Source organism: Camarhynchus parvulus, chromosome 12, assembly GCF_901933205.1.
Source record: "Camarhynchus parvulus chromosome 12, STF_HiC, whole genome shotgun sequence".
NCBI classification, from domain to species: domain Eukaryota; kingdom Metazoa; phylum Chordata; class Aves; order Passeriformes; family Thraupidae; genus Camarhynchus; species Camarhynchus parvulus.
This window is the reverse complement of record NC_044582.1, coordinates 2,111,834-2,256,012: the sequence shown is the minus strand read 5'-3', so window position 1 is coordinate 2,256,012 and position 144,179 is coordinate 2,111,834. Positions and strand designations below refer to the sequence as shown.

The 144,179-nt window shown below is 43.7% G+C and overlaps 1 protein-coding gene across 1 annotated transcript; it reads left to right on the top strand.

The window, feature by feature from the left end:
* The first annotated feature begins 45,831 nt into the window (after positions 1-45,831).
* On the top strand, positions 45,832-116,569 carry SLC6A1 (solute carrier family 6 member 1). Its single transcript, XM_030956753.1, has 15 exons — positions 45,832-45,954; positions 94,653-95,066; positions 96,361-96,492; positions 97,825-97,925; positions 99,305-99,414; positions 99,527-99,659; positions 101,010-101,144; positions 101,262-101,365; positions 101,698-101,822; positions 104,360-104,472; positions 107,020-107,151; positions 108,489-108,591; positions 109,888-109,988; positions 111,545-111,712; positions 114,183-116,569. The coding sequence occupies exons 2-15, from the start codon at positions 94,832-94,834 to the stop codon at positions 114,285-114,287; spliced, it is 1,797 nt and encodes a 598-aa protein (XP_030812613.1). The 5' UTR covers positions 45,832-45,954; positions 94,653-94,831; the 3' UTR covers positions 114,288-116,569.
* Positions 116,570-144,179: the final 27,610 nt, after the last annotated feature.

Here is a 144,179-nt window from a genome sequence, read left to right as displayed (position 1 = left end):
CAAGGCCCTGCACTGCAGCTGTGTCTGCTCAGGTAAATGGTGCCTGAGATACCTGGGATGCTCCACATCCTCCTGGAGACCATTCCCTTCCCCAGGAACCAGGGATTGGATTGTTGTGGCTTCCTTTGAGAGAAAAGCTTGAGTGGTTTGGCTAATTAATCCAAAATCCTGCTCTTTGTAGCTCTGTGTTTCCATGGGTTTGTTCAGGATCTCAATTTGCCCATTGGAACCTTCTCCAAAAGTCTGAGTCCCTGTGAGGGAGATGAGATGTTAATTCTGCTTTCCCTCCCTTCACTGTGCAAGGTTCACATTAACCTGGGTGGGATTTCTGGGCTCTGCCATAGCCAACACTTTTCCAGCATTTGATTTCTCTGAACAAACAAATATTTGAAGTGCTTGAGTATTTGAATTGTTTGTTTCCACTGGGAAAAAAAAAAAAAGTTAAATTGGGAAAAAACAGATGGAGTTAACAAAGGAGAGATGAAGGAGAAAATAAATGAAAAGAGCCGCCTGGAAGAGTCCTACACCAAATTTGAAACTGCTTACAGAGGTTTATAGAGCAATTCCCAAAGTTTTCTCTAAAGAGAACTGGTTCAGCGAGCAGATTTGTTTTCTGGTGTTTGATGAGCTGGTGTGGCTCAGCATCCACATGCCCCCACCTATGGCTGGGCTGCAGTTTGAAGCCCCAGTGGCTCCCCATGCCCAGAGCCTCTCCTGGGAGCCAGCAGCCTCCTGAGCAAACGAGGAGCTTTAAGGAAGGGTGATTAATTCATCAAGCCAACAAAGCAGAAAGCTGGATCTCCCTGAATGGCTCATTAACCAGCAGCATATTAGGCTGCTAACACTAGTTAAAGTCACATCTAATGGGGACTGGCACTGGCTGGCACATTCACCCTGTGCCCCAGCAGCTCAGCCTGGTGCAGGGAGAGGCTCCCCAGGAAGGTGGAGGAGCACAAGCTCCTTCCACCTCTGCAAAGCGGTCATGGATTTCAGTGTCATTTCCTCGGCAATCAGGATTCTGAGGAAACGCCAAGAGGTTCAGCCCCTGCTCCTGGGGCCATCCACGGGCACAAAGTGACCACAGACAGGTGATTTGCAGAAGGAAACAAACTCCACAACTTGTGGAAGTTGTAAAGCTGGTATGTTTATTACAGCGCTGGAGCATGTGGGGATCGTTCCCCTAAAATGACATGTGTACCTCGGGGAACTCCAGATCTCCTTTTATGCCCCTCTCAAATACACACGCACGTTATTTCACAATAGGTTCATACATATTCATTCCACTGATTTCACGTGACACTTGCCACTAATTCTTCTTTATCAGAAAGAAATCCTAGATCAGGTTGACCAGCTCTCACAGCAGTTTCTGTCTCTGCCCCCTCACCTCTGTCCCTCACTGAAGCAGCTTCTCTGAGCCTAGGCTTTTTACGAGCTATGTTTTCAAACTACAGACTTAACTCAAAGATGTACATTTCACCTAAATCAAAATGGATTTCTACTCTGGAAAATCTCCACTCTGTCTCACAGGCTGAGGGGATGACTCGGTGTTTCTGGCACCCCAGATGGGACAGGAAATGATGCCTTGGAGGAGCCCTCAGAGCAGAGGCCAGACAAGGTTCAGAGAATAAAGTGGGGATTTATGAAAGCCTTCAGCAGGCCCAGCTTGGGCAGCCACAGCCTCCATGGGCACGAGTTTGTCACACAATTATCAGTGTGGCCATTTTTCTATCTGCAGCTCGCACTGAGGTCACAGGAGTGGAGAGGGGCCAGCCAGGGGCTCCTCAAATGACCTGAGTGGGACACAAGAGCTGCCACTCCCAGGCTCTCATGGAGACTGCCTGGGTAGTGGTGAAGGCTTCCGTGTGGGTGACGAATCCAAGGATCCAAGACAAAGGAATGAGACAGAGAACACTTGCGTAGATACCAAGGACACTTTATTCCTCAGTGGGGCCACGTCAGAACCCAGGAAATCCCTCTGGCTGCCCTGGAGGGCTCGAGCCCCTGCCCAGGGGGCTCAGAGGCCTTGGCACAGAGCCCAAGACCCCTGTGCCTTTGATTTAGCCCTTGGAAAAAACAATTGCCAACTTTTATATGAAGAATTACAAGTCAAGAAAGTTTAAGTAGAATAATAGTTTGTCACTGGGTGAAAAATAGATTTTTGAAGTTTTTAGAATGGGGGCTCGGGTTCCCAAGATGGAAGAATTTGGGTGTGCCTTGTCCTTTTTTCCTTCTTCTTCCTAGCCTCCATCTTCTGGGTGATGTTGGCACTTTTAGATTGGTTTAAGGTAGAAACTCTCTGTCTAACATAGGTGATAGGTATTGGGAAGTTATTGTAAATAGTGTACACGTAGTTTTTAGTATAAAAAGATAACACCAGTGTGCCTCAACCCGACCTGCCAGACAGACCTCCAGCAGTTGGGAGAAAGAATATTATAGATAAGAAATAATAAACATCCTTGAAAATGAGAACAAAGGAATCCTGACTACTTCTTTGATGGCCAGGCTGGAAGAAGAAGCTTGTACATATCTCAGAGTCACTCTGACCAGCAAAGACTCTAAGAGGATCAGGAAGGAGTGCCAAAAAAAAGGGATTTGGGTAACTCTTACAAAGGGAGTGAGTGTGAAGGGGTAAAACACAAGGGAACCAATGACCAAAAGCAAGGGGAAGGGTACAACATGTGGTAGAACCAATGGGAATTACACAGAGGAGGGAACAAGCCTCGGAGTCAAATCATCTACTGATTTGGGGATGATTGACACAGAACTTTCTGGAAAGAAGGGGGCGTGGTTATGCTGACGGGCAGGGCAGTGGGCAGTGCCACTGTGACTGACATGGGCGTTAAGGACATGAGGGAGGAGCAGGGCATCAGGCGCTCTGAGGGATGGGCAGGTGGCGGAAAAGCAGGGAGTAAACAGGGAGAAGCCATCCTGAACGGCTGAAATGGGGGTACAGAGGATCAAACCACTTTTCTGACTAACAGAGAATAACTGTCTTCTGTAACAGAACCAACAGTCATACTTAGAAAATGATGCCACACGTATCAGGGGTTAATGCTCCAATTCCAGCTGCAGGTAATGCAGTCATTTACCCCACTTTGCTTCCCCAGCTCACTTTTATTTATACTTTTTGGAGCCTGAGGCAGTGAGGTGTCCTTGAGTTCCAGGCCCAGAGAGGAATTGTTGTGTGGCATTCACATTCTCTGAAAAATCCCTTCACCCAGGACTTTTCTCCTGGGAAGCTGAGAAGCTTCAGAGAAAAGGAAAACAATGCTCATCTCATTTGCTTCTCCTGTGTTGTTCTCACATGTGGAATGTGTTTGGAGATTGTTTACCCACAGGTGATTGTTTCATTGGATTCTGCTGTGAGTTGTTTTAATTCTTTAGCCAATCAGGGCCAAGCTGTGTCAGGACTCTAGAAAGAGTCACAAGTTTTCATTATTATCTTTTAGCATTCTGTGAGTATCCTTTCTGTAATCTTTAGTATATATAGTATTCTTTAATATAATATGATATTATAAAATAATAAATGAGCCTTCTGAGAACATGGAGTCAGATTCATCATTCCTGCCTGCCATGGGGATCCCTGCAAATGCAATCTTATTGTGTCTGAATAAAACCTGAAGACAGTAACTAATACTCTATATGGAGAATTAAATTTTTGTGCTAACGCAGCACAGGAATTGGAAAACATAAAAACTAAAATCCTAAGGCACCACTGGAATCATCAGATGTGCTGGGGAGGGTGGAAATAGGAATCACAAATGGAATTACAAAGGAAACACAAATGGATCAACCCCCCATGGAATGCAGGGCACACCCCAGCCCTGGCTGTGTCTGACTCAGGGCTGGGATCAGAAACCTGTGAGACACCTGGGGCATCCCTGTGGCCAAAGCTGTGGCAGAGCTGCTCACTGCACTACCCAGTGATTATTGCTCTGCTCTCTGTGTCTGTGCTGGCAGATCCAAGCATTGCTCAGGGCCCTGCTGCAATTATTTCTTTACCAATCCCCTTGGCAGCTGATTTGAAACAAGAGTTGACAAGTGGGAGATACTTTGGGTGCATAATTGAACAGAAATGCAGTTGAAAATAAATTCTCCCAGAATGCATCTTGGAGCAGCTTCTTGAGGTGATTTGGGGGCTGTTTCTGCTCAGGTCTGCCTCTTTGGGACAATGGATTTTCTGTGCTTATGTTTGGAATCCTGAGCCTTTGTCTTCTGGGCCATTGGATAAATATTGTTTCTGTGTCATGAGGGAAGTGTGAACACATCCTTTTTGCCTTTTTCTACTTCTCTTCTTCTTCATTTTATTTTCTTTTTGAATTTTATGGGGAAAACCCAGTTACAAACACTATTCCTTCCTCCAGCTGCACTGGTTCAGTGTGTACAGAACAAGGTGCAAGAGTCCCACCAGTACTAACAGAAAATTCACACCTTAAAGCCCTTCCTTTCCCACTGAGCTGCAATTTGTGCTGTTCCTTTGCTTCCTCTTTATGTTCCTTTTGCTGTTCTTTTGGTTCCTCCTGCCCATAACATCTTTGCTGTGCTGTTTAGCATTCCAAACCCCAGCTACCTGAAGCTGAGCAGTTTACTTGCCACAGTTAAATCAAATTTACAGCTGCACATGCTTGCAGTTAGCTGAACTGCAGGCAGAATTTTGCTCTTTTTTTTTTTGACATATTATGCTGCTTGTGTTAGCAAAATCCCTGCTGTCACAGCACCACTCATTTTTTCTAATACTGATTATTGCCCCCTCCTTTTTTATCTCCTGCTCTCTGCTCTGAATAAAGCAGCTCTTGCCCACCAGCAGAGTGCATTTAAATGGGGAGGATGTGAGTTTTGTTTCACATTTTCAGCTAGAATAAACACAAGCAGCGAGGTTATTAGCTGGCTGGGAAAGGTTGGGGTTAGTTCTGTGCCATGTCCTGGTTATCAGGGCTGTGCTCACTGCCTTTCCCTGGTGACTGGTGAGCACTAACTCACTTGGGAGCAGCATTTCCCTAAATCCAACCCCTTTTTCTGTAATTTAGCAGTGTTGGAAGTGGGAAGCTGCTCCTCTCTCACTGACCCAGCTCCTGCTGCCTCACACAGCCTGGGTGGGTTTCCTCTCTCCCAGCAATTTCCACTGGGTATTCCCAGGAATATCATCCTCAGGATAAACCTGGGGGGGTTCTCAAGTGCTTTTTAACTAGAATTCTGTGGCTTTTGAGCAAGAGGAGATGCAGGTTGAACCCCCAAGCTGCGAGGGGAATGAATTGCAGGTTCCCCCTGGTTAATAATGGCTGCTGAAAGATGAATTTCCCTCTGTCAGTCATCAAAATGCACCGAGAGAGACTCAAAGGCAAAAGGGATAAACAAAACCAACATCTGGATCTAATTATTCTGTGTGAAAGCAAGAAGAGTTAAAAACCCAAGCTGCACAGGAACATCAATCCTGCTGCTTTTCTGTCCTTGTTTGCCCTGCTCAGAGGCACTGGGGGATGGATGCTGCCTGGCTCCAGTGAATGGAAAATGCAAAATTCTGTCCCCCTGGGCTCCTGTGAGCCATGGGGGGACTCCTGCAGCCCCCATGGATCAGCAAGGGGGTTTGCAGGCGTTTTTGGCAGCTTGTGCTCCCTCCAGCAGAGCTTTGTTCTCTGCCTGCTCCAGGTGCACCTCTGGAAAAGGAAAGGGAGGCATTCACAGGGATTGCTTTTCCCCTCTCACTCCCCATCTGTTGTCTTTCTTTCAGTCCAGAGGAGAGTGCAAGGCACTGCTCTGCATCCCACAGCCCCCAGATCCCAGATGTATTCCCTGGGGAATCCAATTTCCCAATAAAATTCAACCAGCACGCCCTGAGGGCTCCACGGGACCCCCCTGGGCCAGAAATGGGATAAAATGGGATGGAATAAAAGCTGCAAATCACCTGTACCCTGTGGCAAGATACGCTCAGGTCTGAGGAGAAGGGGGAGTGATCACTGTGCAAGGATTTGAGAAGGAAATGTCATCAAGCCACATTCACAGGCAAAATACAAAAAAAAAATAAAAGAGAAAAGACTACTGAGCACTGCTGATGGCAGATGCTGGTTGAGCAGGATGCAAATTGCAATCAACCCCTTACAAAAATAACTGGAACAGACTTTGTCTTCTATTTGGAGAATTATCTTTTTTGCATTTGCTGCCATCTTTTTTTTTCCCTCCTTGCTAGGAGATTTTTTTTTCCAAATTTCTTTTCTTTTCAGCGTGATCCATACTTTCACAGGTCAGTTAATAGACAAATGTAGGCAAAAGTGCAAGTGTGGTGATTTCTCCGCTCTTTATATTCACTACAGAGTGAAAAAGAACCAAACCCCTCTTCTTTCAGCACCTGACCTGACCCAATAAATGAATTTAGGAGCACTGAACAAGAATAACCAAATCCCCAAGCACTGGGGAATTTGGAAGCATTACACTTTCCATATCCAACAGGTGGATATGGAAAGTGTAATGCTTCCAACAGAAAGGCAGAATTTCAACCTAAGGTCTCATTACTTTCATTTAAAAGGAGACGAAAAAGGAATTCTTGACTTAAAATGTTTAAAACTCATATTTTTATGCATAGAAATGTCTGTAGTTCGCAACAAGAATGCTTCTTGTTTCTTTCTCCCAAAGTATTAATTCAGAGGATGAGCAGGCCTGTCAAACTCCTGATTTTAACTCCTGAGCTATTGGCAGGCAAGACTTCTCAGTCTAAAGTTTATTGTAAATTTGGCATTAAACTGGGCAAAGTAGATTATTTTTTTCTTCCAGGGGCCAGAGGAACTGAATTCTGTCAATGCTGTAGAATTTCATTTGGACTTTTTTCTTTTCAAAATGTTTCTATTAGAAGCTTTAGTTAGGTAGTTAGGTTTGTAAAGGGTGCTCAAAAAAAAAAACCCAAAACCACTCCAAAAAAAAGACCTGCCCAGAAATAATAATAATAATAATAATAATAATAATAATAATAATAATAATAATAATAATAATAATAATAAAGTTAGAACTAATCCAGACTTTGCTGAGTGGGGCAGGTAAGAAATCAGAAATTCCTTGCAGACTCTGTGAGCAGACAGGACCTCTTCAAACTCCCAGTGCTTCATGCAGCACCTTTATAGAAGACCATTTTGGGGGATTTTAAATCCTTTTTACTGAAATATTGGTGATGCCAATGAATGGCAACCAATAGCAAATTATGCTGAGTGAAAGCAACTGTCTTTGACAGAGAGAGGAGGGCAGAGCAAAAGGAAACTAAAAATCAAATTTCCTCCCCAACTCCCGTGATGCTGAGGCTTCCTGCCAGCCCCTGAACTCTCCATAAGAAATTTGGGAATGTACAAAAAATTGTACATTTTTGGGGTCCTGTTTCTCCATTCCCTCTTAATTTACCTTGCTTGGGTGGTGGTTTCTTGCTGAGTTTTTATATTTATCCACGTTCAAAGCACAGATTGTACTCACTTTAAATAGGAGCCACGTGCCACAAAACTTCTCGGGCTTTCTAGGAAAACTCCCTCCGACTTCTAAATTAGCATAAAAGTTCATTTTAAAAATGTAAGAGTTTTGTATGTTCTCCTAATGGAATGTGCAGTTTGACAGTGGGCTGTGAATGCAGGAGGAATGACAGGCTGAACCCCCTGCTATTTGATATTTATACAAATAAATACCTGAACCCCTTGATATTTGATATTTATACAAATAAATACCTGAACCCCCTGATATTTGATATTTTTACAAATAAATACCTGAACCCCCTGATATTTGATATTTATATAAATAAATACCTGAACCCCCTGCTATTTAATATGTATACAAATAAATATCTGAGCCCCCCTGATATTTAATATTTTTACAAATAAATACCTGAACCCCCTGATATTTGATATTTTTACAAATAAATACATGAGCCCCCCTGATATTTGATATTTATACAAATAAATACCTGAACCCCCGATATTTGATATTTTTACAAATAAATACCTGAGCCCCCTGATATTTGATATTTATACAAATAAATACCTGAACCTCCTGATATTTTACATTTTTACAAATAAATACCTGAGACCCCTGATATTTGATATTTATATAAATAAATACCTGAACCCCTTGATATTTGATATTTATATAAATAAATACCTGAACCTCCTTATATTTGATATTTATACAAATAAATACTTGCTCCTGGTGCCTCCTGCAGCATCCTAGGCTCTCACAAAATCTGATGGGACATGCAGGGATCACCCTCATGTCTGTGCAGCCATGGCAGGAGAAAATCCAAGTGCCTGGGCTGGCAATTTGTGCCAAGTGGAAAAAGGGAGAGCAACTCCCGAGATTAAACCCTGCAAACTTCATTTATGTGAGTAATTCTAACTGGTCCAGAGCCTCCTTTCACGCCTTGCTGCCTTACTCACAAAATGAGCCTTTCTCTGGGCAACAAAGCAGCTCCAGAGAGAGAATTTAAGCAGAAATTCAGTCTCACAGAGGTCCTGAGAGCCCCCCAGGGCAGGGGGCTGCAGCATCCCTTTGCTCCACAGCCATTTTGGGACTATCCTTGGTTCCCACTCTTCCAGCAGGGAATGTTCCTCTCCTGGCCCTTGGTTTTGCTGTGCTTGTGCACAGTTTGTTTCCAAATGGAGCTCACAAGGTGGAATTAAAAGCCAGGGTGTTCAGAATGTAGGGCAGAATGGTAATTTAAAGGCGAGAAAAAGGTCTGGAAAGCCTGTAAGGGAATATCAGAGAGGAGAAGTGGTTTCCATGACAACAAATCCACCAAAAATCTTTGCATTCATATTGATTCTAGTGATGGATGAGTCAATTTGGGGGCAGGGAAGGGGAGGGGAGGGAAAAAAAAACCCAAAAAACATGAGAAAATTATTTAACCCTGATGAAGAACACAGAATAAATGACAGAAGTTTTTCTTCCTGAAGTCCTTAAGCCAGAGCCCAGCTAGATGAGCCTGAATGCAAAGCCTGGCTTATTTCCCTGCAGTCTGGCCTACTTTGGAGGGGGTTTTGTTAATTGTGCCCCCCAGCTGTGCTGGAATGAAGAGAGTGTTGCACAGAATGAATGAAATTTCGGGGGTTTTTCTCCTCAGCACACAGAGGAGGGAGCAGGGATGGGCTGGAGCAGCCCCAGGACACCTCTGTGCCCTGCTCTGCTGCTCACAGAAGGTTTTCCCCTTCCCCCTGTGCCTGCTTTGCTCAGCTGATGCCAGGCAGTGTGTGCCACAGCCCCTGTGTCCGTGTGTCTGTCCTGGAGCTTTGTCCCCCCTGAGTCCTGATGTCGTTCCAAATGAGCCCCGTGGAGATTTTGGCACATTTTGCTGCTTTTGAAAGTCTTGTCTTTCCTAAAGTGTGCTGCTACAAGGCTCAGCTGTGCCTGGGAGGAGAATAAAACAAAGGGAAGGGGATCAACAGGGTTCAGCCTTGCAGAGGGGAATTTACCCAGGAAAAGGGTTTGGGGCTGGGTGACCTCCCATGGATGCCACGTGCACTCACACAGCCCCTGCTCCTCACACTGCCTGACACACTGACTCTCACTAAAAACATCCAAACCTATGATAATTCACTCCCCAATGTGTCACATTCTGCCCTTGCCTCAAACTCCTTTGGAGAAATGGCTGGGATATCTCTGAAATGTAAAAATAATTTTTTTTTAATTTTAAAATTTAAATTACATTTTAAAATATTTTATTTTAGTTCTATTGATTTTAATATTTTATTTATTTTATATTTGTTTTTATATTTATTTTATATTCATTTTTATATTTATTTTATATTTATTTTTATATTTATTTTGTATTTCTTTTTATATTTGTCTTTATTTTATATATTTTATATTTATTATAATATTTACTTTATAATTATTTTTATCTTTCTTTTATGTTTTATTTTTAATGTATTTTGTATTTCTTTTATCTATTTTAAGATTAATTTTTCTATTTCTTTTATATTTCTTTTTATATTCTTATTTACTTAATTATTTTTATTTCTCCTTTATTTATTTTATACTTTAAAAATTCATTTTCCTTTTTTAAATATGATGTTTAAATGTTATCTTTTAAATGCAGCTGGACTGAAACCTTTCTGTGGTCAGGGGATCTCCCAGGAAAAGTCTGGCTTATCCTTGCCATGCAATGCAGGAAAGGCTTCATTCTGCTGGAGCTGGGAGCAAAAGCAGAAAATAAAATAGTGCTGCCATTGCTCCAGGAGCCAGCAGAATTCCAGACCATGCAGCAGCTCATTTCTGGGGTCTCTGGCATCTCCCAGAGCAGGAATCAGCCCAGGTGGGATGTGACCCTGCTCTCCAAGCACAGGCTCTGCTGTGGAGGCCTGGAGGGTCTGCTGAGCCAGGCCCACCTTCCTGCCAATTCAAAACCTCATTGTCCCAAGGGTTTGACTTTCCAGGGTGAATTCATTTCTGTTCTTGAACAAATAACGCGCTGAGATGGCTGATTTTCAAATTATTGCTTTTACATGCTGGAAATAAATAAATAAATAAATAATAAAGAGGACATGGGAGGTCTTTAATGTGGCATTTGTCTTTTTTTTTTTTTTACCATAGCAGAATATTCTGAATTGGAAGATCCAGCTCTTAAATGACTGCTCCACACAAGGATCAGATCCTCAGGCTGGATTAATCCTGGTTGTTTTCTGATGAAAACATTGTTCACAGGCAGCTCTTTGAGTCCTTACACTCCTACCCTCTCTGTGTAAGGTCTGCTCAGGTTTTGTGTCTGGTTCTCACCATTTGTGTCTGGTTCTCACCATTTGTGTCTGGTTCTCACCATTTGCAGCCCTGTAACCTGAAGGAGTGACTGAAAAATGAAGTTCATTTGCCCATTTTCCTGTCAATTCATTACCTCATTGTCTCAAGGGTTTGACTTTCCAGGGTGAATTCATTTCTGTTCTTAAACAAATAACGAGCTGAGATGCTGAGATGGGTGATTTTCAAATTATTGCTTTTACATGCTGAAAATAAATAAATAAATAAATAATAAAGAGGACATGGAAGGTCTTTAATGTGGCATTTGTGTTTTTTTTTTTACCATAGCATAATATTCTGAAATGAAAGGTCCAGCTCTTAAGTGACTGCTCCACGCAAGGATCAAATCCTCAGGCTGGATTAATCCTGGTTGTTGTTTGATGAAAACTTGTGGGACATTGTTAACAGGCAGCTCTTTGAGTCCTTGCACTCCTGCCCTCACTGTGTAAGCTCTGCTCAGGTTTTGTGTTTGGTTCTCACCATTTGCACCCCTGCAACTTGAAGGTGTGACTGAAAATGAAGTTCATTTGCCCATTTTCCTGTCAATTCAAAACCTCATTGTGTCAACGTTTTGAATTTCCAGGGTGAATGCAATTCTGTTCTTAAACAAATAATGAGCTGAGATGCTGAGATGGCTGATTTTAAAATTATTGCTTTTACATGCTGGAAAAAAAAAATAAACAGGACATGGAAGATCTTTAATGTGGCATTTGGGGGGTTTTTAAACATAAAAGAAAATTCTGAGTTGGAAGGTCCAGCACTTAATTAACTGGTCCATACAAGGATCAGATCCTCAGGCTGGATTAATCCTAGTTGTTTTCTGATGAAAATATTGTTAACAGGCAGCTCTTTGAGTCCCTACCCTCACTGTGTAAGCTCTGCTCAGGTTTTGTGTCTGGTTCTCACCATTTGCACCCCTGTAACTTGAAGGTGTGACTGAAAAATGAAGTTCATTTGCCCACCATGAAACTCATGCATTAATGTAGACAACAAGTGTGACAATGGTGAAAAACATGGTTTGGCTTCCACACAAGAATAAGTCCTAGACTAAGACCTGGAAAACCTTGGAAAAAAAGCTAAAAGAGAAGGATGGCACGGCAATAAAATCCCAGTGGGTGGGGAGATCAGCTGGGGCAGCGAAAAGCATCCCCAGAATGCAAGCAAAGGGCAGCCAAGGAAAATAGCAGCAAGCAGATTGAAAAGCTATCAAAAATAATATCTTTGGGCCACAGACTTACAAAGACTTCAACTCACACAGCTTTAAAAAGAGGATTTGTGCTTTCTTCTCTGTGCCTGGCTGGGCACCTCCTGCCCCTGGGCAGCAGCACCCTGATAATTTTGAACTCAGTGCCCAACCTGTCCTGCTCCTGTGTGCCCACCCCAGTCAGGCACAGCTTTTAGGGCCAGGAAAAGCCCTAAAATTGATGGAAACATCTCCTGCCCGTGAAGGGTTAACTCTGCTCCCTCATTTCCATATTTTGGGGGTCACACTGGCTGCCAGGCTCTGCACTTGCACAGCAGAGGAAGCTTCAAAGCTACAAAGGAATGATCATCAAATCTCTGATCTTAAATTCACAGAAGATTTATTCCTTTGGAGGGATGAATTTGGGATTTCAATGGAAATTATGCTTTTTTAACTTTTAGGTCCTTCTGGGACCCACTGGAAGCCTGAACGTGGTGCTGTGTCAGAGCTGGCATTGCCTCTGCTCCTCTCAGCACAGCAACAGGGACCATCATTCACATTTAAGGGTAGAATTCATTTCAAGAGGCTGTGTGAAAGGTTCTCCCAAATCTTTAGACACAGAAAAAGAATTTCACTCACTAAAAGAGTTTCACACCATGTCCTGTGATGGTAATGGAAAATAAACTAAGGATAAAGATGAGGGAGCTGAACACCCCAGTGATCACTGAGTGTCAGTGTCCTGTTTTCATCATTTAGTTCATTTTTAGGAGGAAAATCTTCCCCTTTGATCAGGGAGAGAGAGCTGGGCTGGCAAAGCAGGTCCTAGGGACCAGAGATCTCAAACCCTGGACACTCAGTGTCTAAATAAATTTGTGAATAGTTTTTTTCACTGTCTCCACACAGAGAGCCACGTTCACTTTTAAGCAACAATTCCTCAGCAAGTTTCTGATTAAAGACAGAACCAGGTTGAAATCACCCAATTTAACCAGGTTTCAGCAGGTTGTTTTCCATTCTTCCCCTTTGAACAGGGAGAGGGAGCTGGGCAGGCAAAGCAGGTTCTAGGGACCAGAGAAGAATTCAAACCCTGGACACTTAATGTCTAAATAAATTTGTGAATAGTTTTTTCACTGTCTCCACAATGAGAGCCACGTTCACCTTTAAGCAACAATTCCTCAGAAAGTTTCTGATTACAGGCAGCACAGAGCACAGAGTTTCCTTGAAATCAGTGGATTTAACCAGCTTTAAACCACAGTGGTTAGCAGAGCTTTGATATGCACAAATGATGCTCTTGGAATGGATATCAAAATCCTCAGGGGAGCAAAGAAGGGCTCTGAAAGCTCAGGAAGGAATTACCAGTGCTGGAGTGCTTCAGTCAGTGTGGAACTGCTTCTGAGCCTGCCCTCAGAGGAGCTCCAGGGAACAAGGACAGGTTTGGCCCAAAGAGAATTGTCCAGCAGGTTGTTTTCCAATAATTTATTGTGCACCTCTTCATTTGAACAGGGAAAGAGGGCTGAGCTAGCAAAGCAGGTCCTAGAGATGAGAAAAGAATTCAAACCCTGGACACTTAATGTCTAAATAAATTTGTGAATAGTTTTTTTCACTGTCTCCACAATGAGAGCCACGTTCACCTTTAAGCAACAATTCCTCAGAAAGTTTCTGCTTAAAGGCAGCACAGAGCACAGAGTTTCCTTGAAATCAGTGGATTTAACCAGCTTTAAACCACAGTGGTTAGCAGAGCTTTGATATTCACAAATGATACTCTTGGAATGGATATAAAAATCCTCAGGGGAGCAAAGAAGGGCTCTGAAAGCTCAGGAAGGAATTACCAGTGCTGGAGTGCTTCAGTCAGTGTGGAACTGCTTCTGAGCCTGCCCTCAGAGGAGCTCCAGGGAAAAAGGACAGGTTTGGCCCAAAGAGAATTGTCCAGCAGGTTGTTTTCCAGCCAGCTGACTCCAGAAAGTGATCCCTGCCCGTGGTGTATTCTGTTTATTTATTCATCTTCAAATGAAGCACAGGAGGGCTAAAGATAGGCAACGTGGGAAAGATTTGGCCCTGGGGAATTGTGTCCTCACTAAGGCAATACAGCTGTGTCCCTCAGCAGGGCTGTGTGGGAAAGGGGAGGTGAAACAAGACAAAAATATAAACAGGATCATTGTAGACAGCCTTAAACTGGTGACAAACAGCCAGCAGAACCAGGAGGAGCTGATACTCTTCACCAGTCCTGGAATTAATTTGAGATGAGTGTAAATTGTCTCTTTTTAGGGACAATCCCAAAGCTCTCAGAGATGTGTCCTCACCTTTCCTTGCCAAATCACTCCAAGCAAAACAATGCCATGGGTAACTGCAGAGGAACACCAAGGAGAGCCTGGAAGTCACAAAACCTTTCATTAAAATATGTAAAAGACCTAAATAAAGGTGCACTTGTGCCAAAAACCTGCATTAAGGGCACAGTTGTTATATTTATAGATATAATGCTGATTGAGCACATGATACTTAGGTAAAATTTTAGATATTAAATTACTAAACTCCATTTCAGAAGCTAAAAGAATTAGCCTGGAAGAACTTCATGTGTTTATAATTTAATGTAGACACAAAGTTCCTAACAGATCTATCTGAGGGGACTATTCAGTAATTTTTAGTGTTCTGCACAAAATACAACAAATATATATATATTATATATATATATATATATATTTATATATATATAATATATATATATTTGTATATTGATATATAAATAAAATATAAAAAAATATAAAAAGCATCCAACATCTCCCACAGAAAATCCCAAATATAAACACAATGCCAAGCCCACCCTAATTAAAGCAAATCAGGTATTAAATCACTTTTTTCCCCAAGCTAAGTGCCAGTGGATTTGGGAGTTTTGCTGGTGGGTAATAAATGGATTTTAGTCTGCTGGGCTTCTTTTTGGTCATTTCAGTGCAGCACCATCTGGCTGAGCCGGGCTTAGCTGGGATGTGCTCTGTGCACAGGAGAGCCCTGCCACACGTTGCACACTGAGTGCTGGCAGTTTTCCCTCAACAATCAGTCCTGAAGCCAGCAGAAATCTTAGGGAATGGCACCATTGCTGTGAAAAAACAGGAGGAAGAAGCCTGAGCATACAGCATTACCAAAAAGGAATGTGCTGCATGGAATAAATACCATTTTTGGTATATAAAATAGAATTTTATTATTTTATTAGAATTTTTATTTAATGGAATTTTCTACTTTTTAATAGAATGCTATTATTCAACAGAATTTTATTTTGGTATATAAAATAGAATTTTGGGAAGTCTATGGAAACAAAGTGCTGAATATTGGAAGTGATAATGAGAGGTTGTCAGAGGACAATATTTTGAAAAAAATGTGTCTAGAAATACTTGGAATTTCATGTAAAAAGTGTGTGTGTGGTTATTTATATATTTTTTTACACATTACCAGTGGCACATTTCAGAACCCCTCAGCAGGTGGTGTGTGACCATCCATGATTTCCAGGAGGCACTTTGGAGCAAAAGTGCAAGGCCAATAGAGATGATGATTGGATTAGCAGAGAAGATAATGGGTTTGTGAGAAATCTAACAGAATTTCATTTATTTTAAGTACTAACTATTTTATTAATTTATTTTATTAATTTTATATTAACTGTAATAACTATTTTAACAATTTTAACTATTTAACAACTTTCCTCCTAAATTCCTTACAGTGAAGGAAACAGCAAATCATGGCATCCCAGGGAGCACCAAAATTTGAATGTGGATAATGGATTTGTGAGAAATCTAACCTGGATTTAAGTGATTTTGTTGTGCACCTAAATTCCTTTCAGTGAAGAGAAGAGCAAATCCTGGAATCCCAGGGAATGCTGAAATCTGGACATGGATAATGGATTTGTGAGAAATCTAACCAGGATTTAAACTAATTTAATGTGCACCTAAGTTGCTTACAGTGAAGGAGAAAGGAACAGCAGATCATGGAATGCCAGGGAGCACCAAAATCTGAATGTGGATAATGGATTTGTGAGAGATCTAACCAGGATTTAAATTATTTATCTCTAGGTTTTAAATTATTTTAACATGCACCTAAATTCCTTTAAGTGAAGGGAATAGCAAATCATGAAATCCCAGGGAGCACCAAAATCCAAATGTGGATTTGTGAGAAATCTAACCAGGATTTAAATGATTTTAATGTGCTCCAAAATTCCTTTTGGTGAAGGAAACAGCAGATCATGGAATTCCAGGGAGCACCAAAATCTGAATGTGGATAATGGATTTGTGAGAAAATCAGCCAGGATGTAAACTTAATAATTTAATGTGCTCCTAAATTCCTGACAGTGAAGGAAACAGAAAATCATGGCATCCCAAGGAGCACCAAAATCTGAATAAGGATAATGGATTTGTAAGAAATGTAACCAGGATTTAAATTATTATGCTTTACTCCTATATTCTGTGTGGTGAAGGAAACAACAGATCATGGAAACCCAGGGAGCCTGTGGATAATGGATTGTGAGAAGTCTAACCAGGATTTGAATTATCTAACCAAGATTTAAATGATTTATCTAACCAGGATTTAAATGACATTAACGTGCACTTAAATTCCTTTTGGTGAAGGGAACAAAAAATCATGGAATCCCAGGGAGCGCTGAAATTCAAATGTGGATTTGTGAGAAATCCAACCAGAATTTAAATTATTTATATAGCCAGGATTTAAATGATTTATCTAACCAGGATTTAAATTATTTATCTCACCAGGATTTAAATGATTTTATTGTGCACCTTAATTCCTTATGGCAAAGGAAACATTAAATCACAGAATCCCAGGGAGCCCTGAAATCCAAATGGGACAACAGAACCAGGGCTGCTTTTAGGAAAACTGCTCTTTTCCAGCTTTCTACAATAAAAAACGATATAAAATAATAATAAGAATAAATAAAAATGACAATGTGCCCAAGGCCCAGGCCATGAGCCCCTGGAGGGGGCTGTAATTGGTGCCTTCTGTGCCCCCCAAGCCGAGCAGCTCAAGGGACCCAAAGTGACACCATGGACTTGGGGACACAAATCCGCAGCCAGACCCCGGCAGAATGCCTGGAAAGGCATTCCAGATGGGAATTTAAATGCTACATTTCCTCCCATGTTGCGGAGCAGGTTACTTCATCCCTCATTTGTTTGCCATCTGTCATTACTTCAGGAAAAATGTGTGTGTAACTCATCACCCCACACACCCAGACGAGGTCCCACCTCCAGTCACTAGGAGATGCAATTTCAGAATAATTATAATGATGCAGTTAGGGAGAAATTTGGGGGTTGCAGTTGTTGTTTCAGTGAGTAAAATTGGGGATAACCCTCCAGCTCTGATTATTTTTTTTTGTTTTATTTTGTTTTTTCTGTTTCTGCACACACAGCTGAGTGGGTACATCTGTGATAGGAGCAGCTCATAACCAACAGGCACAAAAATGGACTGAGAATATAAAATATCCCTCCGTTGGCAAAAAGTGTTATCAACTGCATTTGGGGTTTAATTTCTCTACAATTTGGGAGTGAAATTATGTAGGTAAACCCCTAGCATATGAGGATAAAGGAGCTCTTTATCTGCCAAGGAATAATGGGCTGCTCTTTGCTCACCTGAATTTCACTGAGAAGGGAAAATGTGGTGACTTTTCTGATGGGAAAAAGAATGGCAAAAGCCCAAAACCCAATATAAAGGAAATGCAATGAACCATAATGTAATTCCTGGGTTTAGCTAGTCCTCTACCAACAAAAATGAAACAAAGAAAACCTCAGAAGTTATTATCTATTTTGAAAATTTAGTTAAAACACATGAGCATTCTTTTAATCTCCCTGTTTTTTTATGGGATAGCCATGGAGAGTGTAGAGTGTCAGACACTGAGGCCAGAACATCTTTTCACATCTTTTCATTCCACCAATCAAATATGGGAATCCTGCTGGACTGAATTATGCTCTGGTCAGAAAATTCTATTAAATTTACAGGACCAGAGGGACTGTGATGCCAGTCTCCTGGGGACTTTTATATTTCATTGAGTTGATTCTCACTGGGTTTAAAAAAAGAAAATTCTCAACTAGTCCATGGCCTATTGAAGTCACCAGGTAACCCCTGTGCTGCCTGGCACACAGGAAAGTGTTTTGGGGCTTTTTTAACCACTCCAGTGTGTTCAAAGAGAGAAAATCTCTTTCTTTGAGAGTTACCAGGAGTGATATTTGATAGCAGTCCCGGTGTTGGGCGATGGGGAGGCACCACCCCAAACCCTGGGGTCAGTTTGGGGCCCCTCACAAAAGGACCTGGAGGGGCTGGAGGGGTCCAGGGAAAGAAATGGAGCTGGGAATGGAGCACCAGGAGGGGCTGAGGGAGCTGGGAAGGGGCTGAGCCCGGAGAAAAGGAGGCTCAGGGGGGACCTTGTGGCTCTGCACAGCTCCTGACAGGAGGGGAGAGATGGGGAGGTCAGGCTCTGCATACCCAGGTCAGAATGGTTTTTATTTTTTTTAATGGGTCCTAAATAGAACAAATCCCTACATGGATATATCATATACATGACTGAGATGCTGAACTATCCTCATATCCAACTAGAGGATTACCATTCTAGGGATAGAGAGGACCTCCAGCTGCTGCATACACACTCCATACAAACTGGAGAACATGAATTTTGTTTTCAAATAAAATAGTGTGTCACTCTAGGATCTAAAACATTTACATAGACCATAAACACATCCATAAATTAATATATTAGAAGAATGTAAATACAATATTACATATTTGATTTTTAAATAAGGTGTAAAACACATCCATTTAAAATTTTCCCTTTTGCTCTGTTTTAAGTCTTTCTGATTTTCTGAACTGTTTTAAAATATATATTGTATTAGGATCCTAAGGAGAAAAAGCTGACAATATATTCTGGACTTGCAAGAGCAAAATGGAGATTACAGATCTACAGGAACAAGGCATGGAATAAGAAAATAAAGCCTCAAGTGGCCCCAGGAGAGACTCAAATTGGATATTTGGAAAAATTTCTTCACAGAAAAGGTTGTCACGAACTGGCAGAGGCTGCCCAGGGCAGTCTTTGAGTCACCATCCCTGGAGGGGTTTAAGAGATGTGCAGATGTGGCACTTGGGGACAGGGGTTGGTGGACTTGGCAGGGCTGGGTTAATATTTGGACACGAGCATCTTAAAGAGTCTTTTCCACCCTAAATGAGTCTGTGATTCTGATTGGGAGAGCACAGTGCAAGTGACAAAACAGAATTCAGGACTATTCACAAAATGCAGCTGTAGGGGGAGAAAAAAGAAAAAGGAGAAAGAGAAAGAAGCAGTGAGATTCGATCAGCTGCACTTGTGGGGGAACATTTGTGGTGGTTTATGATTTGAAGGGCTCTGGGTCTCCAGTGCTCCTGGCTGGGTACAAGGGCTGTGTGCTCAGAGCTCATTTTCTCTTTGCTCCTGTGTGCCCTGCCTTGCTCTGCCTGCCTCTGGGGCAATGCCACTGCCCAGCCTCTGAATTTCTGCCCTGTAATTAGGGGGGGGAGAAATTTGTTTATGTTATTTCACTAAATTTTCAAAACAGGCAATAACTTCTGAGCTTTTCTGTGTTTCATTTTTGTTGGTAAAGGACTAGCTAAACCCAGAAGTTACATTATGTTTAATTGCATTTCTTTTAGATTGGGTTTTGGGCTTTTGCCATTCTTTTTCTCATTGGAAAAGTCACCATATTTTCTCTCCTGGGTTGGAAAGCCCATGTGGATTCCCCAGTCCCACAAGCAGCTCCTGCTGTTCACACTGAGGGCAGCCAGGTGAGGGGGTTATCATTAAAATCTGATTTTATGCTCTCTGCAAGGGATGGACAGCACTCTGTGCCAGTGCCAAGGCAACAAAAAATTGGTGCTTCCAGGGGGATTGATGGGCAAGAGTCCAGTCCCAAATCCTTGTCTGCCTTGCACTGTTTCAGCAGAGACACAGCACAATCCCACAAATCCAAATTTCACATCTTCTCACTTGACACAACTGCTTTGCTCTCAATTTAAAGACATAACAAGGAAGAATTAATATTAGATTTGCTGGAGAATTTAATATTCGATTTGCAGGAGCATTTCCTTACTCCCATAAGGAAATGCTAATTCTGTCATTCCTGTCAAACCAGAAATTTAATGTCACCTGGTGTTCTTGGGAAATGAGAAATGGATTTATAGATCAGAATGAGAGCCCCAGCAGGGGTGTAGACTTCGCCATGTCTCCTGCACTCCTCAGTTTCCCAATCTGGGTAGTGCAGGGTGACAAAATTTAGCTGGATCGAGCTTAAGGAAGGGGATACAGCCTATCCAAAGGAGGCAAAGTAGAAATCCCTTCCTTGAGGCTTTCTTTCCAGCCACACAGATTACAGTAATTTATAAATTAAGTTCTTGAATGGACAGAAAAAAGTTGATAACAGTCACTCCATCCTGCAAACGGCAGAACACAGGAGAGGAGCAGAGAGCCAGGTGGAACACAAAGTGTCTGTGGTTTTCTGAAATCCATCTGCAAATGGCAGAACACAGGAGAGGAGCAGAGAGCCAGGTGGAACACAAAGTGTCTGTGGTTTTCTGGGTCCCAGCCACTGCTCAGAGGGATGCAGAGCCAGGGTGTTGTGTTATTGTGCAAATAAAAAGGCGAAGAGGGGGGTCTGGCTTGTAATGGAAACTGTGCTCAGGGGCCAGGCACTGCTGGGACTCCAGATGTCAGGAGTTCGCTCAGCATACCACAAACCAACATGAAATGTGAAAAATGCAGCTGGAACAAAAGGTTAGGCTGCCTCTCTCCATGCTTCAGCTCCCAGGATGGGAAGAACAACAAAGTCCCCTGGCAGCTGGGGCTGCTCAGAGCCTGCTCTCCCCACGGCCAGGCCCTCAGCTCACTACACAAGCAGCACCCTGCCATGAAGCAAATAGGGCTTGTCCCATCCCAGCAGTGCACAAACAGCCCCCTGCCAGGGCAAAAGCATCCTCTGATTTCCCCGCAGCCTGCTCTGTTCCCAGCCCAGCACCCCTGTGTCCCACCATGGGAGGAGAGCTGAGGGAGGCATTGCTGAGCTCAACAAACAGCCCTGAGAGCTCTGCTTTTCTTAAAGCTGCTCCAATTTTCCTCCAGCTTCATGTTCTCCACCCAGGGGTCAGACTGGCTGTTATGGGGAACGTTACTGATGGCTCCAAGGGTGACCAAAGGTGGCACCTTGGGAGAAAAGAGCCTGCAGGGTCTGAGAGGCCTCACCACGAGTGCTGTGTGCAGCTCTGGCCCCTCAGTTTGGGAAGGACCTTGGGACACTGAGCACATCCAGAGGGGACAACGAGGCTGGAGAGGGGCTGGGAACACAAACCCTGTGAGGAACCCCTGAGGGAGCTGGGGGTGCTCAGCCTGGAGAAAAGGAGGCTCAGGGCTGCCCCCATCACTCTGCACAGCTCCTGAAAGGTGCCTGTGCTCAGCTGGGGCTGGGCTCTTTCTCCAGCAGCACTGACACAACCAGAGCACACAGCCTCAAGCTGTGCCAAGGGAAACACAGGTTGGATATCAGGAAAAAGTTTTTCATGGAAAGAGTGATAAAGTTCTGGAATGTTCTGCCCGGGGAGGTGATGGAGTCACCATCCCTGGGTGTGTTTAACAAAGCCTGGATGTGGCACTGGGTGCCAGGGTTTGGTTGAGGTGCTGGGGCTGGGTTGGACTTAATGATCTTGAAGATCTCTCCCAACACAGTGATTCTGTGAATTCTAAGTGTCCACTTCTCCTCCATCTTCATGTTCTCCACCCAAGGGCCAGGCTGGCTCTTATGGGCAATGTTATGGATGGGTTCTTCTGACCAAATTCTGACCAGCCTGCAGGACCTGAGTGTCCACCTTGCTGTCCTGGTGCTCACCTGGGGCTGCTCTGATCCTCCTGGATCATCCCTTCCAGGATGATTTGATTTTTGATTTTTTCCATTATGATCATCCCTTCCAGGAGAATGAGGCTTATCCCATCTCCTGCTGTTGTACTCAGCTCTTCTCACAAAGACTGCTCCCTAAAGCCTGGCCCATCAGTACAGACCTAATTACTGGTAAAGATGCACAAAAGACAATATTAGGGATTGTCCCACTGTTAAATCAGGTATTGAGGTGATAAGAGCAGGACTTGGATTCTCTGCTCTGAAGGACAGTGAGATTTCAACACTTCAGCTCTGCTTCTAAATGGAACAAAACCTTCTCATTTTTAAAATCCCATCCTGAATCTGGCCCTTTAAAAAGTCTCTTCTCTTCTAATTCCAACAAAAAACAATTAAAATTCAAAGGAGCACACTGAAAACTGTGAAATAAAAAATCGAGGCAGGTAAGGAAGGAGGAAATGGCAATAATTTTTATTGTACCAGCTGTTATTACTGGTAAACAACTGGGTTTGGGGCATGCAGCTCCTGCTTCAGGCCTGAAACAGAAACAGTCTTTGACTCCTTTCCAGGTGCATCATCTGGCCTAATAAAAGATATTAGGTCTCCCAGCATGCCTTACCTCATTCATGTGGTTCGGCCTCTTCTGCTACAATAAATAACAAGAATAGGATATTTCCGTGAGAAAATGACATTTCAGCAGTGTTAGAACCCCTTTCATCTAAACATCTCTCAAGAAAAATATCTGGTTTTGTCAAACTCTGTTTTTCAGCAGGCACTAACTTTCATATTCTAAATAACAATTCAGTTTAGGAGAAATTATCAGTGTTCCAAAATATATACATAAGCATTGGAAAAACCCGGCGATAACAACTTTTATTTGGCAGCAACAAAAACTGGTTGGAAGAGGGTCAGAAAGAAGAATAAAGACAGACCCAGCAGAGGCATCACATAAAGCCTAAGGTCCTATAACAGGCAGGGCTGAGAAAAATGGTGTTAGAAGAGTCAACTGGCAATTTTTTGCATCTCCAGATGAATTTGGAGTCCCACATCTATGAGCCCAATCCAGTCAACAGGTGTGATCAGAGAATTTGTGACTGATCATTAAAAAAGCCCCAAACTTAGGACACTTCCCAGTTTCTGTTGGGTTGCTGTCCACACTTTAAAAGATCTGTGTTTATTTTTCCTGGCTTTCCTGGGATCCCAGTCAGGGCAGAGATCTCTGCTGAGATCTCGTTGCTCTTCCTGACCCTTTTTTATTCTCAATCTCAGACATCAAAGCCTTGCACACTCTTCCCACCAGAGATCCAGGCAAGTGTCTTGTTAAATTTTAACACTGCTAGACCCAAATTCCAAAAAGTCATCAGGGACAAAATCAACTCTCCTTCTGTCACCTCCTCCTACTCATCCCATACAGCATCAAATAATTTTAATATTACCCTCAGGTAGGCAGCAAGTTATTCATTATCTGTGAAAGCCTAAGGAAATTGAAGATTATTGGGTTTATTCCTCTAAAATAGGAGTGTACACTTTGCTGAAGAGCCACAGGACAATATTGACAACAAGAGGAAACATTTGGAAAAGGAAATGGGTCTGGAGAGAGTTGTTGGCTTTGGGAAAGCATCTCCATTCTGCCACTAACAGCAGAGTTTTCTCTCATGTGAAGAAGGGCAGAAAATGAAAACCATGCCCATGTTCCAGGCATTTCAGAGTAAAACTGTATTTTCTGTGTTTCTGTGTTTGCTGTGGTTCCCCAGGATGGAGGGATGGGGGAGGGACAGGCAGGGCACATGAGGAGGGGCTGTCCCCTCTGTGTCACAGAGCTCACCTGGGCATGGCTGAGGAGCCACCAAGGGTCAGGACTGAGCTCACAGGACAGGTGACATCCAGTGGGGTTTGCTCCAGGCCATCTGCCCAGGGAGGCTCCACAGGAGCAGCCTCACCCCAAACCCTGATCCCTGAGGGGGATTGCAGCCCAGTGAGTCTTGGAGGGACACACAGCAGGGCAGGAACAGCCCAGGAGGTTCCTGAAATCACTGATGGGACCTCCCTTTGATGCCTTTTTGGGGCTACCTAAAAACAGAGGCCAGGCAGAATTAAGGAAATAAAAAGAGTTCTCTTTATTGAAGGGCCTGCAGGTACATGTTGGGCTATGTCCAAAAATGGACCAGGGGTCAGGGGTTTTTATACTTTTATAAGTTTGGTCCATTTGCACACTGGGGGTTCATCTGCCAATTCCAGCTCCAGGTAATGAAGTCATTGACCCCAAGTTTGCTCCCCCCAAGTCCCTTTTGTTTCCATCTCTGGGCCCTGAGGCAGTGAGGTGTCCTTGATTGCCAGGCCTGGAGAGGAATTGTTGTGTCTGCCCAAAATGGGAAAGCTGCAGCTGACACTGGCTGTGGGGTTTGGAGTTACACACTAAAGAACTACAGGATTGCAAATACATGGAAAATAGAAAAGCTAAAATCTCCTTCTCCAAAGGAGAAGAGGGGCTGGGCTGGACTTGCTCACCAAAGGGGGAAGTGCAGCTTGAGGGCAGCCCTGCCTGCCATGCAAAGGGATTCCCAAAAACAGCATTAAAGTACTTTAAAGCACTTTTCCTCTCTCTGTGAGCATCCCTCACCCTGTGTCTGACACACTGAGCAGCCCCACCTGCTTTTCCTTGCAGAGTTCAGTGGTTTCAGCTCCCAAATTTGTTCCTGATTGGTTCAGTTGCCAGTGAGTTTGGAGATGGCTTTGCCACTAAAATTGCCTCGGTGGCTTTGTAGCAGCTGTCTGTTCAGTGGTACCATGGGATTCCTGGTTAATGTTTAACCATAGGGTTCCTAATGGGATTTCTAATATCTCATTACTTCGGGCTTAGAACTGCATTTCCAGCCCCAGTAATGTACAGACAAGCAATCCTCTTATCCCAAAGCTTATATTACAGGCCTCCAGACTGCACCTATTTCCTCAGGAACAACAGGAAGAGAAACTATTCACTCCAATTTTCTTTCTTTTAAATATCAGGACCAATGAGGATGAACATCCAGTTGGATCAGGTGGGGTTTTGACTTGTTCTGTGTTATCCCACCTGCAGCTGTTCAGTCTGAATCCCACAAGTCTCAGATTCACCCTTAGAACCCTCAGTGCCTGTCAGGAGCCTCAACACCTTTCTGCACGTACAGAACCCACATTCTGATCCCTTGAGACTGGAGGGAAACAAATCATTTAACAAAATAATTTAACAAAATCATTTAACAAAATCATTAGCTCCAAAAGAGCTTAGGGAATGTGTCCTTTTGAAAGCCAAATATGCCCAAGCTGCCTTGCTGGAAACAAAGCCCAAATATTCCCCTTTTACAAAGGGATCCAGCCCACATTATCGAGGAGAGGTTTATGAGTTAGATTAAAAATGGTAGTTTGCCATGAATTTGAAATGACAGACCATTAAATGCTTGATTGCACACTCAAAGAGAAGGATGAAGCACTGCTAACTTTCTTATCTGTGAGATCTAGTGAAAAGCTTCCAAGACACAAAGCTACGTAATCTGCTTTAAATAATTCCATTAATTTGAATAGCAGATGCCTATCTAGCCTTTTAAGATAGCTCTGAAAAATTCCAATTTTGACTTCAGCATTTTGCATTTGTTGCAGTGGAAAGTGATTTCACATTTCTCCCCAAACCTAAGCCAGGGTGTCTTCACTAATTCTGCAAGAAGTATTAAAAATTATATTTCTTGAGCCTGTTTTTTGTTATCTAATTTCACTGCTCTGCATTTTCCCAGGAGATGCTGACTGGGGAATGAACAAGAATCATCACTCCCAAAACTCAGAGCAATCAAACATCATCCTCCCAAATATCTGAGTGTTTCCCTGCTCCTGGGCACTTCTTCTGAGCTCCAGGAATGCTGTCAGGGTGCCAGGGCAGCTTCCAGAGCATCTGTGCAGATGTGAGGCACAACGCACCACGAGCAGCACGTGGCCATTTGTTCTGGTTTGAAAGCAAAACCAGTGGGAGACTCCAAGTGAGAAATACAATTTGTTAGGAAAAGAAAACCAAAATACATGCTGTAGCCCCACAGAGAAAAGCAAGGCACAATTCTTCCCAAGAATATTTCTGGGTTTCACATTCTCTGAACCTCAGAGAAAGGAAAAACAATTCTTATCATTTGCTGTGCCTGTGTTGTACCAAAGTAGAATGCAATATGGAGATTGTTTACCCAAAGTGATGGTGTTTTGTTTCCTTGGCCTATCAGGGCCAGGTGTGTGTGTTGGGCCTGTTGGCTGAGAGTCATGAGATTCTGAGCAGTGGTGTGCCATTGAGTGGTTGGCAGGTTCAGTTTAGACGGAATATATTAGTATACATAATTATTATCATTATATTAATATATTTAGTATAGAATAATATAGTATAATAAGGTAATTAATTAGCCTTCTGATAAGATGGAGTCAGATGCATCATTTTCTCTCCCCTTGTCAGGGGTGCCCTGCGAATTCTGTATGCATGCAATAGTACAAAAAGAAAAACCACTGACAGAGTCAGAGCACAACCTGACACCCTGTGGGTCAGGGTGTTGGTAGCAGTCCAGTTGGAATTGTGGCTGCAGCCCTCCTGCAGTGTCAGGGGTGGTTCTGTTGGAGCAGGGGTCCTGTAGAAGGGTGTAGTCTTCCTCTGAAGATCCAGTGGAAAAGACAGTCATTCCTCTGGGAATCCAATGGAAAGACTGCCTGCTCTGTCCCAAACCTCAGATTATATCCAGGTGGGGATGCTCAGCTCCTCTCCCCAGGGTGGAGCATCTCACAGTGGGCTGAAATCGTTCTATGAGCCATGTGGTGGATCCATTAAACAGAAATGGCTCCCAGAGGGAGTTCTGTCCCAAACCCCAGATTATATCCTGGTGGGAATGCTCAGCTCCTCCCCCCGGGGTGGAGCATCTCACAGTGGGCTGAAATCATTCTGTGATATCCATTAAACATAAGTGGTTCCTGCAGGGAGTTATATCTGAGTCATGCCAAGGCATTGATGGCCCCACTAACAGGAGAGAAGGAAAAACAATGCCCCTCCTGGTTCCAGCTGCTCTTGAGGATGGGAACAGAATACATCTTAATATTGTAACCTCGGACATCTTTCCATCATCAGAACATCTCCATCGGAAAGCTGATGATTGCTGCTGTCTCCAGGGCCTGGCAGGACCCCAGAATTGCTCTTTATTGTTAAGTCTTGTGATTCTGCCTCTCCTTGTCCACGTGGATTTTCTTATTACAGTGAGGCTGAATTTAAATATTCCTGTGGTTTTGCTCACAGCCCTCAGATTAGCATTTCTTGGGTTTTTTTCCTTGTACTGTTCTTGCAGTCTGCTCTTCCAGCCATTTACTCCACATAAAACATCCCTTACCTTATTTGTATCATGCCCCCAAGTACTGAGACATCTCGAGAGGAATTCACAAACTCCTGACATCCAGTAAAAAAAAAAAAGGCAAAAAAACCCTCTCAACCTTAACAATATTTTTTTTTAAACTACCACGTTCTCACATTTGTTTTTCCATCACACATGCACGTGTGAGTGCATTTGTGTGTGCAGCTGCTGAGGTCACCAAAGGAGAAACTGAAATATTTTTAACAGCTGAATATCTCCAGTTCCAAATTCCTTGACTAAAGGAAACCAGTCCATAGGATGGCAGAAGGGGTGAAGCAGAGCACCAGCACTGCAGGTGACACTGGTTTAGTGGTGTTGTTTCTTAGCACACTCAGAGCTCTTGGATGGACCCAACCTCAGGACAATTTTCCTTAAGGGAAGAGCATTCAGCAGCTTTTGCTGCTAAAACTGGGTTATTTCTTTAATCAAATAAAAGTTAAATTAATGAAACTTGGACTTTCATCTTAATCTGGGGTTAGCCCAGGACACTTCCTACAAAATAATTACGGATGGAAATAAATTTTAAAAGTGCTTTGATTTTTGCTGTCTCAGATCCTGTTGGACACTGGAAGTAGTGTAGCACCCAAAAACAGCCTAAACCATGAGCAGGAATGTGGACTGGCTACCAAAGATTGCTAAAACCTTGGTATTTGCCAAGGTTTCCAGGGCAGCTGCACCTCTCACCCTCCTCAGATTCACCTCCAGAGCTCACAGTTCATGATACAAACACCATCAAAATCGAAGAGCTCCTCACCGGCACCTCTCACAAATAAGATGATGATTTGCTGCTGCTTCTTGTTTAAGAAGCTGCCACCACCTCTGTCCTGGCTGAGATTTTCCACAGAAGATGCTGCCAGGTAGGGAAGGGTTTCCTTCTCCACAAACCCTGGGTGTTCCCCTAATGACACCATGGTGGGGCTAAGCCCAGGAGGAAAATCAGGGCTGGTTAACTTTGGTAAAAGCAGCAAACTCAGCCCAGGACTGGGAGTTTGGGGTCTGAGCTTTCCCAGCAGTGGCACTGCAGCCACTCACACCTGGAGTGACATTCCCTGGCCGATGCTGCCACCTCTGAGGCCAGGGGACACTGAAGTGAGCTGGGAAAAATCCTTGTCCAGGGCAGCACTGCCACAGAATCCCCCTGATCCTGCTTCCCACAAAAAGCAGGCTCCCGGGCAGCCTCAGGAAAAGGGGAAGCTGGGTAATTGATTTCATTTTCGGGGAGGACGAATAATATTTATTGTGTTCTGGGATGAGATTTCTGGACAGCTGGTGTTAGACATCATCCATCACACACTGAAGAGCATTTTTAGGAGGTGGGAATAAACTGCTGCAGACATTAACCAAGAAGAGCAGGTGCTTGACAACATTTAACCTTCTCAGAAAGCTCACGCATTTGCCAGCCCATTTTTTATGGCTGCTGAAGGCAGAGACAAGCAGGAGAATGGAGGAAAGTCAGCAGAGAATGAAAATATCATCAAAAGAAGGTTTGAAAGGAGCCAAAATCATTCCGAGCTCCAAACATCACCGGACAGCAGGAGTTATAGTTGATATATAAATATAATTTGTGTTCACTTTGAATCTTTTTTATGAAGCAAGAAGGCATTTGCAGAAACAGCTGCGCTGCCTCCATTCCCTTCCCTCATCCTCCCAAGGAAATCATAAATCTTTTGAAGTTACAGCTTTGGGTTTCCAAGAGTTTTGTGTGTTCCTGCCCACTGGTAAGGGTACAAATAATCTGTAAGACAGACCATGTTTATGTCTCTGAGGGATAGCATCAATCCCAAACTCTTTGACTTTCAAACCCAGAATCACATTGTTCATTTTTATCTCAGTTATCAGTCTTCAAACAATCCAGTCTCACGGGGATTTTATGCCAGCTCATAAAAAGTTGAAAACAGTTTGGAATCTCAAACATATTTTTGTGTTCGAGTTCTGTGTCCTTTCTCTTTGCATGAATAGCTAATTAATGTTATCAGCTTTGGTTTTTTCAACTTATCTCTTACCTACAAGACTTTTATTTTAAGTGTTCTTATCAGAGCAAGGCAGAAATCATCTTTACATTGGCAATCTCTGTAGAAAACATTTCTATTTTCCTGCTAAAAACAAATTTTAATAAGGTGTGCTCTAATTTCCTCCAATAATTCGTAACAACCACTTTGCATCTGAACTTTTGGGAGGTCCTTATTCAAAAAGACATAAAACAAAGACTGCAAAACTTTTTGGCTCTTTCTAAAATGACATGGGATCCCTTTTCAAAAGAACTTGGCAATTCTGGGTGCTCAGTTTGAGAGACTCTCCAGGTTTCCAGAGCACTGCTGCTCAGCATTTCCCAGAGAGAAATCCTTTTCCCATTTACTGAGCACGGGCACCTGAAATCACAAATTTCAGCAATCTTGGCTTTTCCACCTCACCAATAAATTCAGTTTGCATTACAGCTACTGCTCCACTGATTCTTCTCTGCCAAGAATTGGAATAAATGCCCATTAGGGATTGAAATTGGTTTATAGAATGGGGTAAGGAAAGTTTTAGGGGGAACTCCATCAAGTGGGATTTAAGCAAGTGGAGAGGCTGCTGAGTAAATGGAGCATCCCCAGCGTGTCCCATGCCATGGAATTGCCAGGAGCTGGAGAAATCAGCTGCCAGGGCATTCCCTGGGTTGCTTGGGACCAGCCAGAGGGGCAGGGCATGGCTGAGACTGCTGGAAATCAGACTCTGGAAACTGCCTGGAATTTCCACCCCACAGCTCTGAAATCCCAAACCATGCACACCATCCCTGCTGGATCCCACAGGGCCAGGAACAACCTGCAGGGTGCAGGCCATGAATCTTTGGGATTGTATAAACCCAATTTGGTGATTTTTAAATGACTTCAAAATTGTCCATAACAGCAGAGGAGGGGTCACAGCTGTGAGCAGGAACTGCTGTGTGTGAAGGGAGAAAGATTAAACAGGCCTGGCAAGAGCTGGCTGCTTTTGTGGTGTTTGTGGTGAAATTCGTGGCATTTTTTCATGGCTTCTCTGGTCTTTAAGACATTTTTTCCCCCACACACTCAGCTGCTGGGATATCCCCATCAAATCTGTATTTTAAGTGTTTGAACTCCAACTGTGGCTGTGGTGGGCTGTGGGAATTGGAAAAACAGAAACTTCCACTGACACTGAAGGGTTTGAGCTGCAGCCTTGGGAGAAGCTTGGGTCGATGTAAAGATACAATACACAGATATTAAGCAGAAAAAAATCATATGTTTCTGTAGTTGTAAGAAAGAATATGCCTTAAGTAAGTGAGAAGCTGTGAGAGATGGTGAAGGGTTTGTAGTGTAGGGCTGGGGCTGTGTGGAGTGAGCTGAGAGTTCAGAATTACAACAGAAGCATTTGTGTGCATGTGAGACAGAAGCCATTGGACAAAAGTATCCCCAGTGCAGCAGAAGTGAGTAAAGGTGATGAGTTAGAAAAGCAAAATAAACCCTGTGGCAGCTGTCATTGGGTTAGAAAGTTCTGTATTGCCTTGGAACAAAGAACTTGCATCTGCCCTTGAGCTATGGCTGAATGCTTGTTCCTCTAAAACCTCCCAGCCCCTGAGACTGATGTTTGTATGAGCAATAAATCCTTCCTAGTTTGAAAATAGTCCCACCCCTTCATTACTGGCAGCAAAAATAGTGGGTAGCAAGACAGCAAGATGGTGGGTGAGGCTAAGGGACTTGTTGTATATTGTATTTTTACATCAATCCAAGCTTCTCCCAAGGCTGCAGATCAAACCCTTTAGTGCCTGTGGAAGTTTCTGTTTTTCCAATTCTCACAGCCCACCACAGCCAGAGTTGGAGTTCAAACACTTAAAATACAGATTTGATGGGGATATCCCAGCAGCTGAGTGTGTGGGGAAAGAAATGTGTTCAGGACCAGAGAAGCCATGAAAAAATGCCACGAATTTCACCACAAACACCACAAAAGCAGCCAGCTCTTGCCAGGCCTGTTTCATCTTTCTCCCTTCACACACAGCAGTGACCTGCTCACAGCTGTGACCACTCCACTGCTGTTATGGACAATTTTGAAGTAATTTAAAAATCACCAAACTGTGTTCCTACAACCCTAAAAATTCATGGACTCCATTTTGCAGGTTGCTGCTGGTCCTGTGGGGATCCAGCAGGGACAACAAAGGGCAGAGGAATTACTCAAAACCTTCTGGGTGACTTTGGGAGTGTTTGAAGAGTGTTAAAGCAGGTTTACAGGTTTACAACCTTTAGCAGGGCTTGCACCTTGTTGTGCACGGCCAGTTTGTGGCTGCCACGTTGTTCATGCCCCATGAAGTCTGCCCAGGCACAGACACAGAGATTTCTGTCTGCAAATTCCAGTCAGGAGTGCTGCTGCCCTGGGACACCTCCTGGTGCCACTTTGGGACAATTCCTCACACATCTGTGCCACACTTGCTCCTTCCACACCTCAGTCTTCCCCTGTTAGGACGGGGCAGTGATGAGATGGTGCTGGGGAATAAAAAATTTCCTTTTCCAAACTGCTGCTGCTTCTTTTCCATCACTGCCACAGGGCTGGAGTGTGTGGAGAGCAGGAAATTACAGGGTAAGGATTGGAGAGACTTTTAAAAATTGATTTTTAATTTTTTTACCATCCATAGAAAAGCAGTGCTGGCTGTCAGTGTGCTTTTAGCATTAACTCCTGCTGGGATATGTATTCCTGAGTGTGTGCACATGGGGTGTTTGTTTGGGGGTTTTGCAACACATGAAATTATTTTTTAATAACTTTCTACAGACAGCAAAATATGTGACACTGTGCTAATGGGACCATACAATCACTACCATCAGTAGAACACAACTCAACAGAGAAATACAGAATAGTTGTTTATTCTCCCTGTGAAAATCAATTCTTTTGGAGTTGCTTAATTGCTTTTCCTCTCTCCCTCCTGTTCTTCCAGCTAAAATTGATTTTAGAACTGCTTTTTCAAGGGGGTTCCCCTTTATCAGACACCCATGGCCAGTAGAAAAAAGATCATTAGAATGGTCATAAAATGTCTACAGATATCCCATTTTTGGGGTTGGAGTTAGGTCCCAAAATAAAGTGCAACTGCAAACCCATTGTGGAGGGCTTCAATGTCTTTGCAAGGATACAGCTTGGAAAACTTCAGAGGAGGACAAAAACCACTGTGCCACATTTTTGCAAAACGAGAGCGTCTCACCCTCTCCCCAGGAAATTAATCAGAGTGCAATCAAAATACATTTCCAGCTGCTGGAGTTCACTTCCTCCCTTGTCGATGTTGCTCACATAAACCTCAAACTCAAAGTGGTGGTGGCTGAGCAGCCAGTCTCAGGAGCTGCATGAAGTGGCAGTGCCTGCTTTTATCCCTGCTCTGTGTGCTCCTGCTTGCTGGGACTGCCTCACACAGAAATCACACGTGTGGGAGGGGAAAAAACACAGCACAAATCCCCCTTGTAGCTGATATTTACTGCAAATCAAGCAGCAGCTTCCTGAGTGTCAGTGGCAATGATGTCTGTCAGGCAGCTCTTCTGTGCCATTTATCAGTGGAGATGCTTTCTTGTAACTGCATTGGGGGTCAGGTGTTGCCATGCCTCACCCCCTAAGCACCCCCAAGCTTTTCCATTCCCCACTGCCCCATGGAACAGACACCTGTGCACTTCTTTGTACCTGTCCTAGACAGCCCAGCCTGTCTGATGGCAGCAATACAGGGGGGAAAGGGAACTATGGGGAGAACAGAGAACATCTAAACCACAATAACATAACTACACATCACTAAAGCTTTTCTTAATATTCACACATTAGTTATCTTTGAATTGCGAGAGCCAACCATCTCATTATCCATCCATAACACTTATTTAGTCCTTCTGTTATATTTTTGTTAAGGTTTAATAAACCTCTTTACATTTTCAAAGTGAGCAGCTGTCTCTCACATAAGGGAAAGCAGGCCTGGGAGCTGCCCTCACAGTCATCTGATGAACCAACCCCATGGCTGCCTCATCTTCAAGATGGATGCTCAGGATTTTATGCCCCTGGGGTTGCATCAGCCAGCCCTGGCCCCTCCCAAAGTCTGTCAGGCAGCTCTTCTGTGCCATTTATCAGTGGAGACTGCTTTGTAACTGCATTGGGGGCCAGGTGTTGCCATGCCTCACCCCCTAAGCACCCCCAAGCTTTTCCATTCCCCACTGCCCCATGTAAGGGACACATGTGTACACCTCCTTCTACCTGTCCCAGACAGCCCAGGCTGTCTGATGGCAGCAATACAGGGGGGAGGAAAGGGAACTATGGGGAGAACAGAGGACATCTAAACCACAGTAACATAACTACACATCACTAAAGCTTTTCTTAATATTCACACAATAATTATTTTTTAATTGCAAGTGACGATCATCTCATTATCCATCTATAACACCCAGCACCAGGATCTGTTTGGCTTTTTCTGAAGCACAGCCCCTCCCAGGGCACTGCTGCCAGCATTTCAGTGGCCACATGCTCCCAGGGAACTGGTCCCTGTTGCTTTCTGGTGTTTATTGCCTTGGGGGAAAAGCCAAATTAATGCAGACACAAAGCCCAGGGCACAGAGGGGATTTTAAGGGACTCGCTGCCTGTGAAAAATGACAATCACTTGTTTTTGAAATTTTAAAAGTTTAATAGTAATGAAATGGTTATAAAAATAATAATATAATTAGAGTAATAATAATTTCAACTATTTGGATTAGGACAATATGAGACAATAGAGACAAAGAGTTATGGATATCCAGGTACCTCTTTCTGGGCAGCATAAGCCAGAAAAAGGACCCACGTTAACAGAGGATTAACCCTTAAAAACAATAACCTGTTGCATATTCATACATCTCATACATGATGCATAAATTCCATTCAAACACAGGATTATCTCTGGTCAGGGTCAGCTTCTTCCTCTTAATCCTAACGGTGTCTTCATGGCTGAGAAGGCAGGAAGAAGTTCGTTTCTTCTGATAATGGAGCAATAAATTCTCTTTCTCTGAACGATTTAGATGTCCTGTGGCTGCTATCTCAGTGGGAGTACCTCATTCCTCTCTTTAAAAAAAGTATCCTATATAGCATGGTTTCTATTTTAACATTATGTTATAACCTAAAACTATATTTAACACACTACTTAAGAAAATTAATACAGCTTAACTTTCTAACATAACACATATAATGTTCATTTTAATATTTGCAAAAAGCCAATCATAAAACATGCATTTTTCACACTGCCAAACTTTAAAGCACAGCACCAGAAGAACAGGGGGCTGCTGGCAATCCAGAGCCTGCAGGTGACTTTAAAAGTTGTGTGTACATTCTACTGGAGGGAAAACCCACCCTAGAGAAGGAGTAATAAAAAGAAACATCAAAATACTGGAAATATTGCACTACTGAGCTAGAACTAATGAATTTGCCTGACTATCCTGAGCAGACATTGCAAACACAGTCACAGTGCCACCAGAAAACACAAAATGCTGACAGGCTCCTAAAATGGCAATAAGTCTCTTAAATGGCTCTGCATACAAAATCATTGTCAATATTTTAATATTTGTGTTTTCAAACTGACATTAAGGCTGACACGTGGGTGAGGGTATCCAGTTACCAGAAGGTGATGGCAGAACTTCCACTGGGGAAGGGTTTGTCCTGGTAATTCCAACATAAAGCCTGAATTAAATCTCTGATGGTTTTTAATCTCTTTCCAAACAGATATGCTGGAGTGTTTGGTTGATAACTGAGGGTATTTTTAGCACTTTTAGCATTCCTCTGGGTGTCTAGCATTGCTTTGAGTGTTACTCAGCTCTGCACATCAACAAGTTCACACAGCACAGCTCTTGTGGGTTCTGGGGAAAAAGAGCTTGGCAGAGGTTTGAGGACTCCCTTTTCCAAGGGCTGGTAAAGATTTGTGATGTGAGTGATTATTTTAACTTGGGAGCTCATGAGGAGACAGGGGGGGATGACATTACCTCAATTCTTTGTAGAGAAGGATGCAAGTTTTGTTTGGCTGAAGAACACAGACCTCACTGAGAGTTCATTTATTGTCCTGGTTTCGGTTATCGGGCACTTTCCAGAGATCTCCTCTGACTTGGTGGCAGAAATGTTCCTTCTCATTTGTCTTATTGACACAGCTCCCCCAAAGAGTGCCTCAGTCCCTTAGATTTAACCCCTAGAAATATTCTTGTCTCAGAAAATCAGTCCCTATGCTCAGCTATGTACTTGGAGATACTGCTTTTCTTCCAGCACACTGCTTTGAAATAGAAACTCTTACATTTAAAGTTTATAAATCCTTTGCATCACCTGCCTTACTGTATCTATAAAAAAACCAAAAATGCATTGATGCTTTGAGAGAATAACTCAATTTCCTTTCCTTTCCTTTTCTTTTTCCCTTCCCTTCCCTTCCCTTCCTTCCCTTCCCTTCCCTTCCCTTCCCTTCCTTCCTTCCTTCCTTTTCCCTTTTTCTTTTCTTTTCTTTTCTTTTCTTTTCTTTTCTTTTCTTTTCTTTTCTTTTCTTTTCTTTTCTTTTCTTTTCTTTTCTTTTTTTTTCTTTTCTTTTCTTTTCTTTCTTTCTTTTCTTTTCTTTTCTTTTCTTTTCTTTTCTTCTCTTTTCTTCTCTTTTCTTCTCTTTTCTTTTCTTTTCTTTTTCTTTTCTTTTCTTCTCTTTTCTTTTCTTCTCTTTTCTTCTCTTTTCTTTTCTTTTCTTTTCTTTTCCTTTTCTTTTCTTTTCTTTTCTTTTCTTTTCTTTTCTTTTCTTTTCTTTTCTTTTCTTTTCTTTTCTTTTCTTTTCTTTTCTTTTCTTTTCTTCTCTTCTCTTTTCTTCTCTTCTCTTTTCTTCTCTTCTCTTTTCTTCTCTTCTCTTTTCTTCTTCTTCTCTTTTCTTCTCTTTTCTTTTCTTCTCTTTTCTTTTCTTTTCTTTTCTTTTCTTTTCTTTTCTTTTCTTTTCTTTTCTTTTCTTTTCTTTTCTTTTTCTTTTCTTTTCTTTTCTTCTCTTTTCTTCTCTTCTCTTTTCTTCTCTTCTCTTTTCTTCTCTTCTCTTTCTTCTCTTCTCTTTTCTTCTCTTCTCTTTTCTTTTCTTCTCTTTTCTTCTCTTCTCTTTTCTTCTCTTCTCTTCTCTTTTCTTTTCTTTTCTTTTCTTTTCTTTTCTTTTCTTTTCTTTTCTTTTCTTTTCTTTTCTTTTCTTTTCTTTTCTTTTCTTCTCTTCTTCTCTTCTCTTCTCTTCTCTTCTCTTCTCTTCTCTTCTCTCTTCTCTTCTCTTCTCTTCTCTTCTCCTCTCTCTCTCTTCTCTTCTCCTCTCCTCCCTCCCCTCCCCTCCTCTCCCTCCTCTCCCTCCTCCCCTCCCTCCTCTCCCTCCCCTCCTCCCCTCCCTTCTCTCCTCCCCCTCCCTTCCCCTCCCCTTCCCTTCCCCTCCCTTCCCTTCCCTTCCCTTCCTTCCCCTTCCCTTCCTTCCCTTCCCTTCCTTCCTTCCCCTTCCTTCCTTCCTTCCTTCCCTTCCTTCCTTCCCTTCCCTTCCTTCCCTTCCCTTCCTTCCTTCCCTTCCCTTCCCTTCCCTTCTCTTCTCTTCTTCTCTTCTCTTCCTTCTTCTCTTCTCTTCTCTTCTCTTCTCTTCTCTTCTCTTCTCTTCTCTTCTCTTCTCTTCTCTTCTCTTCTCTTTTTTCTTTCATTCTGTGGTGATATCCAGCCCCCTGAGGTGTGAAATCCGGGGGCAGATTTGTCAGTCATGCCTTGAACAAACAGCACCTTCCTCCCCAAGGTGCACCACAAACTTGGATCTAGAGAAGTGTTACTGGAGCGAGGGGAGCTTTGCTTTCATTCCCTCCTTGACAGAGGGAATAAAATGTTGCTTCTTGCATCCTTGAACCTGTTCAAGAGCAGGTAGAGGGTGGATCTGGTGCTTTTGCAGTCATCTTTCCAGGATTTTAATGCTTTTTTAGTGCTTTACTTCCCCTCTGCATGAGCAAGAAAGCAAAACTCATTCACACCAGGGAAACAAACCTCATTCACTCCAATAAAATATCTATATCTATATAATCTATATCTATATCTATATCTATATATCTATATCTGCTTATTTATATTTATATAATTTATACTCATATTAATTTTTTATTTTAAATTTTATTTATATACAAAATTTCAGTTCCTCCTCAGCAAATCACAGTGCCTGAACACAGCTTGCTATCAGTTGCACAGCCAGGAGGAAATGCTGATGAGATTCAATTAAGTGGTACAAAAGAACTCTCTCCATTGCCTCGGTGCATTCCTGAGCCCATTTCCCAGGGATGAGATCCAATAAACCCTCAGAGGGCAATAATCAATGAATTGAGTACAAAGCCCTTTGGGTTCCTCCAGTTTTCAGGGTCTCAAACAGTTGTTTTCGGAAAGATTTTGGGGGAAATAATAAAGAAGGGCCTGCACAAGCCCAAATCCTGGCACAAGCACCCTGCAATCAAGAAATTGTATATTTCAAATGATGTTCAAAAACAATATTTTGTCTCTGAGGTGCCGCCGATCCCTTTGTGCTGTTCGCTGATAACCTAAGAAGGAATTTAAAGGTACAAAATAATCAACCCTATGTGGAACTGTTCTCTTTTCCCATGACTTTGAGGAGAGTGTTCTCTCTGTGCTGTGTCCATGAAGATTTTCTCTTTTCCTGCCGTGAACAAATTTTACTGGTGTTTTTTTTTAAGATTTTCTGCCCAGAATTTGTGTGGCACTGGGGCCATGGGACGTGTGGCTGTGGCCACCTCTGTGTGACACCTTCCTAGACAGCAAGGTCCCTTGGCTTCCAAAAAGTGTTCTAGCAGGAGGGAAATAAACCCAAAAACAAACACAGCTTGTCCCAAATTAATCTGACATGGTTTGCAGGATGAAAATAATGTTAACTGCATTTGGAAAATAATCTTCTGGATACATAAACAAACTGCAGAAGCAGCCTGAATGCAAGGGGCTGCTTTGAAGCAGAGCGTGTTGGAGGAGGAAATTTTGAAAACTTTTTTGGCCAACAGGAAAGGCTGGCCCTGGCAGCAGCTTTCCCAGGCATTGTCCCTGCTGAAGCTGGCTTTTGCCACTTCCTCAGCCACACAAGGCCTCTTTAGTCCCTTCTCTGCCTTGGCTCAGCGCTGTGATGAGAGGTTCAAGTCTTTTGTCCCTGCTATACTTAGTGCCTCTCCTTGTGTGCAAGTTTTACATCCCTTCCAGATGTTGTCCAAGTCCAATCACTGCTCTGTGCAGCCAAGACAGATGTAAGCTATTTTTTAAAACACAATCCAAGCCAACCTTCTTTCTTTGAGATGTAAAAATACAACAAAGCCTTATGAATGCCTTTTAATGCTTTAGAAATGCAGAAATAAGTGCTGTAATAACCATTAGATTATTTCTCATCATCTGTCAAGGCCAAATCACAGCTCCAACAGAGTCACCGTGGCTGGGCTCCAACTCAGTCATCACCAGGGACCTGCTCCAAAAACCATTGTCAAAGTCAACAAGAAACTTTCTCCCACTGAGTTTGGGGTGGTTTGGATCAGGCTTCAAACTGCCCAAGCTTGCAGAAGCTGCCTTTGGTCCTCCCAAAGCCAGAATAAACACAGAGGGTGCTGCTGGTGGAGATGGTAACTGCAGAGATCTCCACAGCACTGCCTGGGGAGTTTGGGCAACCAGGTCTAGAAACAGCTCAGTTCTTTCCTAAATTTTCAGCTCTTTCTTTCTTGTCTTTCAGTTATCTCCTCTGTCTGTGTCCCTTTTTGCATCCCCATCTCAACAGCTCCAGTTCTTGCTGTATCCCAGCCCTAACAGGTCAGGTGATGGCAAAAACCTTCACACGAGGGATAAGGAGCAGCAATTCAAGTGTAACAGCTGAAATAAATACTGAAATAATACTGAGATACTGAAATAATGCTGAGATACTGAAATATTGAAATACTGAAATAATACTGAAATACTGAAATACCAAAATACTGAAATATTAGAATACTAGAAATAATAGTGAAATACTAGAAATAATAGTAAAATATTGAAATACTGAAATAATACTGAAATACTGAAATAATACTGAGATACTGAAATACTGAAATACTGAAATATTGAAATACTGAAATAATACTGAAATATTGAAATACCGAAATAATACTGAAATATTGAAATACCACAATACTGAAATAATAGTGAAATACTGAAATACTGAAATACTGAAATACTGAATAATACTGAAATATTGAAATACTGAAATACTGAAATAATACTGAAATAATGAAATACTGAAATAATACTGAAATTATACTGAAATACTGAAATAATACTGAAATTATACTGAAATTATACTATAATACTGAAATACTGAAATAATATTGAAATACTGAAATATTGAAATACTGAAATACGAAATACTGAAATGCTGAAATAAATACTGAAATTATTACTGAAATATTGAAATAGTAATGAAATACTGAAATACTGAAATAATACTGAAATAGTGAAATAATACTGAAATACTTCCACATCAGAGCCAACTGTCCCAAAGCAGCAGAAAGATTTCATTGCTGCCTGACCTCGTGAGCAGGGAGCTGTGGATAGTGACACACATTCCTGCTGGCTTTAATCAACAGATAATGATGAGCAAATTACAATCATAATAGCATATTTCATCCCAAAGGCTCTTGATAAGAAGTTGGCCAAATGCTGTGCTTAATTACAAGTTCAAATGGGGGTGGGTGTTCTTCAACCTCTGCAATGGAGCCCCTTCCATGAGAGAACTCTGCACCTGAAGGAGGATTGGAGCTGAAGGAGGATTGGGAAGATTGGCCCTGTTCTCCTGACCACACCTCTCTGTGCATGGAGAAGGCCACGGGATGAAAACTCTCTGGAAAACTCAATGGGAATATTTGGCAATTATTTCTCAGCTGGAAACTGAGTGAGTGGAATGCTGTACAGACAGGGCCTTGTGTGGAAATGCTGCCCAGGACTTTGGGACTCACTGGATCCCCTTCCAGCTCAGCCACAGGGTCACACGTGCAGGGTGATGTCCCTACCCAAATCCTGGCTGGCCATGACCCCACTGACCTCAAACCCGAGGACTTGCAACCCACAATGACCACCAGCCTTGACAATTTAGCAAATTATCAGCAGCAAAGTCTAATAGTTACTGCTTGAATCTTATGTGCCTTATTCAGGGCATGAGCTTTATCCGCTCTGAGTAAATTCCTGTCTGACCTCCAGACATCAAAAGCAGCAAAAAGCAAAACCAAGAACCAACCCACACTGACCGCAAGGCTGTGCTTTCCTTTTGGCACAAAAAGCAGCCACCTTTTGGGATGAAAGATGGCACTCTGGAATTGTTTAAGCAGTTGACAAATGGAATGATCAAAGCACCAGCCTGTTTGTGTGTCACCTAGAGCAGCATCACAAGCACAGCACTGGAGCTGGGGGGTTCAGCAGCATGGAAACACAAACAATAATCCTCACACCTGCCAGAACCAGGGCTGAGCTGCTTTGTGCTTGGCAGTGCCACTGCTTCAGCTCTTCCTGCAGGCCTGCAGGGAGCAGCTTCCAGTTTACACCCATTTTTCAACTGAAATATGTGTAAAGTTTCAGCCCTCAAACCCTCAATATTCCCTTGCAGTGCCTGGGTAACTTTTCCTGCCAAGACTGCCCAGGTGACACTGAATTCCTGCTCCTGTGGGCAGCCCTGTCCCAGGTGGGATCTGAGGTGTTCTCACTGAGCCGACAGCAGGATGCTCCAAACTTCTCCCTCTCTCCTCAGCACCTGCAGCCAGCCCAAAATGTCCCTGAGGGGAGCCAGCACCCAGGCACACCCCACAGAGCCTGGCCTGCCTCCATCCAACATTTTCCCTGAGGTTTGTGCTTCTGAGTCACCAGCTTGCCCACACAGCAGGAGAAGCCTGGCACATTTATAAATAATCTGGGGGAAACTCGGGGAAAACCAGAGCTTCCCTCCCTCCCAGGAGCTGCTTGCAACAGGAGCTCCCTTTAGATATTTTTGAGGAACTCTGCAGCACACAAAGGAATTTAAATCAGGATGCTCAGGGGACAGACAGGGTTCTACCTGTAGGTACCAAGAGCAGCACAAGCCTGTGCTCACGGGGTCAGGCAGCAATGAAATCTTTCTGCTGCTTTGGGACAGTTGTCTCTGATGTGGAAGTATTTCAGTATTATTTTAGTATTATTTCAGTATTATTTCAGTATTTCAATATTTCAGTATTTCAGTATTATTTCAGAATTTCAGTATTATTTCAGTATTATTTCAGTATTATTTCAGTATTTCAGTATTATTTCAGTATCTCAATATTTCAGTATTTTAGTATTTCAGTATTATTTCAGTATTATTTCAGTATTATTTCAGTATCTCAGTATTTCAGTATTTCAGTAGTATTTCAGTAGTATTTCAGTAGTATTTCAGTAGTATTGAGTATTTCAGTAGTATTTCAGTATTTCAGTATTTATTTCAGTAGTATTTCAGTATCTCAATATTTCAGTATTATTTCAGTATTTCAGTATTATTTCAGTATTATTTCAGTATTGTTTCAGTATTATTTCAGTATTATTTCAGTAGTATTTCAGTAGTATTTCAGTATTTCAGTAGTATTTCAGTAGTATTTCGAGTATTTCAGTATTATTTCAACATCTCAGTATTTCAGTATTATTTCAGTATTTCAATATTTCAGTATTTATTTCAGTAAAACCCATGCCTTGTTCTCGTGGCTGTTTGTTTAAAGGGATCTTGGACACTTCTCTGGGCTTTCTAAGCCCCCAAATCCCTGAGTGAGGATGGAAGAGCTGCAGATCTTTCTCAAGTCACTGAACTGCAGCGTGACATCCAACTTCAACCAGATCTTCCCACTGGGCCGTGGCACAGCTCTCCTCACAGGTGAGGCTTAGAGAGAGATCATGGCACTGCCTCCAAACCACAGCACAGATTTTCCTTTCCACGTTCCCCCGGGTACAACTTGGGGCTGTGTCCTCTTGTCCTGACCCTTGTTACTTGGGAACAAAGACTGACTTCCATCTCCCTTTAATTCAGGAAGTTGTAGAGGGAGGTAAGATCTCCCCTGACCCTCCTTTTCTCCAGGCTAAACCACCCCAGCTCCCTCAGCTCCTTCTCCTGAGACTGTTCTCTGATATCAGAACAACAGGATTAGTTTAGATTTTTAAATATCTCATGGATCAGACCAAACTGAATTCAGGTGGGCTTCAAATCTACTCAAATGCAGGTCCAGGACAATTTGGGACCCACTGCATTAGGGTTTTGGGGGTTTTGGTCTGCACCTTGGTGGCTGTTACTGTCATTTATTCCCTCACAGAATTGATTCTCTTCATGTCCATTTATTCTGCCAAACTGGAGCTCTCCAGTAGAAATACATCTAGGCTCAAGCATCAGAAATGTGAGAAGTGGTCCCAGCCATGGCTGTCAGTGCCAGGTCAGGTGGTCTTGACCTTTTCCAGTGGTTCTGACTTTTTCCAGTGGTTCTGACTTTTTCCAGTGGTTCTGACCTATCCACAGCAAACCATCCCAGAGGCAGAGGACAGCCAGCCCCACTGCAGTGCCACCAGAGCTGCTGGCATGTCCAAGCCCAGAGAAAGGCATCTCTGAGAGAAAGGGAAAAGGAGGAGTCAAATTGTGCTGCTCTCAGAGCAGCTCTGAACAACTGAATGCATCCTGTATTTTTTAAAAAGCTGAGTCAATCAGCACCCATGCTTAACCAAAATGCAAGGACAATGGCACCATGATGAAGACAAGGACTAATCAAGTGCTAATCAGGAGCAAAATCTATAACCCTGAAGTAATGATAGGAGTTACTCATTGCTGCTGCAAAAATCAGCTCAAATATCATTAGCTATTACCTTTCCAAGCCACATGGGCAAAGAAAATTCCTGATTATTATGGTGGATTACAGGGCAATCCAATTATTATTCTCAGCATAAATATTCTTTGTAATTAATGGGCAACAGAGTTAAACTCTGCTGACAGGCTTTCTCCATTAAAACTTCCAAGCAGGTCACTGAAGATTTTGAGTAATCTGGCAACCTCTGCACAATTAGCTGGGTTTGGAAACGCTAATTAGCCCTTTTTAAGTCCTGATCTTTATGTCCTAATAAACATCAGTGTTTATGTTCCTTTTGCTGTGTTATTATCACTGTTAAACATTGGTTCACATCTCATCCTTAAATTCACACTGAGCAATGTGGACATTGAGAAAATAAGCATCTGGGATGGGTTCATGATCCATTGGTGGGGAAGATAAAAGTAAAAAACCCCTTCAGGCCTGTTTGGGATGGAAAGGACCTCTGGAGACCCTCTGGACTCAACATGTGTTTGACAGTGCAGTGCATGTGCCTGGTTTTGTTACCAACTTGGTGCATTTTAACACAAAAAATTGTGAGTGTCACCTGACTTTCCAAGCTGTGTTCTGATGCAGTGAGGCACAGGACAGAACAAGATTGATTCCAGATTGCTTGAATCCTGCTGCAAGAGGAACCATCAGGGAATGCTCTCCAGCAGGTGTTCCCTGGGGTCTGTCCCTGCCTGTGACATTCCTGCTCGGTTCCCTGTCTCCTCTCCCTGCCCTTCCCCTTCCCCGGGTGCCTGGGCTGGGGCTGCCCTTGGGGCGACCCCACTCGGCCCTGTCTGATCTCACTGAGGGAGCAGCAATGATTTATTACAAATATGGATGTTGATCTAGTACTGATATCCAACTGTGACCGACAAAAACTCTCTGACAGTTTAGAGTTAGAAAGTGAATGTTTATTGTGGGATAGCTCCCAAATACACACCCCAATTTACAGGTGATCACAGAGCCCTTTTATCTATAGAAGTATTAATTTACAGGTGATTACAGAGCCCTTTTATCTATACAAGTATTGAATACCCAAAATACAAATAGATATTCATAATCCCGTTCCAATATGGATATTGATCTAGTACTGATATCCAAAAACTCTCGAACAGTTTAGAGTTAGAAAGTGTGTGTTTATTGTGGCATAGCTCCCAAATACACACCCCAATTTACAGGTGATCACAGAGCCCTTTTATCTATACAAGTGTGGAATACCTAAAATACAAATGCATATTCATAATTTTGGTACATCCCATTCCTTGCTTTGTATGGTAATTAGTCCAAAAGCTATTAAGCATGGTAATAAGTCCAAAAGCTATTAAGCATGCATAGTTTGTTCCTTGAAATGGGTCAGTGGTCCCTTTCATGGGGAGGGGTCCCAAAATGAGGAAGTAAATGAAGTCTTCCTCGTTCTGACCTTGCTACCTTTTCAATGCAAATATGACAAATGAACCCTTGGTAGAACTCCCATTCCCGTCTCCAATTGGTTTCAGAACAGAGGAGGCTACAATTGTCTTATGTTCCTAAAAGCTATTTATCAATTTCTATAGTCTTCATTATAAACCCAGCTGACAAGCAATAATTATTAGTTAACTAACTCTCAACTTCATCAAGGCCTACCCATCGATTTTTATTAACTCCAATAAAGCTTATCTCTAACTAAAATCTTAGCTTCTCAAAAATCTCTAAATCCCTTAAAGTTTATGTCTCACCAAACTGAGCAGGACCCCAGAAACAAGATCCTTCTGGCCACATTTTTGAGGAAGCTTGGGAACACATCTGTGTCTCCACAGGTTCAAAACACACATTCTTGTTTGAAATCAATCCCACCCTGGTGACCCAGATCTGGTCAGAGAGCTCTGAGCCTCCAGCAGCTCCCCAGACTGGCCATTCTCAACTTCCCTGCTCAATTTTGGTTCACGGGGCTGGGGGGGAACCAGCTGAGGGCACCACATCCCTGCACTGGGTCTGCCCAGCACCATCCTCGAGCCTGCCCGGGGGAGGATGGAGGGATAAGGGTGAGCTGGTCACAGGTGTCACCTGGCCCTGCGACACGGGGTCAGACTGCCACCAGCCCCGCCGGCCCCGAAAGGATCCAGCGGCCCTGAGGATCATCTGCCGCTCCTGGGGGGACCCGCCAGCCCCGAGGGGATCCATCAGCCCCGAGGGGATCCATCAGCCCCGAGGGGATCCATCAGCCCTGAGGGGGATCCATCAGCCCCGAGGGGGATCCATCAGCCCCGAGGGGGATCCATCAGCCCTGAGGGGATCCATCAGCCCCAGGGGGATCCATCAGCCCCGAGGGGGATCCATCAGCCCTGAGGGGATCCATCAGCCCCGAGGGGGATCCATCAGCCCCGAGGGGATCCATCAGCCCCGAGGGGGATCCATCAGCCCCGAGGGGATCCATCAGCCCTGAGGGGATCCATCAGCCCCGAGGGGGATCCATCAGCCCTGAGGGGATCTGTCGGCCCAGAAAGGAGCTATCAGCCCTGAGTGGCATCTGCTGGCCCCGAGGGCATCCATCAGCCCCACAGAGCATCCGCCAGCCCCGAGGGGGATCCATCAGCCCCGAGGGGACCTGCCGGCCCAGAAAGGATCCATCAGCCCTGAGGGGCGTCTGCCACTCCCGAGGAGACCCGCCAGCCCGGAGAGGGATCCATCAGCCCCGAGGGGACCCGCCGGTGCCGAGGGGCGGTCCGGGGGCGGGCGGGGGCGGTGCGGGCCCGGCCCCCAGCCCGAGCGGGGAGGGCGCGGCGGAGCGGCGGGCGCCGAGCTTTAAATGAACATTAATATCGCTCGGGGAGGGCAGCGCCGGTGGCTCGGGACGGGCGGCGGCGGCGGCAGCGGCACCTCCAGCTCCTCTTCCTCCTCCTGCTCCACCTCCTCCTCCTCCTCGGCCTCGGCGGCAGGTAGGCTGTGCGCTGTGACCGCGGGCTCCAGCCCGACCCCGAGCCCGAGTCCCGCGGGGGAAAGGCGCGCGGGATGCTGCGGGATGCGGGGATGCTGCGGGATACAGGGATGCTGTGGGATGCTGCGGGATACAGGGATGCTGCGGGATACAGGGATGCTGCGGGATACAGGGATGCTACCGGGGCGCAGAGGGGGACGCAGCAGCCCCCGGGGGATGGAGGCTGAGCCGGCGGGGAGCGGCGATGGCCGGGAGCTGCCGCCTGTTGCCGGAGCTCGGGGAGGCTCCGAGCCGGCGCTCCGGGGCTCCCCGAGTCGCGCCGGGCTCCGCGCAGCCTCCGCCGCTCCCTGCGCGCTCCGTGCGGTCTCCGCGGCTCCGCGGGCGCTCCGGGCTGCGCGGGGCTCTCGGAGCCGTGGAAAGCTGGAGCGGCCTCGCCCCGATAATAAAAGTTCTTTGCAGAAGGCGGAGTGGTTTATTTTCTTTCGTTTGCTCCCCAAACGCGCCGCGATGCTCCGCTCGCCCGTGGCGGAGCGCGGCTGCGGGAGCACCAAGTGTCAGCCCAGCGCTCCGTTTCTGGCTTGTTGGGAATGGGTTTAAAGCTTTAGTTTGAATTTCAGGGCATGGGAGAGCTTCGCTCGGTTGCTTTAGAACTCGTTTAAAACTGTATTTTCAACGGAGACGAGTGAACTTTAAAGAAAATCAGGTCAGCCATAGATTCCGGGCATCAAACCCTTTCAGGTCCCAGAAATAGCCACAGAAGTAGCGTGACCAATTCTTTTTTCATGCACAAAGCTTTTTCCTTTTTATTTTGGTTGGAATTTCTGACGGATACCGGAGCTCATCAACTGGATCTTTTCAGCTTACTTTAATGAAATAAGCATGCTTTCTAAGCTTGCATTTTGATGCAATTATATTAGTCTCCCTTGACTATACGAGGTTTGAGTTTCTGATAGAGCTTCTTAAAATAATAAAGTCTGTTTAGCAGAAGGTTTTTCTTTGTGCGTTTTTAGGGTTTAGATTTATAGGAAGGTGAGGAAGAAGATGACTGAGAATATAAATGGAATATAAATGGAATATATTCCATATTGGGTATAAATGGAAAAGGTTCAGAGGGGACGTTTTATTTCAAATATTCTGCACTTGAAACAAGGCTGTTCGTAAGTTTTTGCATCTCTTACAAAGTCTCGAAACCAGGATTGACAAATATTTATCTTGCAGTAAGTGGGTCAGATGATAACATCTTCCACTGGATCTCTTACTTCTGTATTGGACAGCTTTGGTTGCTAAGTAGCTCTGAATTGCTAATCCCAAAGTCAATGATGTCATAATGACATCATCACATCCTTTCACCTGATTGATTCTCAGAAGAGAACAGTAATGAGATTTGATATACATGTCCCATCTCTTTAATATTCTTCCTCTGCTTCAGGGGATTTCCTGACCTGCCTGGCAAATTCCAATGAATCACACTGAGCTCTAGTAAAAAGACGTTTCTTTTGGAGACGAGGTGGAACATTAAAGGGACAGTGGCTGCTCCTGGTCCTTCCAAAAGCTGAGGAACTTGGCAGCTCGTGTTTCAAATGTGGAGTTCTGGATATGGAGGGCAGTGATTTAAAACTCTGGACTTACTAAAATTGTGTGCAAGTGTGAAAGTGGCTCGGTTTCAAAGAGGATCAAGTCAATGTGTGTGAGTCGGAGTGCTGGAGGTGCTGCAGGGGGCACAGAGAAAACAGGAGCTGTTTCAGCTGCCAAAATAAATTGCAATTCTAATGGTAAATGCATGAAATCTGTCAGGAATTGCCATGTTAAGAATGGTACTGAACGGTTCTGAAGACAGCTCAGAATTTATTTCTCTTTCTAATTAGGCAGCATAATTGGTAAGTTTGAAGGATTTTAACAGCAACACTGCCATCACAGGGAACTCCTTGTAAGGGAGTTTTAAATCTTTAGAGTGTATTCTGTGTGCAGAATTGATGGGTTTGGTTCCTTCTGAGGTTAAAGGCACAAATGGTGTCATTTGCTGATGATCTGCAGGCACTGCTGGTTGTCACAGCTGGTTTGCATTGTGTGTGTCCACATGAGCATGGTCTGGGTGAATTTTAGGTGTTTTCCTCCTCAATAGCTTTGTGATCACGAATTTCTCCACAGACAGCGAGTTTGAAAGATTCCAGACAGGGCAGTGTATATTTCAGGCATGCAGACCTTCCTTGGAGAAAGGGAGAAAGGAAGCAATTTCCATTTGTTTTGTGGAACGTGTGGTTCTGTTTGTAAAGTGAAAATCTGAGCCTCTCTCAGAACACTCAGAGGCTGCACAGCCCAGCCTCACTTGATTGATGAATACCGTGGGCTGCTAAAACATATTTCAGAAGTAAACAATGATTTGTTGGCGTGGATGAGTTGGTGTTAATGTATTTACTGAAGGCACTGATTGCCGATTTTATTGCTGCTCCTGAGCTGCAGTGTTGGTGGCACTGTTAAGTCTAACAGAGTAGTAATTGAACATGAGGAGGGGGAACGAGTGGGAAGGAGGTGGGGGAAGATGTTTTTGGCTGTGTGTTTGAATCTATTCACCCTGTAAGTGCAATCCAAGCTCCAGATGCAAAAGGGAAATTTCTAAATAATCTGCAAGAGTTCTGCACTCCTCGTACTACACGCAGTGACAAATTTCCACAAGCTTTAGATTCTTTCTGGGATGACTCAACTACGAACAAGTGATTTGGAAAAACAATATTATCTCTGAAGAGAATCCTTGGTGACAATTTCTTTTCAAGTTATCTTAGGATTTTCTACTTACCATGATCTCTTCTAACTCATGCCTGCCTTGAACGTTGGAGACGAGAAATGAGTTTGGACTTGGGGATAAATCTGTGCCTTGCAAGTGCACGTTGGAGGGTCAGCTGTGACATTTGCATGGTTGTGCTTTGGATGTGCTGCCACATTTGGTTACGTAAAGCAGAGCCTGCCCTGAGCTGGCAGGGCAGGGGTGATGCTGCAGCATCCCTGAGCTCTCTGAGCAGGTGACAGAGGGGGACAGAGCTCGCACACACAGCAGGACAGAGCTCACACACACGGGCTCAGCTCCTGCAAAACACACCAGGCAGCTGAGTCTCTGCTTGTGCCAATAGCAATAGGAAATTCAACCTTTAGGATTTTAAACAACAATCAATCTGCTTCAGAACCCGACTGAGATGTTTTGTCCCCCTGGTTCCAGCCCTGTGGCTGTCAGGGTGAGGAGAGCCAGCGTTTCAGCCCCAACTTCTGCTCCCGTCCTCAGCTCTGTGTGAGGATGGAACCAGGCACCAACTGGATTAGTGGATTTACTTTTCTGCTTTTCAAATGTAGATCTTTAAGGGGAAAATAATATCTACAGCAGCTTCACAGGCCACCAGTGTGAGCCTGTTATAAGGGCAAGCTGGATATTTGAAATGTGAAGTGTAATAAGTGAATTCTTCTACAGCTGGATATTTATTGATGCAGAAAAGTGACAGAACATGGACAGGATTTGTCCCTTATAAACTAGGAAGTAAAATAATTAATAATCCCAGGGATCTGCAGCAATCCCAATGATCTGCACCAATCCCATCTCAATTATCTGCACCAATCCCATCCCAATGATCTGCAGCAATCCCAATGATCTGCACCAATCCCAGTGATCTGCAGCAATCCCATCCCAGTGATCTGCAGCAATCCCAATAATCTGCAACAATCCCAGTGATGTGCAGTAATCCCATTCCAGTGATCTGCAGCAATCCAAATGATCTGCAGCAATCCCAATAATCTGCAACAATCCTAGGGATCTGCAACAGTCCCATCCCAATGACCTGAAGCAATCCAAATGATCTGCATCAATCCCAATGACATAAAATACCCGCTAAAATGAATAAAATCACCCCAGATATTGTAGCTAACATTATCCACTAGCTATGAAAAATCCATTTAAGACTTAAATTAAGGAAGCTGAGGTATTAATTTTTCCAAAATTTCTTTTCCACTCAAAGTCGGTTCTGAAAGGATTCGTTGTCCAAAAATAGAAGTTATTTAAAAATTATTCCTACAGTGAATTTTTAAGATGTAAAATTCTGTTTTGATTCCACTTTTGATCTTTATCTATAAATTATATTTTGAAAGGAAAGTGATGTTGAGAGCAAATTCAGTGCTGATTTCAGTCTGAAGTGCTTAGAGTAACCTTTGTGTAAATGGAATCTTTTCTGTGCAAAATAACAATTATTTGAATGTTTCACTAGAAAGATGTTGCAATGAAAAACACACAGTGAGAAATCAGTACTTTTTATACCAGCTCTAATCAGGAGTTTATCAAGTGATGCCTACACAGCTGAGGTTCATTCTGTAGCATTACGAAATTGTGTAACAAGACTAAAATCTAGGATGGAAGAAAAAGCCATGTTAGTGGTACATAAATACAGCACAAAATTTTCTTTTGAAAAATAGATGCTTTCATTTACCAATCAATGCATTCCTTTTAATATAAACTACAAATTCTTAAGGAAATTATCCCTGTCTGAGCCTGAACTCTGCTTGTGCAAGGAATTCTGATTCTTTTCCCCCGTCTTTCTGAAGTAAAGCAGACAAAACTCAAACTGCAAACTCTTTTCCCGGGGAGGTTTGCTCATCACTCCACAGCAGTGGGTGAAAAGTTTATGGAAACACTTCTAATGTGAAGTATGACTTCTATGATGCTCTGCAAGGCAAAGGGTACCACCAATAATTCAATTAGTGTTGAGTTTGTCAGGTCCCCAGGATGAGGTGAGAGATGAGGAATCTGACTCCATGTTCTCAGAAGGCTGATTTATTATTATATTACGCTATATTACATTATGCTATATTGTTATATTACATTACATTACATTATATTATATTATGCTATACTAAAATGATACTAAAGAAAGAGAAGGATACATCAGAAGGTTTAACAAGAGTGATAATAAAAACTGGTAACTGACTCAGAGTCTGACACAGCTGGTTGTGATTGGTCACTAAGTAAAAACAATTCACGTGAAACCAATCAAACATTCACTTGTTGGTAAACAATGTCCAGACCACATTCCAAAGCAGCAAGCACAGGAGAAGCAAATCAGAGAATTATTGTTTTCATTCTTTTCTGAGGCTTCTCAGCTTCCCAGGAGAAGAAATCCTGGTGAAGGGATTTTTCAGAAAATGTGACAGTGACAAATTAGTTACTCTGAGTTCTGTGATAAAGCCCAGGGAACCACTTTGCTGTTGGTTGCTTTGGTCTGGGATTTTTTTCCTGGCTGGAAAGCAGTGGAGACTCATCTGGAGACTCATTTATTTCTTTTCCTGGGTGAGTGGAGACTCATCCAACAACTGCCCAAAGAGAAACTCCTCATTTCTGCCAAGGTGATATTGCTGTGTAACACCTCCCTTGATTCCAGCCCCTCTGCCTGCCCCAGGCCAGTCTGCCCGGAGGAGCTGGGATGGAAGGAGGCAGCTGGTTAAAAACAAAGATCCCAGGAATGGAACACAGCCTCCAGTGGTGGCCACAACAAGGGGGGCACTGTTTGGTGCTCCTCTCCTCCTGGGCTGTTTGGAAAGGCCAAGGAAAGCCTAAGGAGATGCTCAGGCACTCGCAGCAGCACAAACCCCCATCATTGCACTGCTGCTGCCCAGCCTCGGTGCTGGAAATTTTGCATTCTGCATCTTTGTTGCCTTCTGTAAATGTTACAAATAGCAGGAAGGGATGGATAAAACGACACAGATGCTTTAATTATGATTTGATTACAGAGCAAGCAGAGGAGTCTATTCTGAGGAATATGCAATTAGAGAAAATTCTGAGGACTATCTAACCTTCCGAAATTAAAATTAACTGGGATTATTTGAACGAGGTTTGAACATCTCTGAAAAAAGAGATCATTCCTCAAGGATCCTGCTGCTCTTGTCTGCTGGATCCTCTCTGTCTTTGCAGATGGGCTTCAGGGTAACACAATGTCATCTTCCTCAGCTGCATGTGCTGCTTCCTTCACCTCCCAATCCCATTTTATTCCCACTTTAGCATCCCTTGCTGGTCACCTACATGAGGGTGACACAGAGCCTGGAAGGAAACAGCCACCCCTGGGTTGGAGCACACAAAAAGGGAGAGTTTAAGCATTCCTGGGTCACCAACAGAGCTTCTCTATCCCACGAGCAGGAAAAATGGAGCTGTGCACGCTTGTGATGCACGTTCCAAAGGGAAAGTGTGGATGGAAAATTCCATGCCTTTTCCTCTGGCAAATCATTGAATGGAAGGAAGCTATATGATTAAATATGTTAAGCTTCTCTGTGGGCTTAAATGGTACAAATGGGCTGGATTTAATTCCATTGATTTCGCTGGCAGTCGAACATGAGCAGAATTCCAAATCTGCGCCAGGGCTGAGGAGCAGCAGTGTGAAACCACTGAAATCTCGTGGCAGCTCCATCCTGGATGGGGATCAGGGCTTTCTCTGCTGTCCTGAGCTGGGCTCAGCCAGCTAGGGGAGCAGTGGGTCAGCCCTGATGCAGGGGCTGGGCTGGGGGCACCAGCAGGGCACGAGGCTCTGGGGCTGTGCCCTGCACCCAGACACTGTCAGGATCTTTAGCTGCTCAGAGTGACCCCAAGAGATGTTAAAAGTCTCTTTTCCCAGCCCGAGCTCTTGAAGAATGAGTTGGAGCTCTTCATTTCTTGGTCTCAAGGTTGTTTATTGTTTCTTATCTATAAAAAATTTTCTCCTGCCCTGCCGAGGTCCATCCAGCAGGACAGTTCCAGGCACTCTGCCTGCCCCAGGGCAGTGTTATGTCTTTATACTAAAAACTACATGTACAATGTTTACAATAACTTCCCAATACCTGTCACCTATGTTAGACAGTGAACTTCTACCATAAACCAATCTAAAAGTGCCACCATCACAGCAGAAGGTGGAGGCCAAGAAGAAGAAGGAGAAAGGCTGGACATGCTCAGTTCCCTCCATCTTGCCCCCTGAACCTCCATTCTAAAAACCCCAAAATCTACTTTTCCATCCCATGATAACTTCACTATTATTCTACCTAAACTGTTGTGGCTTGCTGGTCTTCATCTAATTGGTAATTTGCTCCATGGGTCATAACCAAACCCACAGGTGTTCTGAGGTGTGTGCCAGGGTCTCTGAGCCCCCTGACAGGGGTCTGGGCTGTCCTGGACAGCCAGAGGGATGTTCTGGGTTCCCACAAGACATGACCCCTGGCAGCAGCTCAGAGCTCTCATGTTGCTCTTGCTTCCCCTCAGTGCTTGACACATTCACAAGCCAGTGGTAAAAAGGTTTTTTTGGGGCTTCTTTTCTGTGGAAGCTTTCAGTGTTTATTGCTTCTGTTTGAAATCGTGTGCAGAGCACGATGTCAGCTCTCCAGCCTGGGGGAGCAGGGCCTGCCTGGACCCCTCCTGGACTCTGCTTGGGCTGGAATGCTTGTTCTGGGGCTGGGGAGGAAAGGAGGGTGGCCCCACCTCAGCCAGCCCTGTTCCTGCGCTGTTTGAACCCATGAGGAACCAGGAAATGGGGCTTTGGTGCTGCCTGGATGCTCTGGGCAGGGATGGGGTGCTGAGAGGGGCTCAGCTGCTTCCCTCCATCCCCAGTGGGCATAGCCGACCTTGGTTTTGACCTTGCTCACCTCCAGAAGACCCCAGAGCTGCCCTGACAAGGAATGTGGCTGTCAGAGATGCTGCTCAGGACACTCAGAGAATCCCTGCTCTTCCCAGCAGGTGCTGAGCACATTTAAGCTCAGCTTAATTCAGCAGCCTGTCAGTCTCCTTTGTCACTTGTAAGGACATTTTCTGGCATAGTGCCTTATTTATTTATTTATTTCAACATCTCTTTTTAGGAGCCTTCAAATCCTCCAACTTCAAAGCATTTGTGTGTGTTCCTACTGACCCATGTGTATTTCCCAGGGATAAACCCCAGGCTGGCAACTTAGGGATGATTTTTCAAGGGTCTCTTTAATAAATGAGGTTATTTATTTTCTGCCTGAAATTCCCTGGTTGGTGACTAAGAGGAACTTTGTATTAAGCTGTGCAGAGCATAATGAAGTTGCTGTAATGCTTTGATGTGGAAATGCTTAAATGCCCAAAAAAAAATAAAAAAAGGAATGGTGTTATTGATAGAGCTTGCTTAAGGTATCTAGGGACAGTTTATATCAAGCAAATATAGATTATACTATAAAGATTATAGATTTTGATAATAGCCCTTTAAAACTCTAATAGCAGACATCATAAAAAGGTCAAAATCAAATTATTTTCCAGGACCATGCTGCTGGTGCTTACAAGCTGAGCCCTTTTTCAAAATAAAGATCTGTGTGATATCAATTATAGAGGCACTAATGTTACAATAGATGTGCAGGGAGATTTGATTTCCTAACACCTATTACAAAGCTGCTCCTGGTGAAGAACCTGCCTGGGCAGGCTGTTCAGTGTGTGGCAATAAAAGGCTGGAGTGGATTTGCAGCACGTTAGTCTCGCCTAATGAAGGGGGTTACATAAGAGTCCCTTCCCCTCAGCTGCTGCAACTCTATTTCCCATGCCACTTCTTGCTTTCCATGCTGCTGATAGATTAGAAAAACCAGACTTTGCTGCATTTTCTTCTTTTCTTCTTGTGTCTGTTCTTGAGGCTGATTAGCACAAAGCAGCTCTGAGCCGTGGCTTGGGCACCAGAGATTCTGAGAGCCTCAAACCGCCCCAATAATGGAGCAGGATGAAGGATGCTGGTTGCCATGGGAACAGTGCATGTGCCACACAAGATAATGGGAGTGCTGTGGTGCAGGGATCTGTGCTGAATATTGATTTGAGCTCCCCTGCATTCCGTGGGAGCGCTGGGCTTTGCTGGGTGTTCCACCTGGCGAGGCAGAGCAGCTCATCAGCTGGGCTGGGGCCAGGGAGAGTTTCCTCCTCTGAGCAGAGCTGGCTTTTCCATAGCATGGGAGAAGGAAGGGCAGGAATTCCTGGGGAGAATTATCAGGGTCACAGCCTTTCCTTGTGGAGCTCCTGGGTGTTGAGCTGGAGTTAATGAAGAGTCGGGTCTGAGGTGCTCCAGGGCAGTGCCCTGAATTAAAGTGACAATAAAACACCCCTGAAGCTGAACCTACACCTGTGTAATGTTTCTTGTGGTGGTTGTCACCTGGACACCTGCACAGTGTCACAATTCCCCTCTGTATCCATTCATGGTACCACTGAAAAGTTCATTTTTGTCCCAGCTTGTCAAGGACGAGTCTAATTAGTGGCAGAGCTGTGCAAAATTGAGGGAGTAAGAAACATTAACTCATTGGCAGCCAAACATTATTATTATTATTATTATTGTTGTTGTTGGTATTATTATTATTATTATTATTATGGCAGTATTGGTCATTTCCCCAAGCTGGGACAAGGTACAAAATGAAGGGTTTAATTTGGGGGAAGGTAAAACATAGAAGTTTTAATTTGGGGGAAAGTAAAACATGAAGGTTTTCATTTGGGGGAAAGTAAAATATGAATGTTTTCGTTTGGGGCAAAGTAAAACATGATGGTTTTAACTTGGGGAAAGTGAAACATGAAGGTTTTCATTTGGGGCAACGTAAAACGTGAGGGTTTTAACTTGGATGAAGGTAAAACATGAAGGTTTTAACTTGGGGGAAAGCAAAACATGAAGGTTTTAACTTGGAGGAATTCTCTGTGAGCAGGATCACACTCGGTCCTGTTTTTTAGGTGAGGTTGGGATTCTTGCATAAAAATGAACGAAGCAGGATTGGTTCTGCTGTAATTTTGCAGCCTGAAGTTCTGGCTCCTGGAATGACAAAGAAACTCTAATTATTGCTCCTGTAGCCCAGATCCTCAGTAACAAAAACCAGCAAAACTTCCTCACTGTTTTCTCTGCTTGGCAAGAAGCAGCTGGGGCCACTCTTGCTTGGGAGGATTGTGTAGATGAGGTAAAGAAAATTAAATTCCTGTCCTTCTCATGTTTCCCCCTCCAGGAAGGGTGATGCCACAAACTCTTGCTTACCTTCAGCAGGATTGCTGGAAACTGGCCACCTGTTAGCGAAAATGTTGTGTAATTATGGATTTTAGCAGTTTTGGGAAATGATCTGAATTCTTTCATACCTGCCTTGTGCTCTTTGGACCTCCTGGTGTTGTCTGGATCGGCCTTAAAAGCACTGGACCTTTAGGAAATGTGAATTTCTGTGGCAGCTCTAAGAAGATGCTTATCTTTAGGCAGAGATGGTGAACTTTAAAAATATCTGAGGTGTTATTTGTCAGAAATGTGTCTGGGAGGACAGATTTAGAAATCCTAGGCTGTTGTGCCCTCTGGGCAGGATTTGCAGGTTTGTGTGACTTTGTTCTTCAGCACAGGTCATGTCCAATGTGGTGCTCACAGAGCCATTCAGTTTATTCTCTCCTGCTGGTTCTGGCTTTCAATCCTGCCACCACATCCCAGCAGAGCTCCCAGTTTTATTGCCAATTCCAAAACCTGATTGTACAGGATCGGCTCCTCTGGATTTCTGGGTTTTTTTGTACAGCCAGCACAAACTGAGGTATCATTTAAGACATCTTTTGATAACCTGGACACCTGCTCTGTAATGTACCAGAAGTTATATATTAGAGCACCTAAACACACTAATGGACTTTGGTATGTTTAATTAAAGCCATTAAGGGTTTTTTTTGATTGGTTGGGATTTTTGAGATTTTTTTCTAATGCTTTAATATTTTCTGAGTTTATGTAATGATTTTGCAGGCGAAAATCTTGGTCTGTTTTAGAAACAAAATCTATTTGAGATTTAGGGGGTGAACTAATTAATGAACTTGGACATTAGGCATGGCTTTAGATATCAGTAAGATTTCTGCCCGAGTGAAACCTCCCGTGCCCTGTGACCCATCCCTCCAGGTGCAGCTGCTGTGCACAGCAGGATTGGGATTTCTGCCAGCTGCCAGGGATCAGCTGGCCAGCTTTGCCTGTCAATGCACAAATCCACACCCCAGCACCATTTGTGTGTGTGTGAAAATGTGTGTACTCCACGTTCCCGCCTCTCCTGCCCTCCCCTGGCAGTGGTTGGGATGATTTCTGGGGTTATGGAGTTCTTCAGCTCGGGTCCAAGTGAACAGACTGAATGTCAGCTGGAGCTCTTGCTCTGGCCCGTGCTGTGCACCCAGCTGGGAGTGGTTTGTCACCATAAGGAGGTGACAATGTCATTCTGAGCCAACCTGCAGCAGTGGCACAGCCATTGAGTCTCACTCATTTGTTTTTGGGCTGTCTGGGCAGTCCCGGGCAAGCAGCATCTCAAAGAAAGCTCAGCTTTAGGTATGGGGGCTGGCAGAACTGACTACAACCACACACAGCAGCCTGGCTGTGTGCCCGTGGGGTTTTGTAGGGTTTTATGAGGTTTTATGGGGTTTTATGGAGTTTTATGGTGTTGATGTCTGCCAGCCTCTGCTCTGCACCTGGGAATTTCCCATACCAAAATGGTGCTACATTTGATAAAACCAGGGGCTGTGTTTACACTGTGAGATCTCCTCACCTGCCATTTTTCTGAAAAAGTAGACTTTGAGGGGATAAATCCCAAAGCCACGTGAAAGGCAGGGAACCTGGTGCTGATGTTCCATGGAAAACCACTCAAATTCTCACCTCACCTGACCCCTCAGGTGACCTCTCTTGGCTGAACTCCTCTGCCCTGAGAGCCACTGCTGATTGCTGGTGTCAGGAAAATTAACCCACAAACACCAGAGGTTTATGTCCAAAAGGAGACAGAGGAGTCCTTTCTGGCTTTATTCCACTAAAGGGACAGGCCATGGGGCATTCACTTTTTTGGAGGACACAGCCTCCCTTTTTATCCCAATTTCCAGCCATATTTCCCTTGTCTCTTTCCCCATTGGCTGAGATACTTGGGAGGTACAGACTCCCCAAATCACCTGATACCAGAGATTCCCCTCTAATGTTTAACCCTCCTTTTAATTTTTAATTCTTACAGAATTTAGGGGTTTTTCTTCCCCATTGTTTCTTTCATCTCTTAATGTCTAATTTAGTTTATCAGCAAACCTAAAGTTTATTTGTAAAAGCAGATATCTTTTTCCATTCATCAATCAGGGAACCATTCCCATTGTTTCTTTTATTTCCCAGTGCTGGTTTTATGTACCAGCAGAACCACAGCTTGTTCAGAAAGACAAATCCACTATTCCTCTCACTGGGGTGTGGTGCACAGCATTCTGTAACCCCGCCCTGTTCACTGCACTAAAACTGGGATTATAAAGTAAATTACCTCCCTTTGGCTGGCCAAGTTTTTAGGAGAGCAGGTGTGAGAAAAAATGTGGCTGCTGCCCCCTCCCCAAACCCACAAAAGCTCTGCTTGCTGGCTTGGGCACAAAATTGTCCTAATGATCAGCTGTGGTGTTGAGAGGGGAATAAGAAGGAATATTTCTGGGGAAAACAGCAGGGAAGGGAGTCAAGTGTGTACCTTGGAAAGTGTAGGGTGATGGAATGTAAGAAAATAAAGATAGTGTAGAAAGTAATCTCACCCCTAAGGAGCTGCAGCTGGGCCAATGATCAAAGATTAGGAACAGGCCTGATTTTACCAGGCCACAGCTGTAACCAGTGAGAAGAAGATGCTATAAAAGAGTGGGGTGGCTGGGTGAGAAGGGACCTGGAATCTGTTGGCTGCTTTGTGAATAAGAAAGAGTCAGTGCTCTGAGGAGCTGCCCACGAGAAACACCAAGAAGGTGTGAAACTTTTGTGATAAGGAGACAACATTATGGACCCCCTGCAGTAAAATGCCAACAGATCAAGGGCACCATCAGTCAGTTCTGGGATCACACCAGGCTGGGTGGGATGTGTGTCTGCCAGAGGACAGGGAGCTCTGCAGAGGGATCTGGACAGGCTGGATCCGTGGGCTGAGGCACAACAGGATCACATGCTGGGCTGTGCCCTTGAGTGACAATCACATCCAGTGCCACAGGCTCCATCCCAGAGCTGGATTTTGGATGGAAAAGGCAGTTTGTTGTGGGGGGGATAGAATGTAAGAAAATAAAGGTAGTGTAGAAAGTAATCTCACCCCTAAGGAGCTGCAGCTGGGCCAATGATCAAAGGTTAGGAGCAGGCCTGACTTTAACAGGCCACAGCTGTAACCAGTGAGAAGAAGATGCTATAAAAGAGTGGGGTGGCTGGGTGAGAAGGGAACTGGGGTCAGTTGGCTGCTTTGTGAATGAGAAAGAGTCAGTGCTCTGAGGAGTTGCCCATGAGAAACACCAAGAAGGTGTGAAACCTTTGTGATAAGGAGACACCAGCATGGAACCCCTGTGATGAGAACAGGAAAGAGCTTGAATAAACCAACAGGAGTTTGCCCTGCTTGTGAATCTGGTGCTGCCATCCTGCTCCCTCCTCTGAGGAGCACAGGGAGGGTTTTGCTGGATCCCAAACTCCACCAAAGGGGTTTGGCTGTGGTTTATCACTCAGAATTCCCTTTGAAGTGCTCCCAGCAGCCTTCCAGAGGAGGCAGCTTTGCATGGAGACGTGGTAGGATTCCATCTTCATGGCTGACTGCAAGAGGGGATGGATGGCTGTGGGGAGGATTCTTCCCCACATTTGCATTCAGCAACTCTGAGGATATCAATTTCCCCTGAGCATGAGGATGGCTCTGCTTTTGCACAAGAAGAGTTCCCAGGGAGGCACTGGAGTGACAAAAGCTGTTGCCAGGGGTCTCCAAGGCACTTGACAGGTTTATGGAGTGATGATCAACTGCTGGGGTAGTCCCAGTGGAAATTGGGTTTGATGGAAATAATAAAGAAGTGGAGGTGCTCAAGGACAGCCATAGAAAGCAATTTGGAGAGGCCGTGGAACATTTGGATTTGTCTCAGTGTGATTCCTCCCACAGAAGGGAGCTGAGCTGTGACTGCTGGGATTTATTACAGCTTTATACCTTTTCAGATTGAAAATTGAGCTGCAGCACGAGAGCCTGCTCCTGTCTTTATGCAGATTACATAAAAACAAATGGCTAACTGATGGAGGTAGTATCTTGGGGAAGCTTCAAATGAAAATTCTCCAAGAATGTATTTTATTTTACAGGAGCCTGTATATCTTAACAAAGTAGTTTAGTAATAGACAAACATGCACCTGGAAAATGCTTAAATGGGCCTTTAAATATGTCCCAAAATTTCCTGGATAATTTTTTAAAGTCTATTTTTAAAAAAAACCACGCACACTATTATGTTCAGCTCACATCTGTGCCAGCACTGACAGTGGTAGAAAGGCAACCCCATTTAGTTTCTTTTGTTCTTTATGTAAGAACTTGCTGCCTTGTCTTCTGAGCAACACAAAAGCTGCTTTATTTCAAGGAACACACACTTGCTGAGCAAACCCCTCAAGGGATTGTTTTGCCTGTCATGACACCACTACATTTTCATTTGGCCGCTATTTCTGAAGTTGTAGAAAACCTCAACAGAATTGCATTGCAAGGACAGAGCTGCTTGTGTTGGGATTTGCTTCAAGAGCTTAAAAAAAGGATTGCTGAGAGGTACCTGAGGCATGGCAGGTAAATATGTGAGTACCTGGTGGTTAAAATTCAGGTGTGTTGTGGCCACAGGTGAATTACTTTCATTTATAGATGTGCTGATGTTGGAGATGAGATGGAGGGGCAGGGCAATAATCTGCCTTTTTACAGATGCTGTATGTAATTCTTTGTATTCTGACTCCCTCCAAAGCTTGTGTAGCTTAATTTTAATCTCCACAACCTATTGTGAGGATTAATTGAGTTAATGTCAAAATTAGCTGCTTCCTCCATCTGAAAACCACACTGGTGAGGATAAACAGAAAGTAAAGCAAGCAGAATAAAAGTGAGCAGGTTCCTGGGCAAGTTTCTCCCTGGGGGTGACCAAGGTGTGCAGACTGAGGGAAAATTGCTGTAAGTGCCCAGAGATGTGTCAGTGGCACTTCCCTCGGGGACAGAAACACACAGAAATCATTAACCCTGCACAGGAATGGCCCCAGTGAGGGAGCTCAGAATTATCCTCCATGGGAAGCAGATGGGAATCATCAAGGCCACCCTCCCTGCCTGCCCTGGCTGCTCACAGGAGGCTCTTGGCAGCAGCAGTGCAGAAATATTTGCTGCTTGCTCCTGGAGGAGCAGTTGCTTCCTCTTGCATCCTTTGGGATGAAAGAATGGCCAAGGAGCCAAAGCCTGGGCAGTTTTTTGCCCTCATGCACCATTATATTCCGCTTGGTTTGCTAATTTTTGGTAACAAGAAGTTCTACTGCACTTAATCCAGGTGCAGGGTTTGGGAGCTGGGTCCAAGAGAAGAGTTTGTAGCTGAAGAGATTGAACCACCTCAGCTTGCAACACCTCAGTCTGCTCAATGCTTGCTTCTGGATTAGGAGCATAAACAAGCAAAACAAAAAAATTCTGCAGCATGCTTTAACCATCTGAAAAACCCCAAACAAACCAGGCAAGGAGAAAAACCCTTAAGAATTGTTTAAGAAGCAGCTCTGGGATAGGAGAGATTACTGTGCTCAGCACCTGGCCCGTGTGGCAGCCTGCCTCGTGTGTGAAAGCAAAAGAAATGTCTGTCTGCAGCTCCTTCTGTTACCAGGGCTGGATTCTGCAGAGAAGGGCTGCTGGAAGGGCATTTCCATGGGTGCCATCCATTCTGTGGGCTTGTGTTACCTGTGATTTCCTGGGATGGTTTCTGTGGGAAGCCAGTCTGAGGATCTGCCCCATCCCCTTGGCTTTCCTGCTGCCTTGGGCTGGTTAAGATCACACTGCTTTGCCTGGTTGTTATTTTTTCAAAGGCATTTGCTGTGGTTGTGTATGAATTGATGGCAGGGGGTTGTTCTAAGCTCTGTTCTGAGCTGGGATGTTTGTGGCACAGCAGCTTTTCCTCCTGCCTGCAAGATGGAGGCTTTGCACACAGCTGCTGGAGATGAGAGGAAGCTCTTGGAGTGGAATTTGGGCAGCTGGAAGAGAGAGAAACGGGGTCTTTGCAGAAAGCCAGAGCTCCACTGGCCTGGGTACCCTTCCAGCAGTGGACAATGCAGTTCTGTGCTTTTAGGTGGGGATGGGGAGCATAAAATGTGGACTGGGTGGCAGCTGGGCTGCTGTGACTTTTTGTGTGGGAGGGTCCTTATTTTCCCCAGGAAGGTTGAATTGGTCATTGTTCTCTCTGGAGGATGGGAATCACAAAAGAATGCTGCTCCCATTTATTCTCCTTACAGTTTTAATTCAGTCCCAGCTACTTAATGTCACCACCGCTTCCACAAAAATGCTTCCAGTTCTGGAACATTTAAATTAAATGTTATTAAAGTAAATTATTGTTAAATAATTTATAATAAATAAATTATAATATAATAAATTATAATAGAATAAATTATAATATAACAAATGTATTAAGTATAATAAATAAATAACATTTATTTATTAATAAAATAAATTTTAATAGATTTATTACATTTAATTAAATCTAATTAATTTAATGTAATTAATTAAATTAAACATCTGAAATTAAAATCACCTCCATCCAACTTAAACCAAGGCTCTGTATTTTGTTTGTGTAATGGTGGCATTTTCCTTAAAAGCAGAATGAAATCCCATCACTGGAATCACTCTGAAATACCCAGAATGGATTGTGTGTGAGGGTGCCTGAAGTGCCTTGCAGATAAATGACTCCAGCAGCAGCAGCAGCAGGGTTGGTTTGTAGGAGCAGGAGTTCTGTGTGCCGTGTAGCAGTCAGGATTCACAGCTTTCCTGGAGCTCTGATACTCCAGCAATAAAGAGTTCCTTTGTTTACAGGAGAGCAGGGGGGGAAGGCACCCTCCAGGCTGTTGTTTCTGGCTCCTGACATGTGATGGAACACGAGCGTGCCTTGGCTTGTGGCATCTCAGATTGGCACCTTCCCAGGGAGGGGGGATCTTCAGGGGGAGCTGGGAGGTGACACTTTGTCATCTCCTGTGATGAGCCCTACAGAGAGCTGCTGAAAGCACTGGGGGATGTGGTGCATAACACAAACAGGATGCTGGGAGAGTCAGACACAGGGATTGTGCTCAGGAGCTGAGTTACACAAGGTGCGGTGCAGTCTGGTGGGGAGCACTCCCAGGAATGGGAATTTCTTGGCGAATAACAGGCTTCCAGCTCTGGGCCCATAGGTCTTAAAAATGGTGCCAAACACATCCACAAATGGTGTTGCCATTTGTGGATGTGTTTGGCAGCTATAACCCCTCTCCTGCCCCCATCCACATCTTTCCCTCCCTAGTCTGAGCCAGCCATTACCTTATGTACAAAATAGAATTAAACCTGGTATTTCCAACCCAAACTAGGCATTAATCAGTCATCATGGGGGTTTTTTAAGTTTTCTGAGGAGTCTAAGGAAGACAGACACCTCAAAATGAAATGCACGCGTGTGTACCTCTGAAACATTCAGCCCCACTCTTTAATATAATCCAGTGGTGATCTGTGATCAACACATTCTGAATTACATATAAATATTTGCTAGGTGATATTCCCATTGCCCATGTTCTGTTTTAAAACAATAATGCTCCCGCTGTTGTTTTTTTCTCTCTATGTAATTTTATTACTTGATACCCACAAGTGCTTCCACGTCTCAAGAAAACCCAATTTTCCTCAGTTTCCTCATTGAGGTAGGCAGTGAATTGCTGTGAATTTTGCACAAGTTTTCTTATCCTGAACAAACCTGGAGAAACAGAACACTATGAAAATGTGCAAATACCATTGGCCCTGCTGAAGGGTGACAAGGTTTTGCCGTCTTAAGCAACGTGCCAGCTTTGCCCTGAGTGTTGTTATCCCTTCAGGATTATTGGGAGAGTTTGATACTTGTGTTGGTAACCAAACATAAAGGCCATGGTTTGAAGATGGGAATGATGAGAGTGCAAAATTGGGGATATCTGAATGAAGCCTCTGCTGGTGGGAGGCACTTCAGCCAATTTTTACACCAGGAAGAAACAGTATTTGGAGCCTATTTGGTCTATTAATAAATGAATATATAAATAAGTAAAGGCAGGAGGATTTATTCTGCCTTTCCTGATGGAAAGCTTTATCCACAGCAGCTGCCTCCATGGGCCTGGCATCCCCCAGGATCTCTGGACCACCTTTAGAGGTGATGAAAATCTCCCAAATTCATGGTGCTCCTCACAGAAAATTTGGGAAGAGCCTCTGGAGGTCACCAGGCTCATACAGGAGCCTGTGGGTTTGGCTGTTTGGCCGCATTTCACTGGCTCACAGACAAATGGCAATAAATCAATAAATTCTGCACATCCCTCACTTTCTCTGTTCCCTCCAGGCACACAAATGTTTGTAGCTACAGGGCAATGAAGATTTCTCTCCTTACTGTAATAACTTTATACCGTGGTGTGCTGTTTGTTTGTTTAGGTTAAAATCCGCTCCCTTTGGTGAAATTCCATTTTCCTTCAAAGCAACACGGGCTCCCAGTGGAGGCTGAGGATCTTCACAGCTTTCCAGAGCCAAGGCCCCCGTGTGCACAATCCCTGCAGTCTGGCAGGATATTTGGAGCAGCTCCATTGCTGCTTTAGACTCAATCACAGGGGAGGACTCTTCACTCAATCTGTGCCGTGCAGATAAGAACTGAGATTTTTCTGTGGAGAAATCCAACTTGTTTTGTCATTTTATTGAGCTCAGAGGCTATGGAATTAACTATAATGTGCATTATTCTTGAGGAGTCCCATTTGCCTGGTTAATACCTGGAAGATGGAGCTCCAGAGGAGCTGGGGTGTGTTGTTCCAACTCAACATTGTGCAATACAGAAAGATTTCTGTTCTTCTGCAGAGCCAAGGAATTGCTTATTGTCTAATAGGCAGAAACCGATTTTTATTTTGATTTCTTTGGGCAAAGTGCATTTTGGAAAGGAGGTTATTAGTAAAGAATAAAGAAATGTGGATTAATATAAAAGACAGTGTTATTATTTCAATCCAGGTTTTGTGGCGTTGGGCTCTGGCAAAAACATAAAAGAACTTTGTGCCTTGGTATGAACAGGTGCAGCAATTGCTTTTGAAATGAGTCCAAGCAAGTAACATTAAGTCCTCATTTTACACCTCAGTGAGTGCTGTGCAAAGAGCAGAACTTCCCAGCAGCATAAGCAGATATAATTCCATTGATAGCTTTGGCGCTGGGCCTGCTCACTTAAAGCAGAGGAGTAGTATCTGCTCACGCCTCAGCAAACAAAACCCATCCATTATATAGGTCAGGACTTGTTTTGTGTGAAAAATGCATATTTTATGATTGGCTTTTTGCAAATATTAAAATGAATATGTGTTATGTTAGAAAGTTAAGCTGTATTAATTTTCTTAAGTTGTGCGGTAAATATAGTTTTAGGTTATAACATAATGTTAAAATAAAAACTACGCTATGTAAGATACTTTTTTAAAGAGAGGAATGAGGTACTCCCACTGAGATAGCAGCCACAGGACACCTGAATCTCTCAGAGAAAGGGAATTTATTGCTCCCTCATCAGAAGAAATGAACTTCTTCCTGCCTCGCTCTGACCTGAAGATGCCATCAGGATTCAGAGGAAGAAGCTGACAATGACCAGACAGAATTCTGTATTTGAATGGAATTTATGCATCATTGATGAGGTGTATGAATATGCAACAGGCTGTTGTTTTTAAGGGTTAATCCTCTGCTAACATGGGTCCTTTTTCGGGCTTGTGCTGCCCAGAAAAAGGTACCCAGATGTCTGTAACTCTTTGTTTCTATTGTCTCATATTGTCCTATTCCAAATTGTCCAAATAATTATTACTCTAATTATATTGCTATTTTTATAACCATTTTATTACTATTAAACTTTTAAAATTTTAAAAACAAATGATTGTCGCTTTTCACATTTTGCGACAGTCCTCAGCCTTTTCAATGCTTCCCTTGCCCAGGTTAATGCTGCATTCCCAAAAAAAGCCTCTGTTCCCCCAGCTCCCACTCCTGGGGCTGGTGTGGGCTCCCCTCAGCTGGGGCCTCTGAGGGCCCCAACAATGGCAGCAGGATTTGGCTTCCAGTCCTTCAGAGCTTCCCTCCTCTGAAAAATGCCAATCACTTGTTTTTAAATTTTTTAAAGTTTAATAGTAATAAAATTGTTATAAAAATAGTAATATAATTAGAGTAATAAAAATTTGGACAATTTGAATTAGGACAATATGAGACAATAGAAAGAAAGAGTTACGGACAGTCCGGGTACCTTTTTCTGGGTAAAATGAGCCTGAAAAAGGACCCACATTAACAGAGGATTAACCCTTAAAAACAATAACCTGTTGCATATTCATACATCTCATACATGATGCATAAATTCCATTCAAACACAGGATTCTGTCTGGTCAGTGTCAGCTTCTTCCTCTTAATCCTAACCGGCATCTTCAGTGCTGAGCGAGGCAGGAAGAAATTCATTTCTTCTGATAATGGGGCAATAAATTCTTTTTCTCTGAAAGATTTCGGTGTCCTGTGGCTGCTATCTGGCTGCAAGTCCTTTGTTTAGGAAAAAAGTATCTTACACAGCATAGTTTCTATTTTAACATTATGTTATAACCTAAAACTATATTTACCACACTACTTAAGAAAATTAATACAGCATAACTTTCTAACATAACACTTATAATATTCATTTTAACATTTGTGAAAAGCCAATCATAAAATGTGCATTTTTCACAGCTCCCAAGGGGAGAGGGAAGGGCTCCCAGCACAGAGGGGTGAATGCACTCCTGGGACCAGAGCCTGAGGAACACTTCCAGCTCCTTTAGAAAGGAGGCAGCTCTGTGAGAGCACAGTGTTCCCAGCTTGAAATCCTGGGACAAAAGGGGCAGGGAACCTTCCAGAGCCCGGTGCTGCTGTGGGGAAACAGCTCTGCCTCTGCTTGGGAGGTGGATGAGCCCCTGGGGAACTGTCTAGAAAAATAATTTGGAAAAGGAGTCAGTGCAGGGTTCTGGGAGCTCGTTGTTGATGGGGCAGAGAGGTGGTCTGGTCTCTTGTGAATGAGGAGCTGCCTTGGGAATCTCTGTGGCAGGTAAGGATTATATCTAATATAGCTAATATAGCTAATATTCTGCCTGCTCCCTACTTCTCTCCTTCCTTCTCTTCCCAACCAAGAGCCAGGGACAGTGGAGGGAGTGGAAGGGAATTTTCTCCTCTGCTCCCCATTCATGTATTTCTCCTCCAGGAGCTCTTCATGAGCAGGGCAGTGCTGCTCACTGGTCTTGCATTAGGCTCAGCATTTTTTTTCAGAAATGTTGGTGTCTTTTCAGTTTTATTTTAAAAATTCATTGAAGTAAGATCGTGTTTTGAGTATTTGTCTCAGTGTTCCCAGTCACTGGACCCAGAAAAGTTCAGTGCTCACTGGGGTTCTCCCAGTTGCTGTGGAACCTTGAACCAGTTGGGAACATCTCAGCTTTTTTTATGTTTTGCTTTTTTTTCAATGGAAGCACTTGTAGTAAGGCAAATAAAAAGACATTTCCAGTAATGGAACCATCTCCTCCCTGGCAGGTTTCTCTTGGAAGCATGGCTCAAAGTTTTCCTCCTGCTATTCAGCTGTGTTAAAACTTCTGGGCTGTTACCTTAATTTCAAGCATCAATCTCACCAGTTTAAAGCAAAACTTATCCATTTTAGTATAAAGAAAAAAAAAAAGCCACAGAGCTACATTTAAAGAAGGAAAGCACGTAATTCTCATCAAGTGTTGATTAAAGTCTTGAATAAAATACATCACTTCTGTAGATTGTTAATAAAAAGAAAACTAAAGCTCAGCTGTGTTCTCCAGGAGCTCGAGGAGGCAGCAGTTATTTCTTCCCATTAGGAAGGTGACATTCCCAGATAGATGGCCTAGAAAATTGTTTCCAGAGAGTGAGAAAAATCAGTTCAGGAGGGTTACTGAGCATCCAGCTCTCTGCTTTGCAACAAATTGCTGGGTACCTGGCAGCACATGGCTCTGTGTCAAGTGTGCAGCCTGGGGGGTGCTGACAGAATGGGAGATGCTCCAAACACCTCTTCTCTTTCACATTCTGCCTGAGCTTGCAGAGCTGGGCTGCAAAATTCCCATCTTTGGGGACTGACGTGGATAAGCTGAGCAAGGATATTCCATTGGTGCACAATAAATATGGTGCCTCATAATCATGCTGGGCTTGGGTTTCTGGGTTTTTGAAGCGATAGCATGTTGTGCTCATTTTCAAATTGTATTAATTAAATGAACCCTAAGGCATTGGATAGAAAGACATTTGGCTTTTGTGGGGAATTCTGTAGCAGTTTTCATGTGTGGAGGGATTCTTTTCTTACCTAGAAAAAGCTGGTTTGCAATTGGCTTTTTGCAAATCAAATTTTTTATTTTACTTTTGCTCCCAAATGCAACAATGCACCTTATAAAACCAGTGCAAGGGGAAATAAACCTGAATTCATTATTCCAAAACACATTTTGCTCCCCTTCAGATCTGTTTGTCAGCATTTGGCACTGTCACCCATGTGGGACTCTCCCTTCAGCCAAGGCTTGGAAAGTTTTAAATGGGAAGTAACTGAACCCTCCCAAGCTGCTGCTGTAGGGAGCGAGGAAAATGAGGTTTTGTGCCATTTGTATTCCCCTGGGTTTCTGACCAGCATTTCAAACACAAAGTGAGGGAGAGATTTCCTCCTGTGAGTCCTATTGAGCCTGGCTATTGTGAAGGGATTGTGGGAGCTGAAAAAGAGCATAAAAAAATACCTGTAGGGACAGATCCATGAGAAAAAAAAATGAGGCTTATAATTGTGGTGCTCATTATGAAGTTTGTTCTTTGATTTAACAGCTTCCTGGAACCTGGGACTGACTCCCAGTCAGTTCTGGGGGGGAATTCATCAGCTATTTGTTAGGAAAGAGCTGCCACAGGCCCACAGAATGCAATTACAAAGCTGACACTGTGCCAGGGCTGTGGGTTTACTTTCCAGAAAGTGCCAAGGCATCTTTCACAGTCACAGATCACGACTCTCACCTTTTGCATGGGACACGAGGCTGGTTTTATTGGGAAAATATGGCTGCAGAAATAATTTGCCCGGTGTATAAATAGACCTGCATGTGGTTGTGCTCCTCAGGAGAAGAAGGGGAGCCAGCTGAGCTGCCAAGCAGCACAGATAAATTGTATCTGGAAAAGAGAAGTATTGGTTGCAGGAGGACAGAGGTAATTGGGACCATATGTTGTTCCAAGGTTTTCCTCAACTGAGCAGTCATGTATTACAGTGCAAACAGCTGAAACTGCTCCACACTCATCTCTGAGTTGTTTTGGGTGTTCAGTGATGGCCTTGAGTTCTCTGGGGCTGTGCAAATCCAGAAATCCTGGCTGTTCCCTCAGCAGGAGCCAGTGGCTGAGCTGCAGAAACGAGAGCCAGAAGTGAACTGGGCTGTGGAGCATCAGGGGCAAACAACGCCTTGGGTATTGGCATCAGAGAGCTGGGTGAGATTTGGGAGTGATGGAAAAAGGAGTGGGAAAAGCACTGCTCCAAGAGCTCTGGACAGGGAATAGGGTGGGATGGGACTAGAGGCAGAAATGAGGAATGCCAGAGGAGGCACAGGAGTGTGGGGTGCATTGAGGGACTGCTCAGCTCTGTGAGAACACATTTGTTCCAGAAAGTTACTGGAGAATGTTTCCAGCAGGAAGCAGGGAATGTTCAAATCTGAGCAAGTATTCAGATTATTCTATGTAAATTTGACCTCTGGCTCTCTGAAGGCCAATGGAGCAGGACTCTGCAAGGCCCAGGAGGCACATTAGCAGTGAGCAGCATCCAAATGACATTTCAGACACTAAATACAGCAACTCCCTCTCCTCTTATATCCCATCTGTCTTTGTTCTGTCTGTCTGGCTAATTTATTGGAGTTTTGTCTTGTGACAGTTTATTTATCCTCATCACAGACTTCTTTCATGAAGCCAAGATTTCCAGTTTGGCTGAGGGAAGGAATATTGCTGCAGTGCCATTCTCCATTTGTCTGAGAGATAAGCTACCAAAATCTCAATGTGCTCCCCTGGAGCAGTGTGGTAGGAGCCCCAAATCAGTTCTTGACCCTGTGCCTTGTCATTAAAATCCACAAATCATCCATGATTTGTGATCCTTTCCTGATGTGAAAACTGAGAAGCTGCTGTAGTACAGGACCAGTGTTGTTAATCCTGTCCTGATAAAATGTTGCTCTCTGATGGTAATTGCACATGTGGTGCAAATTTACTTTTGCTCTCTTTCCTCATTTCTTTGTTGCTATTGTCCCATCACTGCTTCTTGTACATTTTTCCTGCTTGGCTTCATAAAATGAGATTCTCAAGGGGCTGGAATGATCTTCCAGCCTGGAGAGCACAGGCTGGCTGGGGAGAAGGACTTGTTGGTGCTACAAGATCCACTTGGTAAAAACTGCAACAGATGCTGCTCCTCTTTGTCTGCAGATCGTCCCAAATCCAGCAAGAAACAGGGGCAAGGCAGCACCTTTTGGGCAGAACTAAGTGGGGAATACTTATATTCAGGCCTGGAAATTCCTAATCTGAGGGATTCCCTCCACCTCAAAACATGAGCTCTTAGTCCAGCCTTAAACCACCCCTGGCTGCGCTATCCCAGCGCACAGAGGGTGTCCCTGGATGTGCCTCTGCCTCCCAGTATTGCTCCTGCTCCCCTTTTTCCATCACTTCCCAACAGCAAGGGGGGTGAAGAATTGCCATCCCAGCTGTCCCAGGAAGGAGCTGATCCTCTCCTCCTGTGCTGTGTTTGAAATGCTGACATGCAAGCAGGGCAGAAGAGGAGCACTATAGTAAATATTTTTGCCCAACATCTGGGAGGAATGATGAGGAGGACCCCATCTTATCAGAAGGCTAATTAATGACTTTATTATACTATATTATTTTACACTATATTTCAGTACATTTACGCTGAATCTGCCAAGCACTCAACTGCACAGAATCTCATGGCTGTCAGCCCACAGTCCTGACACACACACCTGGATTCAATTGGTCAGTGAATCAAAACACACCAGAATCCAATCGCAAATTCTCTTCAGGTAAACAATCTTCCACAATGCATTCCACTTGTGAACAGCACAGGAGCAGTAAATGAGATAAGCATTGTTTTTCCTTTCTCTGAGGTTCAGAGAATGTAAATCCCAGGAATATGTTCTTGGGAAGTGACACCTTGGCTTAGATGGATTCAATTGGCCAATGAATCACAACACTCACACCAGAATCTAATTATTAATTCCTTTCAGGTAAACAATCTTCCACCAATGCATTCCACTTGTGAACAACACAGGAGCAGTAAATGACATAAGAATTGTTTTTTCTTTCTCTGAGGTTCAGAGAATATGAATCCCAGAAATTTCTTGGTAAGAATTGTGCCTTGCTTTTCTCTGTGAAAAGAAATGTGGTGACAGAGCAGAGTTTGAGCAAAGCCTGTTCTGGAGACTTCCATCAGCGCTGTGGGGTTTCCTGTGCTGAGAGCCCCTTTTTCCTGCCCAGGACCGTGAGTGCCTGTGGGAGCCTTTTCCTGCTGCCCTCCCTGAGCTGCTCTTGTGCTTGCCCTTGCCTTTGCCTCTGATCTCTCACACAGGTGGAGTTTGCTGATGGAAACTCTGCCTGGGAGCCTTCAAAGTGTGCCTGGCAATGCCCTTTGCATGGTAAATAATGAACATTTCCCAGGATGAGGTTTGGAGAAAGTGGGTGGAGGTGAATTTTTTCATTGAGATGAGGAGTGTGTGTGGTTGTTTGTTTTTTTTTTTTCTCCCCTTCTCTGCTTTTCCAGAGCACTGTGCTGCCTAACTGGAAGATATAATGGCTGTATGAATTGCTATTTAATCAGGGATGCTAATTAAGTCTTAGCTCTTTAATGCTTTCATGGGAGAGCTGTATATGATTTGCAGTGGCTGGAATTGCAGTTGCAGGCAATTAAGCTTCTCCTGGCTTTGTAGAACCTGAAAGTGCAAATTTCTGAGGAAAATTCAGGGCTTGGAGTGATTCTGTCACCTTTAACATTTCCCTTGGACTGAGGGTAGGAGATGTTTGGAAAAGGGAACAGCCCTTGCAGCCAGGCAATGAAACAGTGCAATCATTTCAGATTTTAAGCAGCCTTTTTTGAGTGTATAATTACAGTAGTACATCCACTTTTATGGCACAGTTAATGTAATTGAAGGTTAAATATAAAGCCCATTTGGAAAAAGAAATTTCGCTTGTTTTTTCACTTGTCTAGATTCATACTGAAATGAAAAATTATTTGAGCTAGGGCTGTCTGCTGCCTTATCAGGTGGCAGCAAAGAATTCCCGATTCTGGATCTAAGCAATCCTTCCCAAACAAGTTGGTCCCACCAGCAAGTGGATGGAGACATTTAAGAAGTGGGACAAAATGTGTGGAACACTTGTCAGGCTTGTGAAGCACAGTCAAAACCAACCCAGGAGCCACATTTTCAACAGAGAGCAAGCAGGTCTGTTTGTGAGTAAGAACTGGCTGGGATTTTTAGGGTTTGATGGGCTTTAGGCCCCCAAATATTGTATTTTGGTAGCTGAGATCAGTGACACAGTGTGGTGGTCACCTTAATTTTCAATCCTCTGGGAGCTGCTTTTCAGTAAGCATGTCAGAGCCTGGCGTCCAAAAATGTGCCATTTTTGCATGGCAAAAGGTCCACAAGGGAGAAGAAAAATAAAGAAAAATATTAATATCTCTCTTTCTTGATTGGAATGCTTCTTGGAAAAGCAGTCTGCCCTTAGGAGAAGGGTAATTCAGAGACATTTCAGATACTTGAGGCCTGGGAGAGCACAAGATGGACTTTTTGGATTAAAGTGTGCTCCATAATCACACTCCTGAGATTAGAGGGGTGGTTATTTTAGAGAGTCCCCTCTCCTTCCCCCTTTCTGCAGTGGCAGGCACTTCTCAGCAGGGCAGCTAAGGGAAGGGTGAGGAAGGAGCAGTGATGTCCTCAGCAGCATCTCCCTGAGCAAAGCTTGGTCTCTCCTGCTCCCTGCAGGTTGGGCAGGTTCCCTTCCCTTGCCGCAGCAGGTCCCTGCACTGCTGTGGCCCACAAATGGGGCTAAAATTCCCTGGGCCCACAGATCCACAAATGGGGCTGAAATTCCCTCGGACAACAGATCCCACAGGCTGTGAGTGCACAAATGGGACTGAAATTCCCCAGGCCCACAGATCCCACAGGCTGTGGAAATACAAATGGGGCTGAAATTCCTTGTGCCAACAGATCCCAGAGGCTGTGGGTGCATAAATGGGGCTGAAATTCTCTGGGCCAACAGATCCCACAGGCTGTGACCACATAAATGGGGCTGAAATTCCCTGTGGCAACAAATCCCACAGGCTGCGGCCTACAAATGGGGCTGAAATTCCCTGGGCCCACAGATCCCACAGGCTGTGGCCACACAAATGGCCAGATTATTTTTTTTTTCAGATTTTTGCCCTCTGAAAACAGGAAATTCACTGTGCCAACAGATCCCACAGGCTGTGACCACATAAATGGGGCTGAAATTCCCTGGGCCAACACATCCCATAGGCTGTGGAAATACAAATGGGGCTGAAATTTTCTAGGCCCACAGATCCCACAGGCTGTAGCCCACAAATGGCCAGATTTTTTTTTTTTTTAGAGTTTTTCCCTCTGAAAACAGGAAATTCCCTGTGCCAACAGATCCCGGAGGCTGTGGCCCACAAATGGGGCTGAATTTCCCTGTGCCAACACATCCCACAGGCTGTGGCCACACAAATGGCCAGATTTTTTTTTTTTCCAGATTTTTGCCCTCTGAAAACAGGAAATTCCCTGTGGCAACAGATCCCAGAGGCTGTGGAAATACAAATGGGGCTGAAATTCACTGGACCAACAGATCCCAGAGGCTGTGGAAATACAAATGGGGCTGAAACTCACTGGACCAACAGATCCCAGAGGCTGTGGGTGCACAAATGGGGCTGAAATTCCCTGTGGCAGCGTAGCCAAGCAAATCCCCCAGCTCAGCAAGTCCCTGGAAATGCTCCAGTGGGTAATTTGATGAGCTTGTTCAACAGGGCTGTGTGTGGCAGCTGAGCTGGCATTTTCTGAGCCCTTTTAACTGCCTGGCTGCTGGAATGCTCTGCTTGGTGCTGATTCTGTGGGACCTGGGATCTGCCCACCAGCACTCTGGGGCTTCTCTGTGAAAAATTGCAAGTGTTATCTTGCCTTCAGTATGCCCTGAAGTATTTTCAATCAAATATGTAAAATAAAATGTAGAAAAACAGAAATGGTGGTTGATAATAAACAGGGGCTCATTTTGCTTTGCATTTGAAACCTGTATTGGAAATGTAGAAAAGCAGAAATGGCAGCTGATAATTAATGGGGGCTCTTTTTGCTTTGCATTTGACACCTGTATTGGGGCTGGGATTAGCAAGGTCCTTCCAGGTTTATCCTCTGCAAAGCTTTTTCATGCACTGCTTTGATTTTTAGCTAATTTCCAGCCTGCCCCAATTTTGATCAAACCCCATAGGTGAGGAGGGAAGTTGTTTATGGCACAGACAGTCAGAGTTCAGATGCTGAAATCTCCCCAGAGATCTGGATACCCAATTGCTGCTGAGATGCTCATTCCAAAATGTGGGGACTGGTGAGATGAATCCTTTGGATACTGCAAATTGCACTCTGATTTTGGGAGGGGAGGACAGGCATTGTGTCAGCTACTCTTTTGAAGTTCATGGTGACCTCTGGAAACTTGGATGTTCCTCTCCACAGGAGCTCTGGCTGGGAAGAGACTGCCCTTGGAGGTGATTGCAGCCACCTGATCCTCCAGAGCCTCTTGGGTGGGGAAAAATTTGTGGAAATGTGGAAAACTTTGTGCTCTAGAGCCAGAGACTGAATTCCTGAAGCAGAAATATGCTCAGGGTCTAAAAGCTTCAGCTGCAAGGTGGTTTTGTTTACTCTGAGAATGTATTCCCCACCACAGCTGCTGTTTCAGATATTTGAATGTTGGACCAGGTTCCCATTCCAGCTCAATCAGTTCCTGTTAGATGGTTGTGGCCATTTCACCTTTTTTTTTCTGCCTTTGCTGTAAAACAGACAAATGTTCCTCCATTGATTTTTGCCCTCTGAAAGCTGCTCTGTGTAACATCCTGGCAGGAAGGAATTGCTGCTGCTGAGAACTCACAGGCATCATGCAAGATCAATGCCTCCCTCATTTGTTCCAGGGTGAAAATACATGTTTTTCTAAGACCTGCTCCAGGAATTGACCTGGAAATCCTGCCTGGAAAGGTTGTCTGGGCAGTCCTGAGGTGCTGATGGAAGTGGAATGCATGGATCCCAAGGAGCCCCTGGGCTGGGATAAAGTGAAATCCATGAAGGGAAAAGCATGGAGTAGAACATGTGTTACAGCATGGCAGCAAAAGAATAGTTGCTAATCCATCCTAAATATCTCTGGATGCCTGCTGATAAATAACATGCCTCATCTATTATCCAGAAGCAGCTGAGAAGACACATTTTCCTGATTGTCCAAAATAAATCCCTGTTTTCAGGCTGTTTTTCTCAAATAAATTAATTTATTATTGCATCTGTGATGGCCTGAGGGCTCTCTTCTCCACTGGAGAAACTCTGGCACAATAATCTAATTTGGACTCACTGAGATTAGGGGTCATTTGTAACACCTGAATGGCAGGGGTGTGCTCCCTGGGGTATTTGTACATTCCTTTTTCCCTGTGAGGATCCTCTCTGCCAGCTCAGATTTTACAGGTGGGTAAAGGCAGGATTTCCAGGTGTCCTTCAGGAAACTGAATTTTTGCTGATTATCAACTAGAGATCTGGCCCACATTAATGTCAACAGAGAGAACTGAATGTTGCTGATGGCTCACACTGGGTTTTTTGTTTATTTTCATACATATGTCCTTTACTCTGAGCTGGAATTTAGAGAGCTTGAGGAATTTTAAAGAGAAGCACTGAGAAATGTCATTTCTTGGGTGAATCTGAAGCACTGATTGAGAAGTAGGGGGTTTATTACTGTTCCTGTTGTGCTGCCTTAACCCAAAAGTCAGTCCAGCTGGAGTTCTTGGAGAAGCCCAGCTGTGGAGAAGGCTTGATTTCTGGTTTTATTACTGCTAATTTCATTAATAATGGAGCTGCTGTCCAGGAAGAGACTGAATTCCTGAAGCAGAAATGTGCTCAGGCTGTAAATGCTTCAGTTGCAAGGTGGTTTTGTTTACTCTGAGAATGTATTCCCCACCATGGCTGCTCTTTCAGATATTTTAATGTTGGTTTTATCCATGCTCACAGTCATTAGTTTGCAAATGATGATTGAATTAGCAAATTAGATTCCTTCACCCTTGGCAAGTGCCACAAACCTTGCAATTGGAAGGCTGTGAAAGTCTGAGGGGGAGAAAAAGCAGCTCCCAAGAAAAGGGGAGGGAAAAAACCACCAAACCAAATTATTTGCTGCAGCAAGTAAGGTTTTGTCTGATGTAACTAAATGCATATATGAGTGGGCTTTTTTTTTGTCCTATAGAGTCAAATGAGATTAAAGTGGTCTCAGCATGAATGTTCAAATCCTCAAGTGTGGATCTGGAAAAATGTTTCCTGATATGCTCTATCAGGGCAGGCAGATGAAAATAAAGCTTTCAGTCCTGCAGCTAGCTGCAGACTCATCCATTTTGAGAGCAAGGCAAGCACTGTGTGCACTCTTACCCAATATGAAAACACATTTTTCCTCCTTGAACTTCTTGCTGATGAACTGTACCTTTGGAAAAAAGCAAGCTTAACCTAATCTCCTCCAGGGGGAAAAAAAATCAACTCCCATGTGTCATATTTTTGCTCAAGTGGTTTATTATTCAAACAAATGGTGTGGGGGAAAATAACTCCCTCCTTGAGGAAGGTGTTTGCCTCCTAAGTGAAAAATATGCCTTAGAGATCAAGGAAAACGTGTTTTGTAGTGGCTGGGAGTAAATAATTCAATTTCTGCCTTTGAATGAGCAGCTGTCTCCTTAGAACAGAGATGATCAGTGGGTAAGAAAGTGAGGATTTAACACTTTGGACAAGACCTGCCGTGTCACCAGCCAGGCTCCCCAAGAACCTCTGCTCTGCTCAGGAGCTCCCCTGGCCCTGAACTCACCCAGGTGCCCTGCTCTGGCTGGGACCTGCTCTTCTCCTCCTCCTGCTGCTCAGGGCTCCTGCTCAATTATCCCAGGGAATTCATTCTGTTCCAGCATGGCCTCAGCATCCCTGCAGTGGAGTTCCAGAGCTCCAAGCCCTCCTTCTGCAGCACAGACCAAGGGGGAAATTGTCCCAGATGCTGCCAGTGGCTCTCAGGTTGCAGAATTAACCTTTGCTGCCAGGTTGTCCTGAGGTCTCCTGGAAGCCCTGATGGTGCCTTATCTCTGTGTGTGTGATAAGAGCAGCAGCCTTTGAGCCATGGCAGGAGCCAGCACTTGGTGCTTTGGGGCTCCCTGACCCTTCAGATGGCTGGCAGCTCTGAGCAATGTCACTGCTGCTGCGTGGATGCCTGCTGGTAAGCTTGCTGAAAATAAAATGAAATTAAAAACAAACAAACAAAAAAAACCCCAAAAAACAAAAGCAAAAACAAAAACAAAAAAAAAAAAACCCAAAACAACAAACAAAAGAACCAACCAAACAAAAAACCCAACATCAACAAAAAAACCAAAAAAAAACCAACCCCCCCCCCAAAAAAAAACAAAAAAAACCCCAAAAAAACCAATAAAACAAAAAAAAACCCCAAAAAACAAAACAGACCAAAAAAAAGCCACAAATCAATTCCTTCACTAGGCAGGAAAATGTAACTCTGTGTTTACACTGCAGCCAGCAAAGTGGATATTTTGTCTTATGTTTGAAATTACTGACTTGCTGCGAGGGGCAGGTATTTGTAATATATACTGTCCCAAGCAAGGAGAGTTGTTAGTGGATACTCAAGGCATGCCTGAGGAGATTGTTCAATAGATTTATTTTGACCAAAGCAGCGAAGCTTCAAATCTTCTTTGCAGCTAGAAAGCTCCAGACAGGTAAAACCAAAATTCTGCTGATGGTTTTCAATGCATGTCCTCCACACTGGAAATCTTTGTATGATACTGCAATATATTCAAAATAAACCTATTTAAACCATCAGTGCAGTCAGGTAAAAACCACCCAGGTGCACTTTTAACCTTATAAATAAAGTATAAATAAATGTAAGAAATATATAAAATAAAGAAAATTATAAATTAAAAATATAAATAAGATTATAAGTAAATATATAAATAAATAAAAATTATATTAAAATATAAATAAATAAATAAATCAAATATCTGGCTGCTCTGGAGCAAAGGACCCCTCCAGGAAGGGATCCCAAGCCTCCTCACCCCGGGTTTGCCATTCCAGAGAGCTGCAGGGAAATGAGGGCAGGGGCTGCAGCCAGACCTCAGTGCCACCTGACAAAGCCAAAGTGGAGCCCCAAAACCCAGCAGAGCCTTCCTGCCATGTGAGGATTCAGGTTTGCATCTCCCAAAGGTCAATTTGTTCCAGGAAGTTGATCTGAGGTGCTGCTGAGTTCTTGTTCCGGGAATTAGGACCGGGATTCAGGGCTCCAAAATGCCCCCAAACGCGTTTTGTTCTGTTCAGAGCCATGCCAAGGGTTCAGAACAGACCCTGACCCCAGTGCTTGTCTGGAGGGAGGCTGGAAATGCTCCTGGACAGGCGTGAAGCCTTGCCCTGCTGGCATTGTCATGCAATTGAGCCATCAGCCCGACACCAGCAAGGGCTGCTTTTCATCCACTGACCCCTTGAATTTCTATTCAGCTTTTTACTTTTATTGCTTTTACATTTCCTTTTTTTGTCAACTGAAAAAACACCCAAATTATTCATCTCCTGCCCTCAGAGTGAGTGCCCTGATTGTTTGTCCTTATCACTTCAAGGCAGAAAGTTTTATAGATTTGCCAAGCACCTCAATATTGCAGCTTCAAACTCCTGATTTGACAGGAGGGGTGAGGGGGGGAAAGAATTTCTTGTTTCCATTTAAACTGCTTTTAGTTCAGACTGAAATCCCATTTAAACCTGAAGGTTTGGATTGAAGTTTGAGGATCAAAGAAAACAGAACAGATAGAAAATGTGGCTTTAGCTTGGAGCTATATCTGAAAAGGGTAACCTCAGATTCAGGGCTTTTCTTCTCTCTACTGCACCCCCTCCAAAATGGTCTGATTTCTGCAATTTCTCCTGCCAAGATCTTAACTGCATTAACATGTGCATGTGCCTGCAGCCTTTTTTTGTTTGCTTTGCTCTGTATGATAACTGCATGTAAGAATCACAAATGTGAAGTCTTTTCTTATTCAGAAAACAGGGGCTGTTTCAAAGAAGCCACAAAGAGCTAAAACATAGAGGAAGCCCCAAAATTAGAATCCTTTGGATGAGCAGTGCTGGCAGCTGCTGTTGCCACTTGAGAGGCTTTGTAAACCAGGAAACAGCATCTGCCAGAGCTGCCCCCTCTCCTCCAGGCTTGGGGGAGTGCAGGCCTTGAGCTGGGCTAAAATTGGACAAGGAGTTTTGTGGGAGTTGGGGGGAAGAAAAAAATAAATTCCAACAAAATTAAAAAAAAAACCCAACAAAATGATAGAAACTGAAAGAAGCTCGACTTGCACGAAGGTGGCACAGCCAGCCTCTAGAAAAGGGGAATAATTTGGTTCTGTTTGTCAGAATGTATTCCCAGCCCTCACTCTGATGCTGGAGCTCCGTGGATCCTGCCTGGTGGGTGGCTCTGGGAGCTGCAGACAGCTTCCCCCTCTGGATGTCACCCAAAGTGACTTGCCCAGTCACACAGACAAAATCTGATCTCAGATGTGCCAAGATGTCATCCCCTGAACAATAACTCGGCCCTGGCACTTCCAGGCAGCGTTTTCAGCTTTAAGAGAAATTCAAATATCCCCAAAATCTGAGGCACTTGCTTGAGGTGGCAGGAGAAGCACAAGGGAGAACATCCAGAACAAAAATGTTGCATTTTTGTGGCCCAAATTCTATTGGTTTTATCAATGATTTTGAAGCTCTACTTGAGTTTGAAGTGATCTTCAAAGCTCTAATTTTTCTTCAGCATCACTTTACAGAAATTATTTTTCTTCTCCTTGTGGCTTCATTCTTAAGCATAAAATTGAAACTTGGGTAATATTTTTTAAATCTAATGAGGAGAATGGTAAACACTGTTAAAACTTTATTTCTCTCTCTCCACCTCACCCCCACAATGGTGAAGGTGCCCCTTTTCAAGCATCAAGAGCCAACAGCCTTTTCAGATTAGAGACCCATTTTAAGACAGTGTCTGCTCTAAATTTGGCCTGGTTGGGCACTGGGAGCTATGTGGGAAATGAGAGGTTGAGGAGCACCGAGCATTTGGTGAAAATCTGGGTGTTTGGGTCAGATCCTGTGGATTTTGGCCTTGGAATCTTGGTGAAAGAATTCAGTGTTGCCTTGGCTGCTGCTCCCCATCAACACTGGGCTCTTGTCAGACGTGGGGACTGACACAAAGCAGGAGCCATCCATAGGCTGCTGAACAATAGTCAGAGTTTCCTTTAAATATGAGGAATTCAGGCTGCAGTGATGTTCCTTCTGCTGCATTTTGACATGTGGTTCCACCTACTCTCACCCAAAACAATAACACTGAAAAAATGGCACAGTAACAGATGGGAGCTGCCTCCAGCCCTCAAACAAACCAAAACCCTGGGGGCCTGAGCAGCTCACACAGAAGGCAGGCAGAGGGTTGGATATCTCTTTCCACATTGTGTTTTCACCAAAGGAAATGTTTTACTTCAGGAATGTGGCACCTCCAAATAATGGGCAGTTTGTTGGGTCTCACAGGCTTCCAAAGCCACTGCTGAGCCCTGGTGCTGTTGGGGTTCTGTGCCTGTGTTGACTCTTGAGGTGTTAGAAAATCTCTTTTTTCCCAGCCCCACAACCAAAGAAGTCGAGATTCATTGGTTCTGCTTCTCAAGGTTGTTTATTTTTCCTTTTCCATTCCATTCTTTCTCTGACCTGCTGAGATCTGTCCAGCAGGTTGGGTTGTGGCACAGCATCCACCCTTGGTGTGGTGTTAGCTTTTTATACTAAAAACCACGTGTGCTTTATTGACAATAATTTTCCAATACCTATCACCTATGCTAGACAGTTTATCTCTACTCTAAACCAATCAAACAGTGCCACCATCACAGCAGAACATGGAGGACAAGAAGAAGGAGAAGAAGGACAGGACATGCCCAGATTCCTCCATCTTGCCTCTTGAACTCCCATTCTAAAACCCCAAAATTCTACATTTTCACCCTGTGACAAATTCACTATCATTCTACTCAAACCCTTGTGGCTTGTAAATGTTCACCCAAAGTTGGTAATTGTTTCCATGGGCTAAAATCAAAGGCACAGGTGTTTTTAACTCCGTGCCAAGGTCTCTGAGCCCCTGCCAGGGTCTCGAGTCCTCCAGGGCAGCCAGAGGGATGTCCTGGGTCCCAACACCGCTGCAGAGTGCCCAGGCTGGCTCTGGCAGATTTAGGCACTGGCAGAGAAGATGCAGGGCAGCAGCACCACCTTCTCCATCTCCTTTCCCTCATGGGACACTGCCTGCCAGCAAACTTGGCTCTGGCACACCAGGGCATTCTCTTCTTTGGGAGGAGAAATGGCACAGAGCTTAGAGATTGGTAAAAATTAAATAGCAAACACCACCCCTGTCACATTTTCTGAAAAATCCCTCCACCAGGATTTCTTCTCCTGGGAAGGTGAGAAGCTTCAGCTTCTCCATGTTTTACTCCTCTAGAATGTGGTCTGGAGATTATTTATCCAAACATGTGAATTGTTTTTAATTAATGACCAATCACCATCAGCAGTGTCAGACTCTGAGGAGTCAGTCAGGAGCCTTCATTATCATTCTTGTTAAGCCCTCTGTCTGTATCCTTCTTTTTCTTTAGTATAGTTTTAGTATAGCATAATATGATATGATATGATATGATATGATATGATATGATATGATATGATATGATATAATATAATATAATATAATATAATATAATATAATATAATATAATATAATATAATATAATATAATATAATATAATATAATATAATATAATATAATATAATATAATATAATATAATATAATATCAGCCTTCTGAGAACATGTCAGATGCTCATCTCTCACCTCGTCCTGGGGACCTCACAAACACCACAACCCTCAATTACTTACACTGATTTTTTTTTTTTTTTTTTTCAGAGTCTGTGATCCTTGCTGGAGCTTTTATGTGCTTTTATTTGCCTTTATTTGCTTCCAGGAGGCAAAAAGTCTTTCATATTTAGCCATTTGTACATGCTGGAGATGAAAAGAGGCCGTGAGGAGAGTGTAGCAGCGTTATTGTTGAAGGTTAAGGGATTGCACTGGCACGCAAAGAAACTCTGCTCTAAATTCTGCTCCAGCCTCCTGCTTGGGCAAATTACTTTGCCTTTCTGAGCACTTGCTGCTCCCTTTTTCTGGGCTGGCTTCCTGCATTGGTGTGTCTCCAAGGACGGGCTTTGTGCAGCTCCCTGGCCCCAGGAGCTCAATGCCCCCAAGGCAGGAAGTCACAACTGCCCAACTCCTGCCCACTGCAGCTCCCCTCGGGGAACAAACTCCAAAAAGGGCAAAAAAAGAGGTGCAGAACAGCAGGAGAAAGGGGTGGGTGGGCTCCTCAGCACCCTCATCTCCTCCCAGGCAAGGGGATGGGAGAAGGGAAGCAAATCTTGTGACTGGTGGTACCTGTGGGTGAGCATCTTTAATTTCTGCAGTTCAGCACAGGGCAGTAAATCCATTTCTTCACTAAATCTGTTTTTTTTTTTTCTGTGGTCAGCATGGACCAGCAATGTTGGGTTATTTCCATGGTGTCAGCAGAGGGATGATGGAACCTGTTGGAGCATCAACCCCAATGCTGACAGGCACCACTTGTGTCCTTTCATGGGCCTCTCCCTGATCCTTAGATGTTGCATTTTCTGGGCATCGCTTGTGTCCTTTTTTGAGCCTCTCCCTCATCCCCAGATATTGCATTTTCTGGGCACCAGTTTTGTCCTTTTCTGAGCCTCTCTGTGTTGCATTTTCTACCTGCAAACCAGTGTGGGCTCTCAGGGAAGGCCTTGTGGTCTGCACAACAACAATGAACACCAACTAGGGCTAAAGAATGACCCAGTCTACGTAAAGAACAATGAGCAAACCCATTTTATGCAGCAGTAACTTGTATTATCACCCTGCTCCATTAAACTTCAGAAGGATGGGAGTACAACCAGGAGTCCAAATACATATGGGAATGTTGCCCTTGCTTTTTTAAAGCACATCCTATTTACTGTGTGGGAGCTAGAAGTGAATCTGTGGTTGCACTAGATGGTGGTTATTCTATTTCATTATACTTACTAACTTTTATTACATTTATTTCTATTTATTTATTATTTATTACATGTAATCAGTCTAGAAGCTAAAAGCAGACATTGTGGCAAAGACAACAGTGCAAACAGCAAAGGAAACACCATTCCAGAAGGTGGGAATCACCAAAGCAGGCAGGTACCCCAGAGCCATTTGGTTGTGTTGTAAATTGCTAGAAATCTTTCTGAAGCTGGGCCCAAAATGTTGTGGTGTGTAAATATGAAGTAGTAGGAGCAGATGGTGCTAATGTGGGCTGAGGAGAAATACACTCAAAATAGTTTGGGACCACCCCCAGCCTTGTTAGAGCTACTGGCATGGATTAGGAATTGGTTTTGATCACTGTAAACTCTTTGTGAGGGACTGGTTATCAGTTAGTTTTGATTTAATTCCACAACGAGTGGAAAAACCTTCTCCTTCCAGCATCTATCATCTATTTTAAACCAAAATTTTACAACAAATCTTACATATCACTCCATGCTTGCAGGAAAATATTGTAGATTTTTCAGTGGGCCTCATGCAGACTCCCAGGATTGTCAGGATAATTTTGCACTTGTGGTTTAAGTGTGTTTTGCTGCATTCTGACCCTGATGTTAACCAAAAGAACAAAATCCATTGTCTTTCAGAAATAACCTTCCTATGGGCTATGTGGCCAGCACTTTTCATGATTTTGCATCTTGCATTTCTTTTTTGTTTCTCTTGAATTTTACTGCGTTTTTTTCTCCTTTAATTTTACTGTGGGTTTTTTCCAGACTCGTTACAGAATCCCTCATAATTGCACAACTACACATTTGCTAGTAAATTCTTTAGAAATATGAAACTTTGGGTTTTTTGAGGATTAAGTGATTAATATTTATTTAAGGATCTAAGCAGGATATGTCCTTGATAGCAACACTGTGTAAGAGACAAGCTCTCTCTGCAGGTTAGACCTTTGTACCTTTACATTAACAGGGAATTTTGTACCAGGAAAGCTACAGAAAATGATAAATCTCATCACTGAATTGGATTTGGGCAGTAAATATCTGTTCTTTGGGCTCTCAACGGCACAGATGCCTCCTCAGGAATCTCTGCATGCCACAGAAATTTGGACAGTTCTGGTGATGTTTTGTGGCTTTTGTGTTTCATCTTTATTTTCTCCTTGAACGTCAAGATTGGAAGACAAAGCTTTTCCTTCCTGGGGGTGGTGGGCCTGTTTCCAAGGCACAGTTAAATATGATTTCTTTGGATTCCTGTGGCAGTGTGTGCATCCCATGAGAGCCAGACAAGCGCTATAGGAAGGCTGCTACTCTAAATTTAAGGAGAGGCAAGAGGGGCTATTTTTAGGAAACTATTTTCTTTCTTTCCCTCACATGCAGCCTCTGCTGTGTGGCTAGAGAGGAAATTTGTTTCCGTAGGGGTGGCTGGAACTGGGAGCAAGCAGAGGAGCTTTCATGGACTGTCTTAGAGCCTGAAGGGAAATTGTCTGGCAGGGAGGGAGGTGGGGTGCTGGGGACATGGCTGGACATGGACTCAGGTGTGCCCAGCTGTGCCCAGATGTGCAGGAGGCCAGGGGCACCTGGGCTGGGTCAGGAATGGTGAGGCCACAGGAGCAGGGCAGGGATTGTCCCCTGAGCTGGCCCTGCTGAGGCACCACCCCAAAACCTGGGGTCAGTTTGGGGCCTCTCACAAAAGGGACCTGGAGGGGCTGGAGAGGTCCAGGGCAGGGAATGGAGCTGGGAAGGGGCTGAGGGAGCTGGGGAGGGGCTGAGCCTGGAGAAAAGGAGGCTCAGGGGGGACCTTGTGGCTCTGCACAGCTCCTGACAGGAGGGGACAGCTGGGGGGTCAGGCTGGGAACAGGGACAGGAGGAGGAAAAGTGGCCTCAAGTTGCTCCAGGGCAGATTTAGATTGGAGATTTGGGAAAATTTCATAACCAAAAAGGTTGTCCTGTGCTGGAAGAGGCTGCCCAGGAAAGTGTCTGAGCCACCAGCCCTGAAGGGATTTAAGAGATGTGTAGATGTGGGGACAGAGGTGCACGGTGAGCTTGGCAGGGCTGGGTTGGTCAGGGGTGGATGTGAAGATCTCCCAGGGCTTTTCATACCTCAATGATTCCATGACAGTTCTGTCACCTCCCAGCACATTCCTGTCTTTTCCCCACATTGTGGGGAAAGGAGGGAAATCCATTGGCCTCTTCTGCTGCTCCTTCCCAGCTTTGCCTCACCCTTGTTTGACCCCAGCTCTGGTTCTCCACTCCAGTGGCTCCTTCCTTGCAAAAGTTCGTGCTCAAAGTTGGTGTTCCCTCCTGCCTGGCTCCTCTGGCCTGAGGCTGCCCACAGCAGGAATTGCCTCAGGAATTGTCCCCTCAGAGCTGGCTCTGGCACCCCACAGCTGGATCAGCTCCACAGCTGGATCTGCCTTCCACCCTGACCCCCAAAGTGGTCCCTTTCCCCATCTGGGGCTCCCTTTGGCTCCTCTGGCTGCTGCTGGAGAGGCTCTTTGGGGGATTTAGGACCAGGTGAAGATGGTCTTTGGGGGATTTAGGGACCAGGTGATGATGCTCTTTGGGGGATTTAGGACCAGGTGAAGATGCTCTTTGGGGGATTTAGGGACCAGGTGAAGATGCTCTTTGGGGGATTTAGGACCAGGTGATGATGCTCTTTGGGGGATTTAGGACCAGGTGAAGAAGCTCTTTGGAGGATTTAGGACCAGGCTGGGCAGGAAGCAAAGCCCATCAGCCTGGGGAGGATGGGATCTGATTGAGCTCCTCTTCAGGGGGAGCTCAGCTGCAAAGATCAGAGGAGGTGGCAATGTCTGAAACCTGAACGTGGGCTCCCCTCTGCCAGGCTTGCACTGAGCTACATCCTCCCCTTTTTCCTTCTTGTGCTGCTCTTTGGGGCATCAGATTGCACCAAGGAACTGGGCTCAGATGGGAGTGGATTCTCCACATCCATGCAAAATTTGTTTTAAATGAAAATATTTTCTTGGTTCTACCATCCTGCTTGGACTAGGTGTAGACTTGCAAGATCACATAAAATAACTGAAACTGTGAATTAATCTGGAACCTGAGCTTGCAGGAGCAGCAGGCAGTAGAACAGGTTAGAATTGATATTGGAATGGCAAACCTTGTCCAAGTTGTTCCAACACCTCCTTTCTGGGCTGTGACATCGGCCTCAGGTTGGAGCCTCTCCTGCTTTTAGTGTGTGCTGGGTGGAGAAGGGCAAAGATGCCTTGGAACTGTTGGGGTTTTGATCAGTACAGAATTAATTGAGAAGAGCTTTCTCTGCTGTTTAACCATGGTGGTGCCTTCTCCTGATGGATATTTGGCCACCAATCAGCAGCATTTTTACCTGCAGCACTGAGCCCTCCCTCGAGCCTAGCCCTGGCCTGCCCTGTTGGGCTCCTTTCTGCAAGGCTTGGGGCCCAGATGTGCACAGGGATCTGATTTTGAGGGTCTGATGCCTTTTCTGTCAGCACATCTGGATTACAAAGCTGTGCCAGAAGACAGGAGGTTTCCCCAGGTTTAACTCTGCAGTTCTGGTTATTTCACAAGTTTGTACTCTTTGGGGTTTGGTGAGGTGATGTTTTACAGGTGACTTTGAAACCAGTGAGCTGGGATTTCCAGAAGTGAGCACTGGATCCCTGCTCTTCAGAAGTTTCAGGCACCCAAAATGGACAATTCTGCTTTTCTCAATGCTAACATTTATATAGACATGTCAAAAATCAGTTTCCACGTCCTGCTTTAGGCACCATAGTCTGGAGAGTACATGTGATGCCTTTCCTTCTGTGCCCCCCTTCCTGGCCCCACCCTGAGCAGAAATGTTTGCACAGCTGGTCATGCACAAACAGATAGAGTTTTTGTTGGTTTTGGTCGTGCACAAACAGAGATTTCCCTGCCTTTTGCTGCCACAAGCAAGAGAACCTGTGAGAGATGACAGCAATCTTGCTGTTCACTTTCATGAGCTCTACTCCTCCAATCCACTTTTGTGCAGCCCAGGAGAGAGAAAACTGCTTTTGTGCAGCGGCCCTGCCTTTGTGGCAGTTTCCCTGGCAGTGCCCATGCCCTGGACTGCTATGTGAGCTTGGCTCTGCCAGGCCATTCCTGCCCAGCTGGGATCCTGCTGCAGATCCTTGCAGCCCTTGGCTCAGCAGCCCTAGTAACTGAAGTCAAGGAGGCTCTTTTGTGCCCTGAGGAATGTGGTGGGAAGCTGCTGTGCCCTTCCTAGCTGTCTCGGTTTGGAAAGCCAGGAGTCTGCTAAGGAAGGCAGGAACCTCCCCTGAAATGGAGAATGTAAACCCTCCCCACCCCTCCGAATTGCTGTAAATTTTAAATTAAGGGGCTCTGAGGCAAAAATATGGGAGCAGGAAATAACAGTTCTTTAATAGGGAAAGGAAAAAAAATAAAAGAATAAAATAAACAATACAGTCCACTAGAACAACACTGACAGAGTCAGAGCCCAACCTGACACCCTCTTGGTCAGGGTGTTGGTGGTAGTCCAACTGAAAATGTGGCTGCAGCCCTCCTGTAGTGTCAGGTGTGGTTCTGTTGGAGCAAGGGGGATCTGTAGAGAAGGATGTAGTCTTCCTCTGAAGATCCAGTGGAAGAAGAGGCAGCTGCTGTTCCTTTGGGGAATCCCGTGGAGAAAAGCCATGCTGGTGTTCCAGAATCTCAGATTATATCTGGGTAGCAGTGCTTGGCTCCTCCCTCTGGGCTCACATCTCCCAATGGGATGCTGTAGTTCTTATCAGCCATGCAGTGACATGGCTGATAAGAGTCTGTTATCAACAATGTCCCCTCCCAGGGAGGTGTGAATGTGGTCGCTCAAAGAGAGATAAGGCAAACTGCTCACTTGACAAAGGTAATCTGCCATACCGATGGTAATGGAAAACATCTTGCATTGCAATCTTCAACAGTACCACACTCAGGGCTGGCCTGAAGGCATGGGAGAGCAAAGGCAGAGTTGTTTAAGGGATTTCTCCATCTCCTCCCCACAAAGGCAGCGGGTGCTGTACCTGCTCTGCTGCCTGACAGCTGCAGTTTGGATTTCCTCCTGCCCATGGAGCTTACATAAGTGACTTTCTGTCCCATTCCATGTCAGAGCAATTTGAAATTTAAATCCCAGTGCTGTGGGATAGTGCCTAATGTGATTAGAGAGCGTGTACCCAGGGCCTTTGTGCTGCACTGCCAGTTCTTCCAGGTTTTTGTAAGTCATAAAGCACTGCAGTGTATGGAGAGTGTGGATTGGAGTCAGACTCCACTTCTGCTGCTGTAATTTTTTATCATTATTTCTTAGGCTTGGGAAAAGTTACTTTTCATAGTTTGGAAAAACCCCGACTTTCCAAGCTGGAATTGGAGTATTTGTTCTTTGTCTGAAGCTGATGTGCTGTGTGCCCATAAATGCACAAATGTCCATGCATGAGCTAATGCCAGGAACAGCTGGAAGGATGGCACCAGCAGTGGTGGGGCAGCAAAATGCTCAATCCCCACCTGCATCCCCTCAAAAGCAGCCTCTGCTGAGGCTCTGGGTTTGCTGCTGCCAAGGTTTGGGACTCCTGTGGTGTGTTCAGTGGCTGTGTTGTGGCATAAAGTGCGGCACATCCCCAGGTGATTGTTTGAACCACTATTTTCAATGTATTTTAAACATAAAAAGCCCCAGGCTGCCTGCCAGCCATCCCTCAGTCTTGACACAAATGTGCTGGGCTGCCTTGGGAAATGCTGAAACAGGTCTGGGCTCCTTCCTCCAGGAGGTTCCTTGCTTTATTCCTGAAGATTTCCTAACTAACCCTCTGCTTTGTCTTCATCACAGAGGCTCGCACTGGGCTGTTTCTCCGTGCACTCAGCAGAGGCTTTAAAGCCCAGCAGAGCTCTGCAGAGCCTGGGAGGGCTGGGGCAGCAGGACAGGCTCCATGCTCAGCACTCACCTGTGGGACCTGTTTGGGGATCTCAGGGGCTCAACCCCTGCTCCTCTCACCCTGTCCCTCTCAATCCCTGCTCTTCTCAATCCCTGTTCTTGCAATCCCTGCTCCTGCAATCCCTGCTCCTGCAATCCTTGTCCTCTCAATCCCTGTCCCTCTCAATCCCTGTTCCTCTCACCCTGCTCCTCTCAATCCCTGTTCCTGCAATCCCTTTTCCTGAAATCCCTGTCCCCTCAATCCCTGCCCTCTCAGTCCATGTCCCTCTCAATCCCCGTCGCTCTCACCCTGTTCCTGCAATCCCTGTTCATCTCAATCCCTATTCCTGCAATACCTGTCCTTCTCAATCCCTGTTCCTGCAATACCTGTTGTTCTCAATCCCTGTCCCTCTCAATCCCTGCCCCTCCCAATCCCTGTCCCCTCAATCCCTGACCCTCCCAATCCCTGTCCCTCCCAATCCCTGTCCCCTCAATCCCTGACCCTCCTGTTTTTGTTGCTCCATTCTGACTCAGACCAGATCCCTGGGAGCAGGAATTTCTCCCTCATGATGAACCAAACCAGAGATGTGCCTGTAGATCTCTCCATGCAGTGTTGAGTTATTGGAAGGAGATTTTATGCTGGTTGGGTTTTTTTTTCCACTCATCCTCAACACATTCAGCTTCTTCCAATACTTGGAAACTCTGCTGATGGCAAAGCCCAACCCAAACACAAACTGCAGCAACAACAACAAATCTAATCTAGTGCAGGGCTGTTTTTAAAGTCCCAGGACGCCCTGGTGGGGTTGTTTTCATACAGGCTGTGTTGGTTGAAAGGACCACGATCAATTCTGGCTGTTGAGCAGCAGATGGAGCTGCCAAACTGCACATCTGGGGCTGCACCTGCAGCTGGCTGCAGCCACCCACGCATGGCCCTGCAGCTGGCAGTTCCCAGTCGCGGGGTGCTCTCCCAGGAGGAGCCCCCTTTTGCCACCACCATGATCCCAATTTCCTCCTGCTCCAGGAAATGCCTTTCCTGGAATGCTGAGCACAGCTGGGAGTGGTGGGGTTGGGTCCAGGACACTGGACAGGCGTGGAATGTGGAAAAATGGGAGATATCTGCACACAGGGCTTGTGAGGATGCAGGCAGAGATGGATTTTCCCTCTCTGAGTCCCACCCTGATCCCAATTTCCTCCTGCATTGGGAAATGCCTTTCCTGGAATGCTGAGAGTGGTGGGGTTGAGTCCAGGACACTGGACAGGCGTGGGATGTAGAAAAATAGGTTTAAGAAGGAGATAACTGCACACAGAGCTTGTGAGGACGCAGGCAGAGATGGATTTTCCCTCTCTGAGTCCCACCCTGATCCCAATTTCCTCCTGCATCGGGAAATGCCTTTTCTGGAATGCTGAGCACAGCTGGGAGTGGTGGGGCTGGGTCCAGGACACTGGACAGGCGTGGGATGTGGAAAACTGGGTGTAAAAAGGAGATATCTGCATACAGGACTTGTGAGGACACAGGCAGAGATGGATTTTCTTCTCTGAGTCCCTCCCTGAAGTGGAACAGACAGGAAGGAAGGTCACAAGCACTGTCCTTGTTCTCTCCTCACCCCAACCACACCTACAGCTGATTCTTCTACAGCTTCCAACCAAAAACTTCTTTTTAATAGTTGCACATGACTTTTTAATCATGCAGTATCAGAAATGACGATTCAAAGAAAAACAGAGCCTTAACTTTTTTTTTTATCTTTCTTTTACCATAACTTTCAGTTGGAACCTCAATCCTCCCTTCCAAAAATGTGTAAATAAAATTATTGTTGATCTCTGCCTGACCTCATGCCCAGTGTTGCCAACACCAGGTGCAGCTTCTTCACCCTGGCCAGCGTTTCATGTGCTGCACCTCTGGTTTGAGCACTGGGCTGACAAAAAGGAATTATCAAGAGAAAACAGACAATAAATTGGTTGTGGATGGGTCACAGAAGACATGAAAAGCTTTATTTCAGTAGGTTTTTTCCAGCTGTGGAAGCTTGCAGGAGCCACAAGCACTTCAAAGTTGACTAAAATACCCCAGGTCATTTTTCATAATCCATATTTGCTTCCTTGATTATTGTTTATTTAGATTTTGAAACAGCAACAGCAATGGTGTTTTAAAAGGTGCACAAATGTTTGGGAACAGAAATGAGGAGTGGCCATTGCAGGCTGCCATCTCACTGTGCTCACAATTTCAGCTTTGTCAAACATTTGTCTTACATTAACAGCTAATTATAACCACATGTAAGACTTGACATCATTACCCAGGATTAAGTCCCGTTGCTTGATCTGGTTTATTGTTTAATTCCTTTGGGAGCATTTCAGGGAAAGGTGTTTTAGATAAGAGAACTTTCTAAATTCACTACAAATCCACCATTAATGGTGCCAACTGCTATTTCTTGATTTACTTTTTTTTAATTCTTTCTGTAGATTCTTAAGAGATCTCTAGGGACAAAATATAATCAGAGAGATTGTTTTGATTAATAGCCAACATTCTAAATTTAGCATTAATTCACTATTAAACATGGCAATTTCTATCACTTGGTTGGTATTTCTTGAATTCTTTTTTGTGTAGACTCATAAGAGATCTATAGGGAAAAAGGATAATAAGTGGTCTTGGACATTGTTTTGGATTTATACTGAACTTTCTAAATTCACCAGTAACCCATTATTAAAGGTGGCAACTGCTATTAGTTTTAAATATTTTTAAAACTAATTGTTTTAAAAATTCTTTCTGCAGACTTGTAAGAGATCTATAGGAAAAATTATAATAAGTGGGTCTTGGAGATTGTTTTGGTTATCAGTGAACATTCTAAATTCAGTATTAATCCACTATTAAAGATGGCAACTGCTATTAGTTGAAATTATTATTACATTCTTTCTGTAGATCTGTAAGTGATCTATAGGGACAAAATGTAATTAGTGCACATTGGGATTGTTTGGGATTAATAGTGAACTTCTAAAATTTTCTGTTTAATTTACCATTAAAGGTGGCAAGTGATACTTCTTAATTTATTTTTTTAAATTCTTTCTGTAGACCCATAAGAAATTAATAGGAACAAATATAAGAAATGGGTCTTGGAGATTGTTTTGGATTAATAATAAATGTTCTAAATTCAGTATTAATCTACTATAAAAGGTGGCAACTCCTATTTCTTGATTTTTTAAAAATTATTTTCTCTGTAGACTCATAGAAGATCTATAGAAAAAATATAATAAATGGGTCTTGGAGATTGTTTTGGTTAATAGTGAACACTCTAAATCCACTATTAATGATGGCAACTTCTATTTCTTGATTACTTTTTTTAATTCTTTCTGTAGACTCGTAGGAGATGTACTGGAAAAATTATAATCAGTAGGTCTTGAAGTTTGTTTTGGATTAATACTGAATGTTCTAAACACACTATTAATCCACTATTAAGGGTGTCAACTGCTGTTTCTTGATTTATTTTTTAATTCTTTGTATAAACTCATAAGAGAGTTATAGGGATGAAGTATAGTAAGTGGGTCTTGGAGATTGTTTTGATTAATAGTGAACTCTTTAAATCCACTATTAGTGGTGGCAACTGCTATGCTTGATCTTTTTTTTTAATTATTTCTGTAGACTTGTAAGAGATCTATAAGGATGAAATATAATCAGTGGATCTCAGTGATTGTTTAGGATTAATTGTGAATGTTCTAATTTCAGTATTAACCTGCTATTAAGGGTGGTAACTGCTATTTCTTGGGGTATTTTTATACTCTTTTTTCTATAGACTAGTAAGTGATCTACAGGGACAAAATATAATAAAAGGGTCTTGGAGATCATTTTGGATTAATTGTGAGTGTTCTAAATTCACTATTAATCCACTATTAGAGGTGGCAACTGTTATTCCTTGGGGTTTGGGTTTTTTAATTCTTTTTTTCTGTAGACTCCTAGAAGATCTATAGGGGCAAAATACAATCTGTGGGTCTTGGAGATTGTTTTGGATTAACTGTGAACTTTTAAAATTTTCTGTTTGCTATTTATTGATTTTTTTTTTTCATTCTTTTCTCTGTAGACTCATAGGAGATCTATAGGAAAAATTATAATAAGTAGGTCTTGGAGACTGTTTTGGATTAGTTGAGAACATCCCAAATTCAGTATTAGCCCACTATTAAAGGTGGCAACTGCTATTCCTTGGTTTGTTGGTTTTTTAAAATTCTTTTTCTGTAGACTCATAGAAGATCTATAGGGACAAAATACAATCTGTGGGTCTCGGAGGTTGTTTTGGATTAGTCATGAACATTCCAAATTCAATATTAATTTGCTATTAAAGGTGGCAACTGCTACTCCTTTGTTTATGGTTTTTTTAATCCTTTCTCTGTAGACTCATGGGCAATCCATAGGAAAGAATATAATAAATGGGTCTTGGAGATTGTTTTGGATTAGTCGTGAACATCCAAATTCAGTATTAACCCACTATTAAAGGTAGCAATGGCTATTCCTTGGGGTTTTTTTAAATTCTTTTTTCTGTAGATTGTAAATTCTTTTTTCTGTAGATCACTCATGGGCAATCCATAGGAAAGAATATTTAAATGGGTCTTGGAGATTGTTTTGGATTAGTCGTGGACATTCCAATTTCAGTATTCCCACTATTAAAGGTGGCAACTGCTCTTCCTTGGTTTAGTTTTCTTTTAAATTCATTCTTCTGTAGACTCATAAGCGATCCATAGGAAAAAATATAATAAATGGGTCTTGGAGGTTGTTTTGGATTAGCCATGAATGTTCTAAGTTCAGTATTCCCACTATTAAAGGTGGCAACTGCTATTCCTGGGTTTGTTTTTTTTTTTAATCCTTTTCTCTGTAGACTCATGGGCAACCCATAGGAAAAAATATAATAAATGTGTCTTGGAGACTGTTTTGGATTAGTCATGAGCATTCCAAATTCAGCATTAACCTGCTATTAAAGGTGGCAACTCCTATTCGTTGGGGTTTGTTTTTCTGTGGCCTCATGGGTGATCTATAGGAAACAATGTAATAAATGGGTCTTGGAGATTGTTTTGGATTAGCTGTGAGCATTCCAAATTCAATATCCCCACTATTAAAGGTGGCAAATGCTATTCCTTGGTTGTTTTTTTTTTAAATTATTTTCTCTGTAGACTCATAGAAGATCTATAGGGACAAAATACAATCTGTGGGCCTTGGAGGTTGTTTTGGATTAACAGAACTTTTAACATTTACTGTTTGCAATTTCTTGATTTTTTTAAAAGTCCTTTGTAGACTCATATGAGATCTATAGGAAAAATATAATAAATGGATCTTGGAGATTGTTTTGGATTAGCCGTGAACATTCCAAATTCAGCATTAACCCACTATTAAAGGTGGCAACTACGATTCCTTGGGTTTTTAAATTCATTTTTCTGTAGGCTCATGGGCGATCCATAGGGAAAAGTTCCAATCAGTGGATCCTAGGGCTTGTTTTGTAGGGATTGCTGAGTGCAGCCCCATCCCCTAGAGCAGAGCCCGTGTCCGTGTGTCTGAGTGTGCCCGTGGTGTCGCGCAGGTGGCTCCGGGGCGCGCTGAGGCTCCGAGCGGCGGCTCCGCGGGCCGGCCCTGCGCTCGCCGTCGCTCCCGGCTGCATCGCGTGGATCGCCACGAGCCGCAAAGCTGCTGTCCACGTGGACTGGTGCTGACATCTCCCGCCCCGCCGCCGCCAGAGCCTCGCCTGCCAAGCCCAGAGACATGGCCACCAACGGCACCAAAGTGGCGGACGGACAGATCTCCACCGAGGTCGACGCCTCCATCACCAACGACAAGCCCAAAACCTTGGTAGTAAAAGTGCAGAAGAAGAAGACGGACCTTCCAGACCGAGACACTTGGAAAGGGAAATTTGACTTTCTTATGTCCTGTGTAGGTTATGCCATTGGCTTAGGGAATGTGTGGAGATTTCCCTACCTGTGCGGCAAGAATGGTGGAGGTACGTTGGGCAGGTTTGTGGCATAGGAGTCACCAGCAAATTACCAGCAAATCAAAACCTGGTTTGGACAGATTTTTCATACATTTAGTTGGTTTGGTTGGGGATTTTTTGTTGGTTTTTTGTGGAGTTGCAGGATTTTTTTGATAATTTTTTGGGTTGTTTTTTTTTTTTTTGGTTGGTTGGTTGGTTTGGTTTATTGGGTGGAGTTGGGGTTGGTTTTTTTGGCTTTCTGGTTGTTTGTTTGCTTTGCTGGTTTTGGTGGGTTTTTTGGGTTTTTTGTTTTGTTTTGGGTCTTTTGGGTTTGTTGTTGTTTTGGCTTTATGTTTGGTTGCTTGCTGTGGGGTCTTTTGGTTTTTTGTTTTTTATTTTGTTTTCGATTTTTTGGATTTTGTTGTTGATTTGGTTTTTTAGTTTTTTGGTTTTTTGTTTGTTTGCTGGGGGGAGTTGGGTTTTTTGGGGGTTTTGGAGGTTTTGTTGTCGCTTTGGTTTAGGTTTTTGGGTTTTTTTGTTTTAGAGTTTTGGGGGTTTTGATTTTTTTTGTTTGTTTTTTTGGTTTTATGGTTTGGTTTTTGGTTTTTTGGTTGTTTGCTGTGGTGTTTTGGGCCTGGGTTTTTTTGGTTTGGGGTTTTGTTGTGTTTTTTGGTTTTTTTTTTTGTTGTTGTTGTTTGTTTTTTGTTTTGTTTTGGGTGTTTTGTTGTTGTTGTTTTGGCTTGAGGTTTTTTTGGATTTTCTTGCTTTCCACTTTTCCAGGAAGTTCAGAGCCATTTTGGAGTGTGGAGCTCTGCTTTGAGCTCTGCCCTGAAGTTTATTCCTAGCTGTCAGTGGCACTTAAAAGACCATAAAGTATCAGAGCAGAACTAAAGCAGGTTGCCCTCTATCCCACCCTGCAGATCCCTCTCTTTTGGGCTGAGTTTTGAGAGGATTTCATGGGGTTTCTGGCTGACTCTGAGCTCTCCATAAAAGGCTGGAAAGCAGCCAGGGCTGGTTAAAGCCTTTGTGCTCTCCATGAGAGGTGAAGGCAGCAAAGCCCACAGGCTTCTGGATTTCAGCTTTTTACTTCAACAGAAAACATTTAAATGATGGGGAGTTCTGGTTCTCCCTTTATTTTCACCTCTGGAAGTGCTGGTTCAGAAGTCCATGTGTGATTTCCACGAACATTTTTGAAAAGTTACATCTGAGAGGAAAAAAAGCCCTGTGGGTTTCTTTTCATATGTAACAGGGACAGAAACTGGAAATTCACTTGTGGTTTTTTTTTTTCCCCGCTGTAACAGGCTTGTTAAAAATTTCTTTTTAGGTGCATTCCTGATTCCCTATTTCCTTACTTTAATTTTTGCTGGAGTGCCACTGTTCCTTTTGGAGTGTTCCCTTGGTCAGTACACATCTATAGGAGGCCTTGGAGTGTGGAAGCTTGCTCCAATGTTCAAAGGTACAGTATGGATTCCAATTCTTTCTCATTTGGCTCCAAATTGCAGAAGTTTCCCAAAGTGCCAGGGCAAGGATGTTTCTTGGTGCCTTTCATTTATATTTAAACCAGATTTTTCTAGAGAAGACACACTGATTTTCTGAGGTGTAACTGATGATTTTGAAATGTGCTGGGTTATATTTTTTATTCTCCATTAAAAATAGTAAGATTTATGCATTAGAATTGCAACAAACTTATTTTTGAACTTCAAAAACTCTTGGGGTTTTCTCTAGAAATGCATTAAGACTGTTAAAAATAGCATATTCAGCAGCAGTTGTCTGAGCAGGTTTGGATGTGTTCACAGCAATTTGGTAAACTTTGGTAAATTTTTCTGAGCTCACAGAGATTGGCATCAACTGTTTTTTAAACTAAAATTCAAAAGCCAGACACTTTTGGAAATTTCATGCTGAATTCCTTAAGAAAAACTCACTGCACTCTTTCAGTTTGAGGTTTGATTGCCAGAACCCCAGGGTTTTAATCTCAATTCTGCACAGACCCACAAACCTCCCAAATGATGATTTTCACCCTTCTAATCCCAAATCCTTTGACACTGCCGAGCTCCTGAGCTGAGTTCTGGCCCAGCAGAGCTGCACGTGGTGTTACAAATTACCTCACACAGTAGGACTGACAATTAGCACAGAGTGAGCTGCAGGTTTGTTGAGATTGGATTTTGCTCTGGGAGATTTAGCGCTGGGAAAACGCAGGGAGATGGAATTGTCTCTCACAGAGAAGTGTTTTTGCTCAAGTTGCTGCTGCTGGCAGGGGTTGGTACAGCCTTGCTTTGCATTATCCTGATTATTGTGAGCACTTCCTCCAGCTCAGGGTCATGGAACAGCTGCCCTGGATAGTTCAGAACACTCCTGGAGTGTCCATGTGGAGCAGAAGATACCCTCGTGGTGGAACCCTGGCCTGCTTTTGGTCTGAGTGCCACCAGGCACTCTGATCCATGTCCTGAGCGCCTTGGAACACATTCTCACTGTGCGTGCATCTGCCACCAGCTCCTGGGGGCTGCTGTGCCACAGCATGAGCTGATTTAGCTCCTTTTCCTGCGAGTAAAGCGTGCCAGGGAGCTCTCAGCCGGTGGGACTGCACCCCAGAGAGAGCTGAAGGCTGGCAGTGAGCTCATGGATGGCTGAGCCATCACCCAAATAATCACCTCTGTGTAATGGCACTGCTGAAATTCTCACTCCTACCACATTTCCCAATGGTGCCTGCCCTGTGTGATGTGTTTGCCCTGAACTGCAGCTCTTCACTTGGAAATTCCCTTGGTTTCATTTCTGTTTGTTTTCCTTACAGGTGTGGGGCTGGCTGCTGCAGTCCTGTCCTTTTGGCTAAATATTTACTACATTGTGATTATTTCGTGGGCCATATACTACCTGTATAATTCCTTTACCACTGTAAGTGTGTGTCAGAGGGGATGGGGAATTGTTTCTTGGATGTAACGCCAAGTAAAATATGGATACACCACTAATCTGCCTCAGTGTAGATGTGTGAGGTTAACACAGCACGCACAGAAATCTGTAGGATAATCCATTCTTATTGAAAAAAGCCCATTTTGTAAAAATCCCTTTTAGGTTTTTTTTCTCCCAAGAAATTCAGAGCAGAAAACTGAGCTTACAGGTCAGTCACTCCCCCAAGAAAAATTCTAGTGTACAACTAATTATTTTGTTTCTTCAGTAGCAGCCACACAACCATGAGTTCTTTGGGAAACAGTATCATTGCAATGTGGCTTCATGATGGAGGGGTTTATTAAAGAAACCCCCACGGAATGGAAGGTCTGTGATTTGATTAGCTCTGAACTTCCATTCATTGTTGTTATTTTTGCTTTGTTTTCTTTCCTGTTTACTTTATTTTTAGCTGCCTTTTTTTCCCCCTCAAGGGTGATTCATCAGCTGAGTAAGTCCTGTCTGATCTGTGGGGTTTGGCCATCTGAGGAAGCATTCTTACATAAGTTGTATATAATTAATGCATCATTGTTCAATTGTCTCTTCTATAAATTTTGCTCATGCTTGCTTGTTCTTGGCTTTAAAGAATTTTGCCTTGACCAAATTTGCATTAATTACTGTCTGGGAGTGACATGACCATTTCTGCTTTGTTGTCCTCAGAATTGTTATTGATGTGAAAGGTCAGGCAGACTCTGGAAGTGTTTCTTGTGGCCCATGTTAAATGAATATTGACTTCTAATTGCCTTGAAGCCTCTTCTCCTTGTGTATAAAGCACACAGAGCCCTGATAAAGAAGTTCTGTGAGAGGATTTCCCAACAATTGCCATCAAAAAGATCTATAAATTGTATGTAAATGAGGCTCATGAGAAACAGGTTCTGCTCCTCACAACTTCTGAAAGATGGGATGGACACATGCAGAACATGCACGTAGCAAATAGAAATTTTACCTTTCTTCAATTATCCCCTGGCCTGAGGGGAAAATGAAACTCTCTGATCAATAACCATCTCAATTTTGTTATCTCTTGTGCTACAAGAGGTACCAGGACCTCCAGGAGGTCCTTTCTGCTGTGTCAACATACTCTCATGGTGAGTGCATTGAATCCAGAGCATTTGGGCTGCTATGTTAAGGAAAAGAAGGAATATTTCCACACCTGCCTCCCACAACTGATAGGAATTGAAATCACTTTCACCCCGGGGAGATCAATGTCTGCAGAGCTCCAGGTGCTTTAGTTCTGCACTCAGCTGTCAGTTCTAGCAAAGAAAGAGACACTTGAGGTAATCCTTGCTTAGGAAGTGTTTGACTCCAGGTTTTTGGCGCTCTCCCTTCTGCAGACCCTTCCTTGGAAACACTGTGAGAACCCCTGGAACACCGACCGCTGCTTCTCCAACTACACCTTAGCGAACACCACCAACATGACAAGTGCCGTGGTGGAGTTCTGGGAGTAAGCTCAGCATTTCCCTCTCTCCTCCCCGTGCATGTGCAAGGATCGCCTTGTTGTCCTTCCTGTTTCACCTCCTGAATTCTTTGCCAAATATTGTGTTGGCTCCTTGCAGACGCAACATGCACCAAATGACCGACGGCTTGGAAAAGCCCGGGCAAATCCGATGGCCACTGGCAATCACCCTGGCAATTGCCTGGATTCTGGTGTATTTTTGTATCTGGAAGGGGGTAGGCTGGACTGGAAAGGTAAGATTAAAAAGTACTGTTAACACCTTTCAATTAAAAATGCCCATTTTGCTCAAATATCCTGAAAGTTCTTGAGGTAAGAGGCACTGGGGGCAGTTTGGCTGTCAGAGCTCTGTGAAAGATTTTTGTTTTCTTGTATTGACACAGCTCCATGTTTTAGGAAGAGTTGGCTCCTCTCTAGCTAGGTCAGACCACAGCCTTAGATTCTTCACTTACAGGCCTCTTGGCTTGGCCAGGTGTAAAATCACCTAAAAATATTCCTGATTCTTCCTGGGATGAATATTCCAGCTGGTTTGGATAGCACCAGAGTGAAGATGAAGTGGTTTGGTTCCAGCAAGAACTGTGCAATAAATGCGGAATTCTTGCTGGAACCAAACCACTTCATCCTCACTCTATTGCTATCCAAACCAGCTGGAATATTCAGAGGAACTGTTGCAATAAATGCAAAATTCTTGCTGGACCTGGATATGTCAGGAAGTGTTGGGAAGAGCTGTTCCCACCCTCCCTCATGTGAGTGAGAAACATTTGAGGTCCTCTCACAGGATTTCACCCTGTGCTTCTTGGGGTCTGCCTGGCTGTGAGTGGAAATTAGGATTTACTAATCAATTAAAGGAAATTATATTCTTGAGAGACCTTTCTGAATTAAAGGGCAGCAACATCTGATGTCTTCTCATGCCTTTCCCTGTTGGAAGAAATCCCAGGGAAATGAAAAGCCACAGCAATGGGGTTTGGTGTTGGGTTAGAAGTACTCAGGTCTGGTGCAGAGGACTGGGATTTCTTCACACTGAGGGAACAGATTGTTGGTTTTTGACAAGAAGTTATAACTGTGACCCACCTTGAACTGTGTGTTGGACAGGGCTGAGCTGAGCTCACAGCAAACCATTTTCTTTCTCCTGTCTCCAAAGCACAAAGAGGGCAAAAAGAGGGCAAAAAGAGGGCAGAGTCTGACTTCAGAAAGGGTTTCTTACAGGACCTCTGAAAAGGCAAGAAAGCAGGAGCCTGTAATATAGAGGAGGAGAGAGTGAGAAAAATGAACTGCCAGATGTGTTACAAGCAGGATCCTGGTGGCATGATCCTTGTGCTTTTGGGACTTCCTTGTGTTACATACCAAGAAAAAATTGTGAAAATATCCTAGTCCACACTGTTCTCTCTTCAGAAAAATAGGCAGCAGCCACCTGCCTTTAGAGCTGGAGTTTAGGGAATTTGCTGTAGGCACTTCCCAAGCCCTTTCATTGAAAAATGCCTCAATTTTAAGAGCCATCCTCAGTTGCTGCTAGAGTATTTTCAGGGAGCAAATACTTTTGATCATTCTTCCTTGCACACTTACCCTGTCTCATTTTTTCACATCAGGTGGTATATTTCTCTGCTACTTATCCCTATGTTATGCTGCTTATCTTGTTCTTCCGTGGTGTAACACTGCCTGGAGCAAAGGAAGGCATTTTATTCTATATAACTCCCAACTTCAGCAAGCTTTCAGACTCTGAGGTAAATATTCTGTGCTGGTAAACCAAAGTTTCACTCCTCACTGTTCCCCTTTCAGACATATGAGCTGCTCCTCAAGTGCAGAAACAGATTTTTTAAAAAATTGTTTCCTGCAATCAGGTTTGGCTGGATGCTGCCACACAGATTTTCTTCTCCTACGGTTTGGGTCTTGGTTCACTGATTGCCCTTGGGAGTTACAACCCTTTCCACAATAATGTTTACAGGTAAGCAGATGACTGCACATATTGCAGTGCCACTTGCCTGTCTCAGCTGGAGCTGGCTTCTGTCTCTGTGCACAGATAATTGAAATAAAGTTTAGTGTTCAATATTGACTGTTCTGTCTGGCTGGGGGTGAGGTGTGTAACTGCCTTTACACCAAGGGGAGAGACTTCCCCAGCATGGAATGGAACCCAAACTGGGAAATCCTAAACTGTGAAATCCTAAATCATTGAGATCTTTCCACAGGGCATAAATAAATAAATAAATAAATAAAACAACCCAAAAAGTATGAAGATTTGCTTTCCCTGCTGCTTAAAGCCCCTTCCCTTTGTTTCAGGGACTCCATCATAGTGTGCTGCATAAACTCATGCACGAGCATGTTTGCTGGCTTTGTCATCTTCTCCATTGTGGGATTCATGGCCAATGTCACAAAGAGGCCAATTGCAGATGTTGCAGCATCAGGTACCCGAAATCTTTTCCTCTAAGCTGTGCATCAGGGTTTTGGGTTTTTTTTTTGCTTGTAGATTGTTCCTGCAACTGCTCAAGATCCCTCCTCACAGCTCCTCAGCTCCCTGTCCCCTCAGTCTCCCAGGAGGAAAAGTGTTGTCCCAACCCACTTCAGACAGAGCAGGAGGAATTCTGGTCATTATGGGGTGGTTTTTAAACTAATATTTCCCAATTCAATTGGGTTTTAATTCCTCTTCCCATTTCTTGAGGTTAAGCCCTTGGAGGCAGATCCATTTCTCCCCTGTTCACACCTACACACCTGTTTCATGTGGCTCTGTATCATGAAAGACATTTTATTTAGGGCAGGGAGCTGTGGAGCTGTCCATGGGAGGATTCTGTTCTTCCTTGCAGTTCCTTGTGTGTCTTCCAGCTGAAAAAGCTCAAAGCAGCAGAGCAGATGGCTGCCCTGACCCAGCTGGTGCACCAGATACTCACTTAGCAGCTCTGGCCACAGGGAGGGATCTCATAACTCAAAGCTTGGCTGCAACTCACTGGTGGACAAAATCTGGATGACTGTATTAGCAAACACAATCCACTGAAATATTCTCCTTGGTTAGAAAAGGAGAGAATTTAAGCCCTGAACATAATCTTCAATAAATTACACATACAAAGAGATTAGGTGCGAAATGATGATGGCAGGCACTGTCATTAAAAGCTGCTCTGGAAAGGCAGTGGTGTGTGAAATAAGCTTTTGGGATTTATTTCTTTGATACAGAAGGAGTTATATAAAGGCTACACCTGCAAACACTGCAATATTTTTACATCATATTAAGTACATTTGATAACAGACCTCTGAAAGATGCCCATGACCGCTAATTGCAAAGGATATTTAAAAATTTGACCCTTTAATTAAGGCTTCTATTTCTCCTAGTAAGCTCAGAGGCTGGTGCCAGATTTTACCACCGTGAGAGGTTGTTTTGCCATCTTTTATACAGCCTTATAAAACAAATGATATTATTAAAAGGCATAGCTGCATTTCTGTGGAATGCAAAACAGAGTAAAATTAACATATTTATCTGAAGTTTATTTTGATTTTAGCACTGCTATTTGGAATATTTTCTGAACTGCTTTCCAGCCATATCTGCTCTTGTTAGCAATTAATTGCTTCAAAATCCTCATTAGACTTTGGTAATCCAGGTGCTGGTGCCACCCTTGCTCCACTGGTTGGGGGCTGGGACCAGGCACTTGTCACTGACAGACTTAATGGAAACTGAAAAATCAGAGGCACTCCTTAGGTGAAACACATGAGTTTTATTTTTGTGCTTTTATAAATTTATAATTTATTATATATATTGTCTGTGTATATATTTAGTATATAATAAAGATATTAAATATTATATTAATTAATAATTAAATAGAAATAGATAGTATGTAATAAATATATATTTATTATAAATTATTATATTTATAATATATTCTGCATATTAATAAATTTATTTATTAAATTTCCTGGTTTTCCCTCTGATCCTGATGTCCAGCTATGCCATGAGAACAAAAAAAAAACCCTTTTAAATAGGGTTTTAAAATAGGGGTTTTTAATAGGGGTTTAACACTCTGTCCCCCATCTGCAGTTAGCAAGAAGAAAAATTAAAAAGTTTGGTTATCCACAACGACAGAGTTTATTAAAATGTGTATTTGGAGGGAGTGAGTGGAATGGAGCAGCAAATGGGAATACTGGAAATGCTGGGAAGTGTCTTCTCCACTGCTGAGCTGTCTCTGTGCTTCTCTTCTGAATGGTGCAAAGCAGGAGAGTGCAGCTCTCAAAAGCTGCTTGAGGGGAGGGAGAGCTGAGCAGTGCCCGAAATTGTAACCCCAGCCAGGGACAGCACTCCTGCCCTGGCTGTGCAGGTGATAATGGGGGCCCTGGAAAATGGTAAAAATAGACTCTGAAAATGTCAGGCTTTGTGTTTTCCCAGATCATTGCACCATCATTTATCATAAGCAGTGTGATAAATGATATAATTGTTAGATGTGATGATTGTTTAGTAATTATATTTAATGATTGTATAACCATAAGAAGAATCATGAGAAACTATGTTAGAAATTTAAGGGGGAACCACGCGGGGCCATGCTTGACTGAAATCTATGTATACAATAGAACAATATAATGATAGAATATAAAAACATGTTCATCTCGAATGTATGGTCAGAGTCAGATTTGGGTTGAGTACCCCTGACACCCAGAGCTCTTAATAAAAGCACCAGCATATAATGACTTATGTGATTATGTGTTTCTGAACGCTGACACAGGGGTCTCAGAGCAGCTGCTGAACCCATCCAGTGCTCTGCTGGTTGGCTTTGGGGTGTATTTATTATTTATTGTTTTTGGTTTTGGCTGGTTCATTTTCAAAGCCAGGCGCTTGCAGTGCCCTGGTGGTCAGGGAGCAGTGAACACAGAAATCCCTGCTCAGGGGCTGCATCCAGAGCCCAGCAGAGGGAGAATCCCAGCCCCAGCCCTGCCACTGATGCTCTGTCTCCTGTCTCTCCCCCAGGCCCTGGACTGGCATTTCTGGCTTACCCAGAGGCAGTGACACAGCTGCCCATCTCCCCTTTGTGGGCAATACTCTTCTTCTCCATGCTGCTCATGCTTGGCATTGACAGTCAGGTAAAACTGGGGTAGAAACCAATAAAAATACAGATTTTCTGCCACTGGGTGGAACCAGGTTTGATATTTTTATTTGTATTTTATTTATTTCTATTTGGATTCTTTATTTTATAAATTAGGATTTATGTAATAATTTAGGATTATTTATTTTATAATTTCAGATTCATTATTTTATAATTTACAATTTATTTAATAAATTAGGATTATTTCTTTTTTATTAGGATTTTTAATATATGTAATCCTGCAGTTCTTCAGTGTATATTAAGATTACTTATTTTATAATTTAGGATTTATTTAATAATTTAGGATTATTTCTTTTATAATTTCAAATTCATTATTTTATAATTTAAAATTTATTTAATAAATTAGGATTATTTCTTTTATATTAGGATTATTTTATATTATGATTTTTTATATATTTAGCTTTTGTATTTTTCATATATTTGTAACCCTGCAGTTCTTCAGTGTATAACTCTAAACTCAGCGTGTCAGGTGCTGCTTTCCCATTCTGGTCAGGCCCAACAACACCACAGGGCTCCCCCTGTGCTCTCCACTGCCAGCTGGAAGTGGGGCAGGATGGTCCCTGGAATAATCAAATAAAGAATAGGAGGCACTCAGGAAAGACTGAGTAAAAAAAATGATGCTTGAACACCTTTGCTCTTTTATGAACTGCTGGAAGCACATGAAAAATGGGCAGGAAATTTATTCTGCAGGCAAAAAGGAGCTTACCTGTGAAATATTCCCAGTTAAATCACAGTGTTAAAAATACCTGTGCAGTGTTCAGCTGTGTAGGAGACACTGGGATATGTTTTACAAGATTTGGATGCCACAGGCATTTCTGAAGAGCAACTCCAGAACTCACCACTGGAGCAAAAAGACACAGCACACATTTCATTTTAAGATCTGGAGTTAATTCAGTGGGCAGTGGGATGGTTACTGAGGATATTCTGGGTTTTGATGTGCTCTGAAATCACTTCCCAAAGGAAAGGATCACCAATTTATTAGTTCAGGACATACTGAAGCTCTGGGTGGGATCTGACAACTGGAAATGAAGGAGGAGGCTCAACCCTGGGGTTTGCAAATCCAAGATATTCTGCGTCTAGATTAAACTGTTAATAATTTAAGACATGGAATCATTAGAAATGTTGACTGTGACACAAATAAAAAAGCACAGAGCATGAGAGAAAGCCCTTTAGAAATAACTCTGTCCAACAAAACCTTTTGTTAATCAGTGCTAATTTTAATACAGAGAACAGCCCCAGTGGCAGCGCTCAGGACAGCACCCTGCCTTATTTACAAGGAATACTTGGAGGATTTGGTCAGGGAAGTCCCCCCTGGCTGCTGAACTCTTGGATCATTGTTAGGAGCCCAGTCCTGGGCAGATGTGTTAATTTACCTGCAGTCAGCTGCAGTTGGCAAAGCAGCAGCTCCCAGTCCCTAGCACAGCCCTCCCAGCATGTGAAGGAATGTGGGATTTACTGCCTTAGCACTGGACCAGTTTCCCAGGAGAGAAAATCCATCATTTGCTACAAATCCAAGCTGACTTCAGTCTGTGAACACAAAAAGACCAAGAGGATATTATCCTAGGAGATGAAAGGAAGTTGAAAATTTACACTTTTTATTTCTTTGTTTTTCAGTGAGCTTCAGGCTTGACATTAAAACCCACTGCTCAATCTGGGGGGGAAAATGCTTTGAAAAATTGGGTCAAAAATATTCTTGAAAGCATTTGTCTCTAGGCAACTAACAGCTGAGGAAGGTGGTCTAATATTATTAAAAGGAAAATGTATCTACAGGCTGTCATGCTCTCTGCATTTTCTGTCTGTCACTGAAACATTTCATCCACTCTCATTTACAGGAGCTGTAACCATTGGTTGAATTCTACTTGCTCTGCTGAAAATTAATAAAACTTTACTCACCTTCTGGTTTTCATATTTCAGCCACCATAATGACATTTATCTGAATATAAACACACAGAGGGATTCTGGAGCGTGGCCATTTGGAGGACACAGCCTCAACAAAAAATGTTTTCTGGGGATACAGAGAATATTTGATTTATTACATATGAGAATCATATGAGAATTTTAAACCTTCTGCATGAAGCATCAATCTGGTTAGATATTCTCTGTGTGTTGGCTTTCTTGTATCACATAAAAAAGAAGTTTATTTTGTAAATCACATAAAAAAGAAGTTTATTTTGTAGGATTGAGGGATGAAAGCCCTCAACTGAAGGTTTATCATCTTTATTACAAAATAAAAAGAGCAGTTCCTGTTCACAGAGCGAAAGCAACAGTTCATAGCTTAGAATTTTGAGTGTTCCTCAAGCTGGAAACCTTTTTGCACAGATCTCTTTAGACAGAACCAAGGATATTCAGGAGCAGAGCTTCCGCTGCAGTCAAGTGAATTTTCACTTCTCGCTGGACGGCTGCAGCCTCAGGCCAGCCAAAGGTCCAATCACAAACTGCTCCCCAAAACTCCATGCTGGGCTCTGCAGTGTGTTCTGTGTCCAGCTGGGCTCTGGAGTGTGTTTTGTGTCCCTTTTCCCTGCAGTTCTGCACCGTGGAAGGGTTCATCACTGCCCTGGTGGACGAGTTCCCCAAGCTGCTGCGCAACCGCCGCGAGCTCTTCATCGCCGTGGTGTGCATCGTGTCCTACGTGATAGGGCTGTCCAACATCACTCAGGTACTGCTCCCTGGGGCTGCCTCTGCCCTGCTCCAATGTTTTCCCTTCCCCAGCCCAGCCAGCGATCTCTGCCAGCCCCGGGATTGTCAGGGATTGGCGCTCGCCAAGGTTTGGGCGGTTAAAGCGTAAACACCCTTAAGATTTTAGCTTTCATATTTTTATTTGTATTTATCATTTATATTAATATAATTTCTTTTATACTAGGATTGTTTTGCTTTTATATATTTTGCTATTGTGTTTTTTATATATTTGTACTCCTGCAGTTCTTTAGTGTAAACTCCAAACTCCACACCCAGTGTCAGCTCCAGCTTGCCTGAAGATGTTGCTCACATTAACTCAAAGTGGTGGTGGCTGAGCAGCCAGTCTCAGGAGCTGCATGAAGTGGCAGTGCCTGCTTTTATCCCTGCTCTGTGTGCTCCTGCTTGCTGGGACTGCCTCACACAGAAATCACACGTGTGGGAGGGGAAAAAACACAGCACAAATCCCCCTTGTAGCTGATATTTACTGCAAATCAAGCAGCAACTTCCTGAGTGTCAGTGGCAATGATGCCTTGGCTTTTTAGCTTTTATAGATTTAATTTATTTGTACTCCTGCAGTTCTTTAGTGGGTAACTCCAAACCCCACAGCCAGTGTCAGCTGCAGCTTTCCCATTTTGGGCAGACACAACAATTCCTCTCCAGGCCTGGCAATCAAGGACACCTCACTGCCTCAGGGCCCAGAGATGGGAACAAAAGGGACTTGGGGGAGCAAACTTGGGGTCAATGACTTCATTCCCTGGAGCTGGAATTGGCAGATGAACCCCCAATGTGCAAATGGACCAAACTTATAAAAGTATAAAAACCCATGAAACATTGTCCATTTTGGGTGTAGCCCCTGGGAGGCTTAATCTGCCCTAAATGTACCTGCAGGCCCCTCAATAAACAGAACTGCTTTTTATTCCTTTAATTCTGTCTGGCTTCTGTTTTTAGGTAGCCCCAAAAAGGCCCTACCTGGGTGTCCCCTGCAGGGCTCAGGGGACAGCAAAATGCATATCCCCACATTCCTACGGTCCAAAAAGTGGCAGCTGGAGATGTTGACTTTGCAAACTGCTTGAGGGAAATGATTAATGATTAAATTATGATTAAATTATCAAATAAAGAGCAATAAACAAATTGAAACTTTTCAGTTTAAACAGCAGCAATCTTAATTTTGTCAGGATTGACCTCAAGCCTTAAAAAAAATTAACCTGTTTAATTTACACTAATAGGCCCCTAACCTACCCACTGCTGCTAGTTTGTATGTTACATTTTGAAGCTGGAGGCCTTGCTCGATTTTTTATTCTTTCTTTTTCATTTCAGGGTGGAATCTATGTGTTTAAGCTTTTTGACTACTACTCTGCCAGTGGAATGAGTCTCTTGTTCCTTGTATTCTTTGAGTGCATCTCGATATCCTGGTGCTATGGTAAACAGCCTGTTTGTGTTTTCTCCTAAGCTTTGCACACCCTGGGGATAATTAATCCTCTGATCCATGGTTGATGTGCATGTGCTGGGGGTGGAACTGAAAGTGGCCTTGGTTTCTGTGGATATAATTCAAAGCTGGCTTCTGGAAGGGGTGGCTGCCTTTTAAACACCCTACCTAGCGGCCTGGGAGCCATGAAGAGTTTCAGGAATATTAAAAGGGTGACATTCCATCTCTTTTCCTGTCTCACTCCCTTGGGAAACCTGGATCTTCAGAGCTGTTGGGTACATATTGCCTCAGGGCTCTTGGGATTTGCAATATTTCGTTTTTTCAGAAATTCTCTCACTCCAGGATCCTGCAGTGAGCCAGGCTCCCTGGTCAGTGAGGGAATAATCACCTTAAATATCCAGAACCTGGACTGGCAGTCTCTGGCTCTGAGGATTAATGGGTCTGTGGGATATTGTCACAGAGCATTTTTGACCTCAGAGCTGTGTCAGCTCCTCTGAGGAGCTGCTCCATCACCACTGAGGCACTCCAGCTGCTCCAGGGGCTTCCTGCTGGATTTCAGTGGGCCTGAGAGGATGGAACAGCATTTGACAGGGGAGCGGCACTGCTGGAGAACCCAGCAAATGGAAAAATACACCAAAACTCTCCCAGAAATCACAGAATATTCTGAGCTGGAAGGGACCCCACTAGGAGATTAAGTGGATGGTCCACACAGGGCTTGGAATTGTCAGCTCCAGGCTCTGGAAGAGATCAGAGCCATAAATTGGTGACAGAATCATGAAGATCAGATCATGAAGAAACCAGAGCCATGAACTGGTGACATGCACAGCTTGGGGAGGCTGGTGGGGAGCAGCAGCAGCAGGAGAGCCCCTCTGATTACAGCTCCACTCCTGCCCATCCATGGTGGGCACTGCAACAAAGCTGGTCAATGCTGGGATGGATTGGGGGGTTTATAATTGTAAAATACACCCTAAATTTCTCATCCTAATATGACCTAGAGTTGAAATCAGTCAAGGGTGTTTCTTGCATCTGACCTTCCCAAGCAACTTCCTCATTTGGCATGGGAATAAGTTTGCTGGTCTCTATTTAATTAATTATGATGTGGAAGAGTGAGAACAGGTGATTTTTGGTGCTTTTGAGCTTGCACACTTTTTGCCTTGAGGAAAAGTTGAGATCTCTGTAGAGCTTCCAAATATAATCATAATTTATGACTATATCTCTCAGAACCCCTGAGCTTCCCATCAACTCCACTACCTGATATGTTTCTGTGCTGTTTCTTATTTCTTCACCCAGGTGTTAATAGATTTTATGACAACATCCAAGAGATGGTGGGATACAGACCCTGCATCTGGTGGAAACTCTGCTGGTCCTTTTTCACTCCTATCATTGTGGCAGTAAGGAACAAACTTTTATTCTCTGGTTGAAAGGCTGTAAATGAGTGGCCTGGGTGCTGCAGCCTTGTGGTTTCCAGCCCCACAGGTTCATATTAGTTCTGCCCTCACTCCTTTTTTAAGGATTTGAGCAATCCCATTGAAGGCAATAGGCAAAAAGCAGTGTCATTCCAGGAAGATTGTGTCTCAAAAAGAGAAGCCAAGGTTTTTATTAGACCTCTGGAAATGTTCAAGAGGTTGATTGGCAGAGTCAGAAAACTGTAGGGAAAAATTTTAACCTTTTTTTTTCTTTTTTTCTTTTTCTTTTTTTTCTTTTTTTTTTCTTTTTGGTGTTCTAGAATAGAAATTAGCGGTCTAAAATCTAAATTTTCCACATACACAAAAATGCCAACATTCTGTAAACTGAATTCCTCCACAAGCACTTCTGGCGACAGAGCAGGGTTCTAAACTCATGTTCTTCCCTCATGGCATTCTGTGGCATGTATTAATCATTTTATACTACATTGCTGTGGGTTTTCTGGCAAACTCTTCAAGGAATCTGTACTGGAAACCACAGAACAGCTTTTTCCTGATTCTAAACTTTACCCAGTTAATCCCATTCAGTACTTTGTGAAGTAGTAGGCAAAGAAATGTAAATGTACTGCACATACACTGACCCCATATGCAATGTAACAAACTATGACACACGAGCCAGCGTTTAACCAGAGAAAGCAAACGAGGAGCACTAAAAAGGCACAGAAATGTGCTCATGTTGAGGGTTCCTCGAGTCCTCCCTTCCCACATCAAGGCAGGTTTCATTTTTGTAAAAAACATAAAGGCACAAGAGGTACATTTTATTTTAGTGGCACAGGAGGAAGGTGCCCAGCATTGTCAGCCTGGCCAGGTTTGTCAAGTCCTCAGCAGAACGTGCTGCCCAGCCCAGCTCAGAGCAGGGATAAAAATCTGCCTCTGGGAATCTGTCCTGCACAAGGGCTCAGCCTGGGATCAGAACGAGCCTCCCTCTCTCCTGATTCACTTTAGCAGGTTTTCCTGGCTGCTTTAGCCATTTGAGACAGGCCAGGACAGGAGATTTTCCTGGGAATAGCCCCATGGAATTCCGTGTCTGCAGGGCATCATTGGAGAACATCCCAAAAGCAACGTGGGTGCTGCTGCTCAATGGCACAATGGGCACACGTACATGGTGCCACTGAGCAGCAGCACCCACTTTGTTATTGAGTTCCAGGTATTCCCAGGATCCCTACTGGGTTGCTTTTGGGTTCCAGGTATTCCCAGGATCCCTATTGGGTTGCTTTGGGTTCCAGGTACTCCCAGGATCCCTATTTTCCCCAGCAGCCCCCGTCCCTCTGGCTCTGTGAAGGTTATCCAAGGAATTTACTGCTCCCAGCAGCACACCTGGATTATCTGGCAGGTTAATCTGAGGTGCAGGTTTATATGTGAAAACACAGTTTTGAGGTGAAACATTCATTTTGGCAAGAGGCGTCTTGGGAAGCTCCAGAAAAACTCTTGAAGCCAGAACACTCTGGGAATCTGACCCCAAACCCTCCCTTCTGCTTTTGCAGGGAGTGTTCATCTTCAGTGCTGTGCAGATGACCCCCCTGACCATGGGCAGTTACGTGTTCCCGAAATGGGGCCAGGGGGTGGGCTGGTTCATGGCCCTGTCCTCTATGGTGCTGATTCCTGGCTACATGGCATACATGTTCCTCACCCTGAAAGGATCCCTAAAACAGGTAAGTCTGCCTGCCCCAACCCCCTCGGTGTGGTATTTGAGGGGTGCCCAGATGAAGGAAGGAATGATGAATCTGACTCCATGTTCTTAAAAGGCTAATTTATTATTTTATTAAGATTTATTATTTTTTATTGATACTATATTATATATTAAGATACTAATGTAAGATATTATGTTATATTATATTTGTATTATATTTAATTAATTTTATTAATATTTTATTAAGATACTATGTTATATATTAAGATACTATTTTAATATATCATATCATATCATATCATATCATATCATATCATATCATATCATATCATATCATATCATACTAAAGATTACAGAAAGGATACAGACAGAATGCTAAAAAGCTAATAATGAAAACTTGTGACTCCTTCCAGAGCCTCAACACAGCTTGGCCAATATGTCAAAACAATTCACATGAAACCAATGAAACAATCACCTGTGGGTAAACAATCTCCAAACACATTCCACATGTGAGCACAACACAGGAGAAGCAAATGAGATAAGAATTGTTTTCCTTTTTCTCTGAGGCTTCTCAGCTTCTCAGGGATTTTTCAGAAAATATGACTGCCACACCTTGGCACCTGTGCAATCAAAGATTGCTGGGCACTTCTTTCCTGTCATCTATTTCCCCCCCTTTTTTTTTTTTTTTTGCTTTGAGCCAAAAAAATCCATAAAAGTGCCAACCAAAAGACAAGAGAATGTCTGAGCCATCTGTTGCTGAACACAATTCCCCACGTTCCACAGGGTCCTTATCTCTGCTCTGGCAGCTGCAGACACTTGGCATTCCAGCTCCTCACACCTAGAAACCAGAGGAGAGCTTGGCAAATTATGGAAATTTGTCCTGATTAATGCCAGACACACGGCCGTGGATCACGGCAGGGGACGCTCTGGGGAGCTGGAATCCGAATCAGGGGCTGAGCTACAGAGCTCTGCGATTGCAGAGTCTGCTCAGTGACCCTGCTCGGCATGTCCCTGATGGCCCCCAAGGCTTCAGCTCCTGCATTTCACCTGCCCTGCTCTGCTGCAGCTGGGAGGGAGGACGTGGAATACCTTGGGAGCACTTCCCTTGAGCCTTTATTTAAGGGATTTCTGTGAGCAGTCACTTTGTGAAGAGCATTGAGGCTTTTTTCTCATTTGCTCTCAGCCTCCCTGACTGCTCCTTTTTTAAAGAATGTAACACTTCTCATGGAAGACAGGGGGTTTTTCACTCAGTTTTTATTTCACTCCGTTTCAATTTCAGTCAGTTCTGAGGTCCTCAGAGATGTGCTGCTAAAGGACTGGGAAATACTGACCCCAATATTGCCCCACACCCCATTCAGGAACCCCCCACAATCACCTCACCTCATTTTTTCAATCTGGGTGGATGCTCAGTTTTCCCTCTCCAGCTCCTCCTGCACATCGCAGCCAGATCTCCAGCCCAAGTACTGAAACACTCTGTGATTGTGGCAACCAAAGACTGTCAAAAGGAATTTGTCAGAACTTCTGGAATATTCTAAAATCAGCTGACAGAGCCATCTTTGCAGAGGGCTGGATGATCTTAAGTAGAATTGACGAGTGATGCCTCATGAAATGCTCAGATCTTGATCCAAATATTTGTCTTCAGCAAATTTTGAAGGACTCAGTGAGGCTTTAAAGAAGTCTGCACAAAAAAATCTGGGTTTTGATTTTTTTTTGTTTCCCCCCCTGCCTGTTCTTAGCTCCTACATTTTGAATAGATTTCCCTTGGTCTTATGGAAACTTTAAGATGCAAAAGGAGAACTGTTGCCCTAAAATACAGCTGCTCTTTGGGCAGGGTTGTGTGAGACCACGGTAAAAGTTCCTCATCTCAGCCTTGTTGTGGATTAAGGGCTTATTTTTGAAAGCACTGACAAATTATTATTAAGTGATGGGGGAGCCTGTACCAGTGAGAGGCTCTGAGGAGCCAAACTGGGATTTCTTTTGAGATATAAGAGAGATTTCTTTTGAGATGTAAGAGAGATTTCTTTGATATATAAGAGAGATTTCTTTTCAAATATATTCTCTGCCATGAGCTGAGCAGAGAAGCTGAAGAAACAGAGAGGACAAAAGGACGAGGAAAGACAGAATAGGAATAAAACACTCTAAAACACTGGTTTTTCCTTGGAGGAACTCTCAGTTCTCCTGGGGAGATGCCCATCACTCTGGTGCCCAGCACTGCTGCCCACTGCAGCCCCTGCAGTGCTGGACCCTGGGCTCACAGCAGAGCCTCTCCTCACTGCTTTTCCCCAGGAAAGCTCCTTGGAGGCACCCAGGGTTTTTCAGCTCCTCCTGTCACCTTCAGGACAGAGCTGGAACTCTGTTTAGTGGAAGTGGCTTGCTGCCGGCAAGATAGGTGGTTGTAAAGAATTCTCTTTAAATATTTAGAAAGAGAAAAGGAGAGTAAAGTTAGAAAGAGTTTTTTGGCTGCCTCACATTTACTGTTGTCCTTTGAACAGCGCATCCAAGTGATGATTCAGCCAAGTGAAGACATCACCCACCCTGAGAACGGGCCAGACCAGGCCCAACAGAGCAACTCTGCCAACAAAGAAGCCTACATCTAAACTCCTCTCTCGTCCAAGTACCGCTCCTCCTCCAGAAAAACAAAAAATATGGTTGAATATGACCACAAATTCACATCTGAGAATATAATTACCTACCTCTAGTGAAAAAAAAATACATATTAAAAAAAAAAGAGGAAAAAAAAAAGCAACAAGGTCATCTCCACTCCGAGGGAATCGCCATGGGTTCGATCCAGCTGTCGCGAGCTCAGATGTTTGACAGTGTTTTTGTGTTCTCCAGCAATCCACAGACTGTTAATGTTTTTATCCTTTCACAATGATAGTTGCATACCTTGGAATTTGTAAATTGATGTGCCAAGACCTTTTTAATCTACCTTTTAGCACGACTATTTGAAGTTTTGTGCTGCTGATTTTTAGTAGTTGATCACTATTTCTTACCGCTGAATCCCAAGACTGTTATTTCTGACTTTGCAGGAGTAAAATTAAGTTTGGAGTTGTTTTGTACAAAAAGAGAACGGAGTATTTTGTAAACAAGTGATTTCCAGTGCAAAAGTCTGCCCTTAAAATTTGTTCCAGCTGAGGCCATTTGAGGGGGGAAGAGACTCTTCCTTCAATTAACAGCAGGCACAGCCTTTATAAACATTCCTAGTGCAAAAATTGAGTTGTTTGTGGCAGAGCAGCCCAGGCCAAACACACTGGCTGTGCTCAGCCTTTCAGGGTGACTTTCAAACAAGGTCATAAATTTCCTTAAAAGTACATATCTTGCTTCTTATAAAAAGAAGATATCTGTGTGAATCGATGTTAGAGGCATAAATACGACTTTTAACTTTTTTAGCAAAGTAATAGCCAAGAGCTCTTAGAGATTCCCAGGAGTAAAATACAAAGTATTTGCCATTCAAGCTCAGGCTCCCTGAGCTTTTATCATGCTGTTATCACTCTACTATTACTGCATCGCCACCAAAATAGAAACCAAACCAACGGCTTAAATATGGAAGTGAGTTCCAACACAGGGCTCGATTGAACCTGCCCGAGAACTCCCCCAGCTCCCACCCCAAACCCCAGCACCTTGAGAGCAGTGGGATTTCCATTTCCAGGGCTGGGTGGTGCTGAGGGCACGAGGGAGAGCTCTTTGATCCCCTGCAATCCCACTCTGGGCTCCGGCCAGCCCCTGGAAGTTCTCCCTGTGTGGGGAATGCAGCGGGAGCCCCGCTCGGCATTTCTCATTTGGCAGCTATAAGATAAGACAGGCACGGAGGCTTTTTGTTTTGTTTTGTTTTGGTTTTTTTTGGGAGGGTGATATTTGATTGTAAATGACTGTGACAGAACTGTGCAATGAAAAACATGCTTTTCAGCAAACTTTTTTGTGCACCGTATGATGTTAGATAGCACAATTTATGTAGAACTACTATGTGGGAAAAAAAAAACAAAAAAAAAAACCATGTTACCTGTGAATGTTGGGTTTTTCGTTGTTCTCGTCTGAAGGTGACAAACATGTTCTTGCAATAAGGTATTATTCTCAGAATGTCAAGCACATTATGTAGAAATAATATATATATATAATACACATGTATTTCAAACTACATCCTAAACTCTCTGAGTATGTTGGGTAGGTTCTAAACTGTTTCATACCTAGGTCAAATGTAAAATACTACGAGATCTAAGCTCCATCCTAAACGGCCATAGCTGAGATGCAATGTCCTGTAAGTCTTTGGGATTTAGAGGAACCCCTACACCCTACACAGACATCACACGTGATACATCATACTTGTGAATTTCATTAGACTAAGGATAAAAACTCCGACTTTCTCTTTATTGTTTAATGTAACCGAGTCCCATGTTGTTCTAAGAAAAATGCAGTATTTAATGTTTGATTGTAAACAATTATGACAGATGTTTGACAGACCTGCTCTTTAGCAAAAAGCTGTACAAACGTTATCACATAGCACAAACTAGTGTTGTAGAACTACTGTGTGTAAACTGTGAATAGCTGTATCTTTTTTGTAGTACTTGCCCTGAAAAAGAAAGATTATTGTATGATCATATATGCTTTTTGCAATAAGGAAATATCCAACACCAAGCAAATCTATCTCTATATAAAAATATATATGTAATATATACATATTCAAAAATATATACAGAGCCTGTTTAAAAGAGTACAGTATTATTTAGTAAATTGCAACCTGTTCTATGGACCAAATGTAAAATATTTATAAATTAAGATGCATTTTAAATGTCTATAAACGGTGTCATAATTAAAGCACGATTGTTATGTAAGTTTCCAAGAGTTTAGAGGAAAAAGAATAAAGGTTATATTATACATTAAATCCAGAATTTTGCAGTCTTTCATTGGACAAACCCAATCTGTGCTATTTTCAAGTTCCAAATGTGTCATTTATATAAAAATATCCTTTAAATACCAAAACGCTGTATCCCACTTGTGATGTGTATAATTAATCCATGCTATTCCTACAATGTAATTAGTATGTGCATACATTATACAGGGAGCTTAAGAGGTGACAGTTAATAGCCCTTCCTGGCATCCTGCTGCTTTCATTCTCCTGCGGGAAGATGGCAGAGCAAGCTCCAAGAAAAGGAAAAAATGGATTTTGGAATGTTTTGGACGGCTCTTCGGGTGTACCGCTGTGAGCTGCAGCACCTCCCTGGTTTTGGAGCCATCCCAGTGCTGGATACTTCCCAGGCAGATGATCCTTGGCTCCCAAAGCTCCGTGCTCCTGCCTCAGCTGCCCTGGCAGGGTGGGAAGACGAGGAGAAGAAGTCACGGAGGAGAAGTCGCGGCGCAGCTGCACCGCCGCTCCTGGGCTCGGGATTTAATTATCTGCCTGCAAAACTGGAGCAGGGCTTCATGCTGGGGAAGAGCCTAAGCAATTAGAGGACCTGATTAGAATGGAAAAGGCTCCCCAGAGAGGCGTCTGGAATCACAGCCTCCAAGCGCTGACCTTCGCGAGGAGCGCACGGCGAGGGCGCGGCCGGGAGGGGAGGTCCCAGACTGTTCTGGAAAAGGGGAGGCAGCAATTTTGGGAAAACAGAGGGAAATGGGGAAGGAAGAGGCTGAGGGCTGCCATTGCTGGCTGGGGGCGGTGGGAGGGCAGGAGGGCGGCAGGGGCTGAGGAGCAGGAAGCTACTTGGAGGATATTGCGTTAGTGCTGTGATATTTCCATGTTCTCCTGGAGGAATTTGCTCTTGCCGTGCTGCAGAAATCCCAACAGCAATTCAACAAGAAAAATGCAAATAAGGTCACTTCTCCCCTGCAGGACTGCAGGATGCCCTGGGAGAAATCCATGTCCTTGCTCGTCAGGAGTATTAGCTCAGCTACATGTGCTTTTATTCTAAAATAACACTGTGTTGCTTTTGGGGGTTTTTTGTTTGTTTTAAGCCTGATTATTTCTGTTTTGTTCTGCCCAGGCCACGATAGCATTACAATTAACTATTCAAACTGCTCAGCCCCCACTGCTGGCTGGTTCTCGGGGGCTGGAACCCAAAGGCAGGGTGATCCCATGGCACAGGGCAGCAGCTCCTTTGCTGCCAACAGCCCTCTGCGGGCACTGCCCAGCGGGCAGCAGCAAAAAGGGGCTGCACTAAAGCATTTGGACATCCACCTCTTGATCCCTTTCCCTCCAGGATGGATTGGCTCCACTCCCAGGAAGAGGAGCCCGGGAGATGTTGCACAGCACGGACAGACACCCACGGACAGACACACAGCACCAAATCCTCACTCCCAGCACCTGAAGGGATCAGCTCAGAGCTGCAGCAGCTGCCAGCCCCTGTTTGACTCTGCCAAAGCACCACAGTTACCACTTTCACTGCTCAGGGAGGAAGGCACCAGCCTTTACATCCCAAAGGCTCCTTCTACTCCCCCCTCGCTCTCCTTTCCCATTTCTTGCCCTTCTGGGGGTGTTCAAAAAAACCAAATAAAAATAAGGTGGGAGGAGGGGATTTACCCAGATACAATTCTTTTTCTGCAATTTAAATTACTTCCTCTCTTCTTCCTGTGAAGTTAAAAAAGTTCAAAAAATTTTAAAAATATATTAAAGCAGAAATGGGGTAAAGTGAAACAGAATATTCATCCATCCACAGAGCTCGGTATTCTCAATAAGCTGGTCCAAGTATTGCCACTTCTCATTCCTGCCTTTACAGAGGCCAGTCAATAATTGCATCACTCTTTCCTGCTGACAATTGATGGAGAACAGGCAAATTTCCTCTGTTTTCACAGAAATCCCGTTAACTTTTAGAGTTGTATCATTGTGGTTTGTTCCTCCTTCTGACCACACACTACACCTGTGCTTTCATTCAGGATTTGTCATTATTTTAAAAATGTATGGATTGGTGGGAGAGAATTTTTAGCCTATTTAGAAGAGCCTGGAGTGCCAGGAGACAGGGAATGGCTTCACACTGGCAGAGAGCAGGGTTAGGTGGGATTTTGGGAAGGAATTCCAGCTCTGGTAGAGGTTGCTCAGGAAAGCTGTGGGTGCCCCTGGATCCCTGGGAATGTCCAAGGCCAGGCTGGGGCTTGGACAGTGGAAAGTGCCCCTGCCCGTGGGATGATCTTTAAGGTCGTTTCCAACCCAAACCATCCTGTAATTCCACGATTCCATGATTTTGCAGCTTCACATCCGATCACTTTTCCCCCCAGGTTTGCGAACAGTCTCACATTCAGCTCAGTGGCAAATCCTGAGTGATTATTTTGGACTCTCAAGCAGGCTGAAGTAATCCTGTGAGTTATTTGTGAGTCATAAGTACATGCTGGTGCTAAATGTGTCCAACAGTGCCTAAGAGAAGGACAGGATGGATCAGGCATTGTCACCAGGACAAAAATTAATGTGTTTTGCCAGCAATGGGGCTTTAGTCAGGCTGCTTGCTGTGCCTTTGGGGATCAGCAGCTGAGAGGTGGCAACAAACAAAGTATCAGAGGGCAGAAAATAGCCAAAATGTTCATGTTCTATTGGAGGGAGTCTGGAGTTTCCCCTGCACTTCACCAAACTGGAAACCCACTTAGTGCTGGAAGGGGAATAAATGGAACAGAACGAGTCGCTGCCTTATTCCCTTACATTGTGCACTTCCTTTCCTTATAATTATTCTAAAGCAACCTGGGAATGTCTGAAAATGTTTAACTTCAAAAAAGAAGCCTTGGAGGCTTGGTTTAGTCTAGGAAAAGGTTTTCCAGGCCCCACTGGCACTGTCATTTACTGGCCACACCTTGTGCAGACACAGAGCTGCCGTCGCATCCCAGTGCTCCCCGTGGGTGGAAAGGCACCAAAAAGGACCTACAGCTCCTGCAGGGCAGTGACCCTGCTAAAACCCCAACCAGACCCCACAAATAGCAGCTGTCCCGGCCCTGGCTGTGCCTGAGGAGCTGCTGATTCCCAAAAATCAGCTGCAGTTCCTGCTGCCCTGGGCAGGTCCCACAGGGCTCCTCCAAAGCTCTATGGGCAAAATCTCTGTCCCAACACACTTTCCATCCACTGAACGTCACCTGGTGGATGGAAAGCTGTTTGGTTCTGCAGGAATGGCACCGGTTCCCCTGGGATGGCTGAGGAGTGCTTTGGTGAGGAGTGCTTTGGTGAGGAGTAAAATAAAAAATCTCTCTGTGAATATGAGCCAGAGCGTCAGGTTGTGTTAGGGAATTATTTCTAGGTCATTTCAGTTCACTGCACTACACTGCAAACTCTGCACTGAATGAATGACCAAAATAATTAATCAAAACACTGGAGAGAAACACCAACTCACACTGCAGGCAACAAACTGCCCAGAAGTGACAGAGCTCAGCACTTTTTAACCTGCTCTCTCCCAGCTGTCACACAGCAGCAGCTCATGACCTTTCCTGCTGATTTCCCCCAGATCCAGCCTCACTCTGAGGGGCTCAGGGTGACCTTTCCCAGCCTGGCTCCTCCTGTTTTGAGCACCCTGTGTCGTGGCAGAACTTGACTGTCAGGATCTGCTTCAAACCTACAAATTTAGACTTGGGTGTGCATTAAAAACTGTGGGAATCCACAAAATCAGAGGGTTTTGGGAAAGCTGCAAAAGGCAGGCCTCAGAGACAGCAGAACTGTGATTAGAGCTAAGCAGCAGCCATGAGATTGGTCAGCAGAAAAATTATTTAAACAGTAGAAAAGCAAGGACAAATAGAACAATGGTCTGTGCATTAACGCTTGTCTAGAATAAATCCCTAAGATGCTGAAAAGTTTATCTAATGAAATATTGGGAAGTTCTAAGCATAATAATGAAGCTCTGTGCATTGTGTTTTAAGGCTCACAAGTAGGTATTGTATTTGAAATAAGCAAGCATTGTTTAACCAAAGGTACCTGTGCTTATAGTGGTTGGATAGAACTACTGTCAATGTGCTTTGGCTTTGTGTGATTGGTCAAAAAACTTATAAAGTATGTTGTAACATGAAGTTCTGTGTCTGCTGCCTGGGATGTGAGCTGGTGGCATCTTCCCTTGTCATAACCATGTAATGAGGCTGATGCTGGAAAATAAAACAGCTCAAGGCACGTTCCTAGCAGTCCCATCCTGTTCATGATTTCTACATAGCCCCTGGCCGGTGATAAAAACCCTTCTGCCTCCCTCCTGCCGTGGTACTGAGGGGAAATGAGTTCCAGCCCCCGTTCCCCTGCAGGCACTGAGCTCCCAGCAGCTGCTCCCAGCCATCCACCAGGTCCTCAGCCCAGCTGGGATAAGAAAATGCAAGCTGGGAATGACCCAGAGCAGGGATATTTGTTCTTGCCCAACTCAATCATCACTGTGATAACTTTTTGTGGAGAAATTCCTCCTGATGGCCCAGCTGGCACAACCTGAGGTCATTCCCTCTCCTCCTGGAGCCCACCTGTCTGTCCCTTCCTGTCAGGAGCTGTGCAGAGCCAGAAGGGCCCCCTGAGCCCCCTTTGCTCCAGGCTGAGCCCCTTCCCAGCCCTCTCAGCCCCTCACAGGACTTGCTCTCATTACTTGCTCTCTTTGCACACTATTTTATGGACGATGCTGTTGGGGTTTTGAGGGGAAAAAATTACATAGATTTGGATGTCTGCAAATAAATAATAAAATGCCAGCTTATAAGTAAATGTCACAATAAAATAAGTCTGGAGAACATCAAGGAACCAATCCACTGCCTTTTGCTGGTGGAGAAGGGGAATTTTGCTCAACTCCATCACTCAAAGCCATTCGAGTGTCAGCATGGAACATTGTGTGTGTCACTTTTAAGCTTCTCACTTTCACAGAAAACTTGCCCAAAAATGCTCAAAGAAATTTTTCTTTGTTCTTTACATGCTCTGTGTTACTTACCATTTAATATTTAATGATCTGTTGTGGGTTTGGCTCATCTTTTTCCTTTGTAAGCCACACTCCTCTCCAGGGTTTTCTGGCTTGTTTTGTACTTTCACATTCTGCTCTGATTTTTCTTTATCTCATGAACCTTGATTCTCCACGATTATGCAACTGGGACTCATGCATGAGGGGTTATTTTTATTTACTGCTGGCTTTTCAGGAATCATTTCATTCCAAATTCTCCAAGATCATCACTGCTGTAGGAGCAGCCTCATTAGCAGCTTTCATTAGCCCAAAAATGCAAATAAGAGAACAGCACCACCACACTGTGACCGTGTTCACAGGGGTCCCAGGATGAGGGAAGAGATCAGGATCTGACTCCATGTTTCAGAAGGCTTGATTTATTATTTTATGATATATATTATATTAAACTATACTAAAAGAATAGAAGAAAGGATTTCATTAGAAAGCTAGCTAAGAATAAAATAGCAAAGGATGATAACAAGGTAGCTGTCTCGGACTCTCTGTCCGAGCCAGCTGACTGTGATTGGCCATTAATTAGAAACAACCAACATGGGCCAATCACAGATGCACCTATTGCATTCCACAGCAGCAGACAATCATTGTTTACATTTTGTTCCTGAGGCCTCTCAGCTTCTCAGGAGGAAAAACCCTAAGGAAAGGATTTTTCATAAAAGATGTCTGCGACACCACACCGCTGTCCAAGCCAGAAATCCCCATTTTTCCCAAGGAGCACTCCCTGCTCCAACCTTTACATTGTCTCTTCTTTGAGCATTTTACCACTCCTGCAAAGGCCACTTTTCCCTCTCCACCACTGCACAGATTTCCCCTGGTAAAGGAGGGATCAGGAATATCCCGTTCCCATTCCTGTTCCCGTTCCCATCCCGCTGGGTGATCCCAGCTGCCAGGATCCATGCCAGGGCACGTGTGCCAGCCTCTCCTGGGGCCTGCAGCCAGCACGGGGAGGCAGGGAGCAGGCCAGAGCCCACGGTACATTAAGCAGGAGAGTTTGGAGTGTGAAGCTCAGTGGGCTGTCAGAACGATGTTCCCGCGGCGCTCCGCGCAGCCCGGCTTTCTGTCAGGGCAGGAACAACTGCCACAACGGCCTGAGCCTTCAAACCAGCCAGGGACATTCTTTTAGGGACTGATGGAGGCCAGGGGAGGCAAAAGAGGAGGGAAATTCAGCTCCCTTGAAGTCCCAGGTGAGTCCATATGCTGGGGTGGCCAGCAGCCTGTGGCTCCTCTCCTGCATCCCAGAGATGGGCAGCTCGGACAGAGACGACAACATTCCCCATTGAACTCACCAAATTCACACCTCCTGGACAGACACTGCCCTCACGGTGCCCTGGGAACATCCTGGTGGGTTTTAAAGGGTGGCAAATTCACAGAATCACAGAATGATGGTGTTGGAAGAGACCTCTAAGATCATCGAGTCCAACCCATGCCCTAACACCTCAACTACAGCACCAAGTGCCATGGCCAGTCTTTTCTTAAACACATCCAGAGATGGTGATTCTACCACCTCCCTGGGAAGAGCATTCCAGTCCTTTATTATTCTTTCAGTGAAAACCTTTCTCCTGATATCCAACCTGTACCTTCCCTGACGTAGCTTGAGGCTGCGTCCCCTTGTTCTGCCAGAGACCAGCCCCACCTGACCACAACCTCCCATCAGGAAGCTGTAGAGAGCAATAAGGTCACCTCTGAGCCTCCTTTTCTCCAGGCTAAAACCCCCCAGCTCCCTCAGTGGTTCCTCACAGCGTTTGTGTTCCCAGCCCCTCTCCAGCCTCGTTGCCTCCTTTGGATGTGCTCAGTGTCCCAATGTCCTTCCCAAACTGAGGGGCCAGAACTGGACACAGCACTCAAGGTGTGACCTCACCAGTGCCAGGTATAGGGGCAGAATGACCTCCCTACTCCTGCTGGCCACACCATTCCTGATCCAGGCCAGGATGCCCTCGGCCTTCTTGGCCCCTAGGGCACTCTGCTGGCTCATGGTCATTTCAACCAGCACCCCCAGGTCCCTTTGTGCCTGGGCACTGTCCAGCCACTCTGTCCCCAGCTTGTAATGTTGTAGGGGATTTTCGTGGCCAAAATGTAGAACTTGGCACTTGGACTTACTAAACTTCATGCTGTTGGACTCTGCCCATCCATCCAACCAATCTACATCTCTCTGCAGAGCTCTCCTTCCCTCCAATAGATCAACACAAGCTCCCAGCTCAGTGTCCTCTGCAGATTTACTAATGAAAGACTCAATCCCCTCATCCATGTTGTCAATAAAAATATTGAACAGAGCACAGAGCCCTGAGGGACAGCCCTGGTGCCTGGCTGCCAGCTGGATGCAGCACTGTTCACCACCACTCCCTGGGCTGGCCATCCAGTCCCTAACCCAGCACAGAGTGCTCCTGTCCCAGCCCTGGGCTGTACGATTACATCTGAGCTCAACCAGTTGTGTTTTAACCTCACCAGCACTTTGACAACTTGCTTTTGTCTTTATCTGCTCAAGGATTATTTCCTTTCCTTATTTCCTTATTTATTTCCTTATTTCCTACTGCCACTGGAGCAGCCCAGGGGTCTTGGCTATGCCAAGCTCTCCCTCCTTCAACACTGCACAAACACAAAGCCACGAGCAGAGCTTGGCTTTCCAGGGCTTGACTTTACCTGGGCTTTGGAAGAAGGGCTAAAGGTTCCTTCACCAGGCTCTGTTCATCTGTGAATAACAAATCCAAATTCTGAGTGAGCACACACTCCCATGGCAGAGGGACCTCCCAGGCTGGGTGAGGACAGGCTCAGGTGACATCCTCACCAACTGCATCCCAATGGACAGGGAAAGAGAAGCCTCAGCACAGAAGGTGCTCAGCATCTTTTAAAAACAAACCCCACCAGGTCCAGCTTCCAGTTCTGCTTTTCACAGGCACCTTCCCCAGAACTTTGAATCTTGCTGTTTCAGACAAGAAGTCATCTTCACACACATCCCTCCATGAAATCTTGTAAATCCACAGGATTTATGCCACCTGGATGTGGCAAATACTCAGTATCACGGCGCACCTCCCACACTCAAGGGAATGTCCTTTCCAGAGACACCACTGGTGGCTGTTATGACTCAAATTGGCTCCTTTTTCCTTCCATCACTCTAAAGGAGCATCAGGTTTTTCTGCAAAAGCAGCTATTTACCCACTCAAACTGCCCAGCAGACTTTAGCAAAAAGGCATTGATCCCTTAGCATTTTAGCTTTTGTATTTTCCATATATTTGTACTCCTGCAGTTCTTTAGTGTGTAACTCCAAACCCCACAGCCAGTGTCAGCTGCAGCTTTCCCATTTTGGGCAGACACAACAATTCCTCTCCAGGCCTGGCAATCAAGGACACCTCACTGCCTCAGGGCCCAGAGATGGGAACAAAAGGGACTTGGGGGGAGCAAACTTGGGGTCAATGACTTCATTACCTGGAGCTGCAATTGGCAGATGAACCCCCAATATGCAAATGGACCAAACTTATAAAAATATAAGAAAACCCTGACCCCTGGTCCATTTTGGGTGTAGGCCTTGGGGGATTTCATCTGCCCTAAGTGTACCTGCAGGCCCCTCAATAAACAGAACTGCTTTTTATTCCCTTAATTCTGGCTGGCTTCTGTTTTTAGGTTTCTAGATTTCTAATCAAAAATGGAGGATATTCTTTTAATTTTGCCTGTGTGCTGTTGGAAAAATGCCTGAATATTGCCCCAGAAAAGGCATCAGCACCAACACCAGGCCCCTAAATTCAGTAATAATTGTGACTCTGCAGCCAGATTGTTTTACACACAATAGGCAAAATAAAACTGCTTTAGGATCTGCTGGGCTGATTTTTAACCTGGAGGTACCTGCTGGACTTGAGGGGCTGCAATGAGCTGATTTAAGAGTAACAAGGATTTCCTAATGAGACAGATCTTTGTGATTCTATTTCCTAAGGCTCTCCAGACCCATATCTGCCCCAGAAGGCAAAGCAGCAATGCCAAAAGCTCAGGGAGAAGTGTGGATGTGTTTATGGGATGAGGTTCTCAACACCTTTCCCACCATGGGTGGAAAAGTTTGGGTCTGGCCTTTAAAAAAAAGAACAAAGGAGTGACCTGTTTTCCTTCTCCCAGGGCTGAGCACATCCCCCAGGGCAGCTCGATGGAAATTGTAATTATTGCAGAGCTAAGAATGGCAGCGTTTCTGATTAAAAATGAAAGCCAGTTTGATGCAGAAGAATGGGTATTAGATCACTTTGTACTTCTCACTAATTATTACATCATGAATGGCTGGTTTTATTTTTTAAAGGAGTCAAAACTACAAAGATTTCCTTATGCAAATATTTCCTAGCACTTTAGAAAATAATTGGAACAAAAATATTTTGAATAAATTATTGCAGATGACATACTTTTTTAAAGATTTATTCACAGCTAAAAAGAACCTTTTTTCCCTTGAAGAATCACAGATGAACATGCTTTTGATACATGTCCTCATTTCAAAGTTAAAAATTACTTCCAAAAAATCAAATTGTTCAGGTATTTATTAGGATGGGCTGCCCTGGGGGGTGGTGGAGTCACCATTCCTGAAAATGGAAAAAAATTAAGCATATGTGGCACTTTACATCATGGTGCTGTTGGTTTGAAGGTACTTGGAGCTCTTTTGCAACATTAATGATTTTCTGATTTTCCTCTCTGCTTACTAATGAGGAGAATTAGGAGACAGTTAATTAAAAAAGGGTATTTTTAATTCCAAGAACATTCTAACAGAGCACCACATCCTTCTGTGATAGAAAACAAGAGGAAAGGGGCCACAGGAAAAATGCAGCTACAGAATGCAGAGAGGGAGGCAGGCCTGAACTTAGGAAAAAAACCCTGGAAAGTTTCACCTGTGCTAAACAGGGAGCAGGAATTCCAGTGGGAAATTCCCCTTCTCAGGGGAAGGGTGTTTTCTGTGCTAAATGCAGAGGATCTGCTGTGTGGGCAGGTGATGACAGCAAAATCCAAACACAGGGGAGCACCAGCTCTTCCAAAGCCTCTTGAGAACCAGAAAATCAGGGGAGGAGGAGGAGGAAAATCTGCTCCAGGATCCTCCTGGCGGGTGATAACACTGAGAAAATTCCTATAAATATATATCTATTAAAAATATATATAATAAATATATCTATTTTTACATATATAATTTATATATCTATTTCATATATATAATTTGTATATATATACAAATTCCTATATATATACAAATTATATTTATTACAAATTATATTTTTATATATACAAAAATATATAATTTGTATATATATACAAAAAAATCCTATAAATACGTATATATAAATATATAAACAAAAATATATATTATATATAATATATATTTTACACGTATGATTTATATATCTATTTCATATATATAATTTGTAGATAGATATACAAATTCCTATATATATACAAATTTTATTTATAACACATTATATTTTTATATACATATAAAATATATAATTTGTATATATATAAAAATTCCTATAAATATATATAAATATATAAACAAAAATATATATTATACATAATATATCTATTTTGCATATATGATTTATATATATATTTCATATATATAATCTGTATATATATATACAAATTCCCATATATATACAAATCATAAATATAACAAATTATATTTATATATATATAAAATATATATATATATATATATATATATATATATATATATATATATATATATAAAAACAAATTCCTATAAATACACATACATATATATATATACACTCATTCCTATAAACAATCTTTTCCTTGAGACCAGGCAATGTGGTTTGGGGTTCTTTGGGTTGATTTGTGAATAACTAAAGATTGCCTTGGATATTTTCTCCATCCATCTTCCACGTGCAGATTTTTCTTCCCTTGTGCAGATTTTTCGCAGGATTTGCCTCTAACGATTTCAGTTTGGGCATTTTTAGGAGTTTGTAATTCCTTGTGAGACAACCTGCACTGATGGATGTTGGCCAAGTGGTAACACCCCTAAAAACATTTGTACAAATCAGGGGTGTGTGCAGGCAAACTCTGTGTGTCCAAAAAACACTGACTCAAAAGGAAATTGGGAAAATGCACTGGAAGTTTTTCTGTGTAAAATATGATCATCTTCACCAGCAGGAAGAGGCCTTAGGAATTGGATTTTTTTGGCATTTTCTGTGTTAGTAACAAGCCATCAGTTTCATGCAGGGTTTGCAGAACCTCGGGGCTGCTCAGTCTGAACTTCTCCTGACCTGCCCACAGCTTTGTTCTACTTGGTTCAGCTGTGACAGCAATTTTGCTGAATGACCAGTTATCTATGGATAATCTGGTTTGGTTTTGTTATCTTGGTGTGCTACAAACATAGTTTTATAGCCACAGCAGTAATTCTATGTGAAAAGAGTTTTTTAATGACTGCAGTGCAAAGAGAAAATGCAGAGAAACACAGGCCTGGTGCAGCAGCGAGAGCTGGAGCCACAGGAGGAGGAGAACACATGTGGGATGGTAAAATCTGGGATACAAGAGACCTCCAAGGCAATAAACAGCTCATCAACACTGAGAAATGCAGACCTAGAGAGGGACAAAACAAAAAAAATTAATTTAAAATATGTGAAAGGTACCAGGTATAGTAAATTCAGATGAATTGTGGAGCTGCAGTTAAGGGAAGAAGGAAAATAAAAATGTAAAAAGCATGTTAGCAAATACAAAAAATGACCACAAACTAATCCTAGAGTAAAACAGAAGTAATCATCACCTCCTTCTAGGCTGCTGATGACCCTTGAATGAGATCATTGGGGTTTTGATGGTACTAACAGCACACTCTGGGCTGGATATTCAAGGTATGAACCTCATTTACCCATAAACAGGATTTACAGTGCAGCAGCTCCATCAATGTCCAGTTGCAAACCAAGGCCAGCACTCCAGAAGGGCTGAACTCCCTGGGTGTCTTGGTTGGAAAAGAAAACCAAAGACAGGTGTCTGCTAAGGAAGGCAGGAGCTTCTATTGAAATGGAAAAGATAAAATCCCTCCCTCCAAATTGTTATAATTTTGAAATTAAGGGGTTCTGAGGCAAAGATATGGCAGGAATAACAGTTCTTTACTAGAAAAATTAAAATGCAGTGATACAAAACAAGCACTGCCAGAGTCAGAGCATGCCCTGCCCCCTGTGTGTCAGGGTGCTGGCACAGCCCCATGCCATGGGGGCTCAGCCCTCCTGCAGTGCCAGCTGTGCTGCTGCTGGAGCAGGGATCCTGCACAAGGGGGGAGTTTTCCTCTGAAGCTCCAGTGGTGGTTTAGATGGGCCTGGTCTTCCTCTGGGAATGCAGTGGAGAAGAAAGCTGCTCCTCTGGGAATGCAGCTGGAAAATGGCTGCTGTGGTGCTCCTAATCTCAGATTATATCCAGGTAGGAATGCTCGGCTCCTCCCCTGGGCGGAGCGTCTCCCCATGGGATGATGGAATTTTATCAGCCATGCAGGGACACTCACTGGCCATGGACAGAAGATAATTAATAATTAATGGCCCATGAACAGAAGAGATCTCCTGGAGGGAAGATTGACAGTGGAAGAGATAAAGAAAACTGCCCAATGAACAGAGGATAACTGCCCCACCTGGTTTTAACAGGTGGCAATAGAATTATATATAATACACACTCCCAGCACACCTTGCACTGCACCCTAAAACCTTTGGGAATTCTCTTTGGGACTCCCTCCCCAGCTCACACCAAAGCTTGGTCACCCCAACACGTCACTGCCTGGAAATCCCTTTCCTCAAAATGCAGCGAGCAAAGGACCAGAATATTCCTTCCTAATGAAAAATGAAAGGTGCCTGGAAGTCCTTATTTCAAAATGTATCATGGCTCTAAACAGGATTAAAGTTCAGAATTGATTTTGGGGGGTAGGAATTTAGGAAAATATGGATTTTTTCACATATTCTGCAGAAGCTCAGTGAATCCATTTCCCACAAAGTGTGTTCAACTGGACCCTGCAGCAGCACAATGGACTTCATTAGTCTGTCTCAGAGCCTTCTTGTTTTGCCTACCAATCAAGATAATCACCCTGTCATATGAGCTTTGCAGCTGGGACAAATTGGAGGTCTTGGGAAGCAGCTGGAAGTGAAAACCAAACCCCACAAAAGCTTCCTTGGAGTGTGTGCCTCCATCAGTTCTGTCCTGGAGCTGAAAACAAGTCCAAAAGGTGAAGAATTTCCTTTTTCTCCTGATTTCTCCTTGCTATAGGCAGTTGCAGTCATCCCAAGCTCTTCAGGGGAGCAGAGAATTGTGCTTTGAACATCAGATATTTTCCAGGATATTCAGATATTTTATAGTTTCTCTGTCAGTCCGACTCAGCTCCCCCAGCCCTTTCTGCATTGCTGAGAGCCGGAGTTGGGGAACCTTCTCAGGTAAGTCCTGGAATCAGCTCCAGCAGCACCTGAACTTTGGGATCTGAGAGATTTAAAGGCATCTCCCACAAGATTTTTGCTGCAGCTTTTCTCAGATGCACGAGATGAAAGTCACAGTCTGTGTGGAGAGCAGAGAGGGGAAAGAGAAAACACCATTCCCTCCCACAGAAAACACCACTTTTTCTGTTCAACAGTATTTTTGTAGTGGCAATGGTTTCACTACCCCCTGAAGCTGCTGAAGTGATAAATTCCATTAGTTTCCCTCTATCTGTAATAAATCTTGGTTTGAAATTCACATTCATACACAGCAAGGCACAGATGGCTTTGAAATGTTCATGACCTCTATGAAAATCTGATGAATTTAAATTCCTAATAACACACAAAGCAAGCAAGGGAAGTCTAAGACTCCTCTGGTTCACTCATGCTATTATTCCCTGTAACTTGCAGAAATTTCCTGTGGAAAATCTCAGGTTTTGGTGACCTGATGCAATGACACAGAAAGGAAACCACATGACTCTTCAGACTTTGTCCAAATTCTACTGGTTTTATATTTTCATTTATTTCACAAATATTTCCCTATGTTTGGAAATATTTGCCCATGACAAAGTGCATTTCCATTGCAGCCAGTGAAAAAATTCATGGGAATTAACTTCACAAAGCTTCATCTGGCACCTGCAGCTCAGGTCCCAGGGCCTGTTTGAAAGGACTCTTCCCTTTCCCCACATCAGGCAAGCTGTGCTGGTTTATCCAGGGCAGCAAAAGTGGGAAAAATAATTTCATTTCTGCTCAGGCTGCTGCTCTGCAAAGCCCCAACACCAGAATTCTGCCTCACTTTCATCTGTGGGCCTGCTCATGATGAGGCAACCACAGAGTTGAGCACAAATTCAGGTTTCACCAGTATTTGTCTGGATGATGACAATAATTTGGTTGTTTCATAGAAGTTCAGCATAACTGAGACCATGGAGGCAAACACTGAATAGCCCAACCTTCTAAACTAAAGTGAAATTTCCTGAAATGAGAACTCCAGGAGAAGATGAATCCTGCCCATCTCAGTCTGGGGGATGATAAATTCCAGGATGCTGGGATCAGGCAGCCGCACGTGGCGTTTATAGAAACTTCTGATCTTCAGCTTGTGCTGGTGTCTTTGATTGTGAACCAAATTGTTCTATTTTTCCTGGCAACCCCTTTGTTTTAGGTAGAAACTTTAATATGGCAACATGACATGTATTTAAAATAAATAAATGGCAGATTTAATTAATCCAAGATAGGTTTATGAATGGAGCAGATCCCATTTTTTAGCTCTTATTGTTTGATCAGCCAACTTAATCTCAAACAACACTTGCGGCTTCTTACTGCACCTCCTTTCATCTTTTTTTTTTTTTAATTATTTTTAATCACAAGCCTTTTGTGTTTTATAAGCTCTTCTGCTAAGTAAATCATAAATACTTTGAAGAGTAATTTCAAATATTTCCTTACAGTCTTTTCTCCCCTCATTCCCATTTTGCTGGTGATTTCCCCTTTCACATCTCAGCAAAATCCAAAACCCGGTGACAGAAATTTTTGTTGAACAGAATATTCAACAAAAAGAATATTTTTATTCATGAAAGAATATTTTTCAGAAAGCCTTGCAGAGGAAAATAGAAGTGTTCTTCACCTTCCAAGCCTTGTGGCATGGAGCTGACATCACACACATGAGGTTCTTGGCTCAGACAAGCCTCCAAGCAATCCAGCAAAGATTGGGGACACACCAAGGTCAAAAGAAAGGGAAAAAAACCCAAATAAAATAGTAACAGAGAGTATTTCTCTGTTAAAGTATTTAACTGCAGAAAAAGAATCCCAAAACCTGGAGAAAAATAAGATATATCTGGATAGTCTCAGATTCAGGATGCCCTCTGAGAAAAAATTTTGGTGCTTAATTATTTCAACTGCAAAAGGCAGTTTAGATAAAGCAGAGTATGACATCACTCAGCTAAATCTCTTAATGATATCAGCTTACACTTTAACAACTATATTTAACAGAGCACACTGGGGATTAAAGTGATTTGCTGGAGTTATTTCTGAAAATACACTGGTTGAGTTTAAACCTGAATTGTTTATATGTAAATCTGGCAGAAAAAAAAGCATCTTAACACAACATGAGAGGTTAATGAAACTGGATGTCAGTCCCAGTTTTAGATGGCCCAGAGTTAATGGCTCTGTGCCCTTCTGCAGGTGCTGCTGCCTGGGATGACAGGATTGGAGCAGGAATCTCTCCCATGGCAAAGAGGAGCACTCAGGTAGAGCTCTCCAGGAGGGGCAGCAGGGGACAATCAGCCTTTGTTCTGTTTGATGAGTTAGGATTTTAGCTTTTGTATTTTTCAAATCCGGTGCTGTAACTCTAAACTCCAGACAGAGTGTTAGTTACTGGCTTCACATTTTGGTCAGATAAAATTATTGATTACACATAGGTGCTGCCATACGAATAAATTGTGCACATTACAAGATAAGACAACAATTCCTCTCTAGGCCTGGAACTCAAGGACACCTCACTGCCCCAAAAAGTACAACCAAAAGTGAGTTTTGGGGGGAGCAAACTGGGGGTGAATGACTTCATTCCCTGCAGCTGGAATTGGAGCATTAACCCCTGATCTGTGAGTGCCCAAACTGATAATTGTGCGACAAACTCGTGCCCATGGCCCACCTTGGCTGCAGCCTCTGGAGGCTGCGGCTGCCCAAGCTGGGCCTGCTGAAGGCTTTCATAAATCCCCACTTTATTCTCTGAACCTTGCCTGGCCTCTGCTCTGGGGGCCCCTCCAGGGCATCATTCTGCACACAAATCCTGGCTTCCCAAAACTCCCACCCTGCCTGAGCTCAGGGCTCCAAGGCAGGCAGTGAACCCAAAGCACCAACCCAAAGCCTGGGCACTCCCTGTCCTTGTCCACCTCCCTCCCAAACATCTCTTTGGTCTCCTCCTAAATCCTTAAATTCTACCAAAATTCCAGGTAAGAACTCAACACCATTGTGTTTTCCCCTTGGCAATTCCCAAACCAAATGGTTCCCATCAGTGAGAATTCCCTGGTTCCAAAAACCAGTCTGTAGGGAAAAGCTGTGTGAGGAGAGGGGAATGTCTTGGCATTGGCTGCTGCTGAGGTGCTGCCCTGGCGCTCTCCCTGGAGAGGGAAGGCTTTGGAGTGGGAGGAGCTCCTCATCTCCCACCCTTCTCCTGCCCAGTCCTCCAGCACCAAAGCAGAGCTCTGGCTGCCTCAGAACAACCCTGAATTTAGAGTGCAGTACATCATCCTGATCCTCCTAATCCTCCTTCCCCTGCAGTTCCTGGACATTGTCTGCAGAGCTGGAATTCCAGTTCCCTCCTTCCCCCACACACAACAAACCCAATGCAGGCAGCTCCAGCTGTTGTCTTCTCAGGATGTGGAGTTTTGTACAAAATTATATCATTTGAAACATTTTGGTGTGGATTTTGCCCTTTTTTGGGGTGATCCACCCAAACACAGGCACTGGCCTCTCTGCTGAGAGCCCTTCCAACCTTCTCACAAAAGGCAGCCCAGGGCTTTCCACACGTGAGGACAAATTCCAGCCCTGGAAGGAGCTGGAGCTGCTGGAGGAGCCCAGAGGAGGCTCCAGGATGAGCAGAGGATGGAGCAGCTCCAGGCTCCAGGATGGGCAGAGGATGGAGCAGCTCCAGGCTCCAGGATGAGCAGAGGATGGAGCAGCTCTGCTGGGAGGAAAGGCTGGCACAGCTGGCATTGTTCACCTGCACAGGAGAAGCTCTGGGGTCACTGAATTGCGGCCTTGCAGGGCCTGGAGGGGCTGCAGGGAAGATGGAGAGATGTGGGAAATGGATTTGTAGAAAATTTTAAAAATTTGACAGAAGGTTTATATAGTGTGTGTTTGTATGTAAACTTTGAGAAAAGAAACATTGATTTAGAAATGTTATAGAATAGGACAGATATTGTTGAGAGAGAAATGGAACTAGAAACAAGACATCCCACAGAGAGACTTTGGACAAGGGCATGGAGTGCCAGGAAAAGTGGGAATAGCTTCACACTGACAGAGATTAGGGTTAGATGGGATATGGGGAAGGAATTCATCTCAGTGAGGGTGGGCAGGCCCTGGCACAGGTGCCCACAGCAGCTGTGGCTGCCCCTGGATCCCTGGCAGTGCCCCAGGCCAGGCTGGACAGGGCTGGGAGCCCCTGGGACAGTGGAAGGTGTCCCTGCCATGGCAGGGGTGTAACTTGGTGAATTTTGAGGTCCTTTCCAACCCAAACCATCCTGTGACTCCATGAAAATTACATACAGCTCATCTTTGCAATTGCAGGACTATTCCAGACTCACTAGAAAAAAGAAAATATTTATTTTGACATTTCCTAGCAAGCAAAGAAGAAGTGGGAGAAAAAGAAGAAGTGCCGCGGGCTGGGGAAGGGTTTGAGCTCAGCATTAAGTCACTCTGCTTCCTGCCCAGCCAGAGCTAATTGTTAATCTGCTCAGTGCTCCCTCCCAGGCTGCCAAGTGTCCTGCATGCAAATAAATATTCTGGGCACCTCCTCTCTCACCTCATGTTTCAGCTCTTGCAGGAGAGCACCTGAATTTCAGCTCCTGCATTCCAGAAAAGACCTGAATTTCAAACAGCTGGGCTTCATGGACTCTCTGCTGGTTAAAATCCATTTTATAGCTGTTTCTGCAGAGTTCTGCAAGCAACCAGTGATGCTCTGTGCAATCAGAGGCCAACTTAAATCTACTATTTCTGCTTACACTTGTAGAATAAAAGTTGCAGTAAGGGGAATTTTATGCTTCGAGTGTGGTTTGGATGGTCTCAGCTGTGATTCTACAGTTGACGGTCTGCTAATAAAGAGCCTGGAACAGATACTTTGCCTGGCTTTCCTCCTAAAATTCCTAAAGGGTGAGCCAGGATTTCTCTGTGCCCACAGAGTCTGGCAGGGTGACACATCACCCTCCTTTTGGCACCTGACACAAACCAGGAGAGTGCTGGAGAGAATTCCATGAAATCCAGACCCCCAGTCCTGACCCTTAACATGGGATTTGTTAACCAGGTGCATCTCCTCTAATACCTGAGTAGAATAATCTAATTCACTCTTTTTTATTATTTTCTTTTTATTATTCACTCTGGGAACCCTAAATTTTTATGATTTCCAGATGCCCAACCTCCTTTATCACAACAGTTCATCAGCTGGGTGCATCCTGCTTAGAGAGAGAGAAGTGACTTGTTTGGGGAAAGAAATGCAGAAGAAAAGAACTCCAGCAAAAGATTTCCTGGCTCAGCCCTAAAAGGAGCAATAAGGGCAATAATTTATTCCCTCTCCCTTTCCTTCCCCCTGCACAGGTTGCTCCCCTCCAGTTGCCAGGCAACATTCCTGCCTCACATGCTCTGCATCCCCCCAAAAAAGAGAAAATAAAAAGATCCTGCAGGGGCAGAATTATACTGACAAGTCAGGAGTGTAAACTTTTTGCTGCGCTGCCTCCCCTCTCTGCCGTGCTCAGTGCCTTTCACAGCACATTAAATCTCATCTCTGCCCTCTCCAGAGCAGCACAGACCTCAGGAAAGCAGAGCACACTCAGGGTGGGCTCAGAAAAACCCCCAGCCAGGAGAGAGGTCCCAAAGCAGATCCCTCCCTGCTGCTGCTACAGCAAATCCTGCACATGCCACGCTAATCTAGGCCAGGTTACAGACACACAGCTTTGTGTGTTCTGCAGCAATGGCAAATCCATTTTCTTTACTCTTCTTATTATCAAAGGCTTTAAAATTTGACCATAAAGCAGAACTCCTCCAGGCTGCAATTTATTCCTAATGCAAGGCCATAGTGCTGCCTGAACTCTCTCTCTCTCCTGTTATCCACCCACACAGACTATGAACATCTTAAGGAAATAATAAAAAATACAATTCACTTAAGCTATTCAGCAAATTCAAAGTTAACCTCTTTATGTGCTCCTCTATTCCTGTGTAATCCAATTATTCGAGGGGAATCTCACAGGACTAGAGTTGGGAAAAAAAATAAGTTTACAACTTCATTTGTAGAGATATGTTTGTCTAGAAAAAGACCAACTGCACTGTTCTGCTTTCCTTTAACAATACTGATTCCCAATTTTTAGGTCCAGATCTCTCTCCCAACCCTCAGGATTTCCTGGAAACCACCACAGTGCCAAGCTTCCTTTAAAAGTACCACAAAATGCAAAATATTTCTGTGCTTTGCTTCACACCAGTGCTGATCCCCTCAGCAGAACACTTTTCCTTTCCTGCTCTCAGACCCCAGTTTGGAAACAAGTTGGAGCATTTGAGCCTCAGTTTACCATCAGTAAAACACAAGGAATCCTTTGCTTCCCTCCTTTATTCAAATTGTTCAGCAGGGAGATTGGCTGCTATTTCCATCAGATAATACATTTGCCATCCAAACTATCTGTGAAACAGTCAAACTCAGTGGCAGGTTTTTGCCAAAACAAAAAAAGAGAAAGAAAAGGTTGCAAAACCAAATACTTCATTTCAGAATGAGGCCAACAGAGCATCTCCAGAAAGAAAGACCCAAAGACAAATTTATCTAATTCAAGGTGCAATTTTCTAAGGGAATAGTGAGATTTGCAAATCTTCTGGAATTTCAGGTAGTCATGGCTGAATGAAATATTGAGGTTTGGCTCTGAATTACTTCTTGAAAAGAGCAGGAGAGAGCAGAGCAGCGGATGTGGTTTCAGCCTGGGTGTCTGTGACACCACAAGGACCAGACAAAATCACTGGTGTGGATTGAGGACAAAACACTGCCCCACACTCTGAGCCCTTCCCTGGCATGGCCATGGCACATTTCTACCCTCCTGACCCTTCCTACAATTAACAAATCTCCCCAGTCCTAAAGTAAGAGCCTCCAAAGGCTGTGAAGGGACAGGGTGTCCCTCAGTGGTCCCCAGTTCAAACCTTCTGCTCTGTAAATGCATCAGCAGGGACCTGGGAGCTGGTTTGGGGTTGAAGGTTGTCACACACACATTTTATGAAAAATCCTTTCATTTGGATTTTTTCTCCTGAGAAGCTGAGAGGCCTCAGAGGAAAAGAAAAACAATAATTATCTGATGCTGTGGAATGCAACAGGTGGAGCTGTGATTGGTCTCATGTGGTTGTTTTTAATTAATGGCCAATCACAGCCAGCTGGCTCGGACTTTCTGGTCAGTCACAAGATTTTATTATCATTCCATTTCCTTTCTATTCCTTGCCAGCCTTCTGATTAAATCCTTTCTTCTATTCTTTTAGTAAAGTTTTAATATATCATTTTCTTTTAATATAATATATATCATTAAATAATAAATCAGCCTTCTGAAACATGGAGTCAAGATTCTCATCTCTTCCCTCATCCTGGGACCCCTGTGACCACCACCACAAAAGGTATCAGGGGTTCACCTCTCCCAACATCACTTTGCCTCACAGGGTCCTTTTCAGCCCAAAATCCCCCAAAACCAAGCCCCAAGCCCAGGGATCTTCCCTGGATTTCCACTCCATGAGAGCTTCAGCAATCCCTGTGCTCTTGGCCCATCCATCACCAAACCCTGGGTGCCAGGACAGGTCCGTACCTTGTGGCACGGTGGCATTGTCACATCACACCAGGGTAAATACCACCCTGTATTGATGCACAGCATTGAAAACACAAATCCCAGCAGGTGTGAGAACTGTGCAGAGAACCCCCAGCTGTGGCTGGGTCAGCACTTCCATTTCTGTACAGCAAATAACAGGGGAAACAAGCAGGGACAGTTAGGGTGTGTTGTCATGATATTTTCTGAAAAATCCCTTTGCCAGGATTTTTTCTCCTGAGAAGCTGAGGCCTCAGAAATGAAATTTAAACAATGATTATCTGCTGCTGTGGAATGCAACAGGTGGAGCTGTGATTGGTCTCATGTGGTTGTTTTTAATTAATGGCCAATCACAGTCAGCTGTCTTGGACTCTCTGGTCAGACACACGATTTTATTATCATTCCTTTCTATTCTTAGCTAGTCTTCTGATGAAATCCTTTCTTCTATTCTTTTAGTATAGTTTTAATACAATATATATCATAAAATAATAAATCAGCCTTCTGAAACGTGGAGTCAAGATTCTCATCTCTTCCCTCATCCTGGGACCCCTGTGAACACCACCACAGGGGTGTTCTGCCCACAGTCATATAAAATGAATATATTTTGCCCATGTAAAATGAATATATTTTGCCCGTGTAAAATGAATATACTTTTCCCATATAACATGAATATATTCTGCCCATATAAAATGAAGATATTCTGTTCTCAGCCATGCCTAGTGGGCTCATCCTGCAGGCCCAGAGAAACATTTCATTCTGTTCTTCAACACAGCACTGCTGTGCCTCACCTGGATGGGGATAAATCAGACAGGCTCCATTCTCTTCATGGTGGAAAAGGCCAATTTTTATTCACATAACTCCTTTTTATGCAGTTTTACAGACCTTCTGTGGGACTCCAATTTGTTAGTAGTTGTAGTGGTTTTACATGAAAAACATTTAGGGAAGTGATGTAAAGCTTCTAGCTACTGGATAACCAAACATGGTCTTGTGAAAAAGACATGGTAAAGACAAAAGAAATTTAAGAACCACTTTTTTCTCTTCTGATTATTAAAGAAGTAACATGCCTCAAGAATTTATTCCAATTCTAATTACTCCTTCTTTTAGTTACTGTTAATAAAGTTTTCTTTGTACCCTTTTAAAGTTTTAAGCCTACTTTACCTTTCTCCTAACCCTATCTCACAACAAGAATTAAGCACAATAGTAATTAACCAACACCAAGCCCACCACACTCTTTAATACATTAACCAAAAAATCTCAAAATTAGTAAAATCTCAAATTGAAAAAACAAAACCACTACACAAAATTAGTGTTTCCACCTGGTTTCAAACTGAAATCACCACAGTAGTTCCTTGCCAATTACTTTATTGGTTATTAACAAGTTTTTATTCTGTATTGATTGGTCACTCAAACTCTCAGTGTGTACATGCAGGAAAAGTTGTTTGTGAGAGATAATTTTCATTTTTCTATCTGATGGTGTAAAAACAGTTAATGCAGGTGCAATTTTTTTAATATATATTACTTTTTTAGGAATAGATTGTTATGTTACCAAACTGCTCCCACCTGGATTGCTTTCACATGGGAACACATTGCAAAATGCTGGCTTGACAGGGCCAGCCACTGATTCCAGGAGAGCAGGCTTGATTTTGTGAAGCCTGTATTTATGATTTTTCTTTTTTTTTCTTTATCTTTATGATTTTTCTACCTTATTGCAACACACCTGCTCACTCGGTGAGAGGGGAACATAAATCTCAGTCGAGAAGAGGAAATAGGCATTAAGTTCTGAGGGCCTTGTGGTTAAAATTGATGTTTGCAGGGGGAAAAATGTGTTTTCCCAGCCACACAGGGGCGCAGTGCATTGTGCAGCCAGGTTAGAATGCTCTTTAAAAGCCTCCAAAGGGTTCCAGTGATGAAGAAATGAGACTTTCAGAGCTAATTTAAGGAGATTAGAGGATGAGTGGCTCTAGGTGGGGAGAACTGAGAAATACACACACAAAAAAAAGCAGATTTTGAGGGGGTGAAAGTGTTTTCTTCCAACTGCCACCCATATCAGCAGAACAAGAGGTTAATATCTGTCTGAACTGTGCTCTCAAATCAAATTTGATTGAGAAATCTGTTCCTCACAGAGATCTCTCACCAGCTGGCAGAGGGACAGTGCTCTTCAGTAGTACTCAAAGTATTGGTTTGTTTTTGATATTTGTTTTCAGTTATCAATGTAATATCAAAGGGGCCATAAAAAGGTCACATCCCATTGATGCAATTTATCTCAGGATGTGTTCAGCCCTTAAAAACGTGGATATTCCACTATTTACTCCAAGTTCAGCTCCATTGATGCACCCACCTGGCATGTCTGACACCACAGGAGCTCCCAGGCACCAGGAATTAGTGCCAGAGGAGATTATTCGAGCATTTTCTTCCTTCTTTAATGCCTTTTGCTAGAAATATTTGAAATTACAGAATACACACTGTTCCCAGAGCATTTTCCAAGGTGAGCCCAACTGCTCTCTAGGACTGCCACTTTTAAAAGTCTCCTCTTATCTCAAATACTGCGTGGTTTTGTTTGGTATTGACCTGAAAAATATTTAGATAATGAATTCCCAGCCTAAATGTTGTGCATTTTCATTTACTGAGAGGTTCAGCTGGTCAATTAAAATTCCCTCTGTACAGGTCTAGTTCTCTTGGTGGGATGTTGCTTTCCAAACTTGAACAACTTGAAATGCCCAGAAGTGGGTGAAATCAGTAGTTTTTTAGTACTGTTATTCATCCAAAATTTAACAAAACATAACTGATCATGAGCAGCAATTATGCCTTAATATGCAAATCAGAGAACTGTGGAACAGAAATCCAACCCAACCCTTTTATGCACAGAAACATCCACCGAGTTTTTTAATTGTTAATTATGTCATTTGTCAGTAAATACCATGAATGCCTCTTTTGACACTTTCCGTGCTCTCCTGTGAGCTCCACACCAGCTTTTTCTCAGCCTATCCCCATTCATGGGTCAGCTAATTTCACTTTCTCCCTCTGATTCTCTCAGATGAGGATTTTACGTGTATAATGGATTAAATAATAAAGCCAAGAAGTTGTGGGGTTTATATTTAGATAAATATCTATTTAATATTTAGACAGCAGCTGGAAAGCAAGAATTGGCTAACACAAAATAAAGGACTCACATGTCAATATGCATTAATTTGCAGCTTAATTCAAAGATTTCTGCTGTTAAATGTGCACCACACACTGTCAGGTTCAAGTAGTTGATGTATTTAGAGTTAAAAAAGCCAATCCAAAGCCACAGTGGCACCATGGAAGTGAGGCAGGGTGCTGAGGAGAGCCGTTCTCCAGGGAGCTAAAATCCAGAGCCAGGCTTTTTTTTTATCATTATTTTTGGTGTCTAAATATGACCTGGTTTGAACCCTTCAAGGCTGCCAGAGAAGGGCTGTGCAGTTTCACACCAGCCCAAGGAGACGTGAAGGAAGTGGCATGTGCCACTTTGAGGGGACACTCTGGGACAGCAAGGGCTGGGCACTCAGCAAACAGGGGGAGCAGCCTGGCAGCTCCAGCAAAGCCAGACCTGACAGAATTCATTCGTTCTGACCTCTTTGTTCTGCCCTGCTCTGCCACTGACACTTATCCAGCCACTGCAAGAAAAAAAAAACCCACAAGCAAACAAAAACTGCCTCTGCTGCTCTGCAAAGACATTCATTGGTTGGATGGCAGCTGCACCAACAGGTGAAAACGAGCTCTTGCTGCTGCAGTGAGGCTCTGGTTTAATTTGGCACAAAATCTCTTGCAAATCAAGCAAATGTGACACAGCCATGGTCCCTCGTGTTTGGCCATGTCCACAAACTCCAGCCACAGCCGTTCTGGTGGCCACACAGGGCTCCAGTGCACCAGCAGGGAAAAACAAAACACAGCCACAATTCAGTGACCCCAGAGCTTCTCCTGTGCAGGTGAACAATGCCAGCTGTGCCAGCCTTTCCTCTCAGCAGAGCTGCTCCATCCTCTGCTCATCCTGGAGCCTCCTCCTCTTCCTCTACATTCTCTTCCTCTTAAGCCTTATTTGAATTTTTCTTCTATCCAGGTTCAGTCTTACCTGGTAGCAACAATAATCCTAAGCAGCATCTTCACTACAAAAACTGGGATTGCTGCATGACCCTCCAGGGCACACAAACTCTGCTTTTTCCAGTCCCACTGCTTTTATTTTAGGCAGTGCTCCTGTGCAGACAAATGCCATGGTTGTGGGTACAGGACATTGGGGAAGGCTCTGAAATCCCCAGCTCGGGTTTAAGGAAGGATTTTTGGGCTCCCAGAGGATTCTTGCAGCCTCTCAGGCTTCAGGAGAATCTGTGGCACCTGGCAGAGCCTGACACTGGTGTGTACCAAACCAGCTGCTGTCCCCAAAATGACACACCAAATGCAAGCTTTAGGCAGATGATTTTAAAAAGCCAGGATAGATTTATTGCTAAGTATTGATTCTTTATGTATTTCTATTTCAAATAAATGTATTTGAAATATCAGCTCTGGTCTGGATTCTTCTGGTTTGTATGTTACCTTGTCTTTGAACTCTCTTCTGCACTGCTCTTGCTCAGCTCAGTGCTGGGAGTTGACCTTTTATTGCAATGAGAAACAAGGCCTTGGGCAAGGCAAGTACAAAATAAATGGACCAAATTGAAATCTGATGGATTGCTTGAGTTATAACATCAAACTGCTAATGCAAACGTTATTCCTCATAAATCACTTCACTTTCCTAAATTTCCTCAGTGTGAGAGTAGCCTTCACCTCTCAGAGCAAATATTCACTGATGATTAACACATATTAAATATAACTCCAACCTGCCCCTTTGAAACGCTGGCTTAATCCTTCCAGAGGAGCTGGGAAAGTGTTAAGTTCTCATCTTCAAATAGATGCATGTCCTTCTTCTGTGACCCCAGCAAACAACCTGGAGCTACATGGCACTGCTGTGTGTGCCTTGCAAAGACAGCAGTGCTGCAGAAGGCTGCTAGGTGGGCAGTTCCTCTCAAAGGAAAATCAAAAGATAAAAAATTCAAAGTGATTTTGCCGGTGGATTTCTTTCTGAGCCAGTGAATAAAAGCCACCCTGGTGATAAATTTCTATTGCAGGGTTGTGCCAGATCAGATGTTTGGGCTTGATTTCGTTCTTTAAGTTGTTTCTCAAAGCTGGTGGGGCTGGTAGGAGGGAGGACTGTGTGGCAGTGCCCAAAGAGGACATCCAGCTCCTTCCTGCACCGATCCTAAAGCTGTGGGAGCAGGGGGAAGGTCCTGCAGACAGATTTACACCTGCCACCTCCTCCTCCACTGCAGCTAGCCCCCAGGTGTGTGCTGAGAGAGCACAGCTGCACTAATGGCGTGGAAATAATAAATTGGGCTCCATCTTTTGTGCTCCTCCCAGTTTAGGGAAGGGAGGACAGGATTTATGTCACTGTTTTACAGAGGGTACCAAGCAACTCCCTGCAGACAATTCAGACTTTTAGAGGGTGTTCATCCTCCAGGTCCGATCCTGCAAAAGCCATTGTAGACATGCTGCAAAGGGAGCATCAGACAGGAATCTCCAAGAAGTTTCTTTCTCCAGAGGGCTCTCTGCTCAGTTCCCTTTGCAGGGATGCATTTTGAATCTCCTCACAGGATCAGAGCAGCTCCCAGCAGGATTTCCCAGCTGGGAAAGCTCCAGTGCAAGGATCAGCTCTGTAACACATCCAGCAGTGCATCTCCTTCCTCTCAGGACAGAGAGGATTCCATAATTGTAATAACTTTAATAATAAATCCACTCCATGTGTCTGTAAGAGTTCAGACATTATCCTGATTTCTCCCTGCCCACACTGACCAGAATCCTGCAGTTTTCCTTGGCTGCCACAGAGAATTGTGCTCTCACAGCCCAGACTGCTCTGAACAGCTTTGGTTGATTCATATAATTATATCAATATATAAATGTTTGGGATCTGGCACAAGTGGCTGCTTGTAGCAGGGCTTTTCCTGGCACCAGGGCTATGGGGGAACAGGCTGGGTCCTTTAGGGCCACTGGAATAGTCAAGTTTGTACCAAGGGCCAACCCCTCACCTTCCACTGCTTCTCATCATTCTGGAAAGGTCACTCAGCCTTCCCTCAGTGACATCTATTCCTGCACTGGAGCAGCAGCAGCTTTGGACCCATCCTCAGCCTTAAACACGGGGCCTCTACAGCCCCAGAGCCCAGAGAATCCTCGTTTACACCACACAGCCCTGGCTGAAACTGTGCAAGGGAATAAAACTGTGCAAGGGAACTGAGACTGTGCAAGGGAAGTGAAACTGTGCAAGGGAAGTTAAACTGTGCAAAGGAATTGAAACTGTGCAAAGGGATTAAAATTGTGCAAAGGAATTAAAACTGGGCAAGGGAATTGAAACTGTACAAGGGATTTGAAACTGTGCAAGGGAAGTAAAACTGTAACTGAAACTGTGCAAAGGAATTGAAACTGTGTAAGGGAGTTGAAACTGTGCAAGGGAAGTGAAACTGTGCAAAGGAATTGAAACTGTGCATGAGATTTGAAACTGTGCAAGGGAATTGAAACTGTGCAAAGGAATTGAAATTGTGCAAGGGAATAAAACTGTGTAAAGGAATTGAAACTGCAAGGGAATTGCAACTGTGCAAGGCAATTGAAACTGTGCAAGACAATTGCAGTTGTGCAAG

Bases quoted from the DNA above. Each gene is read 5' to 3' on its own strand.
- SLC6A1 (XM_030956753.1), top strand. From the start codon at position 94,832: ATGGCCACCAACGGCACCAAAGTGGCGGACGGACAGATCTCCACCGAG. The intron at 97,926-99,304 runs GTAAGTGTGTGT...TCCCTTCTGCAG, and splicing joins TGTATAATTCCTTTACCACT to ACCCTTCCTTGGAAACACTG. The intron at 101,823-104,359 runs GTACCCGAAATC...TCTCTCCCCCAG, and splicing joins TGCAGATGTTGCAGCATCAG to GCCCTGGACTGGCATTTCTG.